Here is a 144,179-nt window from a genome sequence, read left to right on the forward strand (position 1 = left end):
GATCAATTTGTCAATATATTCATTCTAGCAAAGTCATATGTAAAACTTCTTGATTTAATCTATTACATATAAATTAGTGAACATATTGATTAACTTTGTTATAACAGTAATGATTTTTCTGATCTCTATTGCTTCATTTAATTGTTAGCTTAATAAACTACTCTCATTTTCATCTAATTTTTTAAAAATGTTTTTAATATACCAAAGTACAATACAATTTTGATATAGTAAACATCAAGGATGACAACCATTTTTCAAAAAGCTCAGTTTAGCAAAAGGTGAAACACTTTTCAAGTATTATCAATATTATTTTTATTTCTATGAATACGAATAATACTATTGCACTGATACTGTTTATTGGCTAACCAGACAGAGATCCACGTTTCTTTTCTGCCACCTCTACTCTCTGGACTGGAAAGGTTACCTAGTCGTTTTTTGCACCTCTGTTGCAGTGAGGTATGGCCATGGGGCACAGATCTTATTTATGAACTGCAAGTACAAGGTACTGAAAACTTTGAAGAAGGGTTTTGCATTTCCTAAAATAGGAACAGATGCAGCGGTGCCGTTCATGTCTGTCCTCTTAAACTCATACATGAGGCTTAGAGCTGCTGCATAGTTCATGCCACCATGACAAAAAGGTAGAGAAACTCCAAGATTCTAAGACCAATATCATTGAGCTCCTTTTTTCTTCAGATATAGTTGATATATAACATTATATTCGTTTCAGGTGTACAACATAATGACTCAGATATTGTGATATTGAGTCTGTAGATACTGTGAAATGATCACTGCAATAAGTCTAGGTAACGTCCATTACTACCCATAGATATACATTTTTGCTCAAACTAATGTCACAAGCTACCTATTTCCTTATTTCTTCATCTATGAGAAATATTGACTCCTATTTGTTTAGGACACTGTAGGTCAAGTTGATTCTTATTGATATTAATGTTGTTCTAGACAGCTAAATGTACTTTTAACCTCTACAATACTTTTTCTTCATTTTGTTTCAGGTTGGCTATTTCAATGAGCAAATTTTATTTTGTATAATGGTTATGGTTAGATTTACACTGTTCATGAAAAGCAGGAAAAGCGGTGATTTGCTAGGAAAATTCATAACATCAAAACAGCAATCAGTTAATACAGGTCAGGAGAATAAGGGTTACCAAGATAATTCAACATTCTGTCAGAAATTTCTGAGCTAATTGATAAACTTCCATTTTACTTTGCTAGCACAGTTTTGGCTGCGTCTCATACACACAGAGAGAATACTTGGGCATGCTGCAAGAAGTATCCTTAAAACAGAAAGACTCATTGGTTTACGGTTAATATTTTGTAGGTTAATACATATCCTGTTTCCTATTCACGTTATAATGACTGTAATAATATTAAGCCTAAATCTCTACATTAAACACTCCATTTCACAGCATTTTTATAAAACTAGGTTTGTTAAAGAGATGAAAACAAATACACAGAATAATAATCATAATTATAATAATGATAGCTGAAATTTATTGAGTACTTATTACGTTCTGGATGCTGGTATTAGTAATTTATACATACATCAATTACAGACTTATGAATCTGGTACTATTGCCAGTTTTATGTATGAGGAAACTAAGGTACAAAGTGATAAAGTAACCTGCTCAAGGTCACACAGTAGTAAATCCTAGAGTGAGTTTAAATGGATGCAGTTCTTCAGCAGAGCTTATTTGCATGTCATATACAAACTGTCTCATTTCTTTTTTGGGCAAAGGTGGGATATTTGTGGGCAGAACAATAACTCCTATTCATAGTCCTGGCTCAGTCTTGAAGGAAGGATTGTCTGGGATATTTTGAAAGTGGAATCACAGTTTGGGATTCACAAGAATTTCCTTCTCTGCTGGACCACTGGAATTGGTGACTGACCTTCTCTGTCACTGTACAGAAAGACCTGAAGCAGTTGCAAAAAATGAACAAATTGGTTTGTTAGTATTTATTTCTCCTAATGTAAGAAAGTATAGTTTAGTTTCTCGGTGACTTCCTAAAGCCACAGTATTCTTTGGAAATTAATCCTTTCCTCCCTTTCTTCCCTTTCTCTCTCCCTCCCTTCCATTAAATAAGACTCTGGAAATTTGAAAATGAATTTTAATACATAGTACATGATTTTATTATTTTTAAAAAGAAGAGACTCAAATTGTTCTAAAAATATTAGATCTACTAAGATTTCACATACATTGGAAGAAAAATATTATTCTTTGCATTCTGATTCTATAGGAAAATTTTAAAACATTATCACTTAAATTTTAGTTGAAAAAGCCTGAGGTGCTTGCTGGAAGAAGAAAAAATTAAGGAATCTTTGGGAGTGACAAAAGTAAGTAGTCTCAAAAGGTCAGATGGTAAAACTGAGAACCCATACAGAACCTCCCCTGGGCACTAATATTGAATGTTAGTGTTTGAGTGTAGGCTAGATCTACATAGAAGAGAAATGCCATGCACAGCTGTGTGTAATAAAGTTGTTGGTGGCCTAAGTGTGCTAGTGTTTTGTCACCTACAGCACTGCCTTCTTTAAAGGTGTCCAACACACAAAAAAATCTCTCAAGTGTATTTATTGACTAAAACCAGTTCCACAGAACCAATTAGTATCTTACACAGGCTGCCCTGCAAGGCTTATGAGGCCATCCATCATCTGTCCATTTAACTATTTAGCATTTGTTCCAGCAATTTGTCACCATGTCAGAATGCTAGCATTTCAGAATGGGAGTTTTTGATTGAAAGAAATCTAACTCAGAAACTGCAGATATTTCTCCTTTAATAAGACTTACATATTTATGTTTCTATTCTACTTAACCTCAAGTATATTGTCTGGAAGGTGAGGTTAATTCTTTGTACTTCAAAGATTTCAAATTTAAGTCAATTGGTTTACCTGAATTTTCAATATCTTGCAAAATGAAATTATTTTATATTTTAGTAACAGTTCAGAGTACTAACATTGCTAAGTACCTTACCTCAACAGCTTCAGTAATTAGATTTTTATTACTTTTCCAATTCAGTCATTTGCTTTTATATTCATTTCTTGTCCCTTTTAAAATTTCACACTATTGAATGAATTACATTGTACTTATCACTGAATGAAGGAGAAAAATATCTTCATTGCTCATTACACTGTACAGCTCAGACTTGGAATTCTAGAAATATTTAATGGTGGAAGGATTACTGCAACAACTCAATTAAATTACAATTTGAAATAAAATGTGTACCCATTTCAAGCCCTGAGTATTAAATATAAAGCTTGCTATTGATTACCAGTCAACAGCTTAATTTTTGTCTCTAAAATGCCACACAAATACTACAATAGTATAATTTGAAACATATTGGCCACTTAATGTAGACTAAATTGAGCAGAATCACAGAGCAGAGGACTGTAGCAAAATACATGATTTATAAAATGGGTCAATTTGTAAACTGTTCTACATCATAGAACGATTGTAGAAAAATGTAAGTTCTACATGTTGTTTCAAAGAACCAGTCACTTTATTACCTTAGGCATGCCAATCAAATGAAAATTATTCCAGTGTCTAACGTTTAGATATGATTCAAAACCAAGATGCATCTTTTACTGGCAAAAACAGGTATGTAGACGGTCTCTTTTCTGACTACCCTATGAGTTCACCTGATTGAGATTTCTAATGCAAAAGAGGCAGGCCAGATGCTGGGGACTCAAATGCCATCTCCTCATCTGAGTGCTGTTAAGCAGTTCCCATGGCATTTCTCACAGACTTTCAATGTGTGCTTGTCACTAAACTCAATCCCAGACATAAAACAGAAAATGTAAACTCCTGAGGGAGAAGCATTGAGTAAAAAGCTTTCCTGAAGTCCTCAGAGTGCTGTGCTTTTATTGCCAAGGCCTCAGTCAGTAATCTCATTCCCCTCATCTTACACAACCAAGGGTTTGACATGGATGGATATTAGGCTGAAGTAAGGAATGCACAATAAAAATAGGACGTAGGTGTACACACATGCATACATATGAGTGTTCACAACTAATCTCCATGTTTAAGACATTGCAAATTCCATCTTCCATATTCATTCCTAAAAATGTGTGTTGTTATTTAGAAAATATACTTAGCAGGTAAAGCTGTGTTTGTAGGGTAGAGAAAAAGAGAAAAATATTTTTAAGGGTTATTGGTTCAATATTTTATATATTTTTATTATACTGCATATAATATACATACATGCATAATACACACATATTACAATTTCCGTGTTTTTACAATTCTTATTTTCAAAATAAAGCTGGAAAAGAAATAATTTTACAGATATATTCTTCTATTGTTATCTAAAATAATAGAACATCAAGATATTTTCTTAAGAATTTGTCAAGTAAATAAAAGATACCTGGCAAAATTATTTAGCTTAAGTCTTCATTAAAGAAGACTATCAAAAGCTATAACTTATCAGAGGCTATAAAATAACTAGTTAGAGATGGGAAGACTGAAACATAACTCTTAGGGAAGAAAGAATGCTCAAAAAAATCTTGAGAAATTGGCTCCTTAGGAGAGAGGAGAGAGAAAGAAGGGCAAGAGAGAACTGAGCTAATTATACACTGAAGCAGAGTAAGTTGGAATGTCCTGGGCACACATGCGGGAATTCCAGAGGGTGCTGATGACTCCAAGAAGTGATGACTGTTTTTGCTGGTTTGGTTATGCAGTCATTTTTGTCCCAGGAAAATTATTCCCCATGCATAATTACAAGATGATTTGGTTCTCTCATGAGCTCCCCAAGTTATAAGTACCAGAATTGAATAAAGAGAATTGATCATGTACAAATGTTGATTGATTTCTTAAACTTCTTTAGCTCAGGGATAGGAGAAATACTGTTTCCTTACATGTATCTCACCAAATTTGCAGACAGAGTAGCTACACATGGGTTAGCCCTGGGTGAGAGGGTTCCTTCTATTCCTTAAATATAATTATAATAATAAAACAGTAGTAAGAAAAGCTACTAACTATACTTCAGCCAGTGTTCTTTATATAGCATAACTCATTCAATCATTTCACCATCTCTAAGAGTAAAGTGATGTGTAAATTAGGACACCAAAGTATCATAGTGGTGAGGATAGGATTCGAGCCCTGAAAGGGCTCTGTTTCCATCCCCTTACACTCTAGAGTAAGTTCCTCTAAACTGCTTGCACTGTTTATAGAAGGAAGAGAGAAACTACCATTTATTGAGCTCTTTCATTTTGATGTTGTAGTAACTGTATATATGCTCTCTCACTTAAATACCTCCCCACATTCTGTAAGTTGATTATTACTGCCCCAGATTACTTAAAATAAAGTAATTTGTCAGAAGTTATAGTGCTAGTAATTGACAGGATATATTCACACTCATATCTGTCTGACATAAGAGCGCATATCTGATTGCCTTTTCAGCCAGTGAGTGGAATACTATCGTCAGTCCAAAGCCTCTGTCAGAGTTTAATTTCATCTGCAGTCTTCCTAGTACCTTTAAGCTTTATGAAGGAGCTTAAGTTAAAATGATGATACCCAAATTTTCCTTATAGTGATAGGAAATCTTTGGGTTATATGGGCACACATCTTTCTAAATGAAAATGTGATCTATACTGTGTCTTCAAGTATTATTTTGGAAATTTGTATTAAGCCTTGGAAAAGAGTAGACAATGTAAACATAGATTTTCTTTCTTTTCATGAATGAAAAGACCACCTTAAATTTTCTTTAAAATTCTTCAAGGAAGAAGAGAGAAATTTTCTTCACGAGCCAAATGCAACGCAAGGCTTAATTAAACAATGAATATACAGGCATGAATACAAAGCTGTTGTTCTAGATGTTGTTTCAGTGGCATTATTTTAGGGAAAGCTGAATGAGAGTTTCATGATGTCTCGGGTTCCTTCCTGTTGCGCGTGTTTCCAGGGCCAGTAATAGCGCCCGGCGTAGGTATGCCCTCGGACTCACCTGTGCTGAAAGAAGGGGCTCAGCATGGTTGTGGCTGAAGCACGTGAGAGCAACAGAACAACATTTATTAAGTATACCTATTAAAAGAATTTTGGAAGCTCCATTTGTCCATGGGACCTTTTTAAACTTTGCTGGCTGGGGCAGAGGAGTGGTACAGACTTGTGAGAATTAAAACAATCAAGTCTACTGCCGAATCTCAGTAGCAATCATTAAACTCAATTCTAGAAATCCGTAGTTTGGTCACACTACCAAAACGGTGGCACTTCACCACTACCTAGATGGTAGGATCTATATAGAATAACTTGCAAGGGATACCCTCAAAATATTATTTGAAGTGGAGGCAGGGAAGAAAGAACTGAATAGGATCTAAACAGAAATAGAGAAAATGTGTGTGTGTGTGTGTGTGTGTGTGTGTGTGTGTGGCATATATAGATGAGGATGCTTTAAATATCAATGGTTTTTCCTTCCCCTATAAGTAACATTTGACTTAAGCCAGAGCTAATATTGCCAAATGAGCAAATATGCATGCATAAACCCCTAACATCTGGCAACGTTTTGGAGTTAGCTGACATTTACTTCTTGCAAAGGAGCAGGGATTAAATCAAACAGAATCTCATAGGATCTAATATTGGTAAAGATTTCTCTCAATTTTTTCACTGTTTTTGAAGAAAACCAGGACAATTCATTATCAACTAAGAGATTAAAAGGAGAAATCATACATGATTTATCTTTTTAATGTATATATTTTTGTCAGTAGGTACACGTAAAAAAATGCAAAGCAAAAACATGAATTGTAGATGATTTAGAAAATGCAGAAACATGTAGATAAGAAAGAAAAATAGCTCACAACTCCTTAATTCAGGGAGAAATACTCTTAAAATTTTTATGTTTCTCCACTATGTTTTCTTTATAGGTACAGATAGGCAGATGACAGAAATGATGAAAGAAAGAAAAATAGACCTAGTTAGAAGACAGATTGCAAGATACATTATTTGTGTGCTTTATAAACATTTTTTGAAGAACTAAAATCAAATTATATAAACTCTTTGTGACATGCATTTGACTGCAAATATATGCTGAATATTTTCCAATATCATCCAATTCAACTTCTTTGCTGGTAATAGGTCTATTCAGGTTTTCTGTTTCTTCCACGGTCAGCATTAGAAGGTTGTATTTTTCTAGAAAGTTGTCTGTTTCTTGTAGGTTATCCAGGCTGTTAGCACATAATTTTTCATAGTAATCTCTCATAATTCTTTGTATTTCTGTGGTGTCCATAGTGATTTTTCCTTTCTCATTTCTGATTCTGTTTATGTGTGTACACTCTCTTTTTTCCTTGTTAAGTCTGTCTAGGGGTTTATCTATTTTGTTTATTTTCTTGAAGAACTAGCTCCTGCTTTCATTGATTCTTTCTGTTGTTTTATTCTTCTCAATTTTATTTATTTCTCCTGTAATCTTTATTATGTCCCTCCTTCTACTGACATTGGGCCTCATTTGTTCCTCCTTTTCTAGTTTCATTAATTGTGAGTTAAGACTGTCATTTGGGATTGTTCTTCTTTCCTGAGGTAGACCTATATTATAATATATTTCCCTCTTAGCACGGCCTTCACTGCATCCTACAGATTTTGTGGTATTGAATTCTGGTTGTCATTTGTCTCCATATATTGCTTGATCTCTGTTTTTATTTGGTCATCGATCCATTGATTATTTAGTAGCATGTTATTAAGCTTCCATGTGTTTGTGGGCTTTTTTGTTTTCTTTGTGTAATTTGTTTCTAGTTTCACACCTTTGTGATCTGAGAAGCTGGTTGGTACAATTTCAGTCTTTCTGAATTTACTGAGGTACTTTTTGTGGCCTAGTATATGATCTACTCTTGAAAATGTTCCATGTGCACTTGAGAAGAATGTGTATCCTGTTGCTTTTGGATAGAGTGTTCTGTAGATGTCCATTAAGTCTGTCTGTTCTAATAAAAAAAAAATCTGTCTGATAAAGGTACTGCAACTCCTGCCTTTTTCTCCCCATTAGTTGCATTAAATATATTTTTCCATCCCTTTACTTTCAGTCTGTGTAAGTCTTTGGGTTTGAAGTGAGTCTCTTGTAGGCAGCATATAGATGGGTCTTGTTTTTCTATCCTTTCAGTGACTCTATGTCTTTTGATTGGATATTTTAAAGGGACTGCTCTAGAAGGAAGCACTCCTAAGGCTTAATAGATGTCACCAGAGAAAATAAAATCACAGTAAAAAAAGCACACCAACCAAATACTAACTAAAGGCAAAAAATAAAATCAACTACCCACAAACACAGACAAAAGAAACACAAATGAGTACATATTAAAATACCTAACATATAAAGAATGGAGCAGGAGGAATAAGAAGGGAGAGAAATAAAGAATCATTCGGACTGTGTTTATAATAGCGTAATAGGAGAGTTAAGTTAGACGATTAGATAGTAAAGAAGCTACCCTTGAGCTTTTGGTAACCACGAATCCAAAACCTGCAATGGTAATAAGTAATTATCTATCAGTAATCATCCTAAATGTAAATGAACTAAATGCACCAATCAAAAGACACAGAGTAATAGAATGGATAAAAACACAGGACCCATCTGTATGCTGCTTACAAGAGACTCACCTCAAACCCAAAGACATACACAGACTAAAAGTGAAGGGATGGGAAAAGATATTTCATGCAAACAATAGGGAGAAAAAAGCAGGTTTGCAGTACTTGTATCACACAAAATAGACTTCAAAACAAAGAAGTAACAGGTCTCGAAGAAGGACATTACATGATGATAATGTGGGCAGTCCAACAAGAGGATATAACCATTATAAATATCTATGCACCCAACACAGGAGCACCGACATATGTGAAACAAATACTAAAAGAATTAAAGGAGGAAATAGAAAGCAAGGCATTCATTTTAGGAGACTTCAACACACCACTCACTCCAAAGGACATATCAACCAGACAGAAAATAAGGACACAGAGGCACTGAACAACACACTAGAACAGTTGGACCAACAGACATCTACAGAACACTACACCTGAAAGCAGCAGGTTACACATTCTTCTCAAGAGCACATGGAACATTCTCCAGAATAGACCACATACTAGGCCACAAAAAGAGGCTCAGTAAATTCAGAAAGATTGAAATTCTACCAACCAACTTCTTAGATGACAAAGGTATAAAACTAGAAATAAATTTTACAAAGAAAACAAAGAGTCTTACAAACAGAGGCTTAACAACATGCTCCTAAATAATCAATGGATCAACGACCAATTAAAAACAGAGATCAAGCAATATAGGGGACAAATGACAACAACAGCACAATGCTGCAACTTCTGTGGGATGCAACAAAGGCAATTCTAAGAAGAAAGTAAACAGCAATCCAGGCATATTTAAAGAAGGAAGAACAATCCCAAATGAATAAAGTCACAATTATTGAAACTGGAAAAAGAAGAACAAATGAGACCTAAAGTCAGCAGGAGGGACATAATAAAGATCAGAGAAGACATAAATAAAATTGAGAAGAATAAAACAATAGGAAAAAAAAATCAATGAAATCAAGAGCTGGATCTTTGAGAAAACAAACAAAATAGATAGCCCCCTAGCCAGACTTATTAAGAGAAAAAGAGAATCTACACACATAAACAGAATCAGAAATGAGAAAGGAAAAATCACAATGGAACCCACAGAAATACAAAGAATTATTAGCGAATACTATGAAAACATATATGCTAACAACCTGGATAACCTAGAAGAAATGGACAACTTCCTAGAAAAATACAACCTTCCAAGACTGAACAAGGAAGAAACAGAAAATCTAAAAAGACCAATTACTAGCAACAAAATTGAATTGGTAATCAAAAACTACCCAAGAACAAAACTTCCAGGCCATAGGGATTCAACTCTGAATTTTATCAGACACATAGAGAAGACATAATACCCATTCTCCTTAAAGTTTTCCAAAAAATAGAAGAGGAGGGAATCTTTTCAAACTCATTCTATGAAGCCAGCATAACTCTAATACTGAAACCAGGCAGAGACACCACAAAAAAAGAAAATTACAGACCAATATCCTTGATGAACATAGATGCAAAAATACTCAACAAAATAGTAGCAAACCGAATTCAAAAATATATCAAGAGGATCATACACCATGATCAAGTGGGACTCATCCCAGGGATGCAAGGATGGTACAACATTTGAAAATCCATCAACATCATCCACCACATAAACAAAAAGAAGGAAAATAAAAACATGTTCATCTCCATAAACACTGAAAAAGCATTAGACAAAACTCAATGTCCATTCATGATAAAAACTCTCAACAAAATGGGTATAGAGGGCAAGTACCTCAGCATAATAAATGCCATATATGACAAACCCACAGCCAACATCATACTTAACAGAGAGAAGCTGAAAGATTTTCACCTAAGACTGGGAACAAGATAGGGATGCCCACTCTCCCCACTGTTATTCAATATAGTACTGGAGGTCCTAGTCATAGCAATAAGACAAAACAAAGAAATACAAGGAACCAAGATTGGTAAAGAAGAAGTCAAACTGTCACTATATGCAGATATCATGATATTGCACATAAAAAATGCTAAAGAATCCACTCCAAAACTACTAGAACTAATATCTGAATTCAGCAAAGTTGAAGGATACAAAATTAATATACAGTGAAATCTGTTGCTTTTCTCTACACTAACAATGAACTAGCAGAAAGAGAAATCAGGAAAACAATTCCATTCACAATTGCATCAAAAAGAATAAAATGCCTAGGAATAAACCTAACCAAGAAAGTGAAAGACTTATACTCTGAAATGACAAGACATTCTTAAGAGAAATTAAAGAGGACACTAAGAAATGGAAACTAATCCCATGCTCTTGGCTAGAAAGAATTAATATTGTCAAAATGGCCATCCTGCCTAACGCAATCTACAGATACAATGCAATCCCTATCAAAATTCCAAAAGCATTCTTCAATGAACTGGAACAAATAGTTCTAGAATTCATATGGAACCACAAAAGACCCCAAATAGCCAAAGCAACCCTGAGAAGGAAGAGTTAAGCAGAGGATATCTGGCTTCCCAATGTCAAGCTCTACTACAAAGCCACAGTAATCAAGACAATTTGGTACTGGCACAAGAACAGACCCACTGACCAGTGGAACAGAATAGAGAGTCCAGATATTACCCCAAACATATATGGTCAATTAATATACGGTACAGGAGTCATGGATATACAATGTGGAAATGACAGCCTCTTCAACAGTTGGTGTTAGCAAAACCAGACAGCTACATGTAAGAGAATGAAACTGGATTATTGTCTAACCCCATACACAAAAGTAAATTCAAAATGGATCAAAGACCTACATGTAAGTCATGAAACCATAAAACTCTTGGAAAAAAACATAGGCAAAAATCTCTTGGACATAAACATGAGCAACTTCTTCATGAACATATCTCCGCAGGCAAGGGAAACAAAAGCAAAAATGAACAAGTGGGACTATATCAAGCTGAAAAGCATCTGTACAGCAAAGGACAGCATCAGTAGAATAAAAAGACATCCTACAGTATGGGAGAATATATTCATAAATGGCATATCGGACAAAGGGTGGACATCCAAAATATATAAATAACGCACACACCTCAACAAACAAAAAGCAAATAATCCAGTTAAAAAACGGGGAGAGGAGCTGAACAGACACTTCTCCAAAGAAGAAATTCAGATGGCCAACAGGCACATGAAAAGATGCTCCACATCGCTAATCATCAGAGAAATGAAAATTAAAACCACCCTGAGATATCACCTCACAGCAGTCAGGATGGCCACCATCCAGAAGACAAACAAGAACAAATGTTGGTGAGGATGTGGAGAAAGGGGAACCCTCTGACACTGCTGGTGGGAATATGAATTAGTTCAACAATTGTGGAAAGCATTATGGAAGTTCCTCAAAAAACTAAAAATAGAAATTCCATTTGACCCAGGAATTCCACTCCTTGGAATTCACCCTAAGAATGCAGGAGACCAGTTTGAAAAAGACATATGCACCCCTTTGTTTATAGCAGCACTATTTACAATAGCTAAGAAATGGAAGCAACCTAAGTGTCCATCAGTAGATGAATGGATAAAGAAGATGTGGTACATATACACAATGGAATATTACTCAGCCATAAGAAGAAAACAAATCCTACCATTTGCAACAACATGGAAGGAGCTAGAGGGTATTATGCTCAGTGAAATTAGCCAGGTGGAGAAAGACAAGTACCAAATGATTTCACTCATATGTGGAGTATAAGAACAAAGCAAAAACTGAAGGAACAAAACAGCAGCAGAATCACAGAACCCAAGAATGGACTAACAGTTACCAAAGGGAAAGGGACTGGAGAGGATGGGCGGGAAGGGAGGGATAAGGGGGGTGGGAGAAAGGAGGCATTATGATTAGCATGTATAATGTGGTGGTGGGGCACTCGGAGGGCTGTGCAACACAGAGAAGACAAGTAGTGGTTCTACATCATCTTACCACGCTGATGGACAGTGACCCTAATGGGGTTTGTGGGGGGACTTGGTGATGGGGGGAGTCGAGTAAACGTAATGTTCCTCATGTAATTGTAGATTAACGACACCAAAATAAATTTAAAAACAAACAACAACAACAAAAGAAAACAAATCCTACCATTTGCAACAATATGGATGGAGCTAGAGGGTATTATGCTCAGTGAAATAAGCAGGATGGAGAAAGACAAGCATCAAATGATTTCACTCATTTGTGGAATGTAGGAAAAAAGCAAAAACTGAAGGAACAAAACAGCAGCAGACTCACAGAACCCAAGAGTGGGCTCACAGTTACCAAAGGGAAAGGGACTGGGGAGGATGGGAGGAAAGAGAGGGATAAGTGGAAAAAGGGGCATTACGATTCACACACAAATTGTAGGGGGTGTGGCAGCGGGGGTGGCAGTGCACTGGGAAGGCAGTATAACACAGAGAAGACAAGTAGTGATTCTGTAGCATCTTACTATGCTGATGTATAGTGGCTGTAATGGGGTAGAGGTGGGTACTTGATTATGGGAGGGGGAGTCTAGTAACCATAATGTTGCTCATGTAATTGTAGATTAATTATACCAAAATTTTAAAAATGATTTTTCAGATAAGACAGAAAAGTATGAACCATTAAATAAAATATTGATAAGCCAGAAAAAAACAAAACAGAACAGAGGGGCATTCCCTACTGATGGAAGTTTATAAATTAATGTTTAAAGATATAGTTCAGGCTAAATAGGCATAATTACCCAGGATGTATGTAGATGTGTAGTAAGCAGAGAGACATATACAGATTAATAACACAATTTAAGGACAGTTTACCATCCTTCTCTCTGCATGTAAGATAGGCTTCTTGGAAAGCCTTTATCAAGTTCATTTGTTTTTCTCAGCATAAAGTATCATATATAGAAGAAAAACAAGTTTAATGAAATCTTTTATCTACTTAGGTTTGTTGAAAAATCAGAGGGAAAAAAATACCACTGCATTTTGCTTCACTTCAACTCCTCATTTCTACCCTGCAATCTCAAAATTATAAAGGTAAGGTAAAGAGGATGTGATAACCTGGAACTACTGATACACTGGATAGGGACAGACAGAGAACCTAGGCAAAACCTGTCACTTGTCACCTACTGTTCCAAACAGAACGGGCAATGGTGGGGGAGTCCTTCTATCACCCCCAAGTTGGAACCAACCCATTTCCATGATTAATCTAGGTTTTATTACAAGTGACCTAGCTTACTTTGTGCCTTAATCACATTCAGTACAAGCAATGCAAGGAATCCATAAGATGACACAAAATGAATCCCACATTGAGTCTTCCCTGCACTATGTTCTATTCTACCTGTATTTATATTTATAATGCCCAAATGAAGATGTGAATTAATAAAATGTGTAGGAGCTGCTGAACAGGGCATCAGACACTGAGCACGTAATAGGTTGGGGCATAAAATTACTCACACAGATAAATCCTGGAAACAGCTGCCTAAAATATTCTTTATATTGGAAATGTCACTACTCAGGATTTTATAGGCCATTTCTTGGCTGAGGCCCAGATGGCTTATGGCTTTACAGAAAGGTGACGTTGAATTCTATGTTTGATAGGTGGCTTTTATCACATCTCTGCATTGTCATTTGTGGGAACAGGACTGGCAGACCCCTGTAGACGTGAGCACCTTAGTGGTGCATGTAGGCAGAGTCTGTACATCTGGCCTTGAGTGGGGCTCCCCATACGGTGGCCACAGAGAACCTGGGCTGCTTTGGTGACACCAGAAGTTCAGGAAGAAGCCCAGGGACAGGGCCAATCCAGTGCCTTCTGAGCAGGTCTCGCGGCATGAGGTGAGGAGCAGGGATGGGATGAGTCAAGGCCCAGCCCAGAAGCCCCAGTCTGCCCTCAGCTGCCGTGGTGATGCTGGGTCCTGGCCTGAGAGGAGCAGGGGGCATGGGCTGGGGGTGGGGGTCTTGGTGCCCAGGGCACTCTCAGGCCTGGCTCTTTCCCTCAGGGGCCACCGCCAGTGCTGCGGTGAAAGGAGGCTGTCCGGGGGGAGCAGCAGTCTGTCTGGGCCAGGAAGAGCCCGTCAGCACTGGGGCCAGCTCGGATTTCTCCAGGGCCCCGCGGGTCCCCCGTCACACTGACGCCCCAGCCCTGAGCCACCCAAGCCAGCCTCCCCACCCCATGGCCAGGTGGTGTCTCTCACTCTGAGCAGAGTGTGCTCCAGGCCGCTGGGGCCCCTGCTCCCCACCGTTGCCATGTTTTCACTGCATCAGTGGAGCCAGGGAGGACCACAAAAACACATACAGAGGCTGCGGGGACACTGAGTCCTTGCTAGCCCCAGACCTCAGGGGTCCCCATGGAGATGGGGGCCCCAGGCTGCCGTTGACTTCCCCTGGAACATGCCCCTCCTTCCGTGGTCTATTCCCGAGTCCCCACCCTCACTTCTCTCTTCTTAGCCTGGCCCCTCAGGTGAGAACACGGGTGTGAAGATTTGGATATTTTCAGAGGTCTCAGCAATTTGGACTATAAATATGTCATAATGAGAACTGGAGAAGCAGGAGTCAAAGGGTGGAAATACACTGGGTGCCCACAGTGCAAGGGTAATTTTCTAGAACATTCCACTTTGGCTTCCAGGCCCTCCTCCTCCAGGGCTGCATTCCCGGCCCTGCCCATGTTCCTCTGTGTTCCAGGATGGCCCGTGTCGCCCGTGGTGGGCACGGCCTGCCCAGACAGCTGCCCCTGGGCTCCGGAGTTGTCCTTGCTGTGGGCTCAGGTCCCACACAGAGCCAACACGACAGGGCACAGAGGCTGGGGCAGCTCTGGAGTGCGTTCATTGCTGAACTCCTGGGCAGGTCCTCTGGGTCCTGGAGCTTTCAAACCCTGGCACCCAAGGGGCATTTGGACTCTAATGTTGCCCCTGACCATGGAGGCCCCAGAGGGGGCCGGGCAGGACAGCAGACCAGGGCCCAGGGCCCAGCCCACCGGCGAGCCCAGTGCAGGGGCGTTCTGGTGTTGCTGGACAGAGAACAAAGGGAGTGTGTGGTCATGGCTGATTTCAAACACCAGAGGCAGGGAGGTCTGAACAGCCAGTGTTTACTTCTCAGTTGGGAGGCTGGGCATCTGATATACGGCAGATCTGGTGTCTGGTTGGGGCCTGGGGCCTGGTCACTAGAGGGCTGTCTGCTCACCGTGTCCTCATATGGCCCAAGGGACAAAAGAGCTCTCTGGGCTCTCACCCAAGGGCACCGATGCCACTCATGGAGGCTCCACCCTCCCGACTCAGGCACTTCCCAATGGCCCCCCGTCAGGCTTCAGGATCTGCTTTGGAGGACACAAGTCCTCAGTCTGTTGTAGAAGTGGTGCAGGAAATGTTCTGGGGTCAAATCTCATCCCAGGGCCCAAATCCACCATAAATTAGAAGGGGTCTGGCCCTGCCTGACTGGTCACATCCTTATCACCCACTATGTAAACAGCATGAGGGATGGAAGCACCCAGACCTAGGACAGCAGGACAGGGTAACAGGGAGGCTGCTAGTCAGGGGGAGAACCCAGAGGGCACCCCAGAGGAATCTCCTGCAGGATGAGAGCACTGCGGGCCACACCCCCACCCTGCCGCCCTGCACCCCTGCCGGTGCCCCACCCAGGAAAGGGACAGCCGCCCACCCCGCACCATCTGCAAGCCTCTGGCCACTCCTGCTGTGGTGAGGAGACCACCCTGGAACCCCCAGAGACCACCAAGGCCAGGGAGGGGGCCACCAGCCAAGGATGAGGCCCCTCGGGCCCAGGGTGCTGCATGCGTCTGCAGCAGTGGTTTTCCAGGTCAAACCCTGCTCAATCAATCTGGGTCTCATATCAAGAGCTGTGCCTGCTCCTCAGAAACCCAGGGCCTCTGCTGCTCAGGGGCGCCCACATGCAGGCATTGGAGCTGGGGCTTTCCCAGTGCTGCTGACTCAGGGCTCTGCGGGGCCTCGGCAGAGTGAAGAGGGACAGTGTGCTCAGGGGGGCCCTTTGGGCCACTTGGGTTTGCCCCTGACCTGGGGGTCTGTCCTACTTCTCTCCCTGCCCCTTCCCTCCCTGGGGTGGGCTGCGGGTGGCATTCCCTGTGTGGCTGGGCCCTCTCAGCACCACAGCCAGGATCTCCCTCATCCACACAGACAGGCCTGCTCTCTGGAGGACACTGATCTGGGACATGGGCTTTAAAGCACCATATTTCTGAAAGCCTAACAACCCTGTAGCTCTGGCCACTAGAAACAGAAAAACCATAAAGGGTGAGTTTGCTGAAGTACTGGTGCAAGAGCTTCGGGAAAGCATCCTGGTAGGATGCCAAAGCAGACCCAGTCCTCCCTGGGGACACACTGGCCCTCTTCCTGTGAGCTCCTACACATGCCTCAAGACCTCTCTAGCGTCTCTGCTCCTGGGACCCCTCCCTGCAGGGCCTGATTCTCCCTGCTCCACTGGCTCCCGCCTCCCCACTCTCTCTGACTGTTCAGGTGGCCCACCATCTTCACTTGGGCGTGGTTTGGCCTGGCCTCTTCACAAGGGAGCTGAGACCAGCAGTGCTGGAGGAGGGCCCAAGCCTGGGAAAGGTGCCGGCAGAGGGACTGTGGGGACCAGGGCCATGGAGGCCGGGGACTCGGGGACCCGGGAGTTAGTGCCACCGAGCACATGCTGAGTGTTGGTGCCAGGAGCCCCCCACTGCATTTCACCACCACGACACCCACAGGTGGGCCCCGTCCCCAACAGGAGGGGTGGAAGCAGAGACCCCACAAGGTGGATCCAGGCGATGAAGAGGGTGAGAGGCAGACCCTTCTTCACTGGCTGACCTTTGCGGAGGGGAAGAGCATTGGGCCCCCCCCCCCATCCTCAGAATCTTCACAGTTACAATGAGGAGCAATGTGGGGGTTTCATCCCAACAAATCTGTCCGTTTCTAAAATCTGGGCATGATGCTGCTGCTGGGATTCACACCCAGGCGTATGCCCGTGTGCCCACTGCCCCTCTGCCAGGGCTCTCCTCACATCCCTCTGCTGCCACCTCTGTGCCAGCCTGTACTGGCCTGGTGCTGCAGGTTCTGCTCTGGATGGATGGAGGGAACAGGTGCGTGGCCTGTGGGACAGCCAATCTTGGCGTTTCTCTGAGGCTACCTGGAGTCCTGGGCAGTAAGGGGACCCCAGACCCTACAGCCCAGCTCTGTGGCACAAAGCTTCAGTTTCCTCTTCTGGGCACAGGAGGAAATGACAGCTAAGCAGGCCTGGAGAGCGGGTGTGTGAAGTGTGGCATGCCCAAAGGTGCTCAGAACAGGGTTCCTGCCCATGGGAGGCATGGCCACTTTAGAGGAGCCCGTGCAGGGTGACTGGGCTGTGCTCTGGAAGTGGAGAGGTTTTGAAAGTGAGGAAACCAGTGAAGGCAGCATAGCAGGGGTGTCTAGCAGCCGTAGGGCCTCAGGTGGGGCCTCCCTGTCCTGAGGAGGAGAGGCAGGAGCTAACGTGGTGACAGTGTCAGGCCCTGGACACTCCCGGGAGTACCCAGCCCATGCTGCTGGAGGCCACTCAGGCCCACCCTCCCCTGGACCACGTCTGCCTGTGAGCCCTCAGGGAGCGGCCCTCCCAGAGAGCCCAGTGGAGACAGAGGCTCTGCCCATGAGGCTGGCTGGGCCCAGGCACGTGTGGTCGTGTGTGCTCTCGATGTGCTGTTTTGGTGGTGGTTGTGGAGTCAGACAGGAGGGTTGGCCGGGCACAAAGCACAAAGCAGTTTTCACTGGGGTCACGTCACAGACTCTCAGCCCCACAAGGACTGCAGGCTTTTGTCTTCCTCTGAACCCACCTGGCACCAACTTCCTGTCCATCTTGAGTGGCTGATGCTGGTTTCAAAGCAAGACCCCTGGGCCCTCTAACCTCCCCTTATCCCTCGAGCCCACTGGCAGCCAGGTCACCCACCCTTGGGCTCTGGGGGTGCATGCCACACCCTACCTGGGAAGCCGCTGAGCCTACGGCTGTGCATCATTTCCTGGAACATGGAGGAATTCACTGGCACAAGGTGTGTTTCCCTGGGCCTCTGTCGGAGTCACAAGTTTTCTGAAAGCTGGCCAGTAAAATTGTGCAGTGAGGGCAGGCTTCCTGGGAGCAGCTGTATTGCTGAGTTGCTGTGTGACTTTGGGCTAGCCCTTTAATCTTCTGCGCTACTATTTTTACATTATTTTGAATGACATGAAAGATTATGTAATTGTTAGGCATCACTGTTGTATGAGGTTGTCTCATTGCTGTCATCTTCCTGGTGGACCAGAAGAAACCCTGGGAATCCCCAGTAGGCAGTTCAGCTCCTACTCATCTAGTATAAGAGCTACTCTGTCACATCAGCAGGACGAGCCAGCCAAGGACGGGCTCACCAGGGCTTACCAGCCAGCTGTCAACTGCAAGGCCCCAGGGAATTAGGGCAGAGCGTTACTGAGTGGCTGGGCAGATGTACACACACACCTGCACATGCCTTTCCACACCTGAGCATGTGCCTGTGTGCACACACAGGAGATAGGTAGGTGCGCACACACATGTATGTCACACACGTGTGCATGTGTGTTCACATATATGTGCATGCACTTGTTTGTGTACTCACATATATGTACAGCTCCACACCAACTCTTTGCACCAGCAGGAACTACACTGAGAACTGTGAATGGACACAAATGCAAGGCAGGTATGACAGCAGGCTGACATCCATGTCCATGTCCCAGCAGACACAGCAGATGGGCAGAAGCCACTGTTTAGGTAGCTCCTGTCATGGATCCAAAACCTGCCTTGGAAGTAAACTATAAAGGACAAAAGGCTAACCTGCCCCCTCTCTAAACACACTGGGGTGCTAACATGGGCCAGGCACCCCTGTGGACCAGGGACATACCTCTTGCTGCCCAGCTGTGCATGCATTCCCGGTAACTTCCAGGATAGTCTTAGTCTGTCTCCTCCTGAGTCTCTCCGGAGTTAGAGCTCTGAAGACAGAAGGCACCATTGTGTGCTCAACCTGGAACTTAAAAAATTGAAGCTGATATCAGTGCAGACCATGAACCCAAGGCCAGGGGAGGCAGTGTCACCCTCACTTCTGGGTGCCTTGGAGGTGGGTGCCAGCCTCTCTGATGACCTCCTCCACACTCTGAGGGTCCTGGGCGCTTGGGGTTCCTCTTGATCAGAAGAGCGACAGCACAGGGCAGGGAGTGGCAGTGTGTGTGTGTGGGAAGTTAAAAGAGACACCAACACCTGAATCCTCCTGGATCCAGGAGGAGCCACTGGGGCAGATGGTAAGGGCTTTTTAGTTGCAGACTTCTGCATCTTCAAGAGACACTGTACACACAGTAGCCAGAGGATGGGGGCCTGGAACACCATGTACCCTGCCCTGGCAGCTCCTCTGACACAGTCTCCCGGAGGGTGCTGAAGGCCCTGCCTCCTGGGTCCTTTTACAGGGGGGCAAACACAACTGAAGGAGCAGGGGCATCACCCCAGCACATCCAGGTCTGCCAGACCATGCTGGCTTCTGGCAATGCCCCAGAGCAGAGGGAACAGGTTCCCCATGGCATTCCAGGCAGAGAACACACAGAATAGAGCAGGTGAAGCTGTTAGGCTCTGAGAAACTTCCAGCTTTCTAAAAAAAAAATGCAGAAACTTCTCTCTGGGCCAAGGACAAATTAGCTAAGGACAGACACAGTGCGATGATCATTTATCCTCTGGAGCCAGAGAGGATACTGGGATCCTGTCCTTGCCTCATGACTCAAGGTCAGAAGTGGCTGTTTTCCCTCATTATTTCTATTTTTAACAACTGTGTTCAGGCCTCTTGCAAAAATAGCAGGAGGTGAGAACACTTCAAGTGCTACATGCCCCCCACTGTCAGAAAACTGCAGGATGCGGGGAGAACTGGCCAGGACTGGGGCAATGCGGCATTAAGTCCTCCACCAGCAAGGCTACAGTGGCCCCTGGCGATGCTCTGATTCACCTGCTCACTGCACCAGTGGGTAAACTAAGGCAAGCCAGGGCAGGCACATGCCAAGGTCACACATGGAGAGAGGTCTCAAAACAGTGGGCACTGGTCCTTCTGAAATGCAGGCCCAGAAGGGAGACCTGGCTGCAGAGAGCCTGATGGCAGGGGGAAGGAACAGGACTGCCCTGTTGAGTGCCCCAGCTCCTTAAGGTGCCTTCTGGAGCATACTCGGAGAGCTCAGAACCTAGACATGACCCCTGCACAAAGAAGCTAGGACGAGCCCTGTGGGGGGAGAGCTGAGGGATGAGGGACACACCTGGGAGTCTCTTCTGTGCATATGTGTGTGTGTACATGTGAACTCATATATGTATGTACATGCCATGTCCCCAGGCCCGGAGGAACAGGACTTCTCTGGATGGGTCTGGAGGCCCCAGCCAGACCCCGGCTCCTCCCACCGCATGAGGCTGGGCGTCAGCCCCCACCTGGAGCCGCTGCACGGAGATGAGTAACTGAGAGGACAGAACTGCAGGGCTCTGCCTGCCTGGCTCAGAACCACCTGTGCGGGTCCCAGGTCAGTGGGGGTACGGCTCTGGAAAGGGCTGTCTCCACCAAGCACCTGTTCTCTTCCCCCTACTAGGTCTCAAAGCTATCGTGTGGCTCCAGGCAGAGCCAAGTTTCTGGGCCCTTGGAAAGCATATGGGAGGGGCACAGCAGCAGGACAGCCAGTGCCCCACTGGGGGCAAACCTGCCCACACACCCCAGACCCACCAGCTCCTGGCCGCCCTTGGCAGCACTGTGGGCCCCTGGGACTAATCCTCTGGGGCTCACGATGGCCTTGCATCTGGTTCCCTGACCCTGAGCTCACTAAGCAGCCATCCTGGAAGGCCTTTGAGGAGCCTTGCCTGCCCTGAGTCTGGGACACAGAGAACTAGGAAGTCATGGGCCATGAGGAACAGGGACATGCATCGGGCCCCAGATGGTAGATTCTCAGTGGGCTGCATGGTCAGAGGCCTGGGGCAGGGAGGCTAGTGGCCGGTGCCAGCACTCTGAGACTTGCTGTGTGTCACACAGCCTGACAAAGGAGCTGCAGTGCCTCCGGAGCAGCGGAGGGTGGGAGAGAGACATGGAATGTCCCAGGAAGAGCCATTGTCCTGTCACCCGCCTATTAGAAGTCAGTCCCCAGGGCCTGGCCATGCACAGGGGAGGGGACCCCATCTGACACAGAGCCCTGCGAGTCACCTGTTGTGAGCCTGTCACCTGGCTCCGTCCAGCTCTGTCCTTGGGAAACCCACCCAGGTGCCACAGGTGTCCTGGCAGATCTGCATGGCCTCCTTGGGAATCAAGACCCACAAAGCTATTCATCCCTATGGACCCCACGAGGAAATCAACTGTAGAAACAAAGGAAAGCTTAGTAACAACAACAAGAGGTAGGCTCGCGTTCCTGGAGACCCTGGTGGCTTTACCTGTGAGTGCTCACATGGGGGGAGAAGAAGCATGTCTGCACCTGCGGGATGGAAGGTGAACGATGGCTCCAAGGGTGCTGGGATATGATGCAGTTCATACAGTGGTCGTTTTCAGAGACCTAGATCTTGAGAAAATAGTGCCAAGTAGATGTAAAAACAATTTGATATGTGCACTAGGGAAAGACCATGTAAAACGTCCACATTAGTAATGAAAATGGTAGTGGATGTGAGCAAATGGGAGCAAGAATTTGTACAGTAAAAGAATTACGGGTGTGTTTTCTTCTCAAATTTCTCTTTCACAAAAAGTCAGCATTTGCTAAAATATAAGACATGAAAGGAGTTCAGGTCAGGGGATCCCTGCTGAGCTGGAACGGCCTTGGGGACTGGGGACCGCAGAGGGAAGCCGGACACAGGTGAGGTAGGCAGGCCGGTCTGAGTAGAGGAGCGGAGGTGGGGAGGAGCCAGCCCCTAGGATCCTCCTATCAGGGCTTACCATAATTAAAGGATCAAAGATCAATGTTGTTAACATTCTCCCAAAATGATGATGGAGAAGTAATTACTGAGATTTTTTTAAGGTAATGGAAAACAGTATGTGCATGTAAATATTTTTGCCTTTTAATCAGTTGTGATTAGAAGAGCCAACGCTTTGAGCTACTGTCTGGTGCATCTTGCCCTTCTTCCAGTTCCTGGCCATTACTTAGCTGGGGACTGGATGGGAAGAAACACATCGTCCCACTGGCTCATTTTACGACTCACTAAACAAGCATAGCAGACGCCCATTACTGCTTTTTGGCATTTGGGGGATTTTGAGATGTATGTACGGCTAACGATGGAATCAGCGCAGGTCAGAGCAGATGTTAATGGAGTTCATACCACATGGTCGGTAGAAGGGCCTGTCTCCCTGCCTGGTCATGTGTGGTGTTATTTAGAGCAAGGCTGGAACCGCACAAGGAAATAGCAGCCCCTGGCAGGAGGCATCTGAGTGACTGATGCACAGGGGTCCCCAGGTCTCGGTGGGTCCTGGAAGGGAGGGTTGACCAAGGTAGCAGGAGGGAATAGACACATCTGGCTGCCAGCGCCGCTGCGCCGCGCGCTCATTGGCTGTGAGGTCCGTCAGTCGGAGGCGGGCCTGCGCCGCGGCGCCTCGCGCTCATTGGTAGCAAGGGCCGTCAGTCGGGGGCGGGCAGTCATTGGGCGCAGGGGCGTAAGTCCTGCGGCTGCGTAGTAGCTGTAGGCTCCGCTACCACCGTATTCAAGTCAGTAGCGTCTCGAGCGCCGCGGGCGAGGCAGCTTCGGCTGCTCTCTCCGTGCTTCGGTCCGCTGGCCCCGGGCAGGAGCGGCCCCTGCGAAGACCAGATGTTGATGGACCCGCGCCGCTGCTCGGCTGCGCCATCCTCCCGGCGCGCATGCGGGGGCGGCACCGACCTCGTGCCCGGCCTCGGATCGCCGCCTCGCGCCCGCTGGGCTCCCGGTGCCGCATTCGCCTTTCTCGGGTCTCCCGCAGCGGGCGGAGGGCTGCGATCGACCCGGACTTGGAGCCGCTGCCCCGGTCGGACTTCAGAGAGCTCGGCCGAGAAGCGGCTCCCGCTGTCGCATTTCTGCAGTGGAGGTTCCAGAGCGGGCCCTACTTCAGGGGTGAAGGCGACAGCGACAGCCCTGCGGGCTGGAAGGTACGTGGCCGCGGGGCGCGGCGGAACCCGGATGGGGCGCGGGGACCCCTGCCTCCGTCTGAGGGCGCGGTGGAGCCGGATGAGGGGGCGGCCGTGCAGGTGGCTCGGCGGGCAGCGCGTGGCCCGCGGGGCCGGGAAGCGGCCGACGTGGGTGGTGGGCTCGTGGGGCCCCGCCGGGGCCGGGAGTTGACGCGCTCCGCCGGAGGGGCCGCCCGTGAAGGGAGGGTGCGGAGCAGGTGCGCCCAGGGCGGGCGTCCGAAGTTCGCCCTGGCAGGGGGGAGGGGCCAGCCGGAGCCGCCGCTCCTCCTTTCCGGCCCGGGTGGTGAGGGCGGCTGCTCCGCTCCGTGGCGCGCGTACGCTCGGCTCGGGGTCGCGCCGCCGACCTGCTCCCGCCGCCCGGGCCGGGGCCGAGCAGACGGGGAGGCCGGCGGGCGTTTTGCCGTGTGTGGGTTTTTTCGGCGAGGGCCGGGCCGGCTGAAGTTCAAGTGTGACCCGCGGCGGGGGAGAGGCCGCCCGGAAGCAGCGCCTCTAAAATTAAAATCTTTTTCATTAGGTATCTCTCGTAATTTTTTATTTGGTAATGAAGTTTCTTTACTTTGATCTGGGAACTGACAGTGCATTTTCTTGTATTTAGAAATTAATATCTTTCTGTCATTTCGGTTTGAAATCTGCAGCTGAGTAACTAACTTATAACTAGCCACAGGGATTCTGAGACAGGGTCCCTGGGTGTAGTGAGAGTAGGGTGGGGGCCTCTGGAAAAAGACCCCTACCAAAACTCCGTATTAAACAATTCAGCAAAGTCAGAGTCATATTAATTCTCTAAAGTAAAATATCAAACTGGTCGTATAAGCATTCTTCCGTGAAGATCAGTTAAAACTAAAAAGCCAGGAGTAACCTGGCCTGGAATGTTTGAACATCCCCCAGATAAGAAAATACCTCAGCCTAGCCCATGTCTTCATTGTGTCAATTAAGTGAGGGTATTGTAAAATTTACTTTAGCCTGCTAAAAGACCCAGTTTATCTTTAACTTTGCCTAGATGCTGCTCTTCCTCCTCCAGCCCCTAATCAAGTAATATATAACCTGGGCAATTAATATAGCAAGTAAGCCCAGCCACAAGCAATATATAGTAAAAGGCAGAAAGGATCCCATCTTAAAGATAAGATTGCATTTTAACACCCAGGAAGTTAAGAAGTAAGATTCTTAACTTACTGTTTAGCAAACAGACAGGTCTAAGACCTCAGCCCACCTTGGGAGAACTGTCTGGAGAGGTGGAGGTGGAGGGGAGAGGTGGCAGTGGGGTGGGGGCTGAGCAGCATTCAGAGGGGTTGCGCTCAGGGTTTGGAAGGCCGGATGCTGTGTTTACAGGTGCCTCCTGCTAGGGCAGCCCGCGTGTGTGTCAGTCCCTCAGTCCCAGGACTGAGTCGCCTCCTGTGTGCAAAACCCGTTTTCATACTAGAGTCTTCATTTTGTAAAAGAATCCCCTACAGGATCCCTGAGAATGGTGAGCTCCTCCCACCCCATTCCCCTCAGGTAGGGTAAAATAAGGTTGACAGGTTACACTCCCAAACACCCCGACTTAGGAAACACCCACTGTGCACCCGTGAGAAGCCCCAGGAGGGCGAAGTTTGCAGTTATGTAAGGCATTGGGAGAATGGGGGCAGTGTACGTGTGCGTGTCTACCTTCAGGTGTCTGAGCCTTGCTGGTTTCCTGACAGGCTGTGGGGCCTTAGCTCAGTCCCTTTTCTTCTTTGTGCTAGTGACTAAGTTGGATTAGATGGTCTCTGCAGCCCCTTCCTGCCCCGACTCTTTCAGAAATGTGTTTGATAGAAGTTTCACAGAAGTGGTGAGGGCTTGCAGAAATTGGAATTGACATGAGGAAAGAATTCATTCTTCCTCTGGGACCGTGGTCTAGAAAAGACCTAGACATCTCAAAGGACATGTGTCTGTAAAGAAATGGGAGGCAGAATCTAAGGCTGGGGATCAGCGCCCACCTCTGAGAGCCAGACAGATAGCACGTGTGAATGTACTTGTAAGTTGTAGAGCGTTGTGCCAACATACTGAAGCATTGTTGCGAAATGTTGTGAAAGTCCCTCCGCCTCCCTACATTAATTTTACACCTTTCTTCCATCTGCCTCTCTGCTGTGCTGAGGCCCCCAGGAAGGAAACACGCACTGACTGGGGATGTGGAAGCTACAGGAGGGCTGGTGACAGGGATGAGCACATGAGCAGGATTTGGCATAAGCTTCCCTGCACTCCTAGTACAGGCAAAGCCAGGTGGCAGGAGTTCTGTAGGGAACCCCTGGCTTCCAGTCCAATATGTTGGCGACAACGTCCCCCCCCCTCCACCAATCCCAACAAAATACTGCAAACACCTCCTCCTTTCAGGGCCTGAAAGGGCAGGCAGGATATGGATGGGGCTTCTTCTGTTTGGCTCTTTGGGCACTAAGACTGTGATCTGTAAAGCAGTTCTCATGTGTTAAGTGACTCCTGGACAAGTGTGCAAAGTGCATACACACTCACTAGGGAAGAAAAACAGGAAGAGAAAGGAGGCACCTCTAATGTCCCTCAAGCCTACTTTCCCACCTCCAACATCATACCGTACATCTAAGGCAAAGAGCACTGTCCCCAAGTCATCACCTCCCTGAAAGTTGTCAAATATCACCCTGTCTGGTCCCCAGTATAAAAATTCATACCTAGCCTTCCCAGACTTGTGGAAACAATATCCTCCTTAGACAAACCAAGGGTGACAATAACTGAGCTTTTAAAAGCATAATAATTGACACCTCACTTCAGGAGGCTGCCGCCAGAGCATTCTCCTTAGGAATCTGAACTTCCCAGGAATCTGTTCATACTCAGAATGTTCTAAGGCTCTTACCATCTCCCTTGCTGCTGCAGGCTTTCCTAGCATTCTTCCTTCACAGCTTTTGTCATGATGTGCCATAACTCTTAACAGTTAGTTATTGGACTGTGTGTTTGGTGTCCACCTGCCTGCCTGACTGTCAGCTAATGGAAGGCTGGGAAGGGATCTGTGTGGTTGCTCTACTGGCACATAGTAGAAGCTCACTAACATGGTTGGTTCAGTTAGTTAATTAGTAATATGAAACACACCTTATGGTTCCCCCCAAATTAATTAATTGCAATGTTGATTTTTCAGAAATGATAACTAAATCCTCACATCAGGACAGTTCTTTGTGACTTGCAAAGGCCTTCTTAAAATTTGAATGAAGTGGTCATGTGGGTGAGGCGCACAAGACCAAGTTATCTGTCTAGATCATAAGTTGTCTACCTGATAAATAATGGCAAACATCTTATGAATTAAAGCAAACATGACTATATATGAATTAGAGTGCAAGATGCATATGTGTTTTTAAGATAAAACATGAGACCAAAAATCATTCCAGTAGACCTTTCTTGTCACGTCCCTGTCCCCAGGTGGGTGTGTGCACTGTCTCCTGTTGGACTGTTGTCAGGGAAGGAAGACTTAAGAAACACATCTCATTGCATCCCCATAACTACTGTGTGGGAAGTAGGACTGTCATGTCCAGGATACTGGGGAAGGAACTGTATTTCAGTATTAATAACATAACTGAAAATCATCAAGCTCTTACTGTGCTAAAGGCACTACCCTCAGCTTTTTACATGGCCTTTCTTAGAATACAGGAGCAGACAGGGGCTATGAGTATGTATTATCATTAATCCCCACCTCGTAGGAAAGCAGGCTTGGCAGGTTTGTTAATCATCTAGAGCTGCCATTACAAAATACCAGAGACTGGATAGTTCAAACAACAGATTTATCTTCTCACTGTTCAGGAGGCTGGAAGGCCAAGATCAAGGTGCCATTCAAGTTGGTTATCAGTGAGGCCTGCCTCTCTTCTGGGCTTGTACGTGGCTGCCTTCTCACTGTGTCTTCACATGGCCTCTTATGTGTGCATGTATGGAGAGAGAGATCTCTAATTTATCTTCCTCCTCTTAGAAAGACATCAGTTATATTGGATGAGGCTCCACGCCTATGACCTCATTTAACCTTAAGGACCTCCCTGTAGGCCCAAACTCCAATTATAGTCACACTGGAGGTTAAGGCTTCAACATATGAATTGGGGGGATACAGTCCAGCCCACAGCAGTGGGGTTGGGTTGCTGACATTAACTTGCACAGTCATTCACCATCTGTGAGACAGAACTGACCATGAACCAAAGTCCTGATCTAAGCTTGCTGCTGACTGTCTCCATGGTGGCAGGTGACCTGTCCAAGCTCTAGGGCAGGCCCTGTATGCCAAGTCTTCCTGCTCCAGGTCCACTGTGCCTCAGCTGCACTGTTCAGCTCCCCAGGAACAATTACAGCATAGAAGCTCAGCATCAAAGTCAACTGACTCAGGAATGAGAACAAATCTGGGAAGCAGAATTTCTCTTCTAACAGGATATGTGTCTCACCATGAGTAAAGCAGGATCCATATGATGCAGTAACAGACACAGAAACCACTATAATGAAATCCCTTCCAGTAGGATTCCTGAATGTCATACAAAGAGAATCAGCCTTTGGTGAAGGTAACACTTTCACTTACAGTAATGACTGTAGACCACCTTCTACAGGACAAGTTAATCAACTCTCTATCCTCATATGAGGATAAAACATGGATATTAATAACACCTAGTTCTTGGGGTTATTGTAAATATTAAATGCATGGAAAATAGTTCAAACAATGCCTAGCATGTGGGATCCACTTAATAAATGATGGCTACTGTAATACTGACAATAAATATCTTTTTATCAGACTCAACACAATAAAATTGATTTATAGAATTTCACTTGGTTCTTCTCCAAGCTGATCTGAACACTTTTTGAGTCCTTACTCTGTTTTAAGTACTGAGAGAGACACTTTTGTATACAACTCAGAGCTAGGAATCATGTCATAATCTTGCCTGTGTTCCAGAGCTCCCTCATGGTGCGTGTCCCTTGGAAATCCATCTCTGATCTTCAATAACTGGACCACTATACAACTGCCATTTCCGAGTGACTGAAAAACTACTAATACATATGCCAGCATGTCCATTTTCTCCTTATTCTACTTATTTCTGCCTATTGATTGTGGTTGTGTCTTCACAACTTTGCTTTTGTGAACTTTTTGGTCTCAAGCTATCCTCTCTTTACAGTCTCTGATCTAAATCTTCTCTGCTTTTTAATATGCTTTCTTAATGTCCAGGTTTATGTATGATCTGCCTGGCTCATATGAAGTAACTCATTTCCCCAAAGTTCCTTTCCTTCCACTTCACAACTAGTTCTTTTTTAAGTAGCTGAATTCAGTGCAAGATGGGATTTTCTTTTGCTGCCATCTGTATTCTTTGGGAGATCGTATTGTCTACTGAGAAACTCAAGAAATAATCTGAAGCTCTGCTTTTTAGTACATGAGATTTTTACTGCTTAGGAGATGGTAGAAAAAACTATTCTGTCTTGCCTCAATTAGACCAGCTTTGAGATCCATGTTAGGAAAGCCACATCTTCCCTATCCATAGTGTTCAAGGGCCAAGAACATGTAACCTGTAGCTTCTCCTATGATGAGTTCCTGTCCAGTGACTCACCACCCGACCTCTGTCCCCAAGGGTATGAATCCCCACTCCGATATACCTCTTCCCAGACATCCCAAGTTCATTCTCTACTGCTTCTGTTGGTTACTGTCTTTCAGAAAGGAATTCTTATTGATATTCATCTTTTCCATCCAGATATGTTCCCTGAGGTCATCTCTGCCAGCCTGAAGACTCAGTAGGGCTGATGGTTCAGGAAATGGACAAACTTGGGTTTGAGTTTCGACTGCAACTTTCTCGTTATGCAAACTTGTATGAATTGAGTAAATTAACTTAATTTCCCTGAAACTTCAGTTTCATTTCATTTTTCATGCCATGCAGAAAGGTAATACATGTAAGCTTGCACTTAGGAAACACTCAGTAGTAATAGATGTTGTATTTATCAAATGCAATTATTTGAATTTTGGCCATTCTCTGTGATAGCCATATTACAGAGGAATACGGAGCTATGAGATTTAATCCTCCTCTTTCCTGTAGAGGCTTCCTACAGGCTGCAACACTGGCGGTGTTTCCATTTCCTTGTATACTCAGTCTCCAAAGCATTTGGCTCCTCTTTTTCAGTCAAGGTTTTTCCTGCCTCTCCCTCAAATATCAGTTTCAAACCTGCCTTTCTCACTTGGGTGAGCACCCTGCCAAATAAGTTCCTCGCTCCTCACCCTCTGCCAGGAGCCTGTGATTATTCCATTCTGACCTTTGGTCAGGAAAACAATCCTGTTTTTGGATACTATCAATTTCTCATACCCTTCTTACTCTTCCAAAAAAACTTATAACTGAACAGAAAAGTAAAGCCCCCCACACAAACCCACTACCCCTAAGCATTTTCCTCCTTCCTTTCCTGGCCACTCTTCTCAAAAACATGATCAGTGCTTACAGCCTCTTGTTCCTTCCCACATATCCCCCACCCGGTCTCATTCCCATTCACATGGTCTGCAGAGAGCCCACCTTCAGGGTCACAGTGGCTCCATTCTGTCTGACTTTTTGCCTCTTCCAGGCCCCATCTCTTGGACTTCTTGTAGGTCTGCAGTTCTGCTGACCTCCTACTCCTTTCTAGATGTATTCTAATTTGCGGGGCTAGAGAAAGCATGGATTTGGGAATCAAGTAAGTCTAGGTTAGATAACCTCTGCTCCATCCCTCCAGGAAGCCTTTCTGCCTCTCCTTGGGCCACACAGCCCCACTGTTATTACAGATATAGCCTCTGGGCTTCTCTTGCCCTAAGACAAGTTACCGAGCGACCTAGGGAGCCGAGTCTTTTTCCCTCTGTCTGTAAAGCAGGAAGAATGGCACCCAGAAATGGGAGACGGGAATGTGGTAGTGTTTGCCTAGCCCCCAGTGCCTGGCCTCTGGTAGATATTTACTAAACGTTATTTCCCATCTTCCCCCCAGCTCACTTACTTTTCTTCTTTGGTGGTTCTTGCCCCTCTCCTCACCACTACAGCCCTCTCTACACTCACTCCTATAGTAAATCAAGCCCCTCTATAAGGGTAATTGTCAATGTCCATCTTCAGAATGAGTTGGGCTCCACTCCTGCTGTGGTACATTTCCATTCGGAGGGCAACTCAACCTCTGAGTGACTCAATTTTGAACTCATCTTATTCACCACCAAATCAGATCACCCTTCCTGTTTCCCTTTTTCTGCTAACAAGACAACCACATAAGGAGCTATTGTAGGAAATGGGGCTGTTTGTGAACAAGACTAAATTTGAAGGGGGGACATGGGATCAGTCAGTCCTGTAGAAGATGTAATAGAAAAACTCCCCAGAAGGCTGCACAAGAGGTTAAACAGAGGCCAGTTTGGGCTTGATCTAGGCAAAGCATACAAATGAAAAGAGTATTCAGTAGTAGAATTGTAGTTCCCAAGGATATAATGAAGCAGAAGTTGTATGGCCACAGATAAGGAAGCCACAGAATTGCTCCTTTGGGGACCACAATAATGTAAACATTAAGAACAACTGTCACTTAATAGTCAAGAGGTTTCCATAGAAACCAGGACTTCTAGGAGTGCATATTTCAACCAAAGCATTCATCTTTTACTTAAACGTACACTCTATCATAACTTTTAATGGGCCTTAGGATTTGTCTGTGCTTAAGGATAGAATTGGGAAAGAAGAGGTCCTGATGCAGTCAAAGCCAGTGATTTAAAAGTATAGATTTGGTCATACCACCTCCCCCTTGAATCCTTTTGGTTACACTAGACATCAGATTCTGGGCATGTTTGGCAAAATCCTTAAGCTACAGCACTTGATGCTGAGAATAAGGAAAGCAAGTTAATGTCGTGTGTTGTACTAAGACACTTTGAAAGCAGCCCCAGGCAGAAAAGACCATCATATTTGGAACCACCCAGACCAATGCCTGAGTCCCTGCCACTTCCTAACTGTGTCCTTAGCCAGATCCTTCACTACTTTGAACGTGTTTCCTCATCTTAGAATGGAGAGTTAAAGACTTAGTTGGTCTGGGTTGTGAGGAGGATCGAAGGAGCTAATGAATCCCAGGACTGGGCACAGAGCCTGATGCCTTAGTAGGCAAGCCATTCATTCATTCATTCATTCATTCCACAAATAGTACTTGCTGTGTGCTAGTTTCCATTTGGGGCACTGGGGGTATACCAGTGAACAAAACAGAACGGATAAACATCCTCTCCTTATGCAGCACATGTGCCAGTGGGGAAGCGGCAGGGAGACAGATAAATCAAATCATTAAGTCAGATTTACAGGATGTGAGAGAGTGGTTGGTGATAGCAAAGGAATAAAGAGGGGAGGAAAGACAGTGCTTTGGGAGTGTGGTGCTGTGGGGGTACAGGACTCCTGGTTTAACTAGGGTGACCAGGTAGGGCCTCACTAGGAGGGCAGCATCTGAGATAAGGCCTGAGGTGATGGAGAAGTGTGTTCCAGGGCGGGGGGTCTCAAGGGCAGAGGCCTAATAAGGGCAGAGGGGTGGCAGGGCCAGATCACGTGGGGCCTCAGAGGTCATGGTCAAGTCTTTGGCTTTTCTGTGAGTGAGGTGGGAGCCATGGAGGGTTCTGAACAGAGGAAGCATCCAATCCCCATGCTGCTGCTTGCAGTGGGCCTCCCCCTCAGCAGCCTTTGGTAACCTGGCGGCCCCTCCCCACGAGGACTCTAAATAGCGGACACCCTCAGAGCATTCTGCTCCAGCCTGATTCCTTGGAGATAAAGAGGTTTAGACAGTTCTGCCAAGAGGTGGATAAGGAAGAAAAGGGCAAATGCCAAGCTGAAAACAGAACCCAGAAATCCCTTCTCTGCCTCATACTCCTCCATGAAGGCTAGTGAGCTCACTTAGAGCAACTAGGCCCCAAATGGTAATCACTCCATCTCAAAATCACTCCATCTCAAGAAAGCAAAATGTGCAGCAGCTTTATGCCAGGCCCTGGTGAGTTCCAGCAAGAGTGTCATCACACAAGTTAAGGGGGTGGTGGGAGAAAAATCCACTCAAGACTAGGTCCCAGCTGCCCTCTTTCCCCAGAATGTCACCCTCCAGCCTCCCGATGGCGAGGTTCATTGCCCTATGAGAAACTGTATTACTCTATTCGGACTCTGCCTATAGCTGGCTGCGTGACCTTGAGCTGGTCACTTGACCCATCAGAGCCTGTGTTTCCACATGGGTACCATAGGGTTAGTAGTCCTGTTCCTCTATGGTGGCTGTGAGGATGTAATGGTTTGATGATACATAAACCTTGGTATATGCAAAATTCTGGTGTTCACTTCCTTCTACTGACGCGCAGTAACCCCAGGCAAGGCAGGCCAAGTCCTTGATGTCAGCTGGCTGGGAGGAAGACCTGGCTAGAAGTGACACACCTGAACTCATGCCTCCCACATATTTCAGTAACAGAAGCAGGCATCTTGGAGGCCTGAGCCAGCCCTGACAGCTAGCCACTCCCTTCTGAGGCAGTGTCTGCTTCTTTCTCCCTTTGCCCATCTGTTAATCTTTTTACAGGAGCTCAGTGAGTGAGCTCCCTGAGAGAGAGCAAGTGGGCCCCAAATGGTAGTTTGTCCTTTAAGGGATCATTGCCCTTCTGATTAGGTGTGATTATGAGACACTCTAATTACCTCTTGGTGATGGGTAGGTAGGGAAATGGTGCCTGAAACAAAGACTATTTCTAGGGCAAAGTTTGGTTACAAAATGTATTTACACCACTGAGTGGGAGTGAAGTTCTTGCATTTGCCAATAGCTGATATTTCTTATGGCACTGTTGCCAGCCCTGGGGCTTCCCCTCCTGGAGGCAGGCTGGGCTCCTGGACCACTCTCTGGTCTCAGTAAGGCCTCTGGAGCCTTCCCAAAGAGGGAAGAGTTAATGGTGAACTGGGGGGCTGTCCACTGACCTGAAGGGCTTCTTTGGAAACAGCCTGAGAGTCTGCAGGGCTGAGGCGAGAAGGTGGCACTGTTGTTTAGAATGGCTTCTGAACATTCCTGGGCTGCTACAGACTCCTGGGAGTCATACTGCCCCTAGAGAGTGGGAAGGACACCAGTGAGACCTTGGTGACCCTCCATTCTGGCCTGCCCAGGGCCGCCGTCCTGCTCTTACTCTGTCCTGTTGTCCTCTGAAGGATGTGTCTTTGTGGCAGATCATATGCTCTGATTTTTGGAATCACAAGAGTCACTTATTTGACAATAACATATTGATGGCTGTGAGCTAAGCTTTGAGGCTCTTGGTTGCTATAGTGAGGACAGGACTGTGAATTTGTGGTTGCACACAGTGGGGCCGGGACTGCCCACCTTGTCCCCTGGCCTCCTGTTTGGAGGAATTTCAGGCTCCGAGGGGGTAGGGAAGAGGATTCCTGACACTCATCTGCCTGATCAGCCAACCTTTCCAGCATGTACGTCCTCCTGTCACCTTGGCCCAGGAACCCCCTTGGCTGGCCTGGCCTCCTGGAACCTCTCACACACCTTACTTACGGTCTTCCCACCTGCATGCATGCTGCTTGGCTCTGGAGTCCTCTCTGCAGGTCAGAAGCCTATCTGTCTGTCAGGGTCTGGTTCACGTTCTTTCCAGGTGTCCTTCTTTCACAGGAAAGGCTGTTTGCCTCGAGAAGACAACCATATAATGTTAGAACCAGATGGCCCCAAAAGATCACTGCATAGCAGTTTTCAAACTGTGCTGTTGAAGAACCCTGCTGCGAACGTGCTCACTGGAGCAGTGACACTTTTCCTTAAGGTGTCCTTGAAGGAAGGGCCAATCGGCTTTAAACCACATTTGAAACCCACTGATCTTGTCCAAGCTCCCCATTTTATGGATGAGAAAATAGATGAGGTCTATGGGGTGGGGTGGGGTGGGGGGTGTCTTCCTTAAAATCACCAGTGGGTGAGTGATGGAAGCACAGTGGGTCATAGCTCTGGCCTGTGAGTTCAGTTGCTTAGTCCCAAGTGCGGTTCTGCTTTTTCCTAAGAGAGTTACTTTATCTTATGTAGAATAGTAATACACACCCCCAGTCCCTGTTCTGAAACCCTTGGGGCCAGATGTGTTTCTGAATGCAGAACCTTTCAGAATGTGGAACATATACTGGATTATATGGCGCTGCTGGTGGGGTTTAGGGGCAGCACTGTGTAAAACGTCACTATTTCTGATTCAAAACGTATGAGCAGTCATTGCAGAAGGGGTAGATAGGTCATAGTCTTGTGTTGGTTCAGTTGAAGCTCTGCTGCCCAATCAATTAACAACAAAATCAGCTTTTGGTTTTTAGAGAGTCCTGGATTTTAAAAATTATGGATAAAGGATTATGAACCTGTAATAATAGTGCCAAACTTCTAGGGTGGTTGTAAAGACCAGATGGGAGGGAAGGAAAAACCCCAACCAGCACCCCTGCCTGTAACTGCCGGTCAGGTGCCCATGCGGGGTGAGCCTTCAGCCACCGTCTCTGGCGGGTGTTGTCGTCCCCTCCCCCATCTCCCAGTTCAGGGCTGTTTCTCCCCTACACTGCCCATCTCAGTGCAGGCCTTGTCTCCTCACCTAGGTGGTCGGTGTCGAGAGGACAGAGGGCTGTTTGTGCGGTCATGAGCTGTCAGGCTCACACTTGGTGTGCCGTGCTGAACTGACACACAGGACTTTCTCTAGATGCCTCAGCAGTCGGAACAGGCTTAGAGAAGTGAGGCCAAGGGCCTTCTGGAATGGAAGTGAGTGCCAAAGTACAGGTGGTGGCTGTCCCTGAGAAGTGGTGTCCTGTGAGGACTGGTGTTTACTTCTGGGGCTGCTGTTGTCAGGTGGCCTGGGGACATCCAGAGGCCCCCTGGTTTTCAGTCCAGCATTTTCCACTGCACTCACTGTTTTCCAGACTGAGCCCAGGTTTGCTCAGTTCTCAGCCTCTCCAGTTGCCTGCCTTCTGCTTCACTGTCTGTGTCTGTGGATAAAATGAGAGTTCCTGTGGCCAGGATTCTCACCTGGCCCTTGTTGACTAAGCTCACTGCACACCTGTGGGCAATACATGGCTGTTGACTCTATATGAAGAGCTCTGCCCGGTGCTCTGGGTGCAACACGGTGGCAGGGCTGCAAGGCTGCAGGAGAGCAGAGCAGAGGCTGGAGTGGTGGCAGTGCCGAGGACAGAGGCCCATAGAATAGCTGTGTGGGACGACTGTGCAGAGAGGCTTGGGGAACGACTGTGCGGAGAGGCCCGGAGGACGGCTGTGTGGGATGGTTGTGTGGACAGAGGGGCCCTGAGGATGGCTGTGCAGGATGGCTGTGTGGACAGAGGGGCCCTGAGGATGGCTGTGAGGACAGAGGGGCCCAGTGGACAGCTGTGCGGACAGAGGGGCCCAGAGGCAGAGACCAGCTTGCTGCATGCAGACTCGCTCTGAGTGAACGGGATTTTAGTGACTGACTTGCCACCTGGAAATAAAGTTGGGTATAACCTTTTCACCCCAAGAACGTTTTGCTGTCATTTACTTTGGTCACACTGAATCCATAGCGAACTTGCCCGGGGTTGAAACCCATTGTCGAGACAGTGGCCCTGGGCTCTGGCTTCGTGGGTCCGCTCCCTTGCCTGGGATTGGCTGAGGTATGAGCATGTCGAGTGACTTAGTTCCTGCCAATGAGACATTAGAGGCAATGGTGGTAGGAGTGGGAACTGTACATGCCTAAGAGGGAAGAAGGATGGTCTTTTTCCTCTGAGAATGTTGTTCACTTTTGAGGCCTGGAGCTGCAGCCATCTCGTGGCCATGAGATGAGGAGTGAGGCTGGCCCGTGGAGGGTTGTCTTCTGCTTTGGGAGGTCTTTGTGCAGCTGGAGTTCAGGAAGCAGGACTGTTAACTAGCTTCCAGGTGGTTGTGGCTCCGGGAGTCCCAGGACTAGACTGTGAACATGACTGTCCAAGTGGTGGGACAGAATGTCTCCTTGAGGAGAGCAATGACAGCATCGTTTCCAGGACTGCAGGGTGCAGCTGGGTTCCTGGGGGGGCTAAGGTTCTCTTGTTGAGACTTCTCTCCCTGTAGATCATACTTTCCAAGGGCAGGGACTGAACTGGGGCTTGAAGTCTCCAAGAGATGCTTGTTGATATGTGTGGGTGTCTGTGTGCCTTGTCTTAGTGGAACTGGCTTCCTGAGAGAGCCATGTTTTGGGCATCAGTGTTGTCTGGAGCAGCCTGACTGATGGAAAGGTTCAGATACTCAGTCCTGTACAGGGGGAGGAAGCCGGCAGGGCAGCAGTGGCCGCAGGGGGGATGGGGGTGGGGAGTGTGGATGCGGATGGGGCTTCTGGCGTACTGCATGCTGCTTACCGCCTGCGTCTGATGACAGTTGGTGTTAGCTGGGCTCAGAACTAGTCAGTGCCGAGCCAGGGCTTCAACCCAGTTCTGAGACACCCCGCCTCCCACAGTCCATTCATTCTGCTTCAGTGAGCCTGGCATAAGGAGTGGGGATGCTCTGACATGTGATGTGATGGGGACACAAAGGTGAATGTGGCCACTGGGCTGTCAGCCCCAGGAGGGTAGGGCTCTTGTGCTCTTTTGCTCATGGTTATGTAGCAAGCACCAATAACATGTCCGGCACACAGTGGGTTCTCTACTAATTGTTAAAGGAACAACTCGGCCTCAGCCTTTAAGGAGTTAACTTGGGTTCATTTACTCATCAGATACCTGCCGAGCCCCCACTGTGTGTCAGCCCCTGTCCTGAGGACCTGGAATGCAGTGATCACGAAGACCATCCTTATGCTCAAGTCTAGGACACCGAGGCTGGGCATACATGTATGTGGTCAGGGCTTGCAGTGGTAGAGGACAAGGGCTGTGGGGTCACCCGAGATGCTAGGACTCTTGGTGTCATCCCTAGGGGGACTGTGTGGGGCCCTGCCCTCCTGGGGCTGAGTGTCTGACGGATTGCTGTTTGGGCTGACTGAATGCCTGTGACCTTCTCTCCCCATGTCTTTTGTGCACTGTGGGGTGGACCCTTGCTGAGCAGCCTTTCTCAGGGGTGTTCTTGGACTCCTATGTTCTGCTGACCATTCCTGTCCTGCTCTCCTCACATATGGGTGGCTCAGCCGCTTTGCTCCCTGAGACCTGCCCTCTCTGACCCTCGTCGGATCCAGCCTAACAAGGAAGCAGTGTTTTCTGTCAAGGCAGCTGGGTGTAGGGGGGAGCGTCCAACTCGGTGAGGTGACAGTGCTGGTGGTGCCAAGCCAGGGGTGTGCAGTAAATACCACTCCCTTCCTGTTGTCCACTGGGCCAAGGGAGTCTGCTCTTGGGCTTGGAGGCCTCTGAAAGTGGTTCCCTCAGTCCTTTCACAGCTGCCCACGTCCTGTGGTAGCCTCTGCCCCTGCCCCACCACACACACCACTTGTGTCCAGGCTCCCTTCTGCCTGGAGTCTCACTTGGAGAAATTCCTCAAGCCCGGCTCAGACCTCACTTCCTTCTGACACCCTTCTGAGTTTCCTGGTGGCCTGTCCACACCACCAGGTCAGGACTTGTTGAGACTTCTCCCTGTAGATCATACTTTCCGAGGGCAGGGACTGAACTGGGGCTTGAAGTCTCTGAGGGATGCTTGTTGACATGTGTGGGCGTCCGTGTGCCTTGTCTGAGTGGAGCTGGCTTCCTGAGAGAGCCGTTTCCAAGCCTTCTGGGCTGGCCTGATAACATCCCCCTGCCCTATTAGAGCCATGTCCTGCCCTGCTCAGTTGTGGGGACAGGCCAAACCAACCCCAAGCTAATGGCCTTTAAGTCCTTTTTGTTTGACTAGGTTTCTCTAGGGGAAGTGTGTGTGTGTGTGTGTGTGTGTCTCTAAGGGAAGTGTGTGTGTGTGTGTGTGTGTTTCTCTAGGGGAAGTGTGTGTGTGTGTGTGTGTGTGTGTGTGTGTGTGTGTGTGTGTGTCCAGTATACTTGTCTATTCCGTCAGCTCAGTGCAAGTACTGTTTCCTGTTCCCATATTTTACCCTCCCATCCTATCCTTCCAGCTTCTCCATATATATAGACATGGTGAGGAGGCTTTGGCATGAAGCTTGGACTCCGGCTACCAAGATTTTCCCAGAATATTGTTTCTGCTAACTTATTTTGAGCTCCTAAATTTTTGTTGTATGCCGTCTTTGTTTTTTTAATTTCGGTGTCATTAATCTACAATTTACATGAGGAACGTTGCTTACTAGACTCCCCCTATCACCAAGTCCCCCCGCATACTCCATTACAGTCACTGTCCATCAGTGTAGTAAGATGCTATAGAATCACTACTTGTCTTCTCTGTGTTGTACAACCCTCCCCGTGCCCCTCTCTACATTATGTCTGCTAATAGTAATGTCCCCTTTTCCCCCTTATCCCTCCCTTCCCACCCATCCTCCCCAGTCCCTTTCCCTTTGGCAACTGTAGTCCATTCTTGGGTTCTGTGAATACCATCTTTTATTTTACATGGATGCTGCACAGAAAGGGGAGTGTGGGATTGATGCGCGTGCTCTGTCGTTGGGGCTTGGGGGCAGCGCCTGAGGGGGGCGGGGTCTGCCCGCGTCCAAGGCTGCGCACACTCGTCCCACCTACCAGCGCCGCCCTGTTCCGGAGCCCGCCGCGCACGGGGGGCGGGGTCTGCCCGCAACCAAGGCTGCGCATGCTCTTCCCGCCTTCCAGCACCGCCCACTTCCAGTGCCTGCTGCGCATGCTCCTCCTGCCGGCCAGCGCCACCTACTTCCGGTGCCCGCCACGTGTCCGTCCAGCTGCGCCATCACCTGCTGCAGAGAAGGAAGCTTCCTGCCTGGTCCCGCCCGCCGCTCGCCAGTGCCTCCCACTCATACCGTCCCCGCCGGCCAAGGCCTCCTCCCGCTGATGTCGCCGTCGCTCGCGAAAGCCCTGCACCGCCGGCCGGAGCCCTCCAACAGCGGCTGCCTACCGCCGGCTCCAGGGCCCCACCTTGCCAGGGTCCCTGTGCCCTTCTCACGCAGGCCTGGCCTCGCAGCGGCAGCTCACCGTAAGCAGCCATCCCCAGGGGGCAGGCGGCTTCGGGTTGGGGAATGAGTCGGCTGCGGGGAGCTGCGGGCTGTTGCTCCTCGGCGGCGGGGTCTGCGGCCGGGGGCGGAGTCCAGCCCGCCATCTGCAGGTGCGCCGTGAGAGGCGGCAGAGGCGGTGGCGGGGAGCAGGGTTTCCAGTGGGCGGCAGCGTGGACAGGCTGCGCTCCATGGTGGGCCGTGGCGTCTGCTGGGCGGGTGTCTGTGCCCGAGGTGGACTTCCGAGGCTGCCGTTGGCAGGTGCGCAGCCAGAGGCGAGGGCAAGGCGACGGAAGCATTGGCAGTGGGAGGGCAGCGTCCATGGCTGGTGACTGTGTCGGTTCTGGGGGCTGAGCAGCAGCGGCGTAAGGGGACGGAGTCGCCCGCAGCCAATGCCCAGCATGCCCCCCCTCCCCGCGCCAGGCAAAGCCACTGGCCTCCATCGCCGCTTCTCTCCACCAAAGCGCAGCCACCGTCCTGGAGCCCGCCCCTCTCCTGCCCTGCCCGCCGGTGCCTCCCGCTGACACCCGCCCTAGACGCCTGCCGCTACCACCGTCCTCCAATGCCTTCTTCCGCTGATGCCGATGTTGCTGCCTTCACCAGCGCTCATGGCCCTCCACTGCGAGATCCCTCAGACTCGTACCACCGCCAGCAGGGGCCCCCCTGCCAGGGACCCGGTTCCCTGGTTCCCTTGCAGGCCTCGCCGCCTTGCAGCAACCTCAGTTCATAGTAAGTAGCCACCCCCATGTTGGCTTTTCTATCAGGGAGTTTGGGGGTGTTGCATGGTCCTTGGGAGGAAAGTGGAAAGCTGTGGGTGGGCATTGGAAAGCAATGGGCAGCGCATGCACCTACCCAGCCAGGAAGGTGACTGGGTCTCAGCCAGGAGCTCCCCAGGCCTGCCAGCTTCTCTGACTTCGGGTAATGGTTCAGATGTCTGGTCCGTGGGTACGTGGGCATGGCTGCTGCGAGGGTGCATCCGCGGGGTTCGGGGGGTCTCCTGTGCTCCCAAACGGGTAAGCGCGGGAGTAGGCCAGTAGACCAGGGAGTGTGTCAAGGTACCTGCGGCTGCGTGTTGGCGGCTTGGCCCACTGGTGAGTGTGTCGCTGTGGTGTCTGCTGCCCTCTGCGTGTGTGTGCGTGCGTGTGTGTGTGTGTGTCTGTGTGTGTGCGCGGTAGCTCTTGCACGTGTGGTGTGTGTGAGAGCACTGTGCGGCCTGGGACAGTGTTTGTGTCTCTGGGTGCCTGTGCACTAGGAGAGCTTGAGGAAGGCAGCTGGTTTTCCATAACTGCCTAGCAGAGAAGTCAGGTGGGGAGACTGGGGCGGGCTGCTGGGGAGATTGGCCTCAGCAGGGAGGCCCCTGGAGCATGCATAGTCATAGGTGAGAGCATCCTTCCCCACCCCCTTCCACCTGGCAGGTTGCCTGCAAATCAGGGCTTCCCCTGTGACCCACTGCCCCTGCCTCCAAAAAAGCCATCTGCTAGTGGACTGTCCCTTCTTAGTGGGGAAGCCCAGTGGGTGAGGTTCACCCTCTTAGTGACATTTTTGTTTTCCCTATAAGGTTTCCACAGGGAACAACTTTGAAGTCAACTCATGAAAGTTCTACTTGATCCATTTGTGTAAACATCTGCTGTTCCCTACCTTCAGGGTCACACGAGGCAGGTAGGTAAGTTCTTTTAGCATCCTTAGCAAGCCACCATTCAGTGTCCTTCCTAATCCGATAGCATTACAGAGAGCACAGCTGTTCTCTAAGAAACCTCCCTCCTGCTTTCTGTGGTGGCTGCATCAACTTGCAGCCATTGTCCCACCAGCATTCTGTTGTCTCCACATCCTTGCCAACACCTGTAATTTTTTTGTCTCTTGGATTTTGGACAGTCTGACTAATGCGACGTGACATCTCATAGGATTTAATCTTGCATTTCCCTGATGATGAGTGATATTGAGCATCTTTTTATGTCTGTTGGCCATCTGTATGCCTCCTTGGCAAAAATGTCTTTGAAGTAGGTGAGGGGTGAGAAAATGAGAATATTTGATATCTTGATCTAGGCGATGGTGATGTGTGTACATACATCAGACTTCATCGAGCTTTGCGATTTGTGCATTTTATTGTATGTATTTTGGTGTAAAGTTTTTTTAAGAACAAATATTATGGTCCTTTGACAAGGGTCAGTGTTGGAGAGACACACTGCGTGTATTCTGGCACTCTGTGGAGGTGAACTTGGGCTGCTCTAATATACATGCATCCGTGGGTGTAGGAGTGGGTAGTTTCTGTCGTGCAGCCATCTAGGCAGGCTACTTAGTGAAGTGGTCATTCCTGCTTGCTGATGCCACCCAATCTGGTACATGCTATTAGAAAATTAAATAATGAAGTACAGTATAGGAGTTAATATTTTGTTCCATGGTGCTATCAAAACAGGGTAGCTTTTGGACAGAGGAGGTGAGGAGGCCTGCAGCGCACATAATCTCCTGGCCCCCCTCTCCTTGGCGTTACTTACAGACCCTGATGAGCACCGGGAAGCCCAGCCAGAGGGTCAGTTTCCTGGGGTAAATGTCAGGTAGCATCGAGTTCATTCTCCCTCTAGGCTTGTGGCTCCCAAGGCCTTAGCCTGAGTTGAAAGGGGCATGCTATGGAAGTATGAAGGACTTAGACCTATAATTTAACATTGACAAAGTTATGTAAATTTTACTAATACTTCAGTAATTGAGAAAGAGGTTATGATATTGGCTTGAAAGCATTTTTTGGTGGTTTGATTCCTTGTTTGTTTAAGTTGACAAAGGCAGGCTCCTCAGATGTATGGTAAGGTGGGGAGCAGCTGTGTAATCATTCAAGATTGGTATTAGTTAGTTCTTCTATGTGCACTTCTCATTTAGAAGCTAAAGCTTCTCAGATTATAAAAACTATCAGCAGTTAGTGAAATAAAGGATCCTCTGGGCGACACAGTATTTCATGTTGTGTAAGCATCTGGGTAATCAGAATAATGTGGTATTCCTGAAAGTCTGAGAAAATGTTGAGGGGGGAAAAATTATATTAACAACTACAAATATAATTGTTAAGTGAATCTTTGTTCATGTAGGGTTGAAGGTATATCCTGAAAATAGAGGAAATCAATCTATAAATCCCCCCATAATAGCAAAAACCGCACCTATGGAGAGAACATAATAAAATGGGCTGTACTACATAGTAAGTATCTTAAAGAATAATATCTAATGGTGAATTAAGTAGTACAATACCAGTTAAGCCCCCTACTGTAAGCAAGAAAATAAAGCTCAGGGCCCATAATGTGGCTGGGGATCATTTTACATTTACACCATGCAGAGTTGCTAATCAACTGAATACTTTCACACCTGTTGGAATTGCAATAATTATAGTGGCGGATGTAAAAGAGGCTTGTGTATCAACGTCTATGCCTACTGTAAATGTATATGCTCATATAATGAAGCCTAGAAAGCCAATTGACATTATTGCCCAGACTCTGCCCATATACCCAAAAGGTTATTTTTCCCAGAATGGTAGGTTACAATATGAGAGATGATTCCAAAGCCAGGAAGGATTAAAATATATACTTTGTGGTGACCAAAAATCAGAATAAGTGTTGATATAAAATTGGATCCCCTCCACCAGCAGGATCAAAAAATGTGTTTAGGTTGATATCTGTTAAAGCATAGTAATGCTGGCAGCTAGAACATGGTAGAGACAGTAGTAGGAGTACGGCTGTAACTACAACTGATCACACAAGTAGTGGAGTTTGATATTGGCTTATAGTGGGAGGTTTTGTGTTGTTAATAGTTGTGATGCAGTTACTAAAGCCCCTAGAATTGACACCTGCTAAGTGAAGAGAAAAAAAGGTTAAATCCACTGAGGCCCTTACATGTGCTAAATTACCTGCTAAGGGGGGCATATACGGTTCACTGGGTTCCAGTTCCTGTTTCGACTGTAGAGGATGCTAGGAGAAGAAGAAAGGAGGGAGGGAGGAGTCAAAACTTATGTTATTATTTATATGGGGAAATGCTATGTCTGGGGCACTAATTATTAAAGGCACTAGTCAGTTTCCAAAGCCCCCTATTATAATAGGTATCACCATAAAGAAAATTATTAGAAAGGCATGCACGGTTATGCTTACATTATAGATGTGGTCACTACCTAAGAGGGTCCCAGGCTGGCCTAGTTCAGCACTGTAAGGAGGCTTAGAGCGGGTCCCACTATTCCAGGTCAAGTGCCAAAAAGAAGGTATAATGTGCCGATGTCTTTGTGATTAGTTGAAAATAATCAACGATTGATGAACATGGGTAAGGTGGCTGAATAAGTATTAGACTGTAAATCTAAAAATAGAGGTAAAGTCCTCTTCTTGCCAAGTCCTGAGGTGTTTTACATACTGAATTGAAAATTGAGAGAAGCAGCTTCAATTCTGCCGGGACTTCTCTCGGCACCTTTTTTTTTTTTTTTTTTATGGCGGGAGAAGTAGATTGAAGCCAGCTGATTAGGGTTTTTAGCTGTTAACTAAAGTTTCATGGGTTTGTATCCCATCAATCTAGTGAGGATTTAGCTTAATCAAAGTGTTTGATTTGCATACAAGTGATGTAGGATAGAGTCTTACAGTCCTTAGGATCAGAAATTAAGTGTTTTATACTTGCTTAGAGCTTTGAAGGGTCTTGGTCTGTGTAATCTAAATTTCTAGTTTAGAATTGATATGGTCGGAATTAGTGGAAGTATTTATTGTGGATAGAATATTTAGGGGTGGGGCTAATTTTATGTGTTCCATAGTTTCAAATTGTCACTTTTATGTTGTTGGTTATTGGAAATATTGTTAATGTTGTGGAGTATGTCAGTGCATATAAAAATACAAGTTTAGTAGAGCTGTCACTGCTATTATTGGCAATATTATGTTGTTGTTTCTGCTAAGTTCTTGAATGATCATGCACTTAGGTAAAAATCTGGATAATGGTGGAAGGCCTCCAAGTGATAGGATTGTGAGCATAATGGTTGTAGCTAGCAGTGTCTTATTTGATAGGTGAGACAAAGATACGGTTGTTGTCAATGAGTTGTATACTAGCATTACAGATATTGATAGGGTCATTATAATATATATTAGGCGATTTAGAATAGTAATAGTTGGGTTATATGTTGTTATTATTATTATTCAACCTGTGTGGGCAATTGAGGAGTTAGCTGTAATTTTTTGTAATTGTGTTTGGTTTAGACCCACTCAGCCTCCAATTAAAATTGAGAGTGTTGCCATAGGTATTATCAAGTTTATGTTAACTGTGGGTGAAATTTAACACAGAACTGAGATGGGTGTGACTTTTTGTCGGGTTAATAGTGGTATGCCCTATGACAGCAGGGTTCCTGGTGCTACTTCTGGAAGTCAGAAGTGGAATGGGGCTATTCCCAGTTTTATGGCTATGGCTGTGGTAATGATGATAGATGCCATGGTATCATACATTTTTGTGATAGCCCATTGTCCATAGAATATGAGATTGGTAGTGATGGCTAGCATTAGTAATATAGATGCGGGCGGTAGCTTGTACTAGGAAATGTTTTGTTGTTGCCTCTATAGATCGTGGATTGAATTTTTTCATTAAAATAGGAATTATAGCAAGTATTTTTATTTGGAGTCCTGGGGGAGACCTGGAGAGAGCCAGATGGACTTCAGTGCTATAGAAGGTGCGGCAGTGGCAGACACTGTCCAGGGACGGATGGACGGGAAAGGGGAATTGGAGAGAATTCAGGAGCCCAAGTCCCTGGGTTAGGAGTGGAAGCCTGGCCTCACCTGCTTTTCCAGGGATGTGGCTGTGGGTGTGGACTCAGCCCATGTGGGTCTCTCTCCTATACAGCAGCAGCTGAATGCTGGTGTTGCTGGGCAGGTCTCTCCCTGGGTACTAGGTGAAACCTCACCCCGAATCAGGGACAGTTCTTGACTCTGATAGGGAAAGAATTCTCGACCAGGTCAAATGTGTGCCAGGAAGAAAGGAATTCATTAAAGCAAGAGTAGAAAGCGAATGTCAGCAGCTGTGCAGGCAGCAGAGAGCAAGGCAGAGCAGAGGGAGAAAAGAAAGTTCACTGAATTGCTGCTTGGCACAGGGCATGTTCCTTGGCAACTCCTGGCACCTGGTGTCCACTTGATCTGTACGGCGTGAGAATTATATCCCTACAGTCCCAGAATTTGGGGAGCCATGGAGCACTGGATGGAGTGAGATTATGTCCTAAGAACTACTGCTTCCCCATTGGCCTTAAATAAAACAGGGAGAGAGAAAAGGATTATAAAACTAGAAAGCTGAATAAAGTAGCGAAGTGACAGAGACATTTACCTTTGGACGTGGAGGTCAGAGGGTTTTTGTCTTAGGGTAAATAGTTCAGAGACAAGTCCAGTTGGCTTGTGCAACAAGAAGGTTCATTTAATGTCAGACAGTGTACACACCCAGACGGGAGTGCAGGTGTCCTGAGAGAGGAGGCGCAGTTAAGGGCCTTTTGGGTAGCTCTGGGTGTAAGGCATGCTGCATACAGCTGATTCCTAATTCCTTTGAAGTTTTGTCTTAAGAGTAGAATTATTCAGGGGACTGTGTTGATCCAGATCTCAGCATTTTTTATCACCCTAGGTTCATTTGCCCTTCTCAGGTCTCTCTCCCATCGTGGTTACAATGTTCCTTAATTGATAGAGGGGCTGGAAGAAGCAGAACAGCATGTAGATGAAGTTAAAGTATAAAGTGGGCTTTTCTTAGGCTGAGTGTATTTTACAGTGGCATGAACCTCATCCCATTTCCCTGCTCTGTGTCACTGCAAATGCAGAGAGTGGATGGAGAACGTGTCTCAAAAACTTCTGTACTTTCTTTGACAGTCAAAACTTCCCAGTAACATCCAGTTAGTTCTCATCTTGGTCACCAGAGGCAGCTGCGAACGGGTGATGTGGGTGCTGTCACTCAGAAGTGGGACCTGCTGCATAGACATTCTTTGTGCTCCATTGTAGTCAGAGCAGCATAAAGACTGCTCATACTCAGGAAATTAAAATTCTAGGCTTGGGAAATTCCCCCCCTAACTACACCCTATCGTGCTGCCTTGCAAGTGCTCAGAGAGCCAGGAAGAATCTCTGGCGGAAGTGGAGCTTACGCTGCCACATTCGACATGGCGACGGGGAGTCACTGGGCCACCTCCTCTTCCCTGTCGGGTTTTTCCAATCTGAGCCCTGAGGGGAGCGGAGCCCCTAGCATTGCACAGCTGAGCACATACGGCAGCTATCCAGCTGCTCTGACTCCAGGGTTTTGGTCTTGTTATTTCTTGTTTTTTGGTACAAGCCGTTCTGACTGGTGTGAGGTGATAGTTTGTTGTCAGGTTTTTTTTTTGTTATCATTAATCTACAATTACATGAACAACATTATGGTGACTAGATTCCCCCCTATTTCAAGTCGCCACCCCATACCTGATTACATACCATCAGCGTACTCAGATGCTATAGAATCACAACTTGTCTTCTCTGTGTTGTAATGCCTTCCCTATGTGCCAACACCCCTCCCCACACAGACGTTATGTATGGTAATCGTAAGGTCCCCTTTCTTTTTCCCCACCGTTATCCCTCCCTTCCCACCCATCCTCCCCAGTCCCTTTCCCTTTGGTAACTGTTAGTCCATTCTTGGGTTCTGTGATTCTGCTGCTGTTTTGTTCCTTCAGTTTCTCTTTGTTCTTATACTCCACATGTGAGTGAAGTCACTTGGTACTTGTCTTTCCCCACCTGGCTTCTTTCACTGAGCCTAGTCATAATACCCTCTAGCTCCATCCGTGTTGTTGCCAGCGGTAGGATTTGTTTCCTTCTTATGGCTGAGTGATACTCCATTGTGTATAATGTGTACCACGTCTTCTTTATCCATTCACCTGCTGATGGACACTTAGGTTGCTTCCATTTCTCGGCTCTTGTAAATAGCGCTGCGATAAGCATAGGGGCGCATCTGTCTTTTTCAAACTGGGCTGCTGCACTCTTAGGGTAAATTCCTAGAAGTGGAATTCCCGGGTCAAGTGGTATTTCTATTTTGAGCTTCCTGAGGAACCTCCATACTGCTTTCCACAATGGTTGAGCTGAGATGTCCATTCCCACCAGCAGTGTCGGAGGGTTCCCCTGTCTCCACATCCTCGCCACCGTCTGTTGTTGTGTGTCTTCCCGATGGTGGCCATCCTGACTGGTGTGAGGTGATACCTCATGGTGGTTTTAATTTGCATTTCTCTGAGGAATAGCGGTGTGGAGGATCTTTTCATGTGCCTGTTGGCCACCTGAATTTCTTCTTTGGAGAAGTGTCTGTTCAGATCCTCTGCCCATGTTTTAATTGGATTATTTGCTTTTTCTGTGTGGAGGTGCGTGGGCACTTCATACGTATTTTAGATGTCATCAACCCCTTATCGGACATGCCATCTATGAATCTGTCCTCCCATACTGTCGGATGTCTGTGTTCTACTGATGGTTTTTAAACAGAATCTTCTACCCCCTGCCATCTCATTCCAACTCTGAGTCAATTTTTTTTTTTTTTTCCCTCAGAACACCAACCCGCCCAGAAAACTGGAACGAAGAGGAGAAGATGTGATAGAGGAACATCGAGCCTAAACTGAGAGGTGAGATGGTGGAGACTGGTAGTAAGTATCTTTCCATGTGCTGCTTTCAAGGTTCACGGGGAAAAAAGGTTGCCACGGAGGTAAGGCCCGGGATGTGGACGTCACCTGGTATCGGTGGAGCCACCTAGCCACTAGCCATTCATGGGAAGGCTAGCGTGCGGCACTGTTATTTCCTGCGGAGTTACACGTGCGGCGTCCCCCCGTTGCAGTTCGGTCAGGCCCCGTGTGGGACTGCCCTGGCACTGGCCGGGGTGGATCTGAGAGCTGTGCCCGTTCCTGCTGGGCTGCCCCAGCATCCCTCTCAGAACAAGGCCTCCAAAGTGCTCCTGGGAGAGAGACAGAGAGAGAGAGAGAGAGAGAGAGAGACAGAGACAGAATTATGCCCAAGAGACAGGGGCAACTTTTTGCTGGAGCTCCATGAGCATGTTTCTGATTTTTATGTGGGGATCCCTCTCACAAAGATGGATCGAGTCCAGTTACCAGGTTCCTTTGGCTTTGACGTTTCGTATTTGTAGGTGGCGCCCTGTACAGCGCCCAGAAGCTTTTCCCTCTGGAGCTGCTCAGCCCTTGGGGTGATGGCAGGCAGGGGTCACGGGGGCGGCGCTGGTGCCCGCGGGAGGGAAGAGGTCTTTCCCGCTTCCCGGCCGCAGTGCCTGTGTCCACCGCCAGGGCCAGTTTGCGGAGCACGCGGGGAGAAGCCTCTGTGCTTTGCACCCGTGGCTGCCGTAGGTGGGGCCGTCCTGTCGCTGGCCTGGCGCGATGGAGGGGAGCAGCCGGTTTGCGAGCCGGTGCTGGCGGGGGAGGAAGGTGCAGCAGGCCGCCGTGTTGTGTTATCAGTCACATCACGGTGGGGGGCCTTGGAGCTGCGTAGGCAGCCAGGGTGGGTGGAGCGCCCGGAGCTCCTAAAAGTTCCCCCACCTGCTGGGCAGAGTGCACCCGGACAGGTTTGCGCACCTGTGCTTTCTCCCGAGCGGCAAGCTCTGTGCAACCCTTGCCCCTTTAGCAGCTCTCTCGCTGTTAGGAAGTCTCTCAGACTGCCCGCCTTTCTTTCATCCCACAGCAGCCGGATGTGGATCACTGTGTTGCGCGAGTGGCAGGAACCTCAAGTCTCTCCAAGTGCTCCGCCTGTCTTTGCTTTCCAACCCCACCGGTCCTCCAGAGCATCATGTGAGGTAGGTCCGTGCTCCCGGAGCAGATCTCCAGGGCTGGGTGTCGAGCAGTCCTAGGCCTCCACCCGCCTCCCCGTTTCCGTTTCTCTTCCTCCCTCCGGTGAGCTCGGGTGCGGGAAGGGCCTGCCGGGTCCCTCCGGATCACGGCTTTGGTACGTCACCCTTCACCTTGAGGTGACGGCCTGCCGCGGCAGCCTCCTCTCCTGCTTCTCTTCCAGGATCTGGTGTAGTTGTGATATTTCCACATTGTATGTACGTATGCATGTATGTGGTTTTCGGAGGAGGTTTCTGCCTCCCCTCTCACACTGCCTGCCGTCTTTAATCCCACCAAGCCATCTTTAATTTTTTTTTTTTCTTTTTCAGTTTCAGTTTCACTTGGATAGGGTACCTTTTCCCACCCCTTCAACTTGTAGTTTGTCTGTGTGCTTGGATCTCAAGTGAGCCTCCAGTAAGGGAGCACGTAGGCGGTCTTGAGTTTTCATCCATTCATTCAACCCTGTGTCTTTTGTTTGGAGCATTTAAAGTCTTTCCCTTTACTGTGATAATTGATAGCTGTGTCCTTATGGCACTTCTTCAAGTTGATTTCTGTCTCCTTTTCGCTTGTAGTTCTTCTCTGTGCTTTCATCGTTGCTCTCCTGGTTATGAGCGATAGCTTTGTTGAGTATTATGCTTTCTTACCTGTCTGTCTGTCTGTCTGTCTGTCTGTCTATCTGTCTATCTTATCTATCTGATCTCTCTACTCTCATCTATCTACTGTCATCTCTGTGTCTATCTATCCAAACTATCTAATCTACCACCTATCTGTCTGTTATCTGTCATCTATATGTATCTATATCAATGTGGCTATCTAACCTATATGTATCTATATCATCTATCTAGTCCGTCATCTTATCAATCTATCTACCTGTCATCTGTCTATGTGTATCTATAGGTGTCTGTCTAATCTGTCCACCTGATCTATCATGTATCATCTATCTAATCTGTCTGCCTAGTCTGTCTAATCTCTCTATATGTATCTATATGGTCTATGTAACCTATCATTCTATCTCATCTGTCAGTCTGATCTAATCTATCCATCTATCTCATGTATCTGTCTCAATCTATCTATGTGTTTGTTTATTTTGTCCATTTTTGTCAACGTACCGTCACTAGGCGCGCAGTCATTCCTCTGTCTCCTTCTCAGTCTTGATTCCTTGTGTTTGTTTCTGTGAGTTAGCTGTGTGTTTGGGTCTTGAGAGGAGTGGCCGTGGGTTGGAACACCTGGGTAGGTGGCCCGAGTCCGCTGGGTGTAGATGGCCGGCTGGACTCTCTAACCAGTGCGGGCTGGGGCCCTCCGGGTGCTCTGCCCTGGCGCTGGCCCTGCCGGGGCGGCTGCGTGAGCTGCGGGGCAGATCCGAGGCCCCACACAGGGAGCACCCCGGCCGGCCTGCTGGGGCCGAGGCAGGTGCACGCCCAGTAGTAGGTCTGTGTGCCTGCGCGCCGATGTCACCTGGGTGGCCCTGCTTGGCCGCCCATCTCCAGAGAGCATGTGTAGTCGCAGGTTCAGTGAGCCGCCTTCTTGGGGAGACGCGGGGCTGGTGTGGGCTAGTGGCCCGTGGGCTTGCTGAGGTGGCAGGCCAGCTAGCTCGCGGGGAAACTGCTCCCCTCTGTTGTCAAGGTGGAGGTGGAGTTTCAGTGCATTTAGGCATTTAGATGTGAGTGAGGTCTATCTGAAATGGAATAGTAGCATTTAGAGCTGTGTTTTCTGTTGGTGTGGAAAGGGTGCTGAGCATAAAGAGTTGGGTGGCGGTGGCAGGAATTCGAGGAATGTTGATGTCCTTGCATTTATTTATGTTCTGTCAAGGGAAGTGATTCTGAAGTAACTTTTTACTCATGTATGAAGGTGGTGCGTAAGGGTCACCCCACGTCAGTCATGGTGAGATGAAGTGAGGTGGTAGAATTAAAGCCTGTACCCCTTGGCCTTATACGTAGGAGACGCACCGTGGGTGCTCTTTGCTGCTCTTCTGTCCTGGCTTATTGCCTTAACTAACGTGATGGTTCAGAGTGGTCCCAGCGAGATTTCCAGCAAAATCTTTCTACAATTGCATAGAAACACTTGGGATATCTATATCCCCAGAGGCTAGTGGAAAAGTTTACTCTTTCTGGTCACTGTTTGCAAGTTGTTCGCTCTATCGCGCATTTCTTTGTTACTTTTAGACCGATAGGGGCAGTGGTACACGCACACGCACACGCACGCGCACACACACACACACCCACACACACACACACACACACACAGAATTAAACATGTTTAAGAACCAAAATGAAAAGAGTGGTTTTCTGTGTCACAGCAGGGATTCCCTAGCCTGCGGCGAGCTCAGAGCAGTGGCAGAGAAGAGGGAAGGGGCCTCGTTAGCCAACCCGGTCTCCCTCCTCTGGACTTGCCTCCCCCTGGGCTGTCATCCCTTAAACGCTCAGCACGCAGGCCTCGCGTGGAGCACGCACAGTCATAAAACGCGGCTACTTCCACATCCCGGTCACTGGGGCGTGGGGCATGTTACATTGTTCGGTGTGGCTCAAAGCGTTATCACTCGTGTATGTGAGTTCTTCCTCTGTAGCAGAGTGAAAGAGTAAAGACAGCCAGAGGCATATTAGCAAGAACAGGGTTTAGTGGGAAAATACAATACACCCACACAGATCTGGGAAAGACTTTCTTTAATGGATAGCAGGGAGGATAGGAAGCGCCAACAAAAGGACATGGGCCTTGTACGGGGCTGGGGGAGACCGGTAGACGGCCGCAAGGGTGGCGGCGTGTCCAGCGCGTCACCGTCGTCGGGGGTAGGGCTGAGCCCGGCGGTTGTGCCACGTGTGGCATCAGGCCGGTGGGGACCGGAAGATGGCCCGCAGGGGCGCAGTGGTGCGCATAGGCGCGCCGGCCGTGTCAGAGTCGGGCCCCGGGCCGGCGGCCCACGGTGGCGGCGTGGTGTCCATGGGCTCGCCGGCCGTGTCAGAGTCCGGCCCCAGGGCGGCGGCGGCCCACGGCGGCGGCGTGGTGTCCATGGGCTCGCCGGCCGTGTCAGAGTCCGGCCCCAGGGCGGCGGCGGCCCACAGCGGCGGCGTGGTGTCCATGGGCTCGCCGGCCGTGTCAGAGTCCGGCCCCAGGGCGGCGGCGGCCCACGGCGGCGGCGTGGTGTCCATGGGCTCGCCGGCCGTGTCAGAGTCCGGCCCCAGGGCGGCGGCGGCCCATGGCGGCAGCGTGGTGTCCATGGGCTCGCCGGCCGTGTCAGAGTCCGGCCCCAGGGCGGCGGCGGCCCACGGCGGCGGCGTGGTGTCCATGGGCTCGCCGGCCGTGTCAGAGTCCGGCCCCAGGGCGGCGGCGGCCCACGGGGGCGGCATGGTGTTCAGAGGCTCGCCCTCCGCGTCAGAGTCCGGCCCCAGCGGCGTGGTGTCCATAGGTCCTTCGTTTGAGACAGGCATGAGAATAGGGTACGAAGCTAGGGAGAGCTTCCAACTCCTCCTCAGACCTCCTCAGCGCGCACGGAGTTGCCCAGCTAGGGCAGCCTCTGATAGGTCAGCCAGGGGACGCATCACAGAGCAGCCGCCCGGGCAACCGTGATGTCACCCAGGGGGGAGGGGAGCCCCCACTGCCGTGAGCACACCAGCCCCACCCAGAGGAGACCCTGGCCCAGTGTCACAGGGCGTGGGCCCCACGCCAACCCCAGTAGTGTCCCCAGCCCCCCCCACGCCCGGGACTGCCCGCCGAGGGCCGTGCAGGTGTCAGGGCCAGCCAGACCACCACGCAGACCATTCAGGGCCGCAGTGCTTGCGTCTGTCAGAGCTACGCCCGCCCGGGTGTCGCCTCTGCACGCGCTTGGGACCCGGGGCGCGGCGGCCAATGCTGTGCCCCCGCGGTCCCTGAGGCCGGGGCTGCCGGGGCGCCGCCCGCCCTCGCCCCGGGCCTTCCCATCTTCTCTGGGAGGCCTGGAGCCAGACATGCTTCCTCCGCCATGGCCAGCCAGGCGGGTGACAGATTCCGAGGAGGGGACCGTCCGCGTGACTTCCCTTTCTAGCTAGCGGGCAGGTTCTTTCTTCGCTTCCCGGAAAGCGTAGGTCAGGGACCACCAGGTTTCAGCATAGCAACATTCCACGTTCTCACTGAGCCTGGCGGCCCAGATTTTTCTCTTTGGTCTCGTTTTGGGGCCTGTGTCTGGTATACGAGTAACACAACACAGTAAACTGGGAAACACTTTTTATTTTCTTACTGTCATTTTCTTATGTTTATTCATTTTGTTATCCTTAATCTACAGTTACATGAAGAACATTGTTTCCTCGACTCCCCCCTTCACCAAGTCCGCCCCCACAAACCCCGTGACAGTCACTGTCCATCAGTGTAGTAGGATGCTGTAGAATCACTACTTGTCTGCTCTGTGTCGCACAGTCCTCCCTGTGCGCGCCCCCCCCCAACCCCGCCCCACATTATACATGCTAATAATCGTAAGGCCCCCTTTCTTTTTCCCCACCGTTATCCCTCCCTTCCCACCCATCCTCCCCAGTCCCTTTCCCTTTGTGAGCTGTTAGTCCATTCTTGGGTTCTGTGATTCTGCTGCTGTTTTGTTCCTTCAGTTTCTCTTTGTTCTTATACTCCACATATGAGTGAAATCACTTGGTACTTGTCTTTCTCCGCCTGGCTTATTTCACTGAGCATAGTCATAATACCCTCTAGCTCCATCCGTGTTGTTGCCAACGGTAGGATTTGTTTTCTTCTTATGGCTGAGTGATACTCCATTGTGTATAGTATGTACCACGTCTTCTTTACCCATTCATCTGCTGATGGACACTTAGGTTGCTTCCATTTCTCGGCCCTTGTAAATAGCGCTGCGATAAGCATAGGGGTGCATCTGTCTTTTTCAAACTGGGCTGCTGCACTCTTAGGGTAAATTCCTAGAAGTGGAATTCCCGGGTCAAGTGGTATTTCTATTTTGAGCTTCCTGAGGAACCTCCATACTGCTTTCCACAATGGTTGAGCTGAGATGTCCATTCCCACCAGCAGTGTCGGAGGGTTCCCCTTTCTCCACATCCTCGCCACCGTCTGTTGTTGTGTGTCTTCCCCATGGTGGCCATCCTGACTGGTGTGAGGTGATACCTCATGGTGGTTTTAATTTGCATTTCTCTGAGGATTGGCGGTGTGGAGGATCTTTTCATGTGCCTGTTGGCCACCTCGATTTCTTCTTTGGAGAAGTGTCTGTTCAGATCCTCTGCCTATTTTTTAATGGGATTATTTGCTTTTCTTGTTTGTTGAGGTGCGTGAGCTCCTCTTTATGTATTTTGGATGTCAACCCTTTATCGGATCTGTCATTGATGAATATATTCTCGCATATACTTTAGGGTACCTTTTTGTTCTATTGAGGGTGTCCTTTGCTGTACAGAAGCTCTTCAGCTTGATGTAGTCCCACCAGTTCATTTCTGCTCTTGTTTCCCTTGCCCGGGGAGGTTATGTTCTTGAAGAAGTCGCTCATGTTTATGTCCAGGAGATTTGTGCCTATATGTTCTTTCCTGAGAGTTTTATGGTTTCATGACTCACATTCAGGTCTTGGATCCATTTCGAATTTACTCTTCTGTATGGGGTTAGACAGTGATCCAGTTTCATTCTCTTACGTGTAGCTGTCCAGTTTTGCCAGCACCGTCTGTTGAAGAGAGTGTCATTTCCCCATTGTATGTCCCCGGCTCCCTCATCATATATTAATTGACCACATATGTTTGGGTTAATGTCTGGAGTCTCTTATTCTGTTCCACCCGTCTGTGGCTCTGTTCTAGTGCCAGGAGCAAACTGTCTTGATCAAGACTGTGGCTTTGTAGTAGAGCTTGATGTTGGGGAGCGAGATACCGCACCCACCCACACACACACACACCACACACACACACACAGACCACACACACACACACACACACACCACAGACACACACACACCACACACACACACCACACACACACACACACACACACACACACAGAGACATGCTTTCTTCTTCCTTCTCAGGATTGCTTTGGCTATTCGGGATCTTTGGCGTTTCCATATGAATTTTTGAACTATTTGTTCCAGTACGTGGAAGAATGCTGTTGGTGATTTGATAGGGACTGCATCCGATCTGTGGATTGCTTTGGGCAGGATGGCCATTCTGACGATATTAATTCTTCCTAGCCAAGAGCGTGGGATGAGTTTCCATTTGTTAGCGTCCTCTTTAATTTCTCTTAAGAGTGTCTTATAGTTTTCAGGGTATAGGTCTTTCGCTTCCTTGGTTAGGTTTATTCCTAGGTATTTTATTCTTTTTGATGCAGTTGTGAATGGAATTGTTTTCCTGATTTCCCTCTCCTTTGGTTCATTGTTAGTGTACAGGAAAGCCGCAGATTTCTGTGTGTTGGTTTTGTGTCCCGCAGCTCTGCTGTATTCCGGTTATCAGTTCTAGCAGTTTTGGAGTGGAGTCTTCAGGGTTTCCTTACGTACAGTATCGTGTCATCTGCAGATGGTGACCGCCTAGCTGCTTCTTTACCAGTCTGGATTCCTTGTATTTCTTTGTCTGGTCTAATTGCCGTGGCTGGGACCCCCGGGACTGTGTTGAATAACGGTGGGGCGAGTGGGCACCCCTGTCTCGTTCCCCGTCTCAGAGGAACGGCTTTCAGCCTCTCGCTGTTGAGTATGACGTTGGCTGTGGGTTTGTCATATACGGCCTTTATTAGGTTGAGGTGCTCGCCCTGTATACCCATTTGGCTGAGAGTTTTTATCGTGAATGGATGTTGCATTTTGTCGGATGCTTTTTCAGCATCTGTGGAGATGATCATGTGGTTTTTGTCTTTCTTTCTGTTTATGTGGTGGATGGTGTGGATGGATTTTCGAATGCTGTCACCATCCTTGCATCCCTGGGATGATTCCCACTTGATCAGGGTGTTTGATCCCCTTGATGTATTTTTGAATTTGGTTTGCTAATATTTTGTTCATTTCCTAGGTATTCTTGCTCCTCATCCGCAGTTCCTGAAAATCCTTCTGAGCCACGACTGTCCAATGGGTGTCTTGTTAGGTTAATGCAGAGGCTTTGGGGCCCTAGCCCAGGGTAGAGGCTGGTCGCCAGGGGCACCAGGCTTGTGGTTAGCGGGTGGGAACTTGCAGCCCCCAGCCCCCAGGGAAGGAAGAGGAAAGGGATGAGGGCTGGAGGTTGAATCAGCAATGGCCAGCGATTTAGTCAGCCATGACTCTGCAGTGAAGCCCTCACAGAACCCTATGAGAAGAGCACAGCTCTCTCTCTCATCTCCTGCTTCTCTGTCAGAGCTTCCATGCTTGGGGAACCAGGTCGCCTGCACATGCCACCATGCCAGGCCCCAAGTCCCGGGAGGATAGAAGCTCCTTTACTTGGGACCTTGCCGTGTGTGCGCGTGCGTGTGCGTGTGAAGCGCGCGCGTGCGCTGCTGTGTCCTTTATGATACTCTTTGTTAAACTGGTAAACGTGTTTTCCTGAGCTGCTGAGGCACCCTAGCGACTTGGGCAGTACCTAAGGGGGAGGTCGTTGGAACTTCCAATCCTAGCCTGTATGTAGATGGGAAGCACAAGCTAATTGCATGGGCCTGGCAACCGGGCTCTGGAGTTGGGGGTGGAGGGCAGTCTTGAGGATAGAAACCTTACCCTGGGGAATCTTGTGCTGCGTCCAGGCAGATGTCATCAGAGTTGAGAGTTCTCAGAAACCCTGCTGGTGTTGGAGAATTGCTTGGTGGTGTATGCATTGGGAACAGGTCCGGTATCCTGAAGGGAGTTCCACTGCTGTGTATGAAAAAGAACGCTGGGTCATGTGGTACCGCTATGGATATTTTTAGGAACCTCCACACTGTTTCCCATAGTAGCTGCACCAATTTACATGGTCACCAACAGTGCACGAGGGTTCCCTTTGTCCACTTCCTCATCAACGCTTGTTATTTCTTGTTTTGCTTTTTTTTGTTTTTTTTTTCTCTTCTTTTGGTACTAGCCATTCTGACTGGTGTGAGGTGATAGCTCGTTGTGATTTTTGCGTGTGTGTGACCGTTAATGTACAATTACATGAGCAACATGGTTACTGGACTCCCCCTCCCACTATCTTATCAAGTCCCCCCCACCCCTTACCCCATTACAGTCACTGTCCTTCGGCGTCGTAAGACGCTGTAGAATCCCTACCTGTCCTCTCTGTGTTATGCTGCCTTCCCCGGGCCCCGGCACCCCCGCCGCCCCACCCCCTACGTTATGTGTGCGAGCCGTAATGCCCCTTTTCCCCACTTATCCCTCCCTCCCCACCCATCCTCCCCAGTCCCTTTCCCTTTGGTAACTGTTAGTCCACTCTTGGGTTCTGTGAGTCTGCTGCCGTTTTGCTCCTTTAGTTTCTGCTTTGTTCTTTTACCCCACAGATGAGTGAAGTCATCTGATGCTTGTCTTTCTCCATCCTGCTCATTTCACTGAGCATAATACCCTCTAGCTCCATCCGTGTTGTCGCAAACGGTAGGATTTCTTTTCTTCTTACGGCTGAATAATATTCCATCTTGCATATGTACCACCTCTTCTTTATCCATCCGCCTACTGACGGACACTCACGTTGCTTCCATTTCTTGGCTATTGTGCGTAGTGCTGTGATAGACATAGGGGTGCGTGTGTCTTTTTCAAACTAGGCTCCTGCATTCTTAGGGTACATTGCTGGGAGTGGAATTCCTGGGTCAAATGGTATTTGTACTTTTCTGTTTTTTGAGGAACCTCCATACTGCTTTCCACAATGGTTGAGCTGAGATGTGCATTCCCACCAGCAGTGTCGGAGGGTTCCCCTCTCTCCACATCCTCGCCACCGTCTGTTGTTGTGTGTCTTCCCGATGGTGGCCATCCTGACTGGTGTGAGGTGATATCTCATGGTGGTTTTAATTTGCATTTCTCTGAGGATTGGCGGTGTGGAGGATCTTTTCATGTGCCTGCTGGCCACCTCAATTTCTTCTTTGGAGAAGTGTCTGTTCAGATCCTCTGCCCATTTTTTAATGGGATTATTTGCTTTTCTTGTCTGTTGAGGTGCGTGAGCTCTTTATGTATTTTGGATGTCAACCCTTTATCGGATCTGTCATTGATGAATATATTCTCGCATATACTTTAGGGTACCTTTTTGTTCTATTGAGGGTGTCCTTTGCTGTACAGAAGCTTTTCAGCTTGATGTAGTCCCACCAGTTCATTTTTGCTCTTGCTTCCCTTGCCCGGGGAGGTTATGTTCTTGAAGAAGTCGCTCATGTTTATGTCCAGGAGATTTGTGCCTATATGTTTTTTTTCTGAGAGTTTTATGGTTTCATGACTCACATTCAGGTCTTGGATCCATTTCGAATTTACTCTTCTGTATGGGGTTAGACAGTGATCCAGTTTCATTCTCTTACGTGTAGCTGTCCAGTTTTGCCAGCACCGTCTGTTGAAGAGAGTGTCATTTCCCCATTGTATGTCCCCGGCTCCCTCATCATATATTAATTGACCACATATGTTTGGGTTAATGTCTGGAGTCTCTTATTCTGTTCCACCCGTCTGTGGCTCTGTTCTAGTGCCAGGAGCAAACTGTCTTGATCAAGACTGTGGCTTTGTAGTAGAGCTTGATGTTGGGGAGCGAGATACCGCACCCACACACACACACACACACACACACACACACACACACACACAGCACACACACACACCACACACACACACACCACACACACCCACACACACACCACACACACACACACACACACACACAGACCACACACACACAGATCACACACACACACCACACACACACACACACACACACACACATACACACACCCCACACACACCCCACACACAGACACACACACACCACACACACACATCACACACACACACACACCACACACACACACCACACACACACACACACCCCACACACACAGACCACACACACACACACCACACACACAGACCAAACACACACACACACACACACCACACACACACACACACACACCACACACACACACCACACACACACACACACACACCACACACACAGACCACACACACACACCACACACACACACACACACACACACCACACACACACACACACACACAGACATGCTTTCTTCTTCCTTCTCAGGATTGCTATGGCTATTCGGGATCTTTGGCGTTTCCATATGAATTTTTGAAGTATTTGTTCCAGTACGTGGAAGAATGCTGTTGGTGATTTGATAGGGACTGCACCCGATCTGTAGATTGCTTTGGGCAGGGTGGCCATTCTGACGATATTTATTCTTCCTAGCCAAGAGCGTGGGATGAGTTTCCATTTTGTTAGCATCCTCTTTAATTTCTCTTAAGAGTGTCTTATCGTTTTCAGGGTATAGGTCTTTCGCTTCCTTGGTTAGGTTTATTCCTAGGCATTTTATTCTTTTTGATGCAGTTGTGAATGGAATTGTTTTCCTGATTTCCCTCTCCTTTGGTTCACTGTTAGTGTACAGGAAAGCCTCAGATTTCTGTGTGTTGATTTTGTGTCCCGCAGCTCTGCTGTATTCCGGTTATCAGTTGTAGCAGTTTTGGAGTGGATTCTTCAGGGTTTCCTTACGTACAGTATCGTGTCATCTGCAGATGGTGACCGCCTAGCTGCTTCTTTACCAGTCTGGATTCCTTGTATTTCTTTGTCTGTTCTAATTGCCGTGGCTGGGACCCCCGGGACTGTGTTGAATAACGGTGGGGAGAGTCTGCACCCCTGTCTCGTTCCCCATCTCAGAGGAACGGCTTTCAGCCTCTCGCTGTTGAGTATGACGTTGGCTGTGGGTTTTGTCATATACGGCCTTTATTAGGTTGAGGTGCTCGCCCTGTATACCCACTTGGTTGAGAGTTTTTATCGTGAGTGGATGTTGCATTTTGTTGGATGCTTTTTCAGCATCTGTGGAGACGATCGTGTGGTTTTTGTCTTTCTTTCTGTTTATGTGGTGGATGGTGTGGATGGATTTTCGAATGCTGTCACCATCCTTGCATCCCTGGGATGAATCCCACTTGATCAGGGTGTTTGATCCCCTTGATGTATTTTTGAATTTGGTTTTGCTAATATTTTGTTCATTTCCTAGGTATTCTTGCTCCTCATCCGCAGTTCCTGAAAATCCTTCTGAGCCACAACTGTCCAATGGGTGTCTCGTTAGGTTAATGCAGAGGCTTTGGGGCCCTAGCCCAGGGTAGAGGCTGGTCGCCAGGGGCTCCAGGCTTGTGGTTAGCGGGTGGGAACTTGCAGCCCCCAGCCCCCAGGGAAGGAAGAGGAAAGGGATGAGGGCTGGAGGTTGAATCAGCAATGGCCAGCGATTTAGTCAGCCATGACTCTGCAGTGAAGCCCTCACAGAACCCTATGAGAAGAGCACAGCTCTCTCTCTCTCATCTCCTGCTTCTCTGTCAGAGCTTCCATGCTTGGGGAACCAGGTCGCCTGCACATGCCACCATGCCATTCCCCAAGTCCCGGGAGGACAGAAGCTCCTTTACTTGGGACCTTGCCGTGTGTGCGCGTGCGTGTGCGTGTGAAGCGCGCGCGTGCGCTGCTGTGTCTTTTATGATAGTCTTTGTTAAACTGGTAAACGTGTTTTCCTGAGCTGCTGAGGCACCCTAGCAACTTGGGCAGTACTTACTAAGGGGGAGGTCGTTGGAACTTCCAATCCTAGCCTGTATGTAGGTGGGAAGCACAAGCTAATTGCATGGGCCTGGCAACCGGGCTCTGGAGTTGGGGGTGGAGGGCAGTCTTGAGGATAGAAACCTTACCCTGGGGAATCTTGTGCTGCGTCCAGGCAGATATCCTCAGAGTTGAGTTCTCAGAAACCCTGCTGGTGTTGGAGAATTGCTTGGTGTTGTATGCATTGGGAACAGGTCCGGTATCCTGAAGGGAGTTCCACTGCTGTGTATGAAAAAGAACGCTGGGTCATGTGGTACCGCTATGGATATTTTTAGGAACCTCCACACTGTTTCCCATAGTAGCTGCACCAATTTACATGGTCACCAACAGTGCACGAGGGTTCCCTTTGTCCACTTCCTCATCAACGCTTGTTATTTCTTGTTTTGCTTTTTTTTGTTTTTTTTTTCTCTTCTTTTGGTACTAGCCATTCTGACTGGTGTGAGGTGATAGCTCGTTGTGATTTTTGCGTGTGTGTGACCGTTAATGTACAATTACATGAGCAACATGGTTACTGGACTCCCCCTCCCACTATCTTATCAAGTCCCCCCCACCCCTTACCCCATTACAGTCACTGTCCTTCGGCGTCGTAAGACGCTGTAGAATCCCTACCTGTCCTCTCTGTGTTATGCTGCCTTCCCCGGGCCCCGGCACCCCCGCCGCCCCACCCCCTACGTTATGTGTGCGAGCCGTAATGCCCCTTTTCCCCACTTATCCCTCCCTCCCCACCCATCCTCCCCAGTCCCTTTCCCTTTGGTAACTGTTTGTCCATTCTTGGGTTCTGTGATTCTGCTGCTGTTTTGGTCCTTCAGTTTCTCTTTGTTCTTATACTCCACATGTGAGTGAAATCACTGGGTACTCGTCTTTCCACGCCTGGCTTCTTTCACTGAGCATAGTCATAATACCCTCTAGCTCCATCCGTGTTGTTGCCAGCGGTAGGATTTGTTTCCTTCTTATGGCTGAGTGATACTCCATTGTGTATAATATGTACCACGTCTTCTTTACCCATTCATCTGCTGGTGGGACACTTAGGTTGCTTCCGTTTCTCAGCTCTTGTAAATAGCGCTGCGACAACCATAGGGGCGCATGTGTCTTTTTCAAACTGGGCTGCTGGACTCTTAGGGTAAATTCCTAGAAGTGGAATTCCCGGGTCAAGTGGTATTTCTATTTTGAGCTTCCTGAGGAACCTCCATACTGCTTTCCACAATGGTTGAGCTGCGATGTCCATTCCCACCAGCAGTGTCGGAGGGTTCCCCTCTCTCCACATCCTCGCCACCGTCTGTTGTTGTGTGTCTTCCCGATGGTGGCCATCCTGACTGGTGTGAGGTGATACCTCATGGTGGTTTTAATTTGCATTTCTCTGAGGATTAGCGGTGTGGTGGATCTTTTCATGTGCCTGTTGGCCACCTGAATTTCTTCTTTGGAGAAGTGTCTGTTCAGATCCTCTGCCCATTTTGTAATGGGATTATTTGCTTTTCTTGTTTGTTGAGGTGCGTGAGCTCTTTATGTATTTTGGATGTCAACCCTTTATCGGATCTGTCATTGATGAATATATTCTCGCATATACTTTAGGGTACCTTTTTGTTCTATTGAGGGTGTCCTTTGCTGTACAGAAGCTCTTCAGCTTGATGTAGTCCCACCAGTTCATTTTTGCTCTTGTTTCCCTTGCCCGGGGAGGTTATGTTCTTGAAGAAGTCGCTCATGTTTATGTCCAGGAGATTTGTGCCTATATGTTTTTTTCTGAGTGTTTTATGGTTTCATGACTCACATTCAGGTCTTGGATCCATTTCGAGTTTACTCTTCTGTATGGGGTTAGACGGTGATCCCGTTTCATTCTCTTTCGTGTAGCTGTCCAGTTTTGCCAGCATTGTCTGTTGAACAGAGTGTCATTTCCCCATTGTATGTCCCCGGCTCCCTCATCATATATTAATTGACCACATATGTTTGGGTTAATGTCTGGAGTCTCTTATTCTGTTCCACCCGTCTGTGGCTCTGTTCTAGTGCCAGGAGCAAACTGTCTTGATCAAGACTGTGGCTTTGCAGTAGAGCTTTGTGTTGGGGAGTGAGATACCACGCGCACACCCATCCACACACCCACGCACACACACACACCCCCACACACGCACACACACACACACTTTCTTCTTCCTTCTCACGATTTCTTTGGCTGTTCAGGATCTTTGGCGTTTCCGTGTGAATTTTTGATCTATTTGTTCCAGTTCTTGGAAGAATGCTGTTGGTGATTTGATAGGGACTGCATCCAATCTGTAGATTGCTTTGGGCAGGATGGCCGTTCTGACGATATTTATTCTTGTTAGCCAAGAGCGTGGGATGAGTTTCCATTTGTTAGCGGCCTCTTTAATTTCTCTTAAGAGTTTCTTATAGTTTTCAGGGTATAGGTCTTTCGCTTCCTTGGTTAGGTTTATTCCTAGGTATTTTATTCTTTTTGATGCTGTTGTGAATGGAATTGTTTTCCTGATTTCCCTCTCCGTTTGTTCACTGTTAGTGTACAGGAAAGCCACAGATTCTGTGTGTTGATTTTGTGTCCCGCAACTCTGCTGTATTCCGGTTATCAGTTCTAGCAGTTCTGGAGTGGAGTCTTCAGGGTTTCCTTACGTACAGTATCATGTCATCTGCCGATAGTGACCGCCTAGCTTCTTCTTTACCAGTCTGGATTCCTTGTATTTCTTTGTCTGGTCTAATTGCCATGGCTGGGACCTCCGGGACTATGTTGAGTAACGGTGGGGGGAGTGGGCTCCCCTGTCTCATTCCCCGTCTCAGAGGAACGGCTTTCCGCCTCTGGCTGTTGAGTATGACGTTGGCTGTGGGTTTGTCATATACGGCCTTTATTATGTTGAGGTGCTCGCCCTATATACCCTTTTGGTTGAGAGTTTTTAACGTGAATGGATGTTGCATTTTGTCGGATGCTTTTTCAGCATCTGTGGAGATGATCGTGTGGTTTTTGTCTTTCTTTCTGTTTATGTGGTGGTTGGTGTGGAACTATTTTCGAATGTTGTGACATCCTTGCATCCCTGGGATGAATCCCACTTGTTCATGGTGTATGATCCTTTCGATATTTTTTTGAATTCGGTTTGCTAATATTTTGTTGAGTATTTTTGCATCTACGTTCATCAGGGATATTGGTCTGTAGTTTTCTTTTTTGTTGGGGTCCTTGAGTGGTTTTGGTTTTAGGGTGATGTCTTCATAGAGTGAGTTTGGGAGTATTCCCTCCTCTTCTATTTTTTGGAATACTTTAGGGAGAATGGGTATTATGTCTTCTCTGTATGTCTGATAAAATTCTGAGGTAAATCCATCTGGCCTAGGGGTTTTGTTCTTTGGTATTTTTTTAATTACTGCTTCATTTTCGTTGCTGGTAATTTGTTTAGATTTTCTCTTTCTTTCTGGGTCAGTCTTGGAAGGTTGTATTTTTCTAATCGGCTGTCCATTTCTCCTAGGTTTCCCAGCTTGTTAGCATATAGGTTTTCATAGTACTCTCTAAGAATTCTTTCTATTTTTGTGGGTTCCGTCATGAATTTTCCTTTCTCGTTTCGCATTCTGTTGATTTCTGTTGAGTCTCTTTTCCTCTTCATAAGTCTGGCTAGAGGCTTATCTATTTTGTTTATTTTCTCGAAGAACCAGCTCTTGGTTTCATTGATTTTTACTAATTTTTTATTCTTCACAATTTTATTTATTTCTTCTCTGATCTTTATTATGTCCCTCCTTCTGCTGACCTTAGGCCTCTTTTGTTCTTCTTTTTCCAATTTCGATAATTGTGACATTAGACCATTCATTTGAGATTGTTCTTCTTTCTTTAAATATGCCTGGATTGCTATATACTTTCCTCTTATGACTGCTTTTGCTGTGTCCCACAGAAGTTGGGGATTAGTGTTGTTGTTGTCATTTGATTCCGTATATTGCTGGATCTCCACTTTGATTTGGTCATTGATCCATTGATTATTTAAGAGCGTGTTGTTAAGCCTCCATGTGTTTATGAGCCTTTTTGCTGTCTTTGTACAGTTTATTTCTAGTTTTATGCCCATGTGGTCTGAAGAGTTGGTTGGTAAGATTTCAATCTTTTGGAATTTACTGAGGCTCTTTTTGTGGCCTTGTATGTGGTCTATTCTGGAGAATGTTCCTTGTGCACTTGAGAGGAATGTGTATCCTGTTGCTTTTGGATGTCAAGTTCTGTAGATGTCTATTAGGTCCATCTGTTCTAGTGTGTTGTTTAGTTCCTCTGTGTCCTTACTTATTTTCTGTCTGATGGATCTGTCCTTTGGAGTGAGTGGTGTGTTGATGTCTCCCAGAATGAATGCATTGCATTCTATTTCCTCCTTTAGTTCTGTTAGTATTTGTTTCACATATGTTTGTGCTCCTGTATTGGGTGCATATATATTTATAATGGTTATATCTTCTTGTTGGACTGAGCCCTTTATCATTATGTAATGTCCTTCTTTATCTGTTGTTACATTCTTTATTTTGAAGTCTATTTTTTCTGATACTAGTATTGCAACACCTGCCTTTTTCTCTCTGTTGCTTGCATGAAGTATCTTTTTCCATCCCTTGAGTTTAGGTCTGTGCATGTCTTTGGGTTTGAGGTGAGTGTCTTGTAAGCAGCATATGGATGGGTCTTGCTTTTTTATCCATTCTGTTATTCTGTGTCTTTTCATTGGTGCATTCAGTCCATTTACAATTAGGGTGATTATTGAAAGGTATGTACTTATTGCCATTGCAGGCTTTACGTTTGTGGTTACCAAAGGTTCAAGGTTAGCTTCTTTACTATCGTACTGTCTAACTTAACTCGCTTATTGAGCTATTATAAACACTGACTGATGGTTCTTTATTTCTCTCCCTTCTTATTCCTCCTCCTCCCTTCTTCATATGTTGGGTGTTTTGTTCTGTGCTCTTTTTAGGAGTACTCCCATCTAGAGCAGTCCCTGTAAGATGCCCTGTAGACGTGGTTTGTGGGAGGCAAATTCCCTCAACTTTTGTTGTCTGGGAATTGTTTAATCCCTCCTTCATATTTAAATATCTAAATGATAATAGTGCTGGATACAGTAATCTTGGTTCAAGGCCCTTCTGTTTCATTGCATTAAGTATATCATGCCATTCTCTTCTGGCCTGTAGGGTTTCTGTTGAGAAGTCTGATGATAACCTGATGGGTTTTCCTTTGTAGGTGACCTTTTTTTTCTCTCTGGCTGCCTTTAATACTTTGTCCTTGTCTTTGATGTTTGCCATTTTAATTATTATGTGTCTTGGTGTTGCCCTCCTTGGATCCCTTGTCTTGGGAGTTCTGTGTACCTCTGTGGTCTGAGAGGCCATTTTCTCCCCTAGTTTGGGGAAGTTTTCAGCAATTATTTCTTCAAAGACACTTTCTATCCCTTTTTCTCTCTCTTCTTCTTTCTGGTACCCCTATAATGCGGATATTGTTCCGTTTTGATTCGTCACGCAGTTATCTTAAAATTCTTTCATTCCTGGCGATCCTTTTATCTCTCTCTGCATCAGCTTCTCTGCATTCCTGTTCTCTGTTTTCTAGTCCATTAATGGGCTCTTGCATCTCGTCCATTCTGTTTTGTAGTCCTTCCAGAGGTTTTTATTTCTGTATTCTCCCTTCTTAGTTCTTGCATATTTCTCTGCAAGTCCATCAGCATGGTTATGACTTTTGTTTTGAATTCTTTTTTCAGGAAGACTGGTTAAATCTATCTCCCCTGGTTCCTTTTCAGGGGACTATGTAGCAGATGTCGAAGCTGTCTGGGTTAGTCTTGTCTGGATCAATTTTTTTTTTGCCTTTTCATGTTGATAGGTTCAGTGGTGAGCTATTGGCTTTCTATCAGCTGGGAGAGCTAAGGCTTTCCACTTGCTCCTGGCCTCATTACTGGGACAACTGCAACCCCTAGTGGCTTGTGTTGGGCAATTGCATGTAGACTGGGTCTCTGTATCTTGCCCAGCCGGTATGGAGGAAGCTCCCTTGCTGTGGGTGTTGCCAGCCTCAGGCTGCAGCTCTGCTATGGCGGGGCCCTGGAGGGGTAATGGACGGGGGGCTGTTTGGCTGTTTACCTCTGTGAGGGGTCTCAGAGCTGTTGTCCAGGGGGTTAGTGCGCCCAGAGTTCCCTGGAATTTCCAGCAGGTGGACTGTGACCCAGTATGTTTCCATCCAGCTGTGGCATCTCTGTCCCTTTAAGACTTTCAAAAAGCACTTGCTTTTCTTTGTCACAGGGGCGCCAGCTTCAGGACCCGCTCACGGGTCTTGCTGTCCTCTTTCCCTAGTTTCCAGCACTCCCCGCATGCACTGTGTCTGCGCTCTGGTGCGGATGGCTATGGCTGGGTGTTTAGCAGTCCTGGGCTCCCTCTCCCTCCCCGTTCTGACTCCTCTCGCCGGGAGCTGGGGTGAGGGGCACTCGGGTCCCGCCGGTCTGGGGATTGTGTCTTATCCCTTTCACCAGGCGCTGGGTTCTCGCAGGTGTGGATATAGTCTGGCTGTTGTCCTGTGTCTTCTGGTCTCTCTTTTAGGATTAGTTGTATTTGTTGTATTTTCAAAAATACATATGTTTTTGGGAGGAGATTCCCACTGTCCTACCCACGCCACCATCTTTGCTCTGCCCTCCGTTTAAATACTTTTAATTTCCATTTCCCCTTTGAGCCTCTCCTCCCTGGTGTAGAAATGCTGCACTGAGCGTGGGCTATGTCTAAACTCCTGGGTGTTGGAGATACTATCTCCCTTATTTCAAAATCAGAGCATCCCACTTTGTAGAAGCTTTGCATTCTCCACAGTCCTCCTCCTGTCTCTGCATTTTCTCATAGATGACAAGGTCTCCAGACATGTTTCCCCCAGTTATTACTGCCATTGCCAGTGCCTTTCGCTCTTGCAGATAGTAGGTCTACTAAATCTACATAGGGCGGGTTGCTCCTTGTGGCCACCCCTGTCTCAGCAGGATCATCGCCACTGGCAGTCTCCTGCTGAAGCTCCTCCTGATACTTTAAAAGACTGTGCCTTTTAAGGTTGAGTGTGAACCCACATTATTGCTCAAAAATCCTGAAATCCTCAGCTCTTGAATTTTCCCTTATTTCAGGACATCATCTCCTTGCCTCTTTCTTGGTGTCATAGAAAGTATTTTGAGTGCTCAGTTTTCCTCCAATGTATCCCACTCACATGATTTTTAACATTCTAACCTGCTTCTTAAATTGGTCCCTTTCCTTTTCTGCTTGTAAATCTAATATTACTAGCTGAATTTAATATTTTTCCCCTTATTTGAGAATCTAAATAGTTATTTTTCTTACACACATCTGGAGGCTCTTTCTGTTGATCTCCCTGTCTCTGTTTCTGCCTAGAATGGGAGGAAAAAAGACATGGGTTTGGGGCATCCTTCAAATGCAAATATAATGGGATGTTTTGCTTTTCTTGGTGTTGAGGAACTTTGGCAGAAACCCCAAAGTTCCATAAAATAATGTCTGTGAAGGACTCCCTAAAGGGAGGTCCTAGACTACCTACGCTGGGCAAGCTAAGAATATAGAAGCCCAGTTCTTCCAACATGAATGCTTACCCACTTCCAGCCTAATGGGGGTGATTGCAGAGATGCTGGGGAGAAAGGGCCATTGCAGAGGGTCATCAGTGGACTGTGCAGAGCCTCACACCTCCATGACCAAGTGAAAGTGACCTTGAAAGAACTACTGTGATAATTTGTCACGTGTTCCCTGCATTTGAAGAAGAGGAAACTCTTGCCGGTAGCAAACCAAAAGAGAAGCTGAGGCTGGAACCACTTGCCTAGCACCAAGGAGAAAAAGAACTTCTATGGGGGTGAGGTTCATATCCTCTGATGATGGGGAAAGGAGGCCTGAGATTCCTCATGGCCCAGGGGTCCTGTTGTGGAGAACCAGCCTCTAGTTAATTTAAATTAAAAGTACCTCCATCTTCCTGAGTGGATGAAGGGACCCAGTAGAGAACATTCGGGATGGTCCATAAGAACTCCAGTGGCAGAGCTAGGTAAAGTTTAAACAAGTAAACATGTGAAAATGAGTCATTGACTACAGTAATGCCACTATAATCAGAGGTCCCTCGGAAGTATCAGACACATACATACACACACACATTTGACGGGCCTACAGCAAGAATACAGTTGGAGGCCCACCTACCATTACCTAAATAATTAAAAGTGTAAATAAAGCTAATAAATTGTTGAATAACATGTTTCATCTTCCTACCTTAGAAATATAGCTTCAGAATCATCTGGAAGACCAGGGTCAGATTTATAACTTTTAGACTACTCTAAGCTCCATGGCAGAAGAAGGCAACATGTTGGGGGGGTGGAGGTTGCCAGCGCCCAGTCTTCTGTCTAGATCCCTCACCCCTGATTCCACCATCCAGCACAAGGAGATCCAGGTGCATGCATAGGAAGCCCCAAGCCCAAAGCACCAGGCTCCACCCACTTACACCCCAGCAAAATGTCACCCCTGGCCATCCTTTGGGCTTAGGAGTGCATGCAGCAGGTGTGGCCTACTCTTGGAAAACAGACCTGGGGAAGAGGCCTGAGCAGGGACTGGAAAGCAGGGTCAGGGCCCCTTGGAAAAGAATCCCTGGGTCCCAGGACTGAGAAGGGGTTTGGAGGGGGTGCTCCTAGTCCCCCAGCAGGGACTAGGGCAACATTAGAACCTCAGCCTCTCCTAAACTGCACAGACCACGCCTCTTGTTGATTCCCTCTCCCTCTTGGCTCAAGGTCAAAGAGCTCAAAGACCTCATCTGACAATTGAGAAAGGGAGTCAGTGGTGTGGAGGTTAGACCCAATCACATGACCTCCCCATTACAGGCTACCAACCTGAATCAGGCCCTTAAGCAGAAGAGGAAACATCAGTAGAATGAGATTTGGAGGTTTGACTATTACCCTCAACTGGATATTTTAATTTCTGAAGTGAGCCTGTTCTTCCTTTAAGAGTGCCCAAAACTCTAGGACTTGTTTGAAGGTTATTTTTCAAGGAGTGTGGAAGAACAAAATCGAGACCCAGTTTGAAGGGAGTCATCAGAAAGAAAAAAATTCGCTTCGGCTCCCGGTTTCTTGCACCCAGCTTGTTCACTACACCAGTTACATGTGCATCACATCAGGAGGTAATGGTGTGCAGGAGCAGAGAGGTTTAGGAGTAGAAACTTGGTTCTGATTGCCATCCGAGGATGAGGCATGGCCACGGCACAGGTGCACAACTGCTCAGTATTGAAAATGCTGTGTGATGAATGACCCAAAGCACTTGCTCAGAGCTGAATCACGGCCTTACACATGATTATCTAAGCATAACTTCATTAGTCTTAGTGAACTTGGCCTGCTGCCAGTATATCCCAGAACAATCTTTCTTAAAGTATCCATGGGGCAACCCCCTGTTTACGACCAAAAGCAGAAAGCAAACCTCATGAAAACCTCCTGATATGCCTGAATGTTATTATTGGATTTTCTTCTTGCAAAGTGGCTTAAGTGGAAAAAAATTTTATATACCAATTTTGTATATATCAATGAAGGAGTCTTTGATGTGTGATTTAAAATCTTTGCATAATATTAATAATCATTATAAGTGAAAATGACTATTTTAAATTACTGCTACTTGGCATGTGCTAGTAAACACCATGCATTTAAATCCCTTCGGTTTGAATTATCATCCCTCATTGTATCTAGGAGAAATGGCCAACTAATACAAATGAGATTCTTTATTGTTTACACATATTTTGCCTGTAACTTTTGGCTGAATGACACAGGTTGGTGTCCTTTTGCTGAAGTTATCTGGAGAGCAACTTTACACTGTTCATCTACTGCCCAGTACTGTGTACAATGACATGCCTGCACTGCCAGCATTACTTTACCTAAAGACACTGTGTCTGCTGTTGTGAAATTATTCCTATACCTGCCCAGGATATTAGGGTTTGTTTGGGGTTTTTTAGCATCATATGCAGTATATGCTGTGTTTACTTTCTGTATCACTGAATCACATTCCTAAGCTTTTGCCTTGCTCATCAGGAACTGAAAGAAACTAGAGACAGAATAACTATAGTATATTTTAAGTTGAGACTGAGTCACATTCGTTAATACTTCCAACATATGTGCTATCTAAATCTGATAAATTATGAACAGAAGACTAGAAAGTCTCAATATTGAATGAGCTATAAAATCATGTAATGACATTCATGAGTCTATCTGGAAATAAATGGTTAGATTGGTGGTTCAACTCAAGTAATAATGGGTGTAGGCATACTGACCTTTGTACTTGTTTATATGGATTGTTATTTGCTGTCCCTGGACAGAGCAATACAGCATCATTCAAGGGTATTTGAGGAGAGTGGTGTGAGGATCAGAACTATGTGTGGTGCATGTACTCACTGTAATCTATTGCTATAATAAAATTAAGTCTAAAATACGTTTTAAAATACTCTAGTTTCTTCTTTATACTTTAAACTCTAAAAAACCTAATTCCTACAGAGTATTCTAAACACAAACATTATTTTCTATTCCTTTTCAGCCTTTCATTAAAAAGAGCCTCCTCATTGTCTTTTGCATGTTTTCTGGACTGCTAAACAGAAAAGAGCTGAGAGATTGATGGAGCAACCACAGGTAAAGGGAGCACAGGGCTCTGTGGCTTGAAGTGCATCCACACTACATCTAGGGAAGGAGGAGAGCTGAAATCACAAGGGGTAACTCATGCTTTATTTATCACAAGGTTCAAATAATAGAAGCCTGTATAAGAGCTTGCATAAATCCAGTATAACAGGATTACACCAACAAGTTGGTTGGTTAACTGACAAAGTTAAACCAAAAGATCATAAAAAATGATACCTGACACATACCCCATATTATTCACTTTGACTAAAAACATATAATAACACATTAATTGACCAAGACTTTGGTCTAGAACCAAACTTTTCATTAGCATATGGATTCACTGATTGGAATTCTGCATTGTCTTTTCATGATTGATAATATGTTTTCTGTAATGCCAAGTTTTAATGTCTTATAAGTGAACCAGGAATTTAAAGTCACCTCCAGATTTTTATGACTCCCCTTCCCCAACTTGTATAATTGTTTTGCCTACACCTAATTTTACAGCAATAGTATTTTGGTGCCTTAATTTGGGGGATGTTTTTTGGGAAGATAGTTAACTTTTTATCTAGTTTTTTATACAAAGCATTCAACAATAATCTTTTTTTGCATTCTTATCAAATATGCAATATCTAATTAAATTAGGACCATGTAACAAAAGTAGAACTAGCATAAACAGGCGTGAGATAAAGCACACCCCACTCGGTAGGCATACAACTCAATGGAGAGCACAATCAATCTGGCAAGTTAGTTTAATGACAATAGCTTAAAAGCCTATAATTTTATAATGTGATTTCTAAATTAAAAATATGTTTTTCATCTGTTACATTTGACAATGATAACTTCTTGAAAACATACAAAGATATAAACTGCTTCTAAATCCAAGTGGTGAATTGAGTTATTTGTGGGAAAATATTTCTGGCATTTACTGGACTATATGATCCCTGTGTAGACAAATGCCAGAAGTAGGTTTAGATCAACAGAAGAGTCAGGCACAGACATTGCAAACAGGTTTTAGTTACCAAAGGATAGAGAAGAAATCAGTAAGATGAAATAGAGATATCAGCAATACTTTCCTAGCCAGATGGGGCTATGATCTCCTAGAAACCCAGTTCTCTCTACCTGGACATGCAGTGAATGAGGCTCAATTGCCCTCCTCCAAATCGTGTTTATGTGTAAGCCCTGTACACATGTTTATATACATCCTGCTGGCATAGTTCTGCTGAATGCTAGTCTAGATGATGTGCTGGGGACTGCCTCGTCTGCGCCAGGGGCAACTCGTCACAACAGGACATCACAACAGAGTACAGGAACATTCATCTGTGGAGATAGACACATGCCACCCTCTAGGTTAATACAGCCCAGGTGAGTACTTGGCAGGCAAAGATCTGAAAATAGAGCAAAGTTCGGTTATACCGCTGTCTCTGAAGGACGTGCTAACATGTTCTTACACCAGTCAAAGGTCTCTCTGCATGGATGTTAGTTGAAAAAAATGTTTCAGTAACAACCTTTGGAAAATGCTTGGAAGGAAAGTTAAACAGGTTTCTTTCCAGCAAGGCTTTAATATTAGTCACTCGTCAGGAGGAGGCTATTGCCATTAGTGTTTCCTGAACTAATTTAAACTCAAGCCTTGTTTTCCTCATTTATGCGTTTCCTAAAATCACAGTTCTCTAGAGCATCATTTGGGAAATGCCACTGTACCTGGCATGCTGAGTTTTGTGTCTGTGTCTCCGTTGGCTCCTAACGCTGAGGGCAGAGCTTCTTTAACTTATTCTAGGATTTCACATTTCATCTTCCAGTGGGACTTTCAAGCCTTTGTCCAAAGACCTACAGCCTTTTGAGGACTAAAGAGAATTCAAAACAGAGTCAAATATTATCTGTCTTTGTTTGTTCGTAAGGTGGTTAGAAACTCAGACATGTGGAGCAGTCACCTTGTAATACGTGATAATAGTGGTCATAGTAACAAAACCGATGGATTATTGGATACCTGCTGTGCTTCATATGCTGTTAGCTTTCTCATATGTGATCTCATATGAGTCTCCACACTAGCAAATACTATTATTCCGATTTTCATATTGGGAAACTGAGGCCCAGGGACATTAAATGCCTTGTACAAAGTTGCACAATCAATAAGTGGCAGAGATAAGCCGAAAACATGCTCTTTCTCTTACTATGTCACCCATATGCCTCCATGTGTATAAATACTGGTACTGTAGTAGTTCGAGGAGAGAGAACTGATCAGCGATGAGGCGTCCCAAAGAAGCCCGAGAGTGAGTGAGACGGGGGCTGACAGTGCAACTTCCAGGCAAGCCGAGGAGGAAGCAGAGCCATTCCAAGTTGAAGGGAGCAGTGCCAGCAGACATGGGTCGGGGACTGGAGACCATCAAGAGCTGCATTAACAAATCATCAAAAAAGGAGTTTCTTTACAACTGCAGATCATGACGTCAAAATATATTACAATGCACAGGAAGCTACGTGGGCTGGGCAAGGACAAGACTGGAGAGTTCAGGAGAGTCTGTGATACTCACCATCTTTGCCCCGCAGTGGGTGCCATCGAAAGACTGGCCAGCAGCCTCCAGACAGACTCACTTTCAGCCAGCCAGCCTGGTTTGAGGCCCCAGGGAAAGGCTTTATGTTCAGGAAAGCACACTGAGAGGCTGGGGCAGCCACTCCCTGAGCTGGGGAAGATGATGGGGAGAGGGCCGACTGATGCACCTCGGGGTGAGATAGGTTCTTGGCCGTTGGATTCTCCTCTTCTTCCCATCCTCTCCCCCTCTCCTGGAGAGCCACCATAAAGCAGGGTGTGGTTTGTAGCACCACATCCTTACGCAGGGTAAAATTATTTTGGGGAAGGCACAAAGGGCCAGGACTTCAGACTTCATGGAACATTCAGATGGGAGTGTTTGTACAACCCCAGCCACTGAGCCATTGGGGAATGTGTCCTGGTCAGAGGTATTAGATGGGAAGAACAAAATGGGTGTACTGGCCTCTGCGGGAATTTCCTAACTTCTGATGATAAGAATTACCTGACATGGTTAAAAAAAAAAAAAAAAAGACACAGTCAAAATTCTTTTCCCCGGAATACTTCCCAGAGCGTTCTAATTCAGTGGTTCCATGAGGTGCCTGGCATTTTGAGTTCTCTACAAATTTGTGTCATCACTGGAGAATTTCGGCCACCGCGCTCTATCCTGCTGGCCCAGAGGGCGGCCCGACAGCCCTCAGCCCGGCCCTCAGACAGAGGTTCAGGCTCCACCCCGCACCTACTGAATCAGGATCTGCCTGTTAACGAGGTGTTCGGGTACTTCCTCCTCACCTTAAAGTAGCAGGGCGCTGTGTCCTCCAATTTTAATGTATAAATAAATCGCATGGGGTCTTGGCAATATGCAGATTCTGACTCAGTGGGTCTGTATATCAGGCGCCGTCAAGAGTCAGCATTTCTAATAAGCTCCCAGGTGCCTCAAGTTGCTGGTCTGTGGACCACATGTGGAGGTGCAAGGATCTAGACTAATAGTGGGACAGTTCATGGTATTAAACAGACAAGAAACAGTAACTGCATTGCACACAGAGTAACAGGGAGTTGGTCTCGAAGTTAAACGTGCAAGGTGAGTGACGTCAGTGTTTGAGAGACTGCAGATAAATTTTGGCTCTAGTCCTGCCCCCCTCCCACCACCCTCACTTCTCTATCATGCATGCATGTCTTTTCTTCCTGCTTTATTTCTGCTTTTGGTGACAAAGTCTCTAACCATGAAGTGTATCTCTGGGAAATGTCCTCTTTGTTCATGACAGTGTTACTACACCGCATATTTGTCCGAAATAGCTATTCCTGGATTGTCATCATGCTATTGGCTATTACACCAAATTGGTAACCGAAAGATGGTGTGGCTGTCCCAGATCAGTTTCTGAACTTTCAGATCATTCAACTTCTTTGTTAAGGGTATGTTTGTTCAGTCAAATCTTTACAATAAGCCTCCACTTGAGGCAGTATCAGATGCCAAAAAACTATCCTTTCTACCACTTTTTATGTTAACCAGTTTTAACAAATGGCTTTAAAGCTTTTATTTTTTTTAAAGAGAGGTGGTATCTGAATAAAATGATGCAAAACAGTTATCAGAGAATAAGAAGTGTTACATGTATTCTAAAATCCACATTTTAGAACCAAGCAATTCATTCTGAACACTAGTTGTCTTTTTAGCCAGGAATTAATAATTCCTGTTTAATTAAAAAATAAAATACTCAAAATAAAATCACAGTGTTACATATACATGAAAAACAAAAATAAAACAAGTAGAATTTCTTACTGCATATATTTGGAGATTTGAAGAAGAATATGTATGTTGCAAAGGAAAAACCTTCCACATTGAATGAAAACAAGTATCAAAGCATATATACATATAATCCCTACAGAGTAAAAAAATGATCCCAGTAAAGAATTGCAGACTTCTGGGATTTCATTTCTTTGACGGACATTATACGAAGATCTGACACTTCTACTTAGCTATTTTTTGCAAATAACACATCTATGCATCTTAACAAAAAATGTGCATTAGTACAAAAGTTGCTGAGTATAATCCCAAAATTTAGGGGTGAAATTTCAACAAGAAACAATTGAATCAGCTGGACTATCACAACTTCTTTCTCAAATTTATAGCAATTAAACATCTGGTAATCCTCTGAATCTGTAGTTACTGCTTTTAAGTGACTCAGTTCTAAAACTCTAGGTGAGTCTGATTCCATAATTTCTCTACTTAAGTGACCTTTTTACTTGTGACATGTGTAAACCATTAAGAAAAGAAAAATCACTGAAGTTTACTTAAGGATCCTATATTAATTTGCTAAGGATGGCATAATAAAATACCACCGATTGGGTGGCTAAAGCAACAGAAATTAATTTTCTTAGAGTTCCGGGGGCTAGAAGTCCAAGATCAGGATGCTGGCAGGGCTGGCCTCTCAGGAGGCCTCTCTCCTTGCCTTGAGGATGGCTGCCTTCTTGCTGTGTCCTCACGTGACCTTTCCTCTGCGTGCAAGCATTACTGGTATCTTTTTTTCTTCTTATAAGGACACCAGTCATATTGAATTAGCGCCTCATCCATATGACCTCATGTAACCTTAATTAACTCTTTACAGGCCCTATCATCTAATGTAATCACATGAAGTGTTAAGGCTTCAACTTACGATTTGGGGAGAACACAATTCAGTCCAGAATGGACCCACTTTCAATATAATTTACTGGATGTATTGATAATATTCACCACCAAAGAGAATTAACCATCAACTTAATAATCATATTCAAGTATTTTGCAAATGTCTAGTGCTTGATGTAGTAAGCAAATTGTTAATCAATAAAACATTCCATTTTTATATGGCCTCACAGCTTATGAGGGACTTTTGGGTACCCGTTATCATTCAGTCCTCACAACTCCCCACTCTCATATTATCAAGTCAAAATCATTAGCCTTATCTTAAAGGTGCAGAAGAGAAAGGAGAGGCTGACTTGCTCAAGATGGAGAGGATGATACATGGTGAGTCCAGAACTAGAACTCAAGTGTTTGTCTCCTAGTCCCCCCCTTTTTTTTTCTGAACTATGACAGCAATTAAATTAAAAATGGCCCCTGGCTTGGAAAAATTGCAGTCATAAATATTAAGGTACCAATGTTGGGTTGGTTGTGAATTATTGGGAGAATGAAATAGTTGGAGTTGGGTTCCATGGCCACAAGCAGTTTCTCATGGTTGACCTTCCAAAACTGCCAAGATTTAGTCCTAGGGAGAGATTATGGTAAGGAGCTGCAATATAATAAATTATAAGAAGTACATGTTTGGCCATTCAGATAACCAAATACACATTTCCCAAATATATTTGGTCTTCACTCAAAGTTCTCTAAAACACTTCAGAGCCTTAAAGGTGGAAAATGGGTGTCTTGTCGTGTTGAGAGACTTTTGGATGGAACCCAAGGGTGGGAGCTGAAGGTTGAATCAGCCAATGGCCAATGATTTAGTCAATCATGACTATGCAAAGAAGCCCTCACGAAAACCCTGAGAAGAGCATATCACTCTCTTGTGTCCTACTTCTCTGTCGGAGACAGTTTCCATGCCTGGGGAACCAGAACGCATTCACATGCCACTGAGCCAGGCCCCAGGTTCCACAAGGATAGAAGCTCCTTTATTTGGGACCTTGCCTATGCATCTCTTCATCAGGCTGTTGTTACCTTGTACCCTTTATGGTATCCTTTATTAAACAGGTAAACATACATGTTTTCCTGAGTTCTGTGAGTTATTCTAGCCAATTAATCAAACCTAAGAGGGAGGTCGTTGGAACCTCCAATCTGTAGCCAGTTAGGACAGGCTTGTGACTAGCATCTGGAGTGGGGGGTAGAGAGCAGTTTTGTAGGATGGAGCCCTTAGCCTGCAAATCTGGTGCTATCTCTAGGCACATAGCATCAGAACTGAGCTGAGTTCTTGGAGACCCTGCTGGTGTTCAAGAACTTGTTGGCGTGCATGGGAAGTACCCTTGCCAACACACACGCGTTGGAATTGGGTCCGGGAGCCTGAACAGAGTTGTATTGCTGTGCATAAAAACACGGGAGTCGCAGAAAGAAATTGTGCCGTTTGTGACAACATGGATGGAACTAGAGGGCATGACGCTAAGTGAAATAAGCCAGAGAAAGACAAATACCATAAAATTTCACCTACTTGTGGAATATAAAAACAAAACAAAACAAAATGGAAAAAAATAGCAATAGACTCATAGACGCTGAGAAGTGGCTGGTGGTTACTGTGGGAGAGGGTTTGGGGTGGGTGGGGAGCATAAGAGAGATAAAGGGGCACAAAAGTTTTCGTTCATAATATAAGTTGGTCACAGGGAGGGTAGTACAGCATGGAGAATATAGCCAGTGATTCTGTAACATCTTCCCATGTTGACAGTAACTGCACTAGTGGGGGTGAGGATTTAATAATACGGGTAACTGTTGAACTACTCTGCGAATACTGGAAACCAATGAAAGACTATATCAACTACACTTCAATTTTTTTAAGAAAGATTGTATATCAACTATACCTTAAATTTTAAAAATTAAAAAAAACAACACAGGAGTCTGGAACAGTGTGATAGGTGCTCAAATAATATATACCGAATGACTAAATATTGAATAAATCCAGGGAGTCCCAGTAACTGGTTTACTGTGAGTCTAAGATATTGTTGAGTAAATAAATGAATGATTAAGTGATAGAGTTAATGTATTTCTTAGGATGATGTGATACCTTATAGAAATGGAAAGCATTTCAGAATATACCTTGCCAGGCACATCTTTCCAGACTCAGCTCAGGAAGCCTCCCAGGATGCCCTAGTCCCTCTCCATGAGCCCAAAGCCCCTCCTGTATATCCCCATAACATCACTTCCCTTGGTCTCCCAATGCAAGTCATGTGCATAAATCTCAGTCTCCCCTTTAGACTGTGAACTCTTCCAGAAGTTTGGTTCTTTGTCTTATTCATGCTTACCTTCCATAATGCCTTGCACATACTCAATTGTGGAATTGAATCAAAACATGCATATAATCCACACCCAAAAGTGGGAGCATTTTCTGGGGTATCTGGGAGGTTAATGCAGTCTCTCACACTTGTATACTCTGATCTTACCTTAACCATCAAGTATGTATTGAAATTTTTCTTTTAAGTTCAAAAAAGACATCTGGAATAGTGAAGTCATTTTCCTCATGCTTCTGTATTTTGGACCCAAAAGAGAGACTTTTCTCTCTTAAGCACAAATTGAAACACAAACCTTTCTTTGTGTAAGAATTTTCCAAGACACCCATTTACACAAGTTATTTTCTGAAGTGTTCTCACTAAGCCTGCATAAAGTAAATTGCCTGAGTTTTTTCAGCACTAAGGAATGGACAAACTGTCTGGTTTTTCTATTCGAGGTTTCACAGAAACTCTTTTTTATACTTCAAATGTTCAGCAATACCAGAAACACTGGGATGTTTTTTCCTTAAGAGAATGTTGAGAAAATGAGGTGATGAGTGCTTCAGTTATATCTGCAATCACAAATGTAAACAAGAACGTGCAGATTTCTCAATCGAGAACATTTCCCTATCCAAATGCCTTTCAAAACAGGAGCCACTTTAGCAGGTATAAATTAGAAACAATCTGGAAAGTTTTTTTGGCAGGTGCTGATTGAAATGGAAATTTCACACAACAAAATTGATTATAGTTGGAAAATGTAAGACTACTGGAAAAAAATGCAAGTAAGACTAGGTTTCAGAGTTTCCTACAGAATGTTTCTCTCATGCTGACTTTTGTAGAGTAGGCCTTCTCGAACTATAGAAAATGTCCAGGCTGCAGCTGCAGAGAATGAGGGCCTCCACAGGTATCTGTCCAAAGCAGGCAAAGAACATGCAGTCATCCAGATCAGTAGCCTCCACCTAAGTCAACAAATCAATTCCCACCATCAAATAAGTCAATATCTTGGCACCCAAATTCGGTAGATACCAAAATCATGCATCCCACTTCTAACCCCACTCACGCCTCCTGTTGTTTATGAATCTGTCTCTACTTCCCTTCATTCGGTTGGAAGGTAAGTGAGAAGAATTGAAGTAGTCCAGAGAAGAAGCAGAATAAAGCCTTCACTCAAAATTTTACACTTGAAACCTACATGTATTGTGCTTTGACATTGGGATTTGATTGCAACATGTTTCACAGATATAATAACTTTTAAAATCTCACAGAATTTCACTGAAATAGAATATAAGGAAATTCAAGTGACTAAATCCTTTCACTTTTTTAGAGAGATGTTTTAGAGAGATTTGTGATAATAAATATGCACTTGATACAGAAACTCTAAGGATTGGAGATATAGAGTTGCACAGAGCTGTGAACAGAATTGTTTTCAGAACAGGGACATGCAAAAAATTCCAAGTGGGGAGAATAAATGGTACATGGTTTCAGTCATCATGCCTCCTATGTTTGGCTCACATCCATGTAGTGATACTAGGCATCTCTTCCATCATAGTGTCTGTTAAACGATGGTTCTTAATAGGACAGTTGGCAGAAGGTGATCAGTGGGAGACACCACAGGAGGAGATTTGATTTAGTTGGAGAGATTTTTCGACTCTAATATCCTCACACTTGTGCCAGGATCAGAAGCAAGGAAGAGGGAAAGCATCTGTAATTTGCAAGCGCTTTCTAGATGATTCCCCCAACTCTTATTAAAACAATAAACAAGCAAATGAAAAAATACCTCAGTGTTTTAAGTAATTAAGTATAACTACTTTCATGATGAGTAAAAGGAGGAAAATCTATTCTGTATTCATATAACAGGATTTTTAAAAGAGAAAAACCATGGAGATCACAATACCATCTTCTTCATTTTATAGTGGAAGAAACTGAACAAAAGTGTTTTGGTTACTTAATGTTAGAAACAATATGGTTTTGCAACTAAAAGAGCTTTTTTTTATAACAAATCACAATAGAAAGTTCAATCAAATAAGACTTACTTGCAGCATCCTTTAGCAAATAATTATCAAGCACTTTGTGGTAGGTATTCCAACTGCATATGTTATTTATAGTCCACATCTACTCTATGAAACAAATACCATTTTCTCCATTTTACACATGGGGTAGGAAAGCACAAAGGCACAGAGAGGTGAAGTAATATCCCCAAGATCACATAAATGATTTTGGTAGAGCTGGGATTTGAACTCAGGTTATGTAACCTAACAGTAGGCGGTACACCTGAGCTGCCTACCAGGCACCTAGCACCCTGTCAGCTTCTGTAACAATAGTTGGGGGGGAAGGGATCCTACGTTCATGAATTTCTATAAATAATTAAAAAGTGAACCAACTATTAAATATATACTTTCAAAGTCTGATAAAGAAAAGGAACAAAGTGTCAGAGGGTGCTCATAAACCTTAGTTTATGATATCAGAGAAAAGGAATGGCATCTAAGCTGAGGCTGAGAAGGGGCCACAGGTGATAGCATATGCCGAGGCCCTGGGATAGAAGAGTTTAGTCCCCTCAAGGAATTGAAAAGTGGTCTTGTGACTGGAATGTGGGTAATATTCAGAAATACACTAGAAAAGATGGGAGCAGTAGATGAGGAGGGCCAGATCATATGGAGCCTTGGTGGTCATTGTAAGGAGGCTGAACTTATTTCTCAGTGAGTGGTTCACATGTCCTCTGGGAAGGGGAGGCAGTGGGCGAGCACGTGTCTTGCTCCCTTGACATGTAGGCACCTAAATACACCACCTCATTTTCCTCCCATTTGCTGTCATGTTCTAGAGGCTTCTTATCCCCCATTTATGTATAGTCTTCCTTTCCATGAAAGTACGGTCATTCATAATGAGTTCAACATTCACAAGAGAATCCACCTGGGACTCTACTTCTCTCAATAACACCATCTCACTTGTGCCTTCCTACACTCTGCCCCCGTCACCCACACTTACAGTTATAGCTGAGGTCCTCTGGTTTACCAGCAGAGGTTGCTCCACCTTCAAACATCTCACTTTTAAGCATTCTCCAGTCACCACTTCCAATCCTTCTAGTGCACTTGTTCAGTAGTCCCACTGACAAAATTCTTGAGCCTTATCAAGACCTCAATTCCATGGACTCCCACTGTGTTCTCACTATCATCCCATCTTCTCGACCCCTCTCTAAATATAAGAAGCAGGAGAATATAAAAGCTCTGGGTGATGCCAGTATGTGACGTGGCTAACCAAACAGCTGAGCACTGGAGAAGGAACCACACAGGCAATTGGGCTGCGTGATATTCAAGGGGCCCTCAAAACTGGCCATCTGGCTGCATTTCCTCATTTTTTGCCACTCTCCAAGATGATTACTTTATGCTTTTTCTCTGTTATTTTTTCCCCATTACCCCCATTAGATTACCTCACTCCATGTTTCATGGAGCAAATAAGAGCCATCAACCAGGAATTCACTCATCTCCCTATCACCAAATCTATCAACCTTTCCACACCTTCCCTCTTCTTAAAACGGAGAACACGTCTTCCCGGCTATTCAAGTTCAGACCTTGGTTTTGTGGTTCCTGTCTCCGGCCTTCTCCAGATCCCCACTCTGGTGTTACCCCAACCCCCCTCTCCCTCCCATACCGTCAACGCTGCACTTCTTCTGGGCTGCGTCTATCAGCCTAAACACATGCTCCGGTGTCTGTTTTCAAAAGAGGAAAGACCCCTCGTCCCACTGCCCCGCACAGCACCGCATCTCCCTTTCCCGACTTCCCTTCAGAGCTGAACCTCTCGGAAACGCGCCCCTCGTCTTCTGTTCACCCTCCGTCCTCGGGACTCGTCGCGGCCTGTGAGCAGCACCCCCACGCCGCCGGGTCTGGAGGCCGGCTCCCCGTGCACGCATCCTCTCGGGGGCGCCCACCGCGGCCGAGCGCTCCTCACTGCAGTTCCCTCTCCCGGGTTTTCGTGGCAATACGCTCCCCTGGCTTCTCCTCTCACCTCACTGAGGCTCCCCGTCGATCCTCCGCCCAGCGCCTCCTGCATCGGCCTCGCTGCTTCCTCCCCTTTCCTCCTCTTGACAGCGAGGGTTCTCCACTGCTTTGTCCCGTTACCTCACGTCTCTCTCCACTCCCCTTACCACTGAGGTTATTAAATAACATTCAGATTTACGTATCTGGCCCCAAACTAGTCTCTGAGCTTTTGACATAACTCAGTTGCCCACTTGACATCTTTACTGATATCCAATAGCCATCTCAAAATTCATCTGGTCAATCTCTCACTCTTTTCCCAAAAGGCAATCCCCCCAAACTCCCCACCCCGAATCTGCCCCACATAGTCCTGCTGGTTCATGCCATTTCCCTCCCCCCACAGCCCAAAAACCAATGAGCAAATCTGGCCTGTAATCGGTGTCATTGTTCTCCTCTCTCCTGCTTCAGCTCTAGCCCGAAACCGTATCATCTCTACCCTGGGAAGCTCAGATTTGTATGGGTCAAGTGCCAGTCCCAGGTGTGACTAGGCCTTATCTAAGGGGAATTGTAAATCAGCAAGCGCAGTGATTCATATTTCCAGGGTAAAATCAGTTCCTTTGAGTTCTAGAACATGAATTTTATTTTCCCGACCTTTGGCATTTCCCATTCCTCCTACAAGTTCTCTGGGTCCTATTTAGTGTTTTTAAAAAAAGAAAGAACAAGCCCACATAGGATAATTTGCTCCCCAAACCAAGACTTAATAACAGTTTCAACATAATCAAGGAATGGGACCTTTTTAACAAACGATCAGGAATTCTCTGGTCAGCACCAATAAGGTAACCTGTCACATGGGCCCCTCCCATTCCCCCAACAATGAGGTAATCGGTGTGACAAGAACCCCTGCTCCTTCCTCTAAGGCAGGATGACCTCGTCTGAAACAATCCTTTTTTTCTTTTGCTAATAACTTCTTGTTCCACCCTCTTTCCTACAAAAACCTTCCATTTTGTACAATACCTGGAGTATCTCTCTAGTTGTTAAGGGAAATGCTGATGGATTCATGAGTGACATGATAAAGCCAATTAGATCTTTAAATCTACTGAATTTAATTTTTGTTTTAATACTAGTAATAGCCATTTTTCTGCCCTTCTTTCATTCTATGGTGTAAGAGATAAATATAAGAGACAATGTGGCTTCTCACAGCTTTTAAGAGGAATAAAAACCTCAGCCAAAAATATAGAAATAATGAAAAAGTAAAATTCAGGAATCAGCTAGGAGAACTAAAGAAAGATGTACATTTACATAATTAAACCTTGTCGACCCATGTGTTGGCAAAGCTAAGTACCATTCACTGACTATTGAATATTGTCTTCCAATGTGATCTAACTTCTGCTTCTGGGACCCTAGAATTTGTCTTACAAATACCAGTTGCCAAGAATAAGTGCATAGTCTGCAGTGCAAGTTAATTGCATGATTTAAAAAGCACATCATTGCAAAAAGTTAAAGAAAACCAGAAGAGTTTTCCATGTGAATAAATCCTCACATGTTGTTAAACAATAATAAAGCTAATTACCATTCACATATCTTTGCATTTGTGAATTCTGATTCCTACAGTGAACAACACTTCTTCAAACTGGCTTAGACAGTTGACTCAATTAGAATAATTCATCTGAACACTGAAGAGTTTTCACTTAGTTGGTAGAGTTTTGAACCTTAGTCAAAATAATTCAGATCTTACACATAAAAAAAAAAAACACACACACAAGGGAAGACACAATGAAAATTTGAAAAGAAAATCTTTGATTAAAATGTGAATTTCTTTTCATGGCTGGTTTCTTATTTATGGCAATATGACAGTCCCCCCTTATCTAAGGAGGATAGGTCCTTAGAACTCCAGTGGATGCCTAAAACCACAGGTAGTACCAAATCCTATATATATTGTGTTTTTTCCTTTATGAATAAGTATGATAAAGTTAAATTTATAAATTAGGCATAAGTGATTAATAATACTACTAATAAAATAGAACAATTATAACAATATACTATAACAAAAGTTATGTGAATGTGAACTCTCTCTCCACCTCTCAAGATATCTTACTGTAATATACTCATCCTTGTTTTTGTGATGATGATGTGAGGTGATAAAATACCTATGTGATAAAATGAAGTTCAGTGAATGACACAGGCATTGTGATATAGCATTAAGCTACTACTGGCCTTCTGATGATTCATCAGGAGGATCATCTTTGGGACCACAGTTGACCACAGATAACAGAAACCAAGGAAAATGAAACCTCAGATAAGGGGGGACCACTGTACATTTAAACACATACTATCAAGAAGCATATCAGTCACTGGTTAGGACCCAGGGAAAAAAGACAGCATTTATTGATATGTCTTTGATGAAGTGGCTAAAACTTAGTGCAATAAATACAAAATTGATTTTTTTAGTTCAGATTTTCAAAAGGAATAATCCAGGTCATTGTTTGGCTATTTGCACATATATTCAGCTCCTTTAAGTTAAAGTCAGAATCTTTAAAAGTATTGTTAATTTTCTGACTCAAAGTATGAAGATGATAAAAGTAAACACTTTGCATGATTTGTAAGCATAGATAATTCTCTAGGTGCTTGTTTTCCAATTCATGGGTTTAGCACACTTTCAGTTGCTTCTCTAACTTGTTTCCTGCTGCCTTTCAGCTATTTCACTGTTTATTAGCATCTAATTCAGAGTCACCAGGGGTAACTAAGGAGGACGAAGGTAAGGTCAGTCAGTTTTTCTGTTTTTTGGCAATAAATTCATTGAAATTAATGGCTGATTGGTGATTTTTCTCTTAATTACACCCAATTGCTTCTATATCAGCATTGCTTTTTTTCTAAAAATGATTACTGAGTGACTATAGTCAAGAAGGCCTTGCTCTTGTGACGTGAACTATACTCACCATATGACACAGCAATCCCCCCAGTTGGGCGTTTGCCCAAGAAAAATGAAGACCCATGTCAACACAGACACTTTTACATAAATGTTTATAACAGCTTTAGTTACTACTGCTAAAAACTGGAAAAAACACAGATGTCCATAAACTGGTGAGTGGTAACTAAGTAGTATGTGGAATACAACTGAGCATTAAAAAGGAGGAGATTGCCAATACATTCAACATCATGGATGAATCTCAGCACATTATGCTGAGTCAAAGAAGACAGAGAAAAAGAAATGACTAGAACAGGGACACGAGAAACCTTGTTATGATGAAGGAAAAGTCCTACACCTTTACTTCCATGGCACAACACAGTATACCTTTGTTAAAAATCCATTAGAACTGTACACACAAAAAGATTAATTCTACTGTAAACAAATTATGAGTCAACTCACTCTTCAGAAGCGTGGGGCACTGTCACTGACCTCAGGGAGCCTACAGATGGTGGATAAGGCAAAGCCAGAGAAAAGACAATTCGTAATAACTAAGTATATATTTTTTAAGAAGAAGGAGACCTCGTAAGACATATACTTTCAACCTCCCTTTATGGGATTCCTCATAGGTTTGATAATCAGGCAGATGGAATGTAGGCATTATCATGTATCCAGTAGCACCCAGCTTGAAAAGTTGATTTACTAAATCTGTATAAGTTGACTAGGTCAAATATTAATATCCATCCCACCGTTTCTCAAGCAACTTTTATGACTCTTTGTATTGTATCTGTAATGTTTAGGATACTGATGTACGTACATGACTATCAAATAGTCATAGTTTCTGAGACATTTCTCGCTGTGGCACTTCAACACATAGGATTAATATTGAAGTTTGTGAGAGGAAAACTGATTGCATTTTCTAATTCTAAACTGGTAAAATCTAATCAAATTCTCAAGAATTGAAAATAGTCTTAGGCATCAGGGAGACTTACCTGGTGTAAACCAAGGGTACTTTCCTGTAGGTTATTCTCTTATAAAGTATGTGATTTTATCACAATTACACAGTCAGATTATTACTCATCACTTAAACTGCAGTACAGTTATCATCTGCAAAAAGGACCAACATTGCTGTTTTGGATGAGTGACTTCCAACTTTGAACTGATCGTAGGTGAGGCTCCATGTTAAGCTCTACATTCAGTTATGCAGAATTTCCTTTTGTTTCAGTAGACTCTTGAACCCCTGGCATACTGTCGTGGTTCGCCATAATGTAGCATCGTTCAGGACTTGTCAGTGACCGTCATTTTTCCGAATTTATTTTAATGCTTTTCTCTCCATCCCTGGTGTTTGCTCCCTGGCTGATGACTTAACTCAGAATTGCAACTCTCCAGGTGCTCACCAAGGGACATAATCTAATTACTGCCAAGCAATACCTTCCAAAAAATTAGGCAAGGAAGATAGTCTATGAGAATTGCCTCAATGCAGCGTTTTTCAAACCTTTTTAACTAGACTTATAGTAACAAATACACTTTGCATCGTGACCCAGTACACACATTTGAAAGAAACCATGACACATTTCTCAAGACACTCATATTGTTCTACTTTAGCACCTTCTGTTTCTTTCCTTTTTTAAAAATTGATTGCAACTCACTGAATTAATTATAGTATCTACTAACAGATACACACTGTAGTTTGAAAATCAATGCCCTAAAGGATATAAAACTTACCATTCATCTGAATATTATATAATCCAAGTGAGAGTAGATCATTAGGGCATATTCTACCTTGACCACATTATATGATAAACCCCCACACACACCCCTGGATAACTGAACTGCTTACCCTGAGTGGCACTTTGGCTTAGTACCATAAGCCCACATGAGAATGGTCCCTGAGTTAATCATTGAGAATGTTGCTGACTACTCATTACAGTAGCAGTGCCCCTTTGGGAGGGGCGAGAGTAGGAAAAAAGTCTTTCTGGTCCCACTGCCAAGAAAAATGGTGATTATCCAGGATGACTAGCTTATTTTTCCTTTTGGAAAAACTTACTGCATTCCCTTCCTCACATTGCCAGTTGGAAGTCTTGGTTTCCCGTTCACAACCTGCCTCTAACAAGTATATGGGAATTTGTGCCTAAAATTTGGGCCCTTAACCTCAACCCTACTTTCCTTTCTCTTCTTTATCTTTTATTTTTTCCTTTGCCTCATATTTCTTACTGGACTTATATTTATTTAACGTATTCTTTACATCTTTGTATGCTACTTTAAATCTTTGTGAAGCAGAAGAGAATGAGGAGAAAAGAGAGAAAAGTAGGGAAAGGACGAGAGAAAGATTAGTTTCCAAGTCCAATGATAAGACTCAAGTTTTTCAGCCCTCGTTTCTTACATTTTCAAACTGAAATTAGCTGGAAGGTAGAAATTCAGAACACTTTGTCCTACTTGTATCATAAACAATAATTATGAGAGAAACGATTTTGCTGATTAAAGCCAGTAAAAATTGGTTTTAGAGATTTGTCTGAAACTATTAAGTATTCCATGTACAAGGATAAACACTTGCCCAAGCCAGTAAGAAGCAACTTCAAGCAACTGCCCTCTGTGCTTGTGTGTGGTTTGCCGTAATACGAGAGAATGCAGGATTTTCTTCATGGTCCAATAGAACAGTGTTGAAACACTGCACGATATCTAAATTCAAAGAATGGTTTCTTCTGAGAGAAGCAAATGTGTTCTACCAGTGGCCAAGGTGACCGTGGCTTCAAATACATTTCTAAATAGTAAAATAGGTCAGGATATCAGCGGGCAGATAAAATCAACGATGAAAATGCATGGTTGCCTCTATTTCTTTAAAACTTCCCTGCAGTAGTTCAAAACCAAGGAAATTATTTGGCAACATCAACAATAAAGGAAAATCAATTTTCTGATAGTGTTTTAGAAAATCAAATCAGATGTTTTTAAGTAGCACCCAGCTCAAAAAGTTGATTTATTAAATCTATATAAGTTGACTAGATCAAATATTAATATCCATCCCACTGTTTCTCAAGCAACTTTTATCGTCTCTTTGTACTTTACCTGCAATGTTTAGGATACTGATATGTAAGTGATCAATGACAAGTAATACTATTTCCTTTAGTAGCCCAACTATTCTGGTGCTACCTTTATTTCACTTATCCACCCACCCTACCCTCAACCCTGCTGTGACTGTAATAAAATAGCAGTATCTGCACAAAGACAAACAGACAGGCAGTGGGAACAAAAATCATCTTATGGAGCAATTTAAGGATGAAGATAAGCAAATATGTATCTCAATAAACAGTGTTAAAAAGAAACAACAGACCCAAATTGGAGTCCCTTTTGCTAAGCCCTGCTGAGACTTAATACCTAGGCTAATTGCAGTTTCAGCCTCTCCCAGGAATAGAATATTAAACTAATCAGTCTGGATTTTCCTGATCAGCACTTGTGAGGTAATCTGCATGATAAAACCCCCTGCCTTCCCCTAAAAGAAGGTAACCTTGACAGAAATAATCACTCCTTTAACTTCCTTGTCTCACGGTCTTGCTGCCTCCAAAAACCTTCCATTTTGTACAACTCCTCAGAGCTTCATTCTGCATGTTAGATGGGATGCTGCTAGATTAACAAATCGTTAAACAAAACCAATAGGTCTTTAAATGTACTCAGTTGAATTTTGTTTTTTAACCACAGTAATGAGAGAAGAGATTGATGAAAGGACTACAATTACAATACTAACAGCAGATTAACTGAATAATCCCTCTCAATTTATAATGAATACTATCAATGTGGCTAAGTTAAGAAAAATTAATTTTGACAGGTGAGGGTAGTAGCACCTGGGGAAGGAGAGGGACCCCCACTGCTATCAAATCCCTGCTTCACCGCCCTGTACAGAGTCATGGCTCATAGGAAGCACTTCACACAGCCCTAGATCCTTCCCACAGCACTGCTGGTGCGCGGAGTGCAGCCATTGGACTGGCTGTGGGGCCCTGTGCACCTGGCTTGACGCACAGAGCTGAGCTTGGCTGAAGCCGGCTGCTCCATCGTGGGCCCTGAAAGGATGCCTGTGTCACTGCCCTGCAGCCCTGAATCTGAGCTGTCCCCACCTCCTCTGCACCGTGATCTTCAGGGCTTTCCTCCTAAAGGTAGAAACCCTAGAGCATCCAAATCCCCCTCTTCCTCTTGCCTCTGCCGGGCACTATTGTCACCATTGCCGTCCAGTGCTGCTGGCACTGCAGGTTCTACAAAGGGAGGCATCTGGTGAAATTGGTATTTTGGGGTCTTTCAAGGGGCTGAGATACTGTTATAAGATCTCACCACTTTCATTCTGAGCTTTAAAATACTTTCCTGGAATTTGTGTTCAAGATGTAAGTTACTAATTATAACAAAATGGATTTGGCTAGAATATTTTTTTCTCTCAGAAAATTAAATGCAATATATCCTTTAAAAAATTAACTTTGAACAATAATGTGATTGCCAAAAAAAACTGCTTTGTTGAAGGAAAGATCAAATGAGAAGTGATTGTTTCTGCCTTGCAATAGCATTCACTTTCTGGAATCGTGTCCCTGTGCTCCTCAGGTTTCCTTCCAGATTTTCCAGCCTTTTCTGAGACTGCCTCTGGATCTCCACTGGCTTTGACTTCCTCCCAGCCTCCTCAGTCCAACCCTACATGTTGGGAGTGCCTTGGCACTCAAAGTCTTGGCCTTCTTTGCACACTCCACACTCTCCCCTGGGTCATCTCAGTTACTCTTGGAGCTTTACACAGCATCTATATGCTAATGGCTCCCAAATGTATACTCCAGTCTCAACTGCATCTTTACACTTTTATTTGTAGAGTAATTCTTTCATTCAGTAAATATTTGTTGAGTGGTTGAGTGCCCATGATATACAAGATATTAACCTAGCTCTGGGGATAAAACAAAATGGTGAGCTTAACAAAGTCGCTGCTTTCATGAAGCTTATCTTCCAGTCTTAAATTCCTGACTTTCCTCCTGTCAAGAAAAAGGCTATAAGCACAATAAAAAGTAAAATATTTATGTGTTAAAAACAATAACTGCTGAGGAAAAATCAATCAAGGTACAGGGAGAGAGTATTGAAGTTGAAGGTGGAAACCATCCTTGGTAGAGAGGTCAGAGAATAATCACCCAAGAGGTGAAATTTGATCCAAGACCTTAATGGAGTAGGAATAAGAGACAGGCAAAGACCTGTGGGAAGGTATTTTCCAGGTAGAAAACAGGGTGAGGACAAAGCTCCTGAGGCATGAAAAACATGGTGAGTTTCTATAAAGAGTAGGAAGACAAGTGTGCCTGGAGGAGTGAGTAAGGGGAAGAAAGGAAGAAGGGATCAGAGAAGAGCTGAAGCCAGAATAGGACCCTTCTGGCATTGTAAAAACTTCAGATGTTATTCTGAGTGAGCCGGGAACTAGTGGAGGGTTTTGAACAGGTGTGTGATATGGTCATCTCTAGTTGTCTCCTTGATATCTCTATTTGAATGTTTCACAAATATCTCAAACTTCATGTTCTCCACACAGAACTCTAACCTACCTTCACCAAAGTAATATATATATATATATACACATGTATGTTTATTTATTGCTTTATATATATATAGTCCTAGAATTGTTAGTAGAGCATAGCAGGTATTCAGTAAATATTTGTTGAATGAAGGATCATTGGTACTGCTATCTCCCTGTGTTGTGTGGAAATATTTGCAAACATGCAAGACTACTTTTCTTTTTTTTCTTTAAGAAAAAATTTCTTTTTTCTAAAAGCCAGCTAAAAACAAGTAAATTTATTAAATCATAGCACCCATTTGACTTGTATGTAAACCTGATTATATATTTCCACAAAAGAAAAATAATTGATTCTAAGAAATTATTAAAAGTAGAAGCCATAGCAAATCTTTGAAAACCACATATTCAATCCATCAAAAAATTTTTTGAATGCAAAAGGGAAATGTTTAAATCTTTTCTGTGTCCTGGATACTGTCCTAGACATGTTTATTGTCTGTTCATTTAACCCTCACAACCATTCTTTGTTTAGAAACCATTGTGTCTAATTAACAAGTGAGGAAACTGGAGCTCAGAGTTGTTCAGTGACCTGCCTAAGATAATATAACTAATTAGGACAGAAACAGAATTCAGACTTAGCTCTCTGAGATAATATAACTAATTAGGACAGAAACAGAATTCAGACTTAGCTCTCTGTTGCATTGCAGGCATCATCTGAAAATATATTTTTTTCTAATTTCATATTTAAAAATAAATCAATAAACACTAATGCTACTTAACTACCTCTTCAAACAATGAGCCAGAAAAATATCTTTACTCTGACCTACAACATGGAAGGACACATACATTCTTTGGGCCTGTGCCAAGCACAGTGCAGAACTAATAATCAATAGCTATTGATCATTTAAAGGATTCCTTAAATTTCAGTTATAGTTTTCTCTATCCCAAGGTAAACATTCTTTTCATAAAAATGTATAATCTTATTTTATTCTTCCTGTGTCAGTTCTCTTGATTATTTCACTAATAATAGCATAGGGCTTTTAGGGATAGTTAATACCTATTCTTAGCATCTTTTATAAGATTTTTCAAAGGCAAATATACTACTGTCTCTGAATTAAGTTGCCAGTGCTGTTGAATGTATGGTACACATAATCTATTATTTTCCTGAAGCCGAGTTTGTATGCCCTAGTCCATTTCAGTGAGCTCATGATGTGCACATAGATCATATGGATCTTGTTGCCCAAGAAGTGGGATCGGGTGGGTCTTCTTGGTATTTCCACATTCTGTTGAAAATGCAAGTCACTAGTAAACTATTATGAACTACTAACCTATTAAGTTAGTAACCTATTAAGAATTCCATCTCTCTTTCTCTTCACAGTTCATGGAACATAGTGGGCTTTTAAATAGTATTTGTTAAATGAATGAACAAATATATAAGTAAATAAGAGTGCAAATGAGTAGAAGGAAGAGGTATATAGACTTTTTTCTAAACAATTAACACTTCTGTTCACCTAAAGGCTACTGATTTCTTAGGAAGCTGTTCCTTTTTCATATTCTTGATACTTTATCATTTAGTGCCTAAATCAATTTTTATTTTATAACTTCATAATTACTATAAAAGTAAAATTGATTTGTTACAGAAATAAGAAAATACATATATATAAAATGAAAAGAGTAAACTGATTTAAAATGCCCTCCTCCTCCCCCACACACACCCAAATAATCTGTGACTTAAAAGATAGCCCACCAGTACTAAAAAACAATGACAAATCATCTCTTACTTCAAACACAGGCTAAACATACAATAAACAGTTAAGGCTCATTTCATTTTCCAGTGTAGAATTAGTTAACCCTATTGACAATATTAGTGGTGACCTATTTAGAACCTAGAATGTACCATGTGCTGACACAGGTTTTTTGCAAACATTGTACTGTATTTCTTCGTAAGGACCTCGAAAGTGGCTAACACCATCAACCCTTTATAAAGATGAGGAGACAAAGGCTTAAGGGGGTTAAATAATGTTACAGAGATAACAATTCTGACATGGAGCCAAATGGGACTTTTAGCCTGCGCTAGTCTGACTCCAAAGTCTACGCTGTCTCCACACAGGACTTGGCTACCTGTGTTGGGTAGAACCTTATGATATTGCCAATAGTCAACTATTTTAGATATAGAAATATGGAAATTGTATATGATTCCACCTAATATTTATTCCAACAAATAAATAAAATTTGTTTCCATTATTAGTCTTGAATCAAGTCCTGTGATAATTGGGCATCAAAATATCAGGTTACAGGATTAACAGCAGATAACAGAGGATATAAATTCAAATCCTGCCTTCCTCACTGACTAGCAGTGAGACCTTGGGCAAATCATCACTGCAGGTTTTTATCTTAAAGAAATAGCATTGCCTTTTCCCTGCACACTTCAGAGGGGTTTGTGATGAACAAACGGCATGTATAAAACTGTAAAGCTATAAAACACAAAGTGATTATTACAGACAACACTTAAACTTATGAAAAACCAACAAGCCACATTCCCAAATTTTCAAATGTGAAAGAGCAACAGATACTAGTGTGGAGGCCCTAAAGAGCCCTCTCTAGGGATGTCAGCTCTGCTTTGGATCATCATGTCAAGGCCAAAGCCAATCCTTCAGAACCCTACTAGTGATTAGTGATTCTTACCTACCCTAAATGTCAAACAAATGTTTCAAAATGTTTGCACAGTGATTTGGCCTAATCTACAAAAAAAGTCATCCCCATCCTAGAAAATAGCTCACAGTTGTTTAGGAAATAGTTACTGCTAGACTAATGGAAAGTCCTAATACAAATTTTAAGCTCAGTGCCTTCTGGGCAGCCTACATAAATTTAAGGAGAAGAAAATTTATCTACTGGCAAAGTACCAAACCCCAAGAATATGAACCTAAGCTGGCAAAGTCTTAGAACTTTGAGCTACCTTTGAATATTAATTCTTTTTTTCTACACGCCTTTTCTGTAAATGTCAGCTACTCAGCATAAAGAGTTGCTTCCTCTTTGGAAATATTTTTTTCAGTGTGATTTACATACAAGATTTTTATTCCTTGATATCCTTTTAGTGTGTGAGATAATCTGAGTGCATTTATTTCCTAAACCAAAAAGTGCTAGAGAAATGGAGGGACTCCTTATGATAACTTCCTAAAGCCACATTTCTATCTGTACCCTTCATCCCAGCAAGAAATTTAAGAACTTAATTAACACATGACTTTTATAAGGATGTACATTTTCCCTTGCTGCTGCAATGAAAGAAGATTACTTCAACAACTATTAGGTTTTTATAACTAAAGCATTTATTTGTATAGCATACTGACTTAATTTTAAGTCTGGTTCCAAATTGGCACATGTGCTCTTCTAATTAAATAAGATAAGCCTCAAGGCTCTTGCATATCTTTTTTTTTTTTTTTAATTCTTAACCTCAGCCCATCTTTTTCTCATGGTTATTCAGAGTCGTTTCCATTCTGTGACCATCTCCAGTCCCACACTTGCGCTCCATCCTTAGCCAACGACCTGATCTTCAGTGCCTCCCACGGCAGGGTCTCTCCACCGCCCCCGACGCCTTTCTCCTCATCGCACCTCTGAGAAGGGGGGATTCCCTCCCAGTCCTTCCCATACTCCCTATCTTTTCTTTCTCCTTCATCTTTGCATGTTCCCTTCCCATGGGAGGGAGGTTTTCCTTATCTTTTGGGAAATAAGCCAGAATAACAAAATAAACCAGAACCAAACAAACAGACTTATTTCTATTTTACTCCTCCTTTATATTAGTGTTCAATGTTACATCTTCTTTGACATCAGGATCTCCAAAGAGTTGTCCATGCTCATTTCCTGAACTTCTTAGCCATGTACTGTTAACCCTATAACCCGGTTTCTATGTACTGGTCTTCATTAATCTTCTTAAAGTCTTCTCTTAAAGGTCTGATTAGTACAACGCCCTCCCAGTTATACTTTCCAGAATTCTTAGAACCATGTTTGTTCCTTCCCTCTTCCCTCTACAGCCCCTTACCTATTCAGTATATTTTGTCAATTCCTTCTCCACACTGCCTCTCATCCATAGCTCCCTATTTATTCCAGTAGAAATAGTTCAGTCCTAACTTCAGTCCTTCAGCGCTTCTGCCCTGGATTATTACAACCAACTCCTAACTGTTCTCCCTAAACCTGCCTCCCTCTCGACTCTCTCTCAGTGCCTACAGAGTAAGAAGCCCCCTTGTTCTTCCATAATCAGCTTCAAGCGCTATTCAGTCCCCCCCTCTCGGGAGCCCTGCTGGCCCCCACTGGTGTCTTCACTTCTTCCCAGGCTTCCTGCCTTACATTTTACTTTATACTGTATCCCTAGACTGGAAACTCCTTCAAATCTGACAATGGAAATGCATGTACATGCCCTGGTCACCCCTTCTACCCTCCTTAAAATACTCATAAACTTATATTAGATGGAAAAAAATCAGAACACTAAAAAGTAATCACAGGGTAATCCCAATTTGTATGTGCATTTGTACATGGCATATAAATATACTGAATAGAAATAGGCCATAATGTTAACAACACCCATTTTGAGATACGATGGTCTGGAAATACATGTTTTGAAACTTTGGGCAACTCGTTTTCTTTTGTACTTTCTAAAATTTTCAGATAGCTAATATTTATTGAGTTCTCCCTATATACTAAATTTTACCTGCATTAATTCATTTAATCTAACTACCACAACAAAACCCTGTGGTGTTAAGTACTCACGTTACCCTCCTATTACTGAGGTTACATGGGAGTGAAGCACCTTGCCCAATCCCAGAGCTGGCCAAGAGTGGTCTGGCCCCAGAGCCTGTATTCAAGCATTCCACTGAACTGCATGTGAAGGATCTTCATAATTGGAAAAACATGTTTTTAATTACCTTTTTTCCTCCTGTCTTTACCCTCTGCACCCCTCACCTCCCAACACCACCAAAGTCCAAAGTTTCCTTCCTTCAAAGAAACTAATCTCATCCAGGTGTTCAGAAGAAAAGCAATCTGATTAAGAATATTTGCATGAATTTGTGAGTTAGCAATTGCCATCCTGAGGTAATTGAAGCTTAAAAAAGATTCTTATTAACATAAGTGAATCCCTAATTAGTGGAATTTCCATTGCTATGACTAAGCAAGTGTGTCTAGTATTGGCTGTGCGTGGAGTGGCAGAGGACTACCTTGGAAAAGACTTTTCTCCATTCACTGTAAAGCACAAAGGCTGTCTTATGCACAAGGTCTCCCTCCATTTCTCAAATCCATCCTCCTCCCCACACAAATTTGGTTGAGAACACCAATAATCTCTACCCTGGAGCCTGCATAATATCCTGTTATACCATTTTGGCCGAGGCCACCGAAAACCAGGCTAAGGTCCCAGGAGTGCCTAAGGTTTATCTGGTTGGAATGCTCATTCAAGACTGACAGGAGTCCACAGTGTTCACAAATCCATAACTCAAGCAGTAGGTATATTTATATTATGGTATTTATTCTAGCTCTATGCAATTTTCACAGAAAAAATTTCCCAGTATAAGTGTCTAGTCTAACTTCTTTTATACCTCTCGTATTTCTCGAGGTGAGTTTTATGGCTGTGATTTTTCCTTATCCTGCTTTGGTTGTATAACAATGAGATTTTAAATCAAAGTCTCTGCCTGGTGAGGTGGGGCAGAGACACGGGACAAGCATCCTGATTAACTTTTCCTGCCTATGTTGAAAAATGCTGAGATATAAGCAGTATAGTAAGAACAGGAGGGATTCCATCTTAAGGCTAAGATTCCATTTTAAAAGTAAAGAGTTGAGAAGTTAGATTCCTAACAAATTCTTTAGTAATCAGCCAACCACCTATCTTAAGGCAGGGCAAGCAGACATAACTGGTATGTTGCCAGTGCTTGAGAGAAACCACTATCTTGGAGAAGAACAGGATCAGTAAATTGCTTGCATTAAGTTTATCTTACAGAATTTTATAGAGGACTGGCTGTGGATAGTAACCGTCTCACCAGAGAGGCATCATGAGACCACATGCCAAGCCTATGCCTAACAAACCCCATCCCCACCCTTTGCCCCATTCTTGAAAGCCTTAAAAAACAGAATCCTAAGCCCTTAAGTGCACCTCCTCTCTGATGTTGCCTGCACTCCCCTTTAAGTGTGTACTTTTAAGTAAAGCCTTCTCACTGCTCAACTTGCTACATCTTATCTCTGCACTCCTCCAGTGGTGAGTATCTTTGTTGTCTCTTTGCTATTTCATTCTATTTCCAGGCCTTCACTCTGACTCTGCTTTACTACTGATCAGTAGGGAGGAGCTGCTGAGAGCTCTTATGTGGGCTTGCAAGTTCCTGCCACCTGGGTGACCCAGACAGGACTGCAGCTGCACAATCTGCTCTTTGTAGCCTGCCCCAAAATCTCCTTTCCTTGGGAAGTTCTTGATGCCAGGGTTCTTGTTTCATAGAGCTGAAGAATGAACTTTGCAAACACTCAAGGTAGGAGAGCAAGGTAGAGGCTTTTATTTAGAGATAAAGTGAGAGGACAGAGCTCCTGGCTCATGCCAGGAGGAGACAAGAGAGCCCGGGGTGGTGCGTTGTCTAGGGGATTTATAGGCAGCTGAGGATTTGGGGGAACTGATAAAGGGCTTAGGGATGTGGACTTGTACCATCTGCCCTGCCCCCAAGGTGGGCTGGGTTGTTGTCTGTTTGCTAGGGCTGTTTATAGTTGAGATACAGGGTTATGCTGAGATACCCTTCTTTATTGGCAGAACACTGAAACATTCCAGGCCAAGTTGCTCCTAGCCTTTTGAGCTTTAACTGATCTCACTGAAGATGTCTATATTCCTAGTCTGGTATCTTTACCCTAGAGAATTAGTGCAACCTTGACTTTGCATAATGCTGAACACAGAGTTTCAATAGGGACTTCTTTGCACATTGTTACATTGCTGACTGTAAATATCCTGCCTTGCTTTTTCCAGAGGCCTTCATCCTACTCTGACTACACCCATGGTCCCTGTCTCATTCTCAGAACATGATCTCACTCCATCCCATGCTCCATGGCTCCTCCAAATCCTGGGGTCGTAGGGGCTAGTTCCCACACTATGCAGATCCAAGCGGATGTGGGACTGCAGGTGACCCTGGCTTCAGGAGTTGGCAAGAGAATCTGCCATAGACTGGCAGTTCAACGAACTTTCCCTCCCTCCTTCTATGCTTCCCTGCTCTCAGCCACCTAGAAGGCAGCTGCCATTCTCTACTGCTCTCTCGCTAATGAAGTCCTTCCTTACCTTCACTCACCTGACCTGCTTGAGAATTCTTTCTCATTCAGAGTCAAGAACCCTCCCCCACTCAGGCTGAGGTTTCCCCTAGTGTGCAGAGAGAGAGACCTCCCCAGACACAGCCGCCCACCAACACTGGTGTTTGCTACCTCAGAAGAACACTAGTGATTCAGGTGACATTGTCTTCTCTCTGCATTTCTAGGGCCTGAATGTCCATCAAGTATTCACCATGGTCAGGTTCCTGAGGGAAATCCAGTGGACCGGGCACACTGGTTTCAGTGGCAGGGCAAGCTGTTTGCCACCTGGGGAAGTGGCTGGAGCTGAAACAATGCTGTAAGCTCAATTCCAGAAAAAAAGGTGTCAAATGAAATTAAGGAAGAAAAAGTGATGTGAAGGAGACTTCTTTGACAGATGATACTTAGTAAGAATTTTATAAATATTTTCTGGATGGATAGATGGATAAAAATTGGGGGTTGGGCGAAGAAATCAGTAACAGCATTTAAATGAAATAAGTGATTTCCCTCTGACAGTTTTGGAGAGAGTTTGATGTTGCGTGTATGTTGTATGTGTGAATTGGGCAAAAGGCAAGTGCTTTACCATGACAGGCTTCTGCGAGGCAAGACCAAACCTCAGTGGGAAGAGGAGAACTGCTGGAGGAGACAAAGCTGAGAGAGAATCTCAGTCACTCTAAGATTCTACATATCCAGTGGCCTCCAGAAAGTGCCAGGAGACTGACTGGAGAAATAAGTGTCACCCGCAGTCTTAGAGACCCACCCCGAGAAAGGAGCACCACACCACCGGGAGCAGGTGACGTGAAGAGGTTGGGCAGGCTCAAGGTGCTCAGAAATTCTGAATATTTAGTACAGAGTCTCTCCTAGCTTAATGTCTGAAATTCATATTATTCCATGTTTTTTTGTCATTTAAAACTTGTAAAGCAGTCTGTAGTGAGACGAGCTGTGGCAGAGATGTAAGCTACTCGTTAAATATCTGTGCCACTCACCCTGCCGCTAGGTGAGGCCACATGACTAGCTCTGGACAACACACGGCAAACAGAAGTGGCTTTTGTCACTGTCAAAGCATTTATGAGCCATCATGGGGTCACGGGGGCCTCTGGCTCTCCTCCTTGATGTGAACACTGACGTCTGCACACTCCAGATGGTGCAGCTGCCAGACGGCAGAGCCGCCACTAGTTCCCTCTTGTGGAGGGGAACTCAAATAAGTTCTTTCACATCCTAGCTGAGTGATCATGAGCATGTTACTTAACATCTCTGGGCCTCAGTTTCCTCAGCTGTAAAATGAGGTAATAATAGTACTTATCTCAGGGATTTGTTCAGGGTGGCACAGAGTAAGCGCTCAGTAGTGCTTTCTATTATAATGATCCTAGAACTAACGAGAAAGACCACATAATAAACACATGTCTCTGACTTCTCTCTCTCTCTCCCTCTTTTTAAGAAATGAAGGTAAGGCTGCATTTAAAAAATAACTAATAGGTATTATAATTTCTACCAGCGTCTTTGTGTCCTTTTTCTTGCTATGGCTTTTTATTTCCAGATATAGAAACAGAACCAAACCTCTGTTTAAAAAAGTCTATCATAACCACATTTTGTTACAAATATTTTAACAGCTCTTAGCTTTTCTTTTTTAAAAGGTGTATATCTTTCCAAAAGAAAATAAGTACAGTGACTTACTGTGCCACATAACGAATATTTCCAGAAAAGACTACAAGGTGTAGAAGACTGCAATGAGAAGAAAGTACTTTTGAAGAAAGGTTCGACTCTGAAATGAAACTTCCAAATATTCATAAAATTTGGCTCATTAGATTAATGTCACACCTCGTACATCATATTTATAAAAAAACTTCAGTACTGATAAGCAGTCTGAAATGAAAAAAACAGCAAGGTGGTGCCTAAAGTTGTGTATTATCCAAAACATTATTTCAATTCTTATTTTCGTAGCCATTCAATGCCTATGTAACTCTGTTTCCACACTGGAATGGGAGTGAAATAACTTGAATTCCACAATTGCAGAGAGCTGAGAGATTAAATGAAGCCCTTTTTGAGGCAACTGTATGTAAAATGACAGTGTTAACCTTTAAGCATGCCGTTGAACTGGGCGTAACAGAAGGCACAGACCATTCCCTCTGCCCAGAATGTCTTCTATCCCTTGCCCACTGCTGAGCTCCTCTGATGCCCTCCAAAGCCTTTCTTCCCCTCCTTAATTCTCCCTCATGCCCCGAAGTAGCTGGTCACTCCTTCCACAACAGCTGCACAAGCGGCATTATTACCCTTCCCACCCATGTTCGTTTGCATCTCTCTCCCCCTACTTTGAGAGCAGGTTTTGTGTCCTGTGCACCCAGGAGACCCTGAAACCAAGGAAGGCTTGTAAATTTCAATTGACCATTGCAGACATTGTTCTTCAAATAATTGGGTAGGTAGACAGTGGATTAGACTGTACAAACACACAATATAGATTCATTTTGCTTGTGGTGCTTATTTTAATATCACACTCAGACCTTTTATTGTAATGAATTTTGTACAAGTCCTGTCCTCCACTAAATAGAGAGGTGCTACAAGACAGCCATTTTGTGTCACTTACACTTGAAAGCCCTTTCATCATCTAAAACAGAGCTTTAAAGTCAGTAAGTGCTTTTTGTTGAAATTAACTTAAATCATTCCCACAGGCATAAGTGCTAGGTGACTCATTCAGTAACAAGTGAGGTTAAGGTCTCATTTTGTCATGTGATTCTAATATTTATTACTGATACAGCCAAAATACTTATCATGAATTGGCCCAGTCTTTCATTACACTCTGATTCTGCAGCTATACCCAAGAGGTGTTTAAGCCCAACAGATCATCAGTGTCAGCAAAACTGCAACAGCCTTTTCGAAAAGCCAGCCTGCTATAATACTATACAGATTGTGTTGAAACTGTGTCAGTTTTCTTAAGTTCCCAGTACAATCACAGTCATCATTATTCAAATGTCAGCATCAATTTCTTACCATCAGTATTTCCCAAAACCCAATATCTTTATATCTATCTCTCAAGAAACCTAAAATATTAAGCTTCCACACAATTTCTGTATGACTCATGCCCGTCTATCATGGGCAATGGTTCCCATACACGCTGAGATACTTTTGCAAAATACTGAGAAGTTACCTAATGGTTCATTCTCAGTATAGTATGAGATGGAAGCATAATGAAAAGACAGAAATCAGATTCTGTTCCCAGAGATTCTAGAATAATATCCAGACACTATTCACTACCAGAAATGTAACACGCTGAGAGTTTTCCTTCTTTCCTTTTTTCTTTTTTTAGTCCCCTTTAGTGTCAAATGAGAGAAAAATCCACAAAAGTCTGGTCCAAACTTTCATGAGATTTCTGAGTAAAGCTGGTCACTAGACTCAAAAACAGGACATTGTTGCCACTTATCAACCATGTGACCTTGGGTAGCTCACTTCATATCACCAAGACTCAATTTCTCATTCTGTACAAAGGGGTCTGTTGAAGACTTAGTAAGATAAAGTATGTAAGACATCCTTAAAATCACTAAGAAAAATAAATTATATGAAATATGCAGAAAGGCAACGACTATAACAAATATTTTCCCTATCCATCAGGTTATAATTTCTAAGTGAATTTTTAAATGCATACTGATGAGTGAATGGATGAATAACTCACAGTGGGAAGAATTACACCACGACCAGGAAGCTGTAAAGTGTCTTCAATAATTACTAAAAGGCCAGGGTGGGAGGATTATTGGCAACTAAATTACAAAGCAGAAAGGAGATCTTGAGCCCTGCAAACAGAGGAACATGGTTTAATGGTGAATGAAAAATTATTTCTTGATTTGAGAAGATACTAGTTTAGTCTCAGTGGTGCAATAAGGAAAGAGTGAAACAGCCAAATGTCATTTCAAAATGATCTCGAGTTCTTTACTTGAATTTATTGAAAACTCTAAGGGGTGTATGTAGACCAAAGCAAAACTTTGTTAAAATTTCTCCTTTGCATCCACTCCTCTTCTCCCCAACATCTCCCTTGCATACAACAGCAGTCCTGGAGAACATCTCGTGTTCAGATAGGGAGTCACCTACCATGGCCACGAATAGCCCATGGGTATGTCACCCTTCTCTCCCACCACAAAGCTGGAGGTCAAGCATCTGGGATCACAACCCCCCACCATGCCACAACCACCAACAGCCCCATGACCCCAGAACTCAGAGGTATCATTTGTCTTCTGATGCCAGTTTTATGGTGACAGTTATGACAAATGCCTCCCCTGTCCTCTTCATTTCTATAGGGGTGAGAGAGGTTTGTGGCCTCCATGATAATAATTTTTATACCATTACCTTTGTATAAGGTTAGATGCAGTATAGTGAGTCGGAAATTCCAAATTTGGGAGAGCAGAGAAGTCTGGTTTGACATTCAGTGGGGAAATTTGAGCATGCAGTCAGGGCAGGGTGGATGCAGACCTGGGAGCCATAATGAACTAATTTACAATTGGGAACTAAATTACAAAACAGAAAGGAGATCTTGAGCCCTACAAACAGAGGAGCTCACTTCATATCACCAAGACTCAATTTCTCATTCTGTACAAAGAGGTCATAACCTCTCTTACACAAAGGGGTTTGTTGAAGACTTAATAAGATAAAGTATTTAAAACATCCTTAAAATCACTAAGAAAAACACAAAATGTTCTGATGGAAATGTTATTAGAAAGTAGCCAGACCCAATATCAGAACTTTGAAATTTGAAAGGAAAACCAAGTATGTATGTGAGTTAGGTTTCCTGTGTCTCCTAAGCGTGGATCTTGAGGCCTTGTTCAGGAGTCCCAGCAGGGGGCCACAGACATTCAATATCCAGACATTCAAAATGCATGCAGAGGTCCAGCATTAAATACACTATGTATATTTAATAATTAAATATTAAATATGCTTTATATTTAATAATTTAATTTTCACAACATCATGTAATAGTACTAGTAATATCCCCATTTTTCAGTTGGCAAACCTGAAGCATTAAAAAATTAAGTAACTGACCCAAGTGGCACAGCTGGCCTTCAGCCCAGGCAATCTGGCTTCAGAACCCAAGCTTTCAAAAGCCAAAAACCCAGTCTGGCTTCAGAACCCAAGGTCTTTCAGGTATCCCATTATTCTGCCTCCCAATTAGTGATACATTCTTGGGAGAGATGCCTTTGGAGCAGGAACATAAATATTTAAGGAGTAGGAAGATGAAAAGAAAGTCTTGCTACAGAAGCCAAAAGAGCACCAATTTTAAGCGAAGGTTTCTAAATATGTCAATGTGCAGAAAAGCCAGGTCAGCAGAGGACTGGAAAAGTGTCCATTGGATTTGGTGATCAAGGAGTGGCTGGTGACCCCTTCTCAGCCAGTTTCTGTTGGGTGGAGGGACATAGGGCAGAGGCCACGGTGCTGGAGCATGGAGAGGATTTACCCAGAGGAGAAATGGTGCATCCTGTGAGATGGAAGGTCATTGCAAAATCCTTCCCTCCATTCCTTTTTCTTCTCTTCTCCATCTTAAAACATGTCTAAGGAAGAATAGAAATTACAGTGAAGGTGCAATAGTAATGAGGATTTGGTGGTGTGCAACTTAGCCATGGGAAAGGCTTTATAAAAGCATTCTCTTTGCAAGACTTCTTATTAGGGATAGACTGAAGACAGGTGAGCATCAGTGGTGAGCTGGAGTAGGAGGTCACAGGGATGACAATCAACAGGGACAGAACAGGGTCTGAGCTTCTTAAGTGCCATGACCAGATTCTGACCCATACACTGCTGCAAACTTATTTAACTACTGGGACTAAAACCATGCCAGCAGGCTGTGACATGAGCTCAATTTAACTAACCCAAAAATGAGAGATTTAATAACCCCTAAGATCCTTTGCAATTTTAAATTCTCTGACCCTACAAGTACTCACCTAAGTATGATACTGGCCACTGTGGCCCCACTGCTCCATCACTGCAACTTCCCTTCTCTAATACAAATTTCCATGGTTACAGGGGTAAAAAATAAGCTCACTATCCAAGCTAAGGCAGTTCCTGACACCAAATGTCCTGGGGAAGAGAAAACATCAAGTTCAACGTCTCTGGCATTCTTTCTGGCTCATCTGGACACATTCTGACAGAAAGCTTGAACTGTCACAGTTTGGTTATTCAGAATGTCAGCCTATAGAATTAAAAGCCTCCAAGTGTACATTGTTTATCTGCTACAAATAAACAATAAAAGAAACTCATGTAAAAAAAAAACACACCTTAGTTTGTAGCTGAGTTATGTTTACCAATGTGACATAAGGAAAGCATTGTACATTGCAGAACTTCTGACTCGCTCTGCCCTGTGAAATATCTGTACTAGAACACTCCCAGCGTGCCTTGGGTACAGGCCTTGTGACCAAAAGTTACAAGGAAGTAGGAAGAAAAATGGGATCAGGGGAGAGGTTTTATTCTGTTTTTATAAGGGCACTACAAACATTTGAATGCCAGTCACTTAGAATAAGGAAAATGAAAGACACTTTTCTACTTACTGCTGCAATGACCATTCTAAATTTCAAGGCACTAAAATAAATACTGTGTATGCTACCAACACAAAAAAATGTTTAAAATAAAAGCTTACCTTTCGTATCTTTAAATAACATTGAAAGATGGCAGGGCAGAGCTTTACATGTAGTGATATTCCTGTTATGTTTGATTTTCCACATTAACTAGATTTTTATTCATAAAAACAATCTACGCCAGATTCAAATGCATAATAATTATGGAGTGTCTGGACTGACAGGCTAATTCAGTGGGTGTTGGTAAAGTTGCAATATTTCCAGAATCTCTCACCTGGCCTGAGCCCATCTCCATATCTATAGGTGTTTACAAGGGGAGGGTGAAGAGTTGGAGAGAGACACAGGCAGTGGGAACAGACAATTGCTTGTAAGCATAAATAGGTTTCTCCCAGTTTACTTTTCCCTTTGACTGATTTCAGCTTCACAGGTTTCCCTGGTTTATTTGCCGTGGGCTGGGAACACATTTTCCCTCTGGAGATACACATGGCAGTAGTCGGCAGGACCTCTGAACTCAAAATCTGTCTTTGTGGGTGTGATGTTTGGGCCGCTGCCCCTAGAGACGGAGGGGAGATACCTGGAAACCCCCCTGTGGATGGTGTGGCTTCACCCAGGAGCCGCCATCCATGGGGCTTCACTTGGGGAGCCCCTAGTGGGGAACTGGTCTATGTAAAGTGCCTCCTAGATGAGTGGGTTCCTCCCCAGCGCTGGGAAGGGTGGAAACACCGGAAGCTGTGAGTTAGTTCTCCCTGAGATAGGGAACTGCCTAGAGGCCCTGAGTGGCCATGAGTCAGCAGGGATTGTGGGGCTGTTGTTTCCCGAAGCATTGGAAAGGGTTACCAAGGAGAGGGACACCCTTCAGCATCACTTGGAGGAGCTGGGCAGGGAGCTACAGGATGCCCTTAAGAAAGGGAGACAGTTATTGAGAAGATGGGTCGCACTCCTGGAAGATACGTTATCAGCGAGGGAGGAGGCAGCTGGAGAATCCGCATTGTGGGAGGCCATGCGGGTGGGAGGAGAAAGGAGCAGTGCTTCCAGCCCCACAGATGGTGGAGGAGATGCTGCAAGAGGATGGGGGGGTGGGACCGAGGGCTGATCTGTTGCCAAGGCCAGCGCCCAGGGCACCAGCCCCTCCTGTATTGAAGGCCTACCTGGCCATAATTAAGAAAATAAAAACACAACTGTGAGCTCCTCATGGGTAAGAGCAGCCCCCTCCCCAGGTTGTGGAGCACTCCATGCTCCGTCCCTGTATCCAAGATGAGCTGGTAGATTTGAGCTTCTGGTTTCTACAGAAGCCATGGGAACCTCTGCCTACATGGTGTTTGCGTCTTTGGGAAATGGGGGTGCAAACATTGTTATGTCAGGTTCTGAAATGGGTAGACTGGCTTCCCTGATGATTTACCCTTCCCTCTGGCAGCAGTTGCAAAGTGCCAGTCACACCTCAGGGAATCGGATGCTTCTGAACTGGCTGACAGCAGCCATCAGTGCAGTTTGGCCTAATCAGGGTGATTTACCATACTTACCCACTCCAGCAGGTGTTACGGGAGCTAGGTGTAAAAAGTATCATCTATAATATGGACCCCCATGGCCCCAATAAGGAGTTGTTTACCATAGGAATGAGAAATCTGGTGCTACCTACAGCACCTCCATTTCTCTTTGGGTCCCTAGTGACTATTCTTGCCCCTGACAAAGGGCGACCCATAAGTGAGGCTACTTGTACTTTAGCAGATCTGAGGGAGGTTGAAACAATAAGAGCACAGTAGCAAGTATGGGCTACAACTGAAAGAAGAGGTGCAAAGGGCCCCATGAAGGTCTCAAGGACCCAGATGTGGGTTGATTTGATAAGGGGGGGTAGTGAAATAAAAACTTAGTGAGCAGCCCAATAGGATCTTGTTCGAACTGTAGGGTCAGTTAAAGCCAGAGCAGCAGCTCCAGCTGCTGGGGTCCAGGACACGGAAGCCAGAGGCAAAGCCCCGGTTTTGGCCTGTGTGCCAGCAGTTCTTGCTGGGGGAGGACATGCAGAACCCACCTGGACCCTTGCCGGAGGATAGTTGGGTCTTATGTCCCATCCTTGGGGAGCTGGCTGGGGCCTCTTGCAACAAAGGCCCCATGTTGAGTAAATGATCAGCCCCCAGTGTAGTGTGTCCTGGCTTTGGTGGACACAGGAGCTGGATGCTCCTTGGTTTACTGTGACCCAGAATGGTATGCTGGGGTCCCCACCATTATACATGGCTGGGGCTGTCAGAGTAGAATAAGCCTGAACCCCCTTGGAAATAGGAAAGTCAAATGTTGTGTATGATGTTATACTCACCTCTGATTCTCTTACAGATAACTGTGGCATTATTGCAAAAGGTTTTGGGTCTTATAGGCTATTGGAGAATGTTTATCCCACACTTGGCACAAATTCTAATGCCCTTGTGCCCCTTGGCACAGAAAGGCATCAGGTGGGCTGGGATAAAATGTATATAGTCACCTCCGCCATTGCAAAGCAGACAGACTAGATGTTCATGTGACTGGGGCCTCTGGCAGCAACTTGCAGGCCATTTGCCTTGGCATCCCCAGAGAACAATGGAGCAGATGAATTGGTCCTGGGCAGAAGGCAATGTGGGCTGTAGTCTGTCAGTGAGGCCTGCCTCTGCCTCTCAGGAATGCAGTGTGACTGAGTCCCACAACCTGGAGACTACATGGCCCTGGACATTTTGGCACATGGACTAGTGATGGCTGGCCCCTCTGGCACCTTGGGGACAAGACCTGCAAGCTGGTCTCCTGTGTGTTCCTGGAGTAACATCAGAGTGGCCCCCAAAGGTCAGGGTAATGTACCCAAATGGCTGGAAGGTAAAAGTACTTTGTGGGGAAGTTGTGTCTTACTATTGTGGCCAGTGCCTGTGTTTCCAGTAGCAGCACATCTACCCCTTTCCTTCCACTCTCCCGTTACGGGACCACCCTCTTGCATGCATCCTACCTGGTGGACAAGAGTGGCCTATGCTGGTGTTCATCTACAGTCCTTGAAGTTTGGACTTGTCCCCTGGCTGCAGCTGCTGCTTACTGTGTGTGCACGGAGCTCCCCACTGTTTCAGCTGCCTGCCTCCTATAGAATGGGAAAGCTATGGACTTAATCTGAATAGGATTTTGAACCTAGCTGGATCCTTCAGCTTGAGGATCATCATGCTTTTACTGCTGTTGCATGTTATTAGTTTGGTTACAGTGCTCCAGTTTTCTTGCACAGGGGCCATTGCAGAAAACGGGGAGCAAGCAGATTGTGAGGCAAGATTTCTGAAGAGGTAGGCTGTGGGTAAAATTGCAATATTTCCAGAATCTCTCAGTGGCCTTACTCCATCTCCATATCAATAGGTGTTTACAAGGGGCGGGTGAAGAGGTGAGGGCAGCCAGAACTGACAGAGACATGGGGAGTGAAAGTAGATAACTTCTTGTAAGCAATAAGCGGATTTCTCCCACTTTATTTTTCCCTTTGACTGATTTTGGCTTCACAGGTGTCCCTGGTTTATGCCCCTGGCTTCCCCCAGAGTTACAGTAGGTTAGAACCTCAGTTTATAAACCTAACACTAACAGATCAAACCAAACATGAAAACCAGTCAGTTTCCCTGTAGCTCCTATCAGCTGCCTTGTAAACATTTGCTCCTTCTTATCAGAAGTAGAGAGGAGGGCTGGACACACAACAAATGCAATCACTGCCTATGGCAATAAAAGTGCATTCTGTGAGCCATGAGTCAGACACCATCGTGATCTCCATGTATAAAAAGCAGATCACGGTAATGTTTTAATTGCATGGCCTCATAACCAACACTCAAAGCTCCCTTATTGATCATGATTTTAAATCCAGGCTCTTGGAAATTAGCTATTCAGACTGGAAAACTTTTTTTGATACCAAGAATATTATCTTTGTTTTGATATTTTGTTGTATCTCCTCATATAATTATTGGCCTGTCCCAAAACATATTGGAGTGCCAATTTTATCATACCTTTTTGTGTTGATTCTTACAAAAGTTTATTTTTTTTATTATTATTATTATTATTAATCAATATTATAATATATTGCATATAATATTTAAAATATAATTTATGTTTATTATATAATTAATATTATAATAAATTATATATTACATTAATTAATAGATAATTATACTATTAACAATAACAAAGTCACTAACACATTAGTTAGTGTACTTATGAAGACTGTCTCCTAAAGTATAGTCTTGGGAATATCAGTGTGGTTTTTGGTATAAGAACATGTACATCCCCCACCATGCATCATACTTATACAATTTTCTTTATATGTGTGATATATTTTGTGCAAAATGCCTCAGATCAGTTAATAATTTATAACTATGACAGATCCTTGCCTCAGTAAAACCACACTGCAAACTGGATTCCCATAATTTTGGCTGTGTTAAAATGGTAGATTATAATGAGGCTCTCTTGGGTCTCGTTCTCTCCCTCCTAATGTGCATGTGGCAATGGGATATCTTACGTGTGCCCAGGAGCTGGGCTGTATTTCCTGCTGGTCGGGGATTATGGGACCCCCTGTCTCGGAAGGACAAGAGTTCTCTTCGTTGGAAGGTGCTTCTGACCACCAAGATTGTCGATTACTCTCTGTAGCCACTGGCATTGCTCTCTGGATGGGTTTCTTGTCTACTATCACAGTGGCCAAATAACCAAAGAAATGGTCATTGACACATACTCTAGCTTTCTGATGGTGTAGGTTCAGGGGTAGGGAGGGTGCTTTAGAACAATTATAAGCTTGTACAGGCCAGATTTGTGGTTTCTTCGACAAAACAATTCCCTCGAAATTGTGGTAGGCTCTTGTGGCTTGTTTCTGCCAAGTTCCAAGTGCAATAACCGTTCCACAGTTCTCCTCCGGGTGTAGTTCTTACACTGAGCAGTTCTCCTCTTTATTACTGGCCTCTTAAGAGGTGAGAAAAGCTCTGAATGGCTGTTATCTTCAGAATTTTGCTACAGAAGAGTTGACTTTCCCAATCCTGCAATTCCCCAAATTTAACTTGTAGGTCACAGGCAGAGACTTTCCTCTAGCAGATCTATATTCCTTCTCATCTCTGCTTCCAAAACTGGCGAATCTTATTTGCTTTCATGGCTCATGTGTAAAAACCAGCAAGAAAGAGTGAGTAAATATAAAAAGTTTGAGTTTTTCCATGAAATTACCCTAGATAAGCAGACTCATAAACATGTAGTCCTGTCTTTCAAGTTATTAGAGACGATGTTACCAGACCCCCAAAGACCAGGTTGTTGAGTTTCATGTTACAGAAATGAACACTGAATTTGATAGAAAGAAATCAGACAGAGTTCATTAGCAACAGCTTATATACAAGGGAGCTGACAGGAAGAGAGAGGTCAGACCACCTGGAAGGGAGATGGTGTGAGGTTTACAAAGGCAGTCTTTGAAGGTCCAGGGATTTGGAGGTATGACAACAATTGATCTTACCTGATGATTTCATGCCAATATGTCCCAGGACTACTGTGATGTTTAACAGACATCAGTTTATAATCTCACGGTCTGTTCGTCAAAAGGTTTCTTTTGATGTCCTAGAGCAGAGGCTTTCAGGAAAAAAAATGTTAATAATAAATCACCACATGTCAAGTTAACCTAAAACTTGTACTTGATCAGTTGCTATTGTAAGAATATGTTTTCAAGTTAGGTACACGTCCCAAGAAGGAGTCTTATTCCAAAATAGAGTCCCTCTTGTTCAATCCAGGCCTGCGTCAACTAGATTTTGTCAAACATTTTTCAACAGCCTAAAGTCAGCTGCATGAGAACGAGCAGTATCTGTTGCCATGCAACCCACCATTGGACTGCTAAGCATAACTTCAGTTATTGTTATGTAGGACCCCACATCTGGGTACCACTTCCTGTATTAGTTAGCTGCTATAACAAAAGACCAAAGCAGAGTCACTTATACAAAGAATGAAGTTCATTACTTTCCCACAAGGCAGTCTAGAACCTGCCAGTGGCTCTACCGCTTGTGACACATGCTCAAGGTCACTCCAGTTGTCCCCATTTTCCAGCCAGCAGAGAGGAGGGAAGAAACAACCCATAGCAAACAGGTGTTTCTAAGGAGATCACCTAGAAATTACACACATTTCTGCTTATATTCCCATGGTTTAAACATATTGACATAGCCACACCTCTGTTCAAATGTGTTCTCTGGGGAACCACCGGCTCCACTAAAACTGGCTGGAGAGGGCTTCTGTTACTTAAAAAGAAAGCATAAGAATGATTAGTAGTCTCTACCACATGCAGATTTCAGAATCCCAGCCCACTGTTACTCCATTGTTTTGATTCCCTGTTTTTATGTGGGTTCCTAAGAGTCTACAAAGCAGAGTATGCAATGTATCATCTTGAATACAGACCCAAAGATTCACTTTTCATGGGTTTGCATTGACTAGAGCCCCAAACACAGTGCACCATCCCAGGTCAGCCTCCCATTCCCTATATTTCACATCCCACAAAAAGGAAGAAAGAAGGAAGCAAACTAGCATGTAAGTCTGCTGCTTCCATTCTGGAATGTTCTTACTTAAATATTGTCTTTATTATCTGCTCTTCATGTTGAAATTCTTGGAATTCTGTGTCACACATCACCCTCTTATTAGCTACAGTAGTCCCCAGATGGATCTGTGCATGGCCAACCTTCTCAGCCCAAGTATTATCCTCCCCAAATTCCACCAAATTTATGACTTATGGAAATATGATTTAATCAAACACAGTCACATAAATGTACTATATGACATTTTAAGATAAAATGGAAAACATGTCCCATACTGATTATAGTACCTTACTCCCTAAGCCAGGTGTTCTGTATACCATTTGAGCCTTTTTAATGCTACTGCAACACATCCTACTCTTAGGACTATAATTCTAGGCTCATCTTCTGATCAGTAATAAGCTCACTTACCAGATACTTTGACACTAGGAAGAGCATATATTGGATAAGGAAATCATGAAATGCATTTATCTATCACACTGCATAAATTGAATATAATGTTGTTATGCATGAGATGTACGTAAATTAAACAGCAATGAGTCTATCATCAAGAGAAAATAATATCTGGTTTAACCAAGAAAATCTAGTTCCTAGAACTAGTGAATCTGGTTTAACCAAGTGAATCTGGTTTAACCAAGAAAATCTAGTTCCTAGAACTGCAAGGGAATGTGACAAACAGAAAATGTTGAGTCAAGCAAGATGTGTTTTCCTAAGAGGCTCTACCAGTAACTGAATTATCCCCAAATAACAATCTCACTGGCCTTTCCTCAAGCTCCTATAAATGTATTTCTGGTTCTCATCACTAGATTTCTTGCGGGCTGTAACTCTAGGGAAATAGTAAGGTGATCTTGTCAGTTATTTTTAAAAACTCCTCAGTGACATCCACTGCAACATTAATTAAAGGAATATGACTTTTGTTTTCTTTAAAGAGCCCCTGTTTGGAGGAAACACACAAACACATACACCCCATGGTCAGAAGATCAAATATTGACAATGTATCCTTATATCATGTAAGCTGATAAACATACAATATTTCTCATCTATGCCCATAATAGATATTCTAAACCAATCAAAGGACCCCTTCCTACAAATGCTAGTCATCAAGTAGAGCCAGTCCTCAGGGTGAAGCCTATTCAACTCTCTGACAGCTAAACACACACACACACACACACACAAAACACAGCTCTAAGGTCACATAAAAACAGTGACATACTGGTAGTGAAGCAGGCAGGGATTGAACAGGAGGGACTCTATTTTGGAATAAGACTCCTTCTTGGGATGTGTACCTAACTTGAAAACATATTCTTACAATAGTCTCTGCTCAAACACAAGTTTTAGGTTAACTTGACCTGTGGTGGTTCATTAACATTCTTTTTTCCCGAAAGCCTCTGTTCTAGGACATCAAAAGAAACCTTTTGATGAATAGACTGTGAGATTATAAACTGATGTCTTAAACGTCACAGTAGTCCTGCAACATGTTGGCGTGAAATCATCAGGAAAGATCAATCATTGTCATATCTCCAAACCCCTGGACCTTCGAAGACTGCCTTTTGTAAACCCTGCACTATCTCCTTTCCAGGGGCCTGACCTCTCTTTCTGTCAGCTCCCTTGTATACACGCTATTGCTAATAAATTCTGCCTGCTTGCTTTCTTTTGAGTTCCATGTGCATTTCTGTAACTTTGAAACTCAAGAACCTGGTCTTTGGGGATCAGGTGCTGGTAGATCTGGGACTAGGGTGCAGAACTCTTGTGTCCTGAGACTAGTGCTCTTTCTTCTACAAGGTACTGTGATGGCCAGTTAGTAAATTAATGATATTCATGACAGATTGGAATGCTTTCATTTGCCAAGGGGAAAATTACTGAAAGAAAGAAAGACTGACACATAGCTCCCTGGATGGCCTTTTAAAAGAGCTGTCCTATAAAAATAACTTCTAAAAACCCATATTAATATTAAGAAGGTAAGAAAAATTGCTGTTAGTTAAATGCTCAGTTAATGTTTATTATACATATCATTATTAAGCTAAATTTAACACACAGTACAGTCATATGCATGTGTGTTTCTTGTACTTTATAATATATTCAAACTTCCTTGTGTCATCAAAGTTTGTGTAGTGTCAATGCCAATTTTACAGGCCTTTTAAAAGAAGTATAATCAGCAGTGTCCTGACAAATTAGGAGGAAGAGATGGGATCTGCCCTTAGCTTAGACTATGGGTATGAGCTAGTCACTGACTTTTCTGCATCCTGGTTTTCTCATCATTAAGTTGAAGGGGTCTTCACTGGACTCTGAAAGTGCTCAAGCTTTATTATTCAAAGTATAATTTTGTTGTTTTGAAATTGTCATAGGATGCTAACCTTGAAGCTTTCTTTAGGTTATTTGTAAATATTGTCAACTTGACATCACAATTTTGAAAAATTGTGTACCTTCTCATGTATTTTTAAGTTGATTCCAAATTTTTATCTCAAGTGTAAAGCTACAAAGATGCAATTTCTAGTTTATTGTATATTACACATCATATTTAACTGTCTTTTAAAATATACTTGAAGTTGCAGCTTTAGCCCATTCAATTAATGAAACATAACCGTATATAAAATCTCACTGTCAAAGCCAGTCTTCGTGGTCAAATCAATTAGTCAAATCAGACTTTCTTTTTGCCATAAAAGGTCCAACTTCATCTTTCCATTTAAGTATGTCAACATGTGCTCCATCACAACCCCTTTATTTTGAATCCTAATTCTAACATACATAGGCAGAGACACGGTGGGCAGAGAGCCCTTCCATGAGTTTGTGATCTGAATGAAATCAGGCATTGTTCTCTTCTGTTTTGTTTTGTTTTGTTTTTGTTTTGTTTATTTGTTTATTTGTTGTACCAAATCCAGGAGTCTCTCATTCAAGAGTTCTATATTTTCAAACATCCCTCTGTTTTGTACCTCTATGTCTTTTATACCCTGGAAAATACCTCATAATAAGATTCAGATGGGCAAGAGGCACACATTTCCTTTGAAAGTAGGAGACAGTCAACTGTGGAAAGGAAGATAAGAAAGGAAAAAAACTGACTGCAGGACTGGTTCTCAGACAGATCAGCTTTAGGAAGGGACACAGTGGAAGGTGAACACCTACAAAATGATTTCCTGGAAAGTCTACAAGTGCCGTCAGGGCTATGCATACCCTGTTTCTAGATATCCACACTGGGATTCCTTATGCAGCAAGTCATGATGTCCTCACTGAAAGAAATGAGACAAGAATCAAATTCAGTTAAGAATTCACTTCCCTGGGCTCATTTATCTTCAAGTCCTCAGTGCAAATACCCACACACACAAATGGCAAACACACAGCTTGCTATACCCACACACACACAAATGGCTGAGAGGTTTCATCTTAGGAACAGTGCTCCTGGCAGTGGCTTCCTGGAGTGCTATGGTGAGGTGGTGATGCTGAGTGAGCTGCTCAGAAATGAGTGCCATGGTCGATTAGCAATACAGCAGGATGGGGAAGTGACAGAATAGAAGCCGTATCAGTCCCCCCCACCTTAAAGACAGAAAGACATAACCAAACTACTTAATTTTATTTTTATTAGGTAATCTAATCTTTGCTTCCTAGAACTCTGGATGTAGGTACATCTCAAAGAATACTCGTTCTTAAAGGTGATAGGCACAAGATTTTTCCTTTACCATATACATGATTCCATATGTAAATATAAAAAGATTTTCCCACATAAGAAAATGCAGTGCATTCACCAATCAATTAAGAAAAATAAGATTAGTTCATTTCTTACTGGCTAAATGGCTTAGAAGAGAGTATGCATGCTTTATTGAAGGAACTGAATTAACTTTATTATGACTGGAAAATAAAGTGCAAAGGTGTAAGCATTAAAGTGAAGCCTGGACTGATAAGCAGACACTGTCATGAAGGAACTTGTAATCCTTAACACTGATTTCTAAAGCAACGGAACCATCAGTTTTAATCTTAGGTGATCAGATTTACCTTGTAGAAAGTTCCCTCTGGTGGCAGTGTAGGGAACAGATAGGTCAAAGATCATGTTGAGCCAAACTAGAGTATTTGCAGTGGGAATAAAGAGAAGTGGAAAGACTCAAGATTGTAATAGTTGGAATCTCCAAGATTTGTATTCTTCTACGTCTAGGCTGCTGGGAAAGATTACAAACATAGACTGATGCCACTGTTAGTTCATGCCAACAACCTCAACAAGGATGCCCAGGCTGCAGAGTAAGCCCATCTGTTTCTGGAGTCAGTTCTCCCTCATCCTTCCCATGTCTGCTTCCCACATTCCTTACTTTTCTTATATTTCCCTACACACCCCTCTTTTTCTCCTAACATACTCTTGGTTGCTTACCTTCCCTCCTGCTCTACACAGAGAATAAGGGCAGTGAGTTTACAGACTTACTGCTCTGACCTTCCCTCCACCTTCCCTGCCCCCCTCCTGGGACTTCGTTCTTCTCTCTAAGCGTCTTTCCTCCACTTTGCTCAGCAAGGCCTCCACTTCTCACTTCCCACCTCAACTCCAGCATGTCATCTCTCTCCTAAATCTTAAAAAATTGTTTGGTTTGCAGGCTTTTCTTATCATTTTTAAATTGTCCATATCTTTTGTATGTTAAAAAACACAGACACCCTCCTTGAGCCCACATGCTCCGCCCAGCTGCTACCCCTCTCTTCTCCCTTCCAGATACAAATTTCTCCTCCTCCTTCACGTCGCATTTCTTCTCAACCCGCTGCACCCTCAAGTTACCAAGGCAGGAAAAAACCTCTCACCGACAAATACTCTGACACCATCCAGTCCACATGCCTTTGCCCTTTCTTACTTTCCCCTTGGCAACATTTTACACCTTTGATACCCTCCTTTTAAAGTGTGTGCTTCCCTTGCATTCCATGACCCGGCCCTGCTTGTCTTCCGTTACCGCTCTGGCCATCTCTCTGCCTCCTGTGCAACCCCCTCTTTCTGAACCCATCCTATAATGCTGATGTTCCTTTCTTAGCACCTTTCCCCCTGCACTTCACCTCTCCCCTTTCACTACACTCACTCCCACAGCTTCAAATATTATCTCTGTGCCAAAGGTCCCCCACTTTTATTTCTGGTAATCTGAAGATTTACAGAGATAAAGAGTTAAACTGAAGTCATTATGGTGGACCCTAATCTAGTATCACTGATTTCTTTATAAAAAGGAGACATTCAATAGGGAGCCAAGATGGCGGCATGAGTAGAGCCGCAGAAATCTCCTCCCAAAACCATATATATCTATGAAAATATAACAAAGACAACTCTTCCTAGAATAGAGACCAGAGGACACAGGACAACATCCAGACCACATCCACACCTGCGAGAACCCAGCACGTGGCAAATGGGGTAAGATACAAGCCCCAGCCCCGCGGGACCCGCGCGCGCCTCCCCCCAGCTCCCAGCGGGAAGAGAGGAGTCGGAGCAGGGATGGAGAGGGAGCCCAGGACTGCTGAATACCCAGCCCCAGTCATCCGTACCAGAGCCAGACACAGTGCATGCATGGGGTCCTGGATACTAGGGAACCAGGGCAGCAAGACCGGCGAGCAGGTGCCTGAAGCCGGCGATGGAGAACAAAGAAACACGAGCGGCCATTTTTTTTTTTTTATTGTTTTCTCTATTTTTTTTGGCGAGTGTTTGTTGTAAGTCTTAAAGGGACAGGGACCCCAATACTAGGGAAACAGGGCAGCAAGACCAGTGAGCGGGTGCCTGAGGCCGGCACCTGAGGACAAAGAAAAGGGAGCGGTTTTTTTGTTTTTGTTTTTGTTTTTGTTTTCTTTTGTTGATGTTGTTTTTTGTTTTTATTTTATTTATTTAATTTTGTTGTTGTTTTGTTTTGGCGAGTGCTTTTTGGAAGTCTTAAAGGGGCAGGGTGGGACACTTAGTCCAGAGGTAGGGAATCTGGGGATCTCTGGGCACTCTAACCCCCTGGGCAGCAGGGAGCACGGAGGCCCCTTATGTAAAACCGCTCCCCTTCCAACGGGGCTCCACCATTTTGGAGCACCAGCACAAGCCAGGCCACACCCACAGCAACAGCGGATATAAACTCCATAGCAGCCGGGCAGGAAGCAGAAGCCCTGTCTGCACACAGCTGCCCAGCACAAGCCACTAGAGGTCGCTGTTCTCCCAGGAGACAAAGGCCACAAACCAACAAGAAGGGAAGTTCTTCCAGCTGTCACTCGTTCCAGCTTGGCAAACTATTTCTATCACCATGAAAAGGCAAAATTACAGGCAAACCAAGATCGCAGAGGCAACACCAGAGAAGAAGACAGACCTAACCAGTCTTCCTGAAAAAGAATTCAAAATAAAAATAATAAACATGCTGACAGAGATGCAGAGAAAAATGCAAGAGCAATGGGATGAAGTCTGGAGGGAGATCACAGATGCCAGGAAGGAGATTACAGAAGTGAAACAAATTCTGGAACGATTGGTAAGCAGAATGGATAAGATGCAACAGGCCATTGAAGGACTAGAAACCAGAGAACAGGAACACATAGAAGCTAACATAGAGAGATAAAAGGATCTCCAGGAATGAAACAATATTAAGAGAACTGTGTGACCAATCCAAAATGAACAATATCCGTACTATAGGGGTACCAGAAGAAGAAGAGAGAGGAAAAGGGATAGAAAGTGTCTTTGAAGAAATAATTGCTGAAAACTTCCCCAAACTGGTGAAGGAAATAATCGAACAGACCACGGAAATACACAGAAACCCCAACAGAAAGGATCCAAGGAGGACAACACCAAGACACATAATAATGAAAATGGCAAAGATCAAGGACAAGGAAAGAGTTTTAAAGGCAGCCAGAGAGAAAAAGGTCACCTATAAAGGAAAACCCATCAGGCTATCATCAGACTTCTCGACAGAAATCTTACAGGCCAGAAGAGAACGGCATGATATATTTAATGCAATGAAACAGAAGGGCCTTGAACCAAGAATACTGTATCCAGCATGACTATCATTTAAATATGATGGTGGGATTAAACAATTCCCAGACAAGCAAAAGCTGAGGGAATTTGCTTCCCACAAACTACCTCTACATGGCATCTTACAGGGACTGCTCTAGATGGGAGCATTCCTAAAAAGAGCACAGAACAAAACACCCAACATATGAAGAATAGAGGAGGAGGAATAAGAAGGGAGAGAAGAAAAGAATCTCCAGACAGTGTATATAACAGCTCAATAAGCAAGCTAGTGTTAGGCAATAAGATACTAAAGAGGCTAACCTTGAACCTTTGGTAACCACAAATTTAAAGCCTGCAATGGCAATAAGTATATATCTCTCAATAGTCACCCTAAATGTAAATGGACTGAATGCACCAATCAAAAGATACAGAGTAATAGAATGGATAAAAAAGCAAGATCCATCTATATGCTGCTTACAAGAAACTCACCTCAAACCCAAAGACATGTACAGACTAAAAGTCAAGGGATGGAAAAACATATTTCAGGCAAACAACAGCGAGAAGAAAGCAGGGGTTGCAGTACTAATATCAAACAAAATAGACTTCAAAACAAAGAAAGTAACAAGAAATAAAGAAGGACACTACATAATGATAAAGGGCTCAGTCCAACAAGAGGATATAACCATTCTAAATACATATGCACCCAACACAGGAGCACCAGCATATGTGAAACAAATACTAACAGAACTAAAGGGGGATATAGACTGCAATGCATTCATTTTAGGAGACTTCAACACACCACTCACCTCAAAGGATAGATCCACTGGGCAGAAAATAAGTAAGGACACAGAGGCACTGAACAACACAGTAGAACAGATGGACCTAACAGACATCTACAGAACTCGACATTCAAAAGCAACAGGATATACATTCTTCTCAAGTGCATATGGAACATTCTCCAGAATAGACCACATACTAGGCCACAAAAAGAGCCTCAGTAAATTCCAAAAGATTGAAATTCTACCAACCAACTTTTCAGACCACAAAGGTATAAAACTAGAAATAAATTCTACAAAGAAAACAAAAAGGCTCACAAACACATGGAGGCTGAACAACATACTCCTAAATAATCAATGGATCAATGACCAAATTAAAATAGAGATCAAGAAATATATGGAAACAAATGACAACAACAACACAAAGCCCCAACTTCTGTGGGATGCAGCGAAAGCAGTCTTAAGGGGAAAGTATGTAGTGATCCAGGCACCCTTGAAGAAGGAAGAACAATCCCAAATGAATAGTCTAACATCACAATTATCGAAACTGGAAAAAGAAGAAAAAATGAGGCCTAAAGTCAGCAGAAGTAGGGATATAATAAAGATCAGAGAAGAAATAAAATTGAGAAGAATAAAACAATAGCAAAAATCAACGATACCAAGAGCTGGTTCTTTGAGAAAATAAACAAAATAGATAAGCCTCTAGCCAAACTTATTAAGAGAAAAAGAGAATCAACACAAATCAACAGAATCAGAAATGAGAATGGAAAAATCAAGACAGATTCCACAGAAATACAAAGAATTATTAAAGACTACTATGAAAACCTATATGCCAACAAGCTGGAAAACCTAGAAGAAATGGAAAACTTCCTAGAAAAATACAACCTTCCAAGACTGACCAAGGAAGAAACACAAAAGTTAAACAAACCAATTACGAGCAAAGAAATTGAAATGGTAATCAAAAAACTACCCAAGAACAAACCCCGGGCCAGACTGATTTACCTCGGAATTTTATCAGACACACAGAGAAGACATAATACCCATTCTCCTTAAAGTTTTCCAAAAAATAGAAGAGGAGGGAATACTCCCAAACTCATTCTATGAAGCCAACATCACTCTAATACCAAAACCAGGCAAAGACCCCACCAAAAAAGAAAATTACAGACCAATATCCCTGATGACTGTAGATGCAAAAATACTCAATAAAATATTAGCAAACCGAATTCAAAAGTATATCAAAAGGATCATACACCATGACCAAGTGGGATTCATCCCAGGGATGCAAGGATGGTACAACATTCGAAAATCCATCAGCATCAACCACCACATCAACAAAAAAAGAAAGACAAAAACCACACGATCATCTCCATAGATGCTGAAAAAGCATTTGACAAAATTCAACATTCATTCATGATAAAAACTCTCAGCAAAATGCAAATAGAGGGCAAGTACCTAAACATAATAAAGGCCATATATGATAAACCCACAGCCAACATTATACTGAACAGCGAGAAGCTGAAAGCATTTCCTCTGAGATCGGGAACTAGACAGGGATGCCCACTCTCCCCACTGTTATTTAACATAGTACTGGAGGTCCTAGCCACGGCAATCAGACAAAACAAAGAAATACAAGGAATCCAGATTGGTAAAGAAGAAGTTAAACTGTCACTATTTGCAGATGACATGATATTGTACATAAAAAATCCTAAAGACTCCACTCCAAAACTACTAGAACTGATATCGGAATACAGCAAAGTTGCAGGATACAAAATTAACACACAGAAATCTGTGGCTTTCCTGTACACTAACAATGAACCAATAGAAAGAGAAATCAGGAAAACAATTCCATTCACAATTGCATCCAAAAGAATAAAATACCTAGGAATAAACCTAACCAAAGAAGTGAAAGACCTATACCCTGAAAACTACAAGTCACTCTTAAGAGAAATTAAAGGGGACACTAACAAATGGAAACTCATCCCATGCTCTTAGCTAGGAAGAATTAATATCGTCAGAATGGCCATCCTGCCCAAAGCAATATACAGATTTGATGCAATCCCTATCAAATTATCAGCAACATTCTTCAATGAACTGGAACAACTAATTCAAAAATTCATATGGAAACACCAAAGACCCCAAATAGCCAAAGCAATCCTGAGAAAGAAGAATAAAGTAGGGGGGAATCTCACTCCCCAACTTCAAGCTCTACTACAAAGCCATAGTAATCAAGACAATTTGGTACTGGCACAAGAACAGAGCCACAGACCAGTGGAACAGATTAGAGACTCCAGACATTAACCCAAACATATATGGTCAATTAATATTTGATAAAGGAGCCATGGACATACAATGGTGAAATAGTCTCTTCAACAGACGGTGCTGGCAAAACTGGACAGCTACATGTAGGAGAATTAAACTGGACCATTGTCTAACCCCATACAGAAAAGTAAATTCAAAATGGATCAAAGACCTGAATGTAAGTCATGAAACCATAAAACTCTTAGAAAAAAACATAGGCAAAAACCTATTAGACATAAACATGAGTGACCTCTTCTTGAACATATCTCCCCGGGCAAGGAAAACAACAGCAAAAATGAACAAGTGGGACTATATTAAGCTGAAAAGCTTCTGTACAGCAAAAGACACCATCAATAGAACAAAAAGGAACCCTACAGTATGGGAGGATATATTTGAAAATGACAGATCCGATAAAGGCTTGACGTCCAAAATATATAAAGAGCTCACCCACCTCAACAAACAAAAAACAAACAGTCCACTTAAAAAATGGGCAGAGGAACTGAACAGACAGTTCTCCAAAAAAGAAATACAGATGGCCAACAGACACGTGAAAAGATGTTCCACATTGCTAATTATCAGAGAAATGCAAATTAAAACTACAATGAGATATCACCTCACACCAGTAAGGATGGCTACCATCCAAAAGACAAACAACAACAAATGTTGGCGAGGCTGTGGAGAAAGGGGAACCCTCCTACACTGCTGGTGGGAATGTAAATTAGTTCAACCATTGTGGAAAGCAGTATGGAGGTTCCTCAAAATGCTCAAAATAAACTTTCCATTTGACCCAGGAATTCCACTCCTAGGAATTTACCCTAAGAACGCAGCACTCAAGTTTGAAAAAGACAGATGCACCCCTATGTTTATCGCAGCACTATTTACAGTAGCTAAGAATTGGAAGCAACCTAAGTGTCCATCAGTAGATGATTGGATAAAGAAGATGTGGTACATATACACAATGGAATATTACTCAGCCATAAGAAGAAAGCAAATCCTACCATTTGCAACAACATGGATGGAGCTAGAGGGTATTATGCTCAGTGAAATAAGCCAAGTGGAGAAAGAGAAATACCAAATGGTTTCACTCATCTGTGGAGTATAAGAACAAGGGAAAAACTGAAGGAACAAAACAGCAGCGGAATCACAGAACTCAAGAATGGACTAACAGGTACCAAAGGGAAAGGGACTGGGGAGGATGGGTGGGTAGGGAGGGATAAGGCGGGGGGAAGACGAAGGGGGGTATTAAGATTTGCATGCATAACGGGGGGGGGGTGGGAGAAAGGGGAGGGCTGTACAACACAGAGAAGACAAGTAGTGATTCTACAGCATTTTGCTATGCTGATGGACAGTGACTGTAAAGGGGTTTATAGGGGGGAACTGGTATAGGGGAGAGCCTAGTAAACACAATATTCTTCATGTAATTGTAGATTAATGATAACAAAAACATAAAGAGCAGTTCCTGTGTGGGACCTCCTTTAAGTTCTTCACAATGGTATAAAGGGTATATCTAAGGGTGGGCAAAGAGTCTGTGTTTATACAGCAGATCAAAGCCTAATTTGGCTACCCAGGAAACGAACTAAGATACGATATGAAGAAGTTCCAACATCAACATACTCTGGAAGAGTCATTCCAGAAGATGATCATCAGAAAACGTCAACAAAGATCCTGGCACTGTTGCAGTTGTAGCTGCATTCATCCCACTGGTTCCTGGAATTGACATTTTAATGAAGAAGGAGATATCTAAGCTGGCCTGTGCATACAGTAAAATAACGAATTTGACTGGATCTATACTGTTGGAACTCAACCAAGAATTAGAAGTGCAAGTTGCAGCGCTCCAAAATCTTGAGACTACAGACTATCTACTGTTAAAACAACATACGGGATGTGAACAGTTCCCAGGAATGTGTTGTTTTAAATTGTCTTATCTTTCTCAAACTATTCAAATTCAGTTAGACAATATCCATCATATCATAGATAAGCTTTCACAAATGCTTAGGGTGCCTAACTGCTTTTCTTGGTTTCACTGGAGATGGCTGGTAATTGTAGGTCTGCTTTGGTTATGTAACTGTATTCCTATTATGTTAATGTGGGTGCACAATTTAATTAGTAGTTTAAAACCTATACATGCTTAAATTACTCTACAAGAAGATATGTCAATGAAATAACCAATCTTCCCATGTTTTCTTCCGTCTGCTACTTCTATAGCTTTTCTTCTTCCTTCCTATTTACAACCCTTAAATAGAATTCGTGCCTCATATAGAATTTACCGAGTATCATAATTCTTCCAAGTGGTAAAGATACCTCAAAACAAATGTTGGGCATAAAACCCACAGGGCATAAATCTGCAAAGTAGTAAAAAGCCAACCTTTTCAAAGAATATTGCTTCTCTCTCACTTACCAACTTTACATTTCCCTGTATGGCCCCGGAAGATGACTGGTTAGCCAGAGACGGGTAAGATTCCTCAAGGGAAGAACAACCTAAGACAGGCACAGTCGCAGGGGGGCCATCAGGTGAGAAATTGGGGATCAACAGAGGTGAGGCTTAGAACCTCACCCCCCTGTTTTGAGAGAAATCATCTGCATCCGTTGATGTTTTGTTGCCCTTGTCTAGCTTGGATTAATACTTAGCCTGTAGGCACAGACCTGATCATCTACATTTGCTTTCTTACAGCACTAAACTATGTTTTCTACCTTTATCTCGCATCTACCTACCACTTAAGCATTTTATTAAAAATAATAATAATAATAATAACAATAAGGGAGAAATGTGGGATTCACATATAAATCAAGTATAAAAATCAAACAAATATTCATATTTGACCTGATTATTTATAGTTCATAATGCGTGATCAAAACCAAAAGTTTCTGTGATGACTGCCCTTGTACTGTTCACCATGTAAGAACTTATTCACTATGTAAGAATTTGTTCACCATGTAAGAACTTGTTTGTTATGCTTCAGAAGATCGGAGACTGATGAGAATTAGGCATGGGGTGGATTAATGATTGTGCATCGAGTCCCCTGTACAGAATTTTATTGTTGTTAACTGTTAACAACCATTTGATCAATAAATATGAGAGATGCCCTCTCAAAAAAAATGTGATTAATAATAAAACCTACTTCACAGGGATTTTTTAAAGGACTGAATGGGATGGTATAAATTTAACTTCGTTCCTGGTGCCTAGTAAATGCTCAATAAATATTATTATGTTAAAAAAAAGGAGACATTCGCACACAAACACATGTATAGAGGGAAGATGAGATGAAGAGACACAGGGAGAAGACATTCCCGTACAAGTCCAGGAGAGAAGCTGGGAACAGACCCTTTCCTTACAACCCTGTCCACACCCTGATCCAGGCTTCAGGTGCTGCCACTGTGAGGTGATAAATATTTGTTGTTTAAGCCACTCAGTTTATGATACTTTGTTACAACAGCCTTAGCAAACCAATACAGGAGGAAAAGCTCTTTCCTACAAGCAAATATGAAATAACAGAATTAGAAAATTGCCATTATACAATCATCATAATAATAATTGATTCAGGCAAGAATCATCAATAGATGTTATAATGCATGGGGTAAAAGTGTGATTAGGACAAAGTATTTACACAGTTTCAAAGGATTCTCCTCACAGATTACTTAATAGTTGCAGAAATGGTAACTTAAAAAGGAGAAACCTGGCAGACATAACCTTAACCAGTTGATGAAGTTATTATCACCAGTAAATGGGACAAACTGACATCATGTTTAGGAAAAAACTCATATGTGTGACTTAAATTTAATCATGAAGAAGTATCAGATACCCAAATTGACATTTTACAAAACAACTGAGCTGAACTCTTTAAAAATATCAGTGTTATGAAAGGACAAAAAGACTGTTCCAAATTAAGTGAGATAAAGAAGAAAACTAAATATCATTCAACAACTGATCCCAGATTTCTGAATCTGAATCAGAAAAATAAAGAAATTGGCTCTCAAATGGTTCAGCAAAAATAAAACAATAATTACAATGTGTACATGTATTTGTGGAAAATATAAGGAGTTTATTACACTATTCTTACAACTCTTCTGTAATTGAATATTTTTCAAAGTAAAATTTTAATGAAAGAAAAAATGGGTTAAAAACAGAAGGATCCATTTAAAGTAGTTTAAATTCATACCAAAAATTAAATTTATAGGCAATAATATTTATTCTTTTTCTTTTTGTCACAAAACACTAGTTTTTCAAACAAAATTTTAAAATTAGTTGAGTATTCTGTTTACTTGATATTTACTTTCTCCAGTACACTGAACCATGTTCCTATAGTTGTACAAATCACAGACTTGTAAAACTATAGCCCTCATAGATCTGTAAGATGATAAGGATCACTTACTTCTACTATAAAAGGATACATTAAGGGAAAAAAAGGAAAAAAAAGAATTAATAAAACCTTTGGCTTTCCAGAACAAAACTTACAATTTATAAAGCATAATGAATTGTTTCCTAAATTACCTCTGCAATATTAGTTCTCAATATTTATAATTCATAGGGCCATTATGCAAACACATAGATGATGAGCAGGTATCCAGATTAAATTCAATCCTCTGAATTCAATCCATACAGAAATACCATGCAGATTCAAACAATAGAAAAAATAATGTAATCCTAAGGCCCAAAGAGCCTGTCCTTACCAATCTGTACTGCTTGAGACCACTCAGTCCAGCAACATTTGCTGGGACCCAATGTGGATATAATTTTTTTAATAATCATGTATTTTACATATATTTGGACATCATTTTTCCCCTTGCGGGCAAATGTGAGCAGCAATGGTGTAACAAGTCAAGTCTGTCATCAATTATGGAATAGGATGACCTACAACTCCTTTCCAGATACTCCACTGTTATGCTGATTCCAAATTTCCTTACAGTAACTCTTCTTCCTTCTGACATGTGGCTATCAGAGTTCAGCCCTTAATGTGGCACATCTAGGTCATTGCTAGTCTCTTATTTTTGGCCCATGCTCTGACAAATGGAAATCTCACCAGGCTATAAAATTACCAAAAAATAACAGACCAATATTTCTCTGACTTACTCCCCTTCCATAGAATTCAGTTAACTGAGGCCCATCAAAATCCTCTCTCCCAACTCAAAGCAAGAAGCAGAACCAATGGGGGAAGTTAAGCTTTTCTTGTCCATGTTAGATCTCAAAGCAGCATAGTGTATGTCCTCTTAGTCTTAAACTGAAGACCTTATGACACATGCTCTTACTTACTCTCCCTCTCTAGTACAGTTCCCTCTTGACACTTGTCCAAAGGCAGCTGGGCCAGAAGCCTGAAGATTACCACATCTTGGTGCAACAACATGCTTACCCTACTCACTCCCACTTAGGCTACAATATGTGGGGACAAAAATGCCATAAAGAAAGAAGCTGTACAGAAAGAAAGCTCTAGAGATTCACAAGGGGTGGGGAGGGGTGTCTACTCAGACCTTTGACTAAATTTTGGTCTATCTATAAATGCAATGACACTCTATAAGGCTGATAAACTCCAGGAAAAGAAGGCCAAACAATTCCCAGGTTCACACAAGTCTGGAAATTGTTCACATTACCACCAGCCAAAGTAAAGACATCTTCTGATCCATAGGCCATATATCATGGGAATAGTCCTCAGAAGGGTATTGCCTAAAAATGTAAATTAGCCCATAAAGGCTATTGCAGACCAGCCCTAACAAATTTTGAAATCAACCCTTGGAAGAATCAGACTAATCCCAAGTAACTAAACTATAGGCCAAAACAAAGCTCAACAGTCCTTAAAAGAACACAACACAACTCAATACCTAACAAAGTAAAATCATAATGTCTAGCATCCAATCAAGAATTGCTAAACATTCAAAGTAGGAACATATAACCCATAACCAAGAAAAAAGACATCAATCAATAGAAACAGATGCATAAATGGCAAAGAGACAGAATTAACAAGCAAGGACATTAAAATAGTTATTATACTCTATATATTCAAGAGGGTAGAGAACAAACATGAGCATAATGAGGAAAAAAATGGACAATGTTAAGAAAAGACACAAACAGAAGTTCTAGAGATGAAATATACAATGACTTAAAAATATTCTGGCTGTGATTAACAGCATGTTAGACAATGAAAAAGAAAGTGATCTTGAGGACACATTTAGAAATTATCTAAAATAAACACAAAAGAAAAAGTACTAAAAAAATCACAGCATCAGTGTCTTGTGGGATAATATCAAATGATCAAAAATATATCTAAATGTAGTCCCAGAGATGAACAAGTAATTTTTAAAGAAGTAATGGTAAAGCATTATACAAATTCAATAAAAACTATAAACCCACAAGTACAAGAATAAGGATCAATAAACTGCAAGGAGAGTGAATATAAGAAAACCACACCAGTGCACATCATAATCCAATTGCTAAAACCCAATAGTAAAAAGAAATATTTAAAAGCAGACAGACAAAAAAGAAAGAAAAATAAGAATGAGAGCAGAATTCTCATCAGCTATACAGGTCAAACACAATAAAGCAACATCTTTAAAGTGCAGAAAAACTTCAACAATCTAAACAGAATAGTGGACAAAAATGAAGAGAAAATAAGTAAACTGGAAAACAGAGCTAAGAAAATACCCCAAAATGTAATTGATTTATTCATTCAATGACTATTTGATTGCTAATAAATGCCAAGCACTGTCCTTGGCATTGCTGAGATCTCATGGAACTAAATAGAAAAGTCCTTTTCCTGATCTTGCAGAGTTTACAATCTATAAGAGAATATATAATAATCAAATAAACAAAAATACATGATATTGTGTCAGGTAATAATAAGTCTTTGAAGATAAAGAAAAGAGCTGGAGAATGAAAGTAGATGTTATTTTAGATAGGATTCAGAGAAATCATTTCTGAGGAGATGACTTGAGCAAATAGCTAAAGAAAGTGATGATCTATGAGGATATCTGGAAGAAGACTTCTAGAAAGGAAACAGCAAAGACTGAAACAGAGACATAATTGGTATGCCAAAGATCGGCAAGGAGATGGCTCAGAGAGAGATGAAAATTATAAAATAAAGGTTAAGAAACATGGAGGATAGACAGGCGATCTTAAAGAGTAGAGTATAAGGACAAGGGAAAGTCCACATTCAAAAAAACAATGTTCTAGAAATCATGAAATATATTAATCATTAGATGGAAGAAATATTATGAATCCCAAGTAAGAGAAAAAAATCTACACCCAGACAAGTCTTAGTGAAACCCTAGGATATTAAAGACAAAAAAATTTTTTGAAACCACTCTTCAAGCAAACCGCTGTTTTTTTCCTCACTCCTCATGTTCCTGGATTCTCTTCCCCAACACTGATGCCTCCTCATAGAGGAGGAGAAGTGACTAATCTAACTGAAGTAAAAGCAGGCATGCTTGGCTCTTGTCTCTCTGAGTACCTTCCTGCATGCCTAAAGTGTATACTCTGCCTTGTGGTGAAAAGCACCTGCATCTACAGCGGGGGTGTGACGAGGCTCCCTCTGCCAGGGGCTGTGTAACTGACAACTGCAGCATATGCAAAAGGACATCAAGCTCTGACTGACATCAACGCTGAATTTTCTGCTCTTCAGTACTCAATATAAAGTAGTGAGATTACTAACACACTAGTGTTCTGAAGAAAATTATGTAATTTATTAGTCAAAAGTTGACTAATATAATCTTATGACAAGTTAAAAAACAAATGGAAATGGTTGAGCTGCTGAAAAAGCATAGCAAATTTTAAATGTCGCTTAGATTTCTTCCCAAACTATGTTTCCTATGTCCTTTAACTGTGGTTCCCACTTAACACTTTTGAACTGCTTAGGAAAATTTCCTTTTGGTTTTTTTTAAGGGAAATTCACATGAAGTAAAATTAACCATTTTAACAGTTCGATGCATCTAATGCATTCACAGCGTTGTGCAGCCACCACCTCTAGCTATCTAGTTCTGAAACATTTTTATTATTCCAAAAGAAAACCCTGTGCCCATTAATCAGTTGCTTGCCCTCCTACCCCCACCTGCCAGACCCTGGCACCCACCAATATTCATTCTGTCTCTCTGGATTTACCTGTTTTGGGCATTTCACATACATGGAATCATACACTATGGGACCTTTACATCTGCCTTCTTTCACTCAACCTAATGTTTTTCAAGATTCACCTACATTTTAGCATGTATCAGTACTTCTTTCCTTTTTAAAACTGAGTAATATTCCATTGTATGTATATACCATAATTAGTTTATCAATTCATCCACTCATGGATATCTGGGCTATTTCCAACCTTTTCACTATTATGAATACTGCTAGGAATGCATATACATCTATTTGTTTGATACCTGTTTCCCATTCACTGGGGTATAGGAATGAAAAGCTGGGTCATATGATAATGAATGTGTAATTTTCTGAGAAACCAATTCTTTTACATTTTACCATGCTACATTATATTTTGTCATAATTCTAATTCAGCCATCAGTTGGGCCATTCAACCTTGTCTCTGTAAAATAACATTTAACATTTTTCTCACTGTATTTCAAGTATATGTCATTTATTTTACATTTATTGCCTATAAGTTTAAATGATACATTAAAGAATTTCTACATGTTTAAATACTCTTAAACAATTGAGATACATTTCTTCAAAGTTCAAAGATACTCTGTCTTGCTATTTCACTGGCAATTTTAACATTTTTCAATAGCTATGGACTATCTGATATATTAAAACTTTCCCCAAGTATAGCATAATGTAGTTCAAATTCTGAAACGAGTATTTATTAAATGTAGATAAGCCTATAAAACTATCTAGTGATATTTCTGGTGGCTCTTTTTCATTGGTTGGCATAAAAAGCCTATTATTTTTTCTCTATCCAGCTTAATCAAATGCTGGTTTACTCAAACTGCCATGACTTATAATAACTTAAATATATTCCTGGCAAACTTATTCAACAAAAATATCTCTATTATTTATATCAAATGACTTCTATATTATAGTGTAATTCCATAGTTAAAAGAAGCATGACTTATTCTAAATAGATTTTAATGGCCAATTTTCTTTACTACCCACATATCTTATTTCCAGCATAATCTGATTTCATTCTAACTTTAATCTTTGATCATTAGTTACCTTACAAAATTAAAAATATGACTACATTCTGGAGCTACACTGACAGTTTATTGTGATTAGGGCCTTTGTCACCCAGTAAATGCCTTTAGCTGGAATAATTCTGCTCTTATGGACATACTGTGATTTAGATGTTTCCTAATCTGGCTATATGGACATATAAAGACATACATCCACCATCAAAGATGAAAAAAAGAAATTAAGGCATAAAGTTTTAAGAAGACAAAAAAGTTTTGATTACCTGCATTCCACCTTCCTAGGGACCACTGAAGAGCCACTACAACAGGGGAAAGCAGCACCGTACTCCAGGGAAACAGAGGCTGAAAGCAAATGATCTCAGTGTAGGTTACATGGCTGCCATAGCAGGTATGTGGCAGGTATGGGACTTCACAAAACAGGAGGAAAACTGGTGAGCCTGGGTGTCTCATGCTTTCCCAGAGAACTCACCCTGGCCAGAGTTTTACAGGCTGAATAGGGAATTGGGAAACAGATGAGGGATCGTGAGACATACAGGCTCAAAGGCTGGAAGCATCATGATGGCTTTAGGAAACCACCAGTCGCCTAGTACTTCAGCTTCAGAAAGTGTTTGAAGGACATTAACTGGAAGAAGCAAAGAGCAGGTAGACCACACATGGCCTACCAGGTCCTTAGCCTTAATGCTAAGAAGCTTTAATTTAATTTTGTAAGTAACAGAGCCTACCGAAAGGTTTTAATAAATGAGGTTGGTCAGGAGCTCTTTACTTAGAGAAATGACGGTTTGATAGAACTACATTAGCAGCAACAAAGGAAAAGATGGAATTTATGCATACGTAGTACATAAAACAGACATCTTGGTATCTGGTTAGAAACTTAAGCTGAGGTGTGGTGGGGGTAAGGGAGAGAAAAGCAGAGCATGATTCTCAAGTGGAACCTGTCTTGAGGTGAGCCCCCTTCAGCATCTGCCATGAATCGAGACCCTCCCTGGCCACACCTCTCAAAGGGTGGGTGAGACCAGGGGCAGCCCCGTCTAGGACAAGCACGCTGCAATCTGGCACCTGAACCTGGCCTTTCTGAGGGCAGAGAGAATAGCTTCAGCATGGGCAGGAGGCTGGAGGTAAAAGATCATTCACAAAAAGACTCAAGCTTGCTATTGAAGGTATTTAATGCTGATAGACACAAATTCTCAAACATCTTTAAACTGACAATTTTAAGGCCTTATCATTCATCTATGTCATGTATAAAAGGAAACAATTATGTAAGTTCTTAAAGAAAGACATCAATTCCTGTAGAACTCAGGAGCTGACATACTGTGCCTGCTTCACTCTTAATGAAAGTCAAATGTGACTGCTTGATTATGATATTCCATAATTATGATTATGATATTCAAAACATTGTTCTCATTACAAATGAATTTCATTTATACCAACATCAGAAATACCATGCAGTAATCAATAGCATAAGGGCTTGCCACACAGAGCAAAACTTAATTTTTTTCTCTTCCTCCACAAGACAAACAATCAAACAAAGCCCTAGGGATTTTATAAATGTTGCAAGAAATGTATAAGTTAAGTAGATTTTTTTTCAAAATTAATGATTTTCAAAATTCTTACCGACACTAACACTTGATAAAAATAGCAACATTCCCTTCTTTTATGTATTCTGTTTTCCTTCTCCAAAGTCAGAGTTTAAGTATATGATCTCTAATATTATCAGACAATAAGTCTGGTTCTTCCTATATGCCCTTTTAGGTCACTGGGGTCTCAAAATCTGTGAATTTTGTATACAGTATTTCCCATCGTGGCCAAATAAATGTGAATGCTTCTACCAAAGGTGATTAACATAAAGTCTATAAGCAGGAAGTTTTGTATAATTGTTACAAGGTCCAAAATTGCCCCAAACTCCAATAACAATTAACTTGGATTTTTTTAAATACAGGAACTATTACAAGTTTTAGTCTGAGTTGCAGTGTTTCTAAAAAATAAATGGTTCTCAAAGTTTTCTGCCTTGATTCCATTTACATGTACAACTGATTTATTTCTCATATCATATATATTTATTCAAAAAAATACATTGACTTTCTTCTTATGAGTAAAGTATACACAAGTAAATACCACTGATGTTGTCTCTATCCTCATAGAGATTATAGCCTCCTAGTGGTGGAGGTAGGGTGTAAACAAGTAATATAAAGGTAAACAGGAGTAACAGGGGTGAAAGAAAAGACTTTAATGACTGTGTCTGCCACCCATTCTTCCCACCACCGACCCCTATCCCAGTCCCAGATTTTTCAGATGTCAGGTAAAGGTGCCTGAGTTTCCATGGCAGCCATTTAGCTTTTTATCAAATAGTGTCAATGGAAGTCCTGGGCAAGATAGCACAAAGACAAAGAAAAACTAGAAAATCCAGAGATGTTAATAATATTTAGAGTGGAAATAAAGAGCTACTTCTAGAAGGAAAAGAATCATGAGTATAAGAGGAAACAGCCTTACATAGGCTGTGTTTTGACCACCTTTGCTGGCCATGATAGAGGAACAGGGATTAGACTTTCCCCCCTTGCTAAGACAACCAGAAAAATGGGTGAAATATATGAAACAATGGCTTTGCGTTTTCTCAAGAAGAGGCAATGAAGTTTTTTATTATTTTTTCATGGGATGCCACGTTTCTTTGTGCCTCTACACACTTGGCCTCATATGTGCTGTAACTGGGCAGTACCATTAAAGATATGGGGCCTAAAATTCTGCACTCAGCTGGCCTCAGACAAAATAGTCACTTCATATTTGTGCAAAGACAGCACCTTTACTCTGAGAGTCCAGAAGTGCAAAGTGACCATTCTTGGAGCCAGAGGGGAATGATGGAGACTGCTCTAAGAAAGCTCAATGGGCTCACCAAACTGCGGAAGGAAGCAGGAGAAACTGGCAATCTGTTAGTAACCCTTCTTCCACAGATGTCATATTTCTTAAGTCTTTAGGGTCCCTGGATGCAGAAGGAAATCAGTGACAGACTGGTTCAAGACCTTTGCTGTGTTTTAACTTCAGAGATCAAGTTCTGAAGATTCAGGACACCGGAGGACAACCAGCTGAGCACACTTCAAACAGGAAAGCTACTTGAAATTTGAGAAAGGTAACCAAGCATTTTTGCAGGTTCTGGGACTAGAGAAAAGAAGCTGAATCACGTTTGGAGCATGTCACAGAAATGACACCTAAATGGGTAGCAAGCATCAGGGAGAAATACCACTCTCTAAGCAGGATTGGCTGGGTGGGACACTAGGTGTTAAGCAGGTAGTCAAAATGCCCAGGACCTCTGTGGCTGCAGCAGACAACTTGAGAATCCTACAGAGAGTGAGCCGTGGGGTGGAGAAGACTAATTCACAGTGTGAATTAATACATCTAAGCCTAAGGGCCTAAGTCTAAGGTCACAAGCTGGTCACACCTGACCAGCAAACATTTTATTTAGTCTGAACAGTGTTTTAGGAATCAGAAACTTTCTCATAAAAACCTAGATTTCTGGCTCTCTGAAAAGATTAGAAATCATAGAAACACTAAAAAAGGCAGCCTCCTTTATTTACTGGAGTGTATACCCTCCAGTCACCTGTCCCCATCTTTCTCTGTGTCCTTACATACAGTGTGACAGTCATCCTCACCTATTTCCTTCCAAATAAACCAGTTTTCCTTGAGGCAGTGACGAAACCTGCTCCCAGCAAAGTACTCAACTTTTGCAGCTAGACTGGCCCTGTGACAATGTTCTGACCAATGAAACATAGGGGAAAGACTTCCAGAGATTACAGGAAGACTTTGTTTTTCCTCATGAAGTCATGTCCCCCATACCCACTTCTTCTGGAATTGAACAAGGATGTGATGAATGGTGCTGAAACAGACATCTTGTAAAATGAGTAAAACCAGCTAATGGAATGTAGTCCTGTGATTGGAAAAGTTCAAGTGAGGCGATTATAGGTCAATGCTCTGAATTTAGGCCCCCAACAAGTAAGAACCCAGACCCTGGAGAATCAGCGGCAGCCTGATAGTTGAACTGAGGAATGTACCCTCTGCCGATTAATGTTCTGCTTTCATACAGCGCTATCACTGCGGCTGCGTGAACACCACTCCCTGGGCATTTCAGAGATCCTGTCTTCTTCCTTGGGTAGGATAATGAGTCCCTGGTAGGAAAGAAGATAAACTCCTCATGCCGTCACATTTTAACCCTGGGAAGTTACAGATTCTTCTTCAGCTGGCATCATTAAGTACTCAAATTTTTATTCAGAATCGATTTTCATTTTTCTTAATGTATTCATGGTGTTCTCTATCCTATTAAGTGAAGCTTTTGTACATATTATCGTCATTTATCAGTAGAAAGTGGATTTGTGCACAAGTTACCAAGATGCAAAATAATGGCATGGAAAGAAAGAAATTTCTATCTTAAATGAAAGTGTGGAATTAGGAATGAAGAACTAGTGTGGGGCTATGTTCCCCAAACCACCGTGGGTCCTGCTCACCACTCTGCCATTCTAAGATGAAGTCATACTCTGTGAATGACAGCCATGCCTGTCATGCTTCAGTCAGCAGGATGGAAGAAGGGGGGAAGAAGTGTGGGGTTAAGGCCACATAATGTCTTTTAAAGAAGGTTCCAAAAAGCAACCACAAGGCTCTTCTGTTATTGGCCAGACCAGTTACATGGCCACACCTTGCTTCAAGGGAAGCTGGTAAATAGAGTCATTATTTTTATAGTCATAGTAACCAGCTAAATAAGTCAGTAACAATGGGAGAAGGGGGAAAATGCTGAGAGATAGCTAGCAATAACTGACACAGAAAGTTCCAGAAAACTGCTCATTAAACTCTTGCCTATTTACAGGGGAATTAATCATTAGCTTTTTCAAACTTCTGGGTCCCTCAAATTAAGACACATTTTTCATATACGATTGTCATTAATGTCTTTTACTGCCTATTCACTTGGACTTTCTAATGTTGCATCATGTCGAACAATTATCTGTTAAGAATTAAAGTGATACAAAATAGCATTTGATTGTTCTGCCTAGCAACAGCTGAGTTATTTATCAACCTTCCTGATCTTTGTCAACTTAGAAAAATATCTCAGTGTAACTTTCATTTGTTTCTATTTTAAAATTAGTCCACTAAATGTCATGTATAACTCATGTTAATCCATTTAGAGCTTCTTTTCTAAGATTCTAAAAGGTAAGGCAAAGCCACAGATTTGATTTCCACTTGAACAGGAGTTCATTCACTCTGCTTAGTTAGATACCTCATAAATTTATATCCCTGTTTACTGGGATGTTGAATCTGCTGTTTATTTGTATATCGTTAAAGACATTTCTTTATTTCGCATGGCTCATACAATTTTAGGATGACAGTAGTATCTAGCTTTAACAGATTTCTCTACATAGCCTTAGCATATAAAACCAGCAAAAACGAGACTTTCTGTAATGGGTTTACATTCATTCATTCTTTTCATTTCATTTCTGTAATGGGTTTACATTCATTCATTCTTTCATTCAAAAATTTCACATTTTTGCATGCAGTTACATGCAAACATACTATTCTCTTTTAACCTAATGTAGAAGAGAGTGTGTATATGTAATATACATAGCATGGTATAGAAATATATTTAAGTATTATTACAATGATTGTGTAAGTATACAAAATATCTCACTATATCAGAATATTTGGGTTAGCCTGCTTTATCATAAATTTAAATCATATATTTTAAAGAAATTACAAATTAATTATTGAGAACCATTTGGATTAATGACAAAGACAATATTATAAATTCTTTGCTAAAGAAGGATTAAACCCAATTTCAGAAACACATTATTGACACAAATAGCTGATAACATAAATTTGTAAGTGTTTAAGACTGCCTTATATACTATCCTAAATAAAAGATCCACAGAATTTCGTACTCAGATTTATTAGGTATGGTATGGGAAAATCCCTTGGTACGAGTGTGTCAGAGAACTAGAAGCTGATTTCTCTCTCCCGTAGAAGTACCACAAAGCCATCCTGATTCCTTCTATCCTGCTGCTCCACCATTCCTCAGGGGATCCCTTTGCCAGCGTAATCAAAACTGGCTCATCAGCATCTTGTCTACGTTCTAACTTCAAGAAGTAGTAGAAGAAAAAAAAAAGGAAAAGAAGAAAGAAATGGAAAGCAAGTGTGAGCCAGAAGTTGCACACATCCCTGCTGCTCTCAACATTGCTCTGCAAGAGTCTGTGAAATAGAGTTGCTCTCTTTAGCTGGGCGACCATGTGCCCATCTAAAACTCAAGGGTTCTGTCATTAAAAAGAAGTGGAGAACAGATACAGAGGATGCTTAGCAGTCTCTGCCTCATCTAGTGAATACATTAGAGAGATGTCAAGTTCATAAGGGTGATTAACAATTGTAGAAAATCAGATCATAAGCATATATGACCACTCTTATATGAATTAATAAAATGAGTATTAATTAGAAGTTTTGTCCTTAAGCTACTCTTATTTTAAGAAAGTTGCAGATTGAGTTCTATAACACTATTTATCATGACTGGGAAATATCCAAATTTGGTTGCTAAGTTACTATTTTTATTTAACACATAGTTAAAATCTGATTGAATTAAATAATTTTTAATAATAGACAAGAAACTAAGTAAATTGAAAGTACCCTATGTCAATTCAAATAATGATTGTAAGTGGTTCTAAACAAGTCAATTATGAAGACAGCACTTAACAAATAAAAATTAATGAAAAAATAAGTAGAAATCAGCAATTTACTTGAATATAATATTCTTTTCCTATTTCTGCTCATTCTCATAGACTTAGTAATCTTTTCTGACAAACTCCACAAGAAGATATACAAGTAAGAAATATGGATTCATTGGCATTCCCATGTCAAATTATAATTAAGGAAGATGTGGAAAATATGATGGAATGAGAAGATCAGATATCTAGACTCCCAATCATCAGGAAATATTCTTCCCAGCCTTTCCAGCTTTATGTTCTCCAATTATTAGTAAACATTTGCTGAGCATCTACCCTGTGTTAGATGCCATGCTAGGTGTTCACACCATATGAAAAGGGATATAGTTTATGCTTCATGGGAAAGAAAAATAAGTACACAGGCTCCTTCCTCTCCATGAAATGTGAACTAAGTCAGCATATCTTTAGACCTTTACCACAGTTTCCTCGTTGTGTTTACTTATCCCCCATCCCTACCCCACCCCTTGTATAAGAAAGCATTTAGGAGATTCTTTTCTGGGCATCTTATCAGCACAAGAGAAAAGCCTAAAGAGACCATCCAGGGTTCCCTGACGAAATAGCCCAATCCGGTCTTTCTACAGTCAAGTGCACTACCAAGACCTGCCCACATGCACACAGCATCCAATCAGCTGATAGATCCCCTTATTTAAATATGAGGAGACAGACAAAGATCACCAGACCTCTGAGGAGTCTCAGTGTGGTGGGATGGGGCTTCCAGAGAGGCAGGGAGATGCATGCATTACAACTGAGGGGGACAGAAAGAGAGGACTTCTACTATTTTACAGAATTGTTGACATATTTCCTGTTTGAAGGTCCAATGAATATATGCTTGTGTTCTTTTTCCTACAAAATAGAACACAGCAATAATAGTGCGATTTCTTTCAGATTCCTGGACCTGATTTCAATGCATATGTGGTAATGGTTCGTGGTAGAGGGGAGGAGGGGGCCTTCCCATGCACCACACCAAGCAATTCTCCAACACCAGCAGGGTGTCTGAGAGCTCAACTCAATTCTGATGCTATCTTCCCAGAGACAGCACCAGATTCCCCAAAATAAGGGTTGCATCCTTCAATATTGCCCCCTACCCCCACCAGTTGCATGCCCCAGGCTTACCTGTGCTTCTGACCAACCTGCTACAGATTGCAAGTGTCCACGACCATCCTCAGGTTTGATTAATTTGCTAGAATGGCTCATGGAACTCAGGAAAACACTTATGTTTATCCGTTTAATAAAGCATGCAAGTTAACAGCCGGGTGAAGAGATACATAGGGCAAGGTCCCAAATAAAGGAGCATTGATCCCTGTGGAGCTTGGGGCCTGGCTCAGTGGCAGGTAGGTACATTCTGGTTCCCCTAGCATGGAAGCTTTCTCCAATACAGAAGCAGAACACAGAGAGTGATATGCTCTTCTCAGGGGTTTTTGTGAGGGCTTCATTGCACTGTTCTGATTGACTAGATCATTGTCCATTGGTTGATTCAACCAAATCAGCCCCTGCCCTTGGGTGGATCCAAAAGTCTCTCATTAATATGACAAAATACCATTTCACCTTTAAGACTCTGGAGTGTTTTCAGATATGTGGATGAAGTCCAAATATGCCTGGGAAATATCATGTGAATGACCAAATATGTATTTCTTATGACTCATTATATATCACAGTGTTCTACAGCAGGGGTCAACAAACAACTGTCTACCTACCCACAGTTTATGTAAATAAATTTTTGGGGAAACACTGCCATGCCCATTATTTAACATATTACCTATGGCTGCATTCACACTATAATGGCAAAGTTGAATAGTTGAAATGAAGACCATATGACCCACAAAGCCTAAAGTATCTACCATTTGGTCCTTTATAGGCAAAGTTTGTAGACCTCTTATCTACAGAATAGATCATTTGAATGGTCTCTTGAATCAATCAATTTTTTTCTTTCTTTTAGTGCCAGCTATATGAAAAGAGAAACAAAGGTGTTTAAGGCATGCATTTTATGCTCAAAAAACTTATGATTTAGTAAGAAGAGGTAACATCTATATATATAAACACATTAGGGAGTAGATAGTGAAAAGTGCTATGTGAGGTATAGATAATATACTATCATTGTTGGAAGATGGGCAAATATTTATGTCAGGAGCTAATAAGACACCTAAAGTAGAAGATACTTGAGGTGGAACTTAAGGGCTGCATATGTCCTTGAAATCTTTGCCTTTTTTATGCCCTTTGAAGTACTTTAGATAGTAATTGAAACTACAGGTTTTTAATTCAGATGTTTAAAAAATAATGATTCTGTTTTTTAAATATCTTTTACATTTGTGTTGTAATTTATATAAGTTCATTCCTATTTAATTCTTATTGTCAAAGTCCTTGAAAATTTTGTCCAAGGAAACTAATAGTGAATTCACAGAATGTTCTTTGCAATACTCTGACTTGGGCAGGAAGCACTTATTATGAAATACTCCATGGCAGTGAAGAAGGAACGGTGAGATCAAAGTAATGACAACCATGCTGTCCTCTGATCACAAGGTATTTTTGGCTATTTGACATGAACCTAATTTCATAAATCATGTTATTCATTATTGCTGGTATGGAAGAATAGATTTTAAAGAACACTGCAGTTCTATAGCAACAGAAACCAAAATTTTATTTTCATGGTTCAGGCTTTTGAATTATATTAGAAGTATAGATGAACATCTCTTCTGAGCTCCATACACATGGGTAAGCTGAGACTATTTATCCACATCAGTCTGGATGGATGGCTTACTAATCTCCTTGAAAGCATAACAGTCAACTATGGTGAGCTTCACAAAACAGGCACAGTCACCTGTTGGGAGGGGAGCTCTTAGCTCAAGATTCCCATTTGAGCAGTCCTGCTACCATCTTTCTGGCTTCAAGCATCGATCATTATTAACAATCAGCAGCACAAAAGGGAAATAAAACCCAGAAAATTCATCAAGCTTTTATGAAAAATTCTGGGATAACAAGGAGGTAACCACAGAGTACCACCTAAAACTAAAATCACCAGATTTGGAGGCAATGTGCCACATACTTCAAGAGAGAAGATGGGGCCACATTCCCACACTTACTGCCTCCTGCTTTATTCCACACCTGCTGTCTCTCCCCACACTTATGATACAATCATTTCTCCACGAGAGAATTCTCTCACTACTGTGTCTAAGATGGATACAAATCAATGATGTTTAAAATAAAATACAATTTGAAGAGTTATTTTAATATATGATATGTCAACATTTGCCATTATTGCTGTGATGTGATCATGAAAAAGACATTATTAAGCAAGCTCAAAAAGTAAGTTGTAATCTCAGAAATAAGATAATAATAGGTGTTCAGTGCTTGTCAAAGAATTCATAATAAATCATCACATACATGACCAGCTGTAGGTCCTTAAGAGAGAGTGCAGCTGTGGAGGGCCGTCTTCCTCATTTTCTTTCTACCTTTCAGGACTGAACCTCTTAGCCAGACTTTTTCCCCGTACCATTTACTGTTGGAATTCCAATACTTTGTCTTGAAACTGTAGGCCGTTTGAATTTCTAATAAAAAAAATTTCAGGTGATTGTAAGAAAGCTTCTACAATCACAGAAAAGCAGATTTAGTTTTATGACATAAAACTGAACTTAAAAATGTAATTTCTGACAAATAAATCTTGTAAAACACCTGGACTTCAAAGATAATCACTGTGACCTATAAAAATAACCTCTAATATCTAAAAACTCTAATTATGATTATCTAAAAAAAAACTTGTTTTTCAGGTATTAATATTTAAACAAATTCTTCCCTGTTTGTCCAGACTTTCCCAGTTTTAGCACTGAAAGTCTCACTTCCTAGGAAAACTTCCAGTCCCAGGTAAACTGTAATTGACATCTTATATTCTGGAAGGTATAAATTCAAGTAAATTTTCTTTGTAAAGTCAGGAGAGGACTATTGGCACTTAGCTCTTCTCAAGCAGGAAGATTTTTAAACTTATGGCTGCAGTATTCCTTGCTTAAACAAAGAGATTAAGAATCTGTGTCCCACTTAAATTAACAATACAAGCAACTGTAAACCATAAAGTTCCATGATAATTATAAATAAAATCTCTGATATAATAATATGTTCTGATAACGCACAGTCTCTGAGATATAAAGACAAAGACACTGAAATAACAATGAATACTCTGGAGTATGATCTCAGTGTCCAAATGGGCATACAGTTTTGTGCTCAACAAATACAACAAAAGGAAAGATATTAAATAAACCTATTGTAATAAAACATATTTATGATTACTTTTAATGGCCTAACTACTACATTATTTAAATAACTATTTGAATTGTTTATTATTATTAACCTAATGAACAATAATTTTGGTATTTTTCTTAGAATTTAGAAGGGGCTTTGAATAAAATGGCTTAGTAGACTCAGCACTATGAACAAACTTCCCCCATTAGAATGAACCCTATAGTACTGGGTTAGAATCAGAGCTGTAAGTATGAACTCACATTTAGCTTATAAATACAAATGGACAGATACAATTACTGATATGTATGTACACACTGGCTAACATATATGCACATATTATCTGGCTCTGTCTGCCAAGGAGAGCCTGGAAGCAATGACACCCAGCAGCAGTCAGCACGCCCACTTCCAGGGCCTGGACCCAGAAGCCAACATGAAAGAGCTTCCAGGGAACAGGGCTGGAATAACTTGAGCAACAAAATAAATAACAGCATGGGATTATAATTTAGACTATAATATACATACAAGATCCCACTAAAATTTTAGTAAAGGAATAAAAGATATGGTTGAAAAAGAAAGTGGACAGAAAGCACAAAATATATTTCAAAAAAAAAATCTGGAAAAGGAAAGCACTTGGAAAGTTCTAGTAATCAATTAATCAAGATAAAAAAGAACTGTAGCCCAAATTGCTCATAGAAGGCAAAAAGACTAGAAGAGGGACAATTTTCCTCATCCAGTTGTGAGGATGCTCAATTTTGGGAGATCCCAGACTTTTTTCAGAGGGTTCCTTCTCTAGAAAAACTGAGAGGGCCAAGAGAAAAGATGATCTCTGAGACCATAGATTAAGTCCTCAGAGATAGTCAAAAGATATGGCATCCATAAAACAAGAATTAATCGTTGGTTCTCCCAGCTAATAGGAGTTTCAGAGGTGAAAAAGAAGAATTAAATAGTATAAATTATCAGGAAAAATATTACTAGAGAAATTCCCGGAGGTAACAAACACAAATTGTCAGATAGAAAATTCCCACTGAATGCCCAACATACTGAATGGAAAACAAAGAGAAACAGAAAGGCCTCGGGCACAGTATGAGAGATTTGTGAAACCAGATTTGAGTAACACCAATAAGAAAATATAGGTTAACTGCCAAAGAGTAAGCATGGTAAATGGTTTCTCATCAGTAACCCTGTAGGCTAGAGGACAGTCAACCAAAACCTGAGGAAAAATTTTTCTCAGCCATTAACTCTCTACTCTGGAAAAGGATCAGTCAAATGTGAAATAATGTAAAGGTGTTTTTATAAATGCACAAATTCAAAGGAATTCTCCTCAGGCCCATATCTTCTAAGGATTCTACTTGACAATAGGCTCCAACCAAATAATAAGCTGACCAAACAAAAGGAAGTCAAGGAAACGTGATATGATGGATTCAACCTAAAAAGATGGTAAAAGACAGGCCCCCAAATGGTAGCTAAATAACAGATCTGAGGAACCATCAGGCCAACAATTAAAAGCAAAAGACAGGACTCCAAGTGGACTCCAAGTTCTTCAAGGAAAATAGGGGAGGGAGACAATTGGAATACAAAATACGGTAGGCAATTTCAAAAAATTTAAGGAATGTGGATGGAATTGAGGCAAAAGAAAAAGACTGCCTAGAAAAAGTTTGAACTATACAGTAAATGAATATATTCATGTAAGTATTGATTTCTGATCACTTAAATTAGTAATACACCCATATGGGGAAGACTGGGGAGTGTCCCAAGAGAGATAAATCTCACCATCCCTGACACTTTCTGTATTAGTTGTTATACTATCTCTTCCCCCCATCTTTTTCTTTCCTGCCTCCAGGCTTTGTATACAGCAAAGAGAAATAAAGTTCTATGTTGCTTGAATTATTTCTTTATTTGGACTTTTCTTATAAACTTCCAAATAAATCTTAATGATATGGGGAACTGGCACCTGAAAGTGAAGTGTTGCTAAGAACTTCAGCCAAAATAGATCCGGCCTTAGTGGAGGCAAAGCAGCTGGAAAGCTGGTGATCCTTCTAATGACAAAGCAAAATACTGAGCCGAAGGCTTGCCTCTGTACTTTGGGAATGTCCATGTGCTTAAAAAGGCTCCAGTGGTAAGGCAAATCGTTGGCATATTTATAATGATCCATGTGTTGGCTCTTTCTTGTCACTTCTAGAAAAACCTGTGAGGGAGAACTAAAATCAGACCAGTTATCAAGTCAGCCAGCTAGGATTAAAGGAAACCCTGCTTTACCAAGGGAAATGTGGACTGCCTGAGGTCTGCAATCTAAATTGAATGAGAGACCCACAGCTTGAGGCCTTCAAGCTGAAAGAGCAACTACTGCTTCTGTACTTTCAGCCACAGCATAGTAAGA

The 144,179-nt window shown here is 43.3% G+C and overlaps 1 protein-coding gene and 1 pseudogene across 1 annotated transcript; one reads left to right on the forward strand and one right to left on the reverse strand.

The window, feature by feature from the left end:
• The first annotated feature begins 14,329 nt into the window (after positions 1-14,329).
• Positions 14,330-72,011, forward strand: LOC130679809 (WAS/WASL-interacting protein family member 1-like). The gene is made up of 10 exons (XM_057489238.1): positions 14,330-14,334; positions 15,181-15,566; positions 23,027-23,579; positions 37,231-37,342; positions 39,200-39,536; positions 40,017-40,281; positions 41,111-41,215; positions 48,066-48,139; positions 49,200-49,311; positions 71,479-72,011. Coding segments are annotated over exons 1-7 (1,659 nt in total). The 3' UTR covers positions 41,112-41,215; positions 48,066-48,139; positions 49,200-49,311; positions 71,479-72,011.
• Positions 41,276-43,507, reverse strand: LOC130679844 (cytochrome c oxidase subunit 1-like; annotated as a pseudogene).
• Positions 72,012-144,179: the final 72,168 nt, after the last annotated feature.

Source organism: Manis pentadactyla, chromosome 12 (genome assembly GCF_030020395.1).
Source record: "Manis pentadactyla isolate mManPen7 chromosome 12, mManPen7.hap1, whole genome shotgun sequence".
In the NCBI taxonomy this organism is placed as follows: domain Eukaryota; kingdom Metazoa; phylum Chordata; class Mammalia; order Pholidota; family Manidae; genus Manis; species Manis pentadactyla.

Excerpts from the sequence above, each read along its gene's own strand:
- LOC130679809 (XM_057489238.1), top strand. Across the intron at positions 15,567-23,026 it reads CAAACACCAGAGGCAGGGAG|TCGGAGGCGGGCCTGCGCCG; the intron begins GTCTGAACAGCC and ends GAGGTCCGTCAG. Across the intron at positions 39,537-40,016 it reads CCTCGCAGCGGCAGCTCACC|CGCAGCCACCGTCCTGGAGC; the intron begins GTAAGCAGCCAT and ends TCTCCACCAAAG.